The sequence below is a fragment of the Rhinichthys klamathensis genome, unplaced genomic scaffold (assembly GCF_029890125.1).
Source record: "Rhinichthys klamathensis goyatoka isolate OS25496 unplaced genomic scaffold, OSU_Roscu_1.1 h1tg000209l_1, whole genome shotgun sequence".
In the NCBI taxonomy this organism is placed as follows: Eukaryota; Metazoa; Chordata; class Actinopteri; order Cypriniformes; family Leuciscidae; genus Rhinichthys; species Rhinichthys klamathensis.
The window spans coordinates 2743623-2886518 of record NW_026606734.1 but is presented as its reverse complement, the minus strand read 5'-3'; the positions used below and the strand labels follow the sequence as shown (position 1 = coordinate 2886518).

The 142896-nt window shown below is 39.9% G+C and overlaps 4 protein-coding genes, 1 long non-coding RNA gene and 4 gene segments (V, D, J or C); 4 read left to right on the top strand and 5 right to left on the bottom strand.

Moving 5' to 3' along the window:
• Window positions 1-31062: 31062 nt before the first annotated feature.
• LOC130097075 (C-reactive protein-like) lies at window positions 31063-32660 on the bottom strand. Its single transcript, XM_056263728.1, has 2 exons — window positions 32630-32660; window positions 31063-31697 (listed from the first exon to the last, which is right to left on the bottom strand). The coding sequence occupies exons 1-2, from the start codon at window positions 32658-32660 to the stop codon at window positions 31078-31080; spliced, it is 651 nt and encodes a 216-aa protein (XP_056119703.1). The 3' UTR covers window positions 31063-31077.
• Window positions 32661-34409: 1749 nt separating this feature from the next.
• si:ch211-234p6.5 (pleckstrin homology domain-containing family A member 4) lies at window positions 34410-52877 on the top strand. Of its 2 annotated transcripts, XM_056263703.1 has the most exons (19): window positions 34416-34592; window positions 40715-40787; window positions 40868-40963; window positions 41978-42050; window positions 42147-42247; window positions 42324-42442; window positions 42517-42723; window positions 43429-43657; window positions 43742-43819; window positions 44723-44791; window positions 45762-45842; window positions 45934-46071; window positions 46788-46886; window positions 47055-47163; window positions 47245-47300; window positions 48329-48730; window positions 50374-50489; window positions 50865-50956; window positions 51187-52877. In XM_056263703.1, the coding sequence occupies exons 1-19, from the start codon at window positions 34477-34479 to the stop codon at window positions 52116-52118; spliced, it is 3186 nt and encodes a 1061-aa protein (XP_056119678.1). In that variant the 5' UTR covers window positions 34416-34476; the 3' UTR covers window positions 52119-52877. The 2 variants fall into 2 exon arrangements, with proteins under 2 accessions (XP_056119679.1, XP_056119678.1); XM_056263704.1 differs by lacking the exon at window positions 50374-50489 and having other exon boundaries at window positions 34410-34592; window positions 51187-51275.
• A 1577-nt stretch (window positions 52878-54454) lies between these two features.
• LOC130097074 (Ig lambda-2 chain C region-like) lies at window positions 54455-55894 on the bottom strand. The segment is given in 2 exon segments: window positions 54455-54753; window positions 55879-55894. Coding segments are annotated over 2 exon segments (315 nt in total).
• Window positions 55895-58037: 2143 nt separating this feature from the next.
• On the bottom strand, window positions 58038-81016 carry LOC130097024 (N-lysine methyltransferase KMT5A-A-like). Of its 2 annotated transcripts, none has more exons than XM_056263701.1 (5): window positions 80692-81016; window positions 79979-80111; window positions 78835-79024; window positions 70327-70383; window positions 58038-58272 (listed from the first exon to the last, which is right to left on the bottom strand). In XM_056263701.1, the coding sequence occupies exons 1-5, from the start codon at window positions 80804-80806 to the stop codon at window positions 58270-58272; spliced, it is 498 nt and encodes a 165-aa protein (XP_056119676.1). In that variant the 5' UTR covers window positions 80807-81016; the 3' UTR covers window positions 58038-58269. The 2 variants fall into 2 exon arrangements, with proteins under 2 accessions (XP_056119676.1, XP_056119675.1); XM_056263700.1 differs by lacking the exon at window positions 70327-70383 and adding an exon at window positions 78109-78165 and having other exon boundaries at window positions 80692-81012.
• Window positions 81017-83461: 2445 nt separating this feature from the next.
• Window positions 83462-88040, bottom strand: LOC130097073 (uncharacterized). The gene is made up of 5 exons (XM_056263726.1): window positions 87873-88040; window positions 85803-87795; window positions 85534-85584; window positions 84188-84271; window positions 83462-83941 (listed from the first exon to the last, which is right to left on the bottom strand). Exons 1-5 carry the CDS (start codon window positions 88038-88040, stop codon window positions 83724-83726), a joined length of 2514 nt encoding a protein of 837 aa, XP_056119701.1. The 3' UTR covers window positions 83462-83723.
• A 23670-nt stretch (window positions 88041-111710) lies between these two features.
• LOC130097028 (uncharacterized) lies at window positions 111711-116568 on the bottom strand. Its single transcript, XR_008808253.1, has 3 exons — window positions 116468-116568; window positions 115631-115787; window positions 111711-111895 (listed from the first exon to the last, which is right to left on the bottom strand). It is a non-coding gene; the product is annotated as an uncharacterized LOC130097028 (long non-coding RNA).
• Window positions 116569-118823: 2255 nt separating this feature from the next.
• On the top strand, window positions 118824-119395 carry LOC130097025 (probable non-functional immunoglobulin kappa variable 6D-41). The segment is given in 2 exon segments: window positions 118824-118968; window positions 119052-119395. Coding segments are annotated over 2 exon segments (378 nt in total).
• Window positions 119396-120753: 1358 nt separating this feature from the next.
• On the top strand, window positions 120754-121339 carry LOC130097026 (immunoglobulin kappa variable 4-1-like). The segment is given in 2 exon segments: window positions 120754-120910; window positions 120997-121339. Coding segments are annotated over 2 exon segments (378 nt in total).
• A 21460-nt stretch (window positions 121340-142799) lies between these two features.
• The window catches only part of LOC130097072 (immunoglobulin kappa variable 4-1-like), a 489-nt gene continuing 392 nt past the window's right edge, over window positions 142800-142896 (top strand). Inside the window, 1 exon segment of the V gene segment in view lies at window positions 142800-142848. Coding sequence covers window positions 142800-142848 — 49 coding nt within the window.

Sequence of the window (142896 nt, the reverse complement as noted above, 5' to 3'; positions counted from 1 at the left end):
GAAGCAAACTGACCAAGCACAAGCACGGCAGATTACGCAATACTCGTTCCCTCCTCTCAGGGAACCGAGGTTACGTTAGTAACCGAGTCGTTCCCTTTCGAGAGGTTCCTCCTATTGCGTAAGCTTACGCTATGGGAACGCCATGTAAAACGCCGTGCGTGCTGACTTCGCTTCTATTAAGCCGGAGGCCGGAGCCTGAGCCTTTGAGCAAAGTAATTATCCAACGAGCCAGCCGAAGGCGGGTTCTATAAAGGACAACGTGGAACGGCCCGATGGGCGTCCAGAGACACACACAAGCACATTTCATGTACTGTCATGTATGAAAAACCTCCACATCAGTTTAAAGATGTGATTCTATGAGGGAGGAGACAATGCTCAGCATGTACACACCCCAGCCTATGATGGTTAGACCGACAGTATGTTAGAATGCAATGAGGGGACCTGTAGGTTATAAAACCTGATAAATGTGGACGGTGAGGCACAGCCTGCAGCCGCACAAATATCTTGAATGGGTATCCCACTCGACCACGCCCACGAGGAGGCCATGCCTCTCGTAGAGTGAGCTCTGATGCCCAAGGGGCACTGAAGGCCCTTGGCTTCATAAGCCAGCGCTATAGCATCAACTATCCAGCGCGATATTCTTTGCTTTGACACAGCCAGACCTTTAGTGCGGCCGCCAAAGCATACGAATAACTGCTCTGTCTGTCTGAACAGAGCAGAGCGTTCCAAGTATACTCTGAGTGCCCTGACCGGGCAGAGTAAATTAGCGTCACTTTCGTCTGCTGGGGACGATAGCGCGGCCAAAGATATCACCTGTGCTCTGAAAGGAGTAGAGAGCACCTTAGGAATATACCCGTGTTTTGGCCTGAGGACAACCCTGCTGTCGTTAGGTCCAAACTCCAGGCAGTTAGCGCTTGAAGACAGCGCGTGCAGATCGCCCACTCTCTTGACCGAGGCGAGAGCCAGCAAGAGAGCAGTTTTGAGCGAGAGCTGTTTAAGGTGCACAGTTCGGAGGGGTTCGAACGGGGCACGCTTAAGTGCGTCCAGGACCGTGGCCAGGTCCCAAATCGGCACCGAGGGGGGCGTGGGGGATTCATCCTCCTGGCGCCCCTCAGGAAACGAACAACTAGGTAGTTTTTCCCTAGTGTGCGTCCTTCGACCGGTTCATGTGATGCCGCTATGGCAGCCACATATACTTTGAGCGTGGAGGGGGTGCGGCCTGCCTCCAACAGCTCTTGTAAGAAAACGAGCACACTCGGTACTTCGCATGTCTCAGGGTTCAGGTTCCTGGGTTTACACCAGTCACTGAACACCTTCCATTTCTGGGCATATAAGCGCCTCGTAGAGGGCGCTCGCGCCTCAGTGATGGTTCTCAACACTCCACTGGGGAGGTTCCCGGGAATCCGTTGAGGGGCCACGCATGGAGGGCCCACAGATCGGGGCGGGGATGGAGGATCATCCCGTTGGCCTGCCTAAGGAGATCTAGCCTCAGTGGAATCGGCCATGGGGCAGATTGCATCATCTGCATCAGTTCTGGAAACCACGTCTGGTTCTTCCAGAGTGGGGCTACCAGGAGCACTGCACATTTCTCCTCCCTGATCCGACTGATGACCTGAGGTAGCATCGCGACCGGAGGGAAGGCATACAGCGGGCGGCTCGGCCAGACTTGGGCGAGCGCGTCTGTGCTCTTTGAAAAGAAGAGAGGGCAGTGCGCATTTTCCTTGGAGGCAAAGAGGTCGACCTCTGCTCTGCCAAAGGTTTGCCATAACCACTGAATCGTCAGGGGGTCGAGAGACCATTCTCCTGGGAGAACTTTGTCTCTGGACAGCATGTCCGCTCCCTGGTTCAGAACACCTGGCACATGCGCTGCTCTCAGCGAGCGCAGGTTGCGCTGGGACCATAGGAGGAGCTCCCTGGCCATCGAGTGCAGGGAGCTCGATCTGAGTCCACCCTGACAATTTATATGCGAGACTACCGTCATGTTGTCCGTTCGGACTAGGACGTGCTCGTCCTTTAGGTACGGAAGCAGGGCTCTGAGAGCCAAAGCGACCGCTTTCAATTCCAGACAGTTTATATGTAGGCGCTTCTCCGGGTTTGACCATAAGCCGGAGACAGGCCTGCCCTCGTAAAGGGCCCCCCAACCTATTTTGGAGGCATCTGTCGTGATCATTTTTCTCCTTGTGTTCAAGCCCAAACTCACGCCGGACTGATACCAGTCGACAGCTTTCCAGGGCGTCAGGGCTTTTATGCAGCCGTGATTTGCTCTGATTAAAAAGTGGCCCGAGCGCCACGCGTGAGTGGGGACACGGCTTTTGAGCCAGCGTTGGAGAGGACGCATGTGCAACAATCCTAGCTGGAGTACAGCTGATGCTGAGGCCATGAGACCGAGCATCCTCTGAAATCGCTTGACGGGGGCGCGCGCACCCGCTCTGAACGATGTTGCAAGGCGCCGAATAGTGAGCGCGCGCTCTGATGAGAGGCGCGCTGTCATCTGTACTGAGTCGAGCACTATTCCCAGAAAAGAAATATTCTGGCTGGGGGATAGCATGCTCTTTGCAAAATTGATTTTTAGACCCAGGCACTCTAGATGACTGATAATCCAAGACCTGTGTGTCACTAACTGGCTCTCTGATTGTGCTAATCTCGAAAGCGAATCTCAGAAATGGCCTGTGATGAGGCGCTATTGGAATGTGAAAGTAAGCGTCTTTCAGATCCACTGACAGAAACCAATCCCCCGGGCGAACTTGCGCGAGGATATGCTTGGTTGTTAACATTCTGAACGAGCGAATCATTAAAGCTTTGTTCAGATGTCTGAGATCTAGAATGGGGCGGAGACCACCATCCTTTTTCGGGACGAGAAAATAGCGGCTGTAAAAACCTGCCTCGCTCATAGAGGGGGGCACTGTTTCTATAGCGCCTTTCTCTATCAGTTTGAGCATCTCGGTGCGTAGAACATGTGAAACATCTTTTCTCACTTTCGTCTCTACCACTGCTGTGAAGCGGGGCGGTCTGCGAGCGAATTGGAGCGAGTAACCGTGTTTTATTATGTTCAAAACCCATTTCGGCATGTCGGGGATATTTTCCCAAGCTTTCGCTCGCACAGATATGGGCTGAATGCTGGCCGGGGGCGTGTCGCAGTGACGTATGGCTCCCACCAGCGAATCGTTCTGTGTTAGTACCGAGCTTACAGCTGTCAGCGGCGCGGGCGCGCGCTGAGCAGCTTTGTTGAATGCCGAGTGCAGGGGTGCGTGTGAGATTACAGGCACGCTCGCTGTAATGCTCACAGAGTGAGATGGGGAAATGTTTAACACTGTGTGTATAGTGCTTATGGGTGGGGGTGCATAAACTGTGGTAGGCACGCGCGCCACTTTCATAAAACTTCCCGCTCGTGGCGGGAGGTTTTTGGCCATATAAACAGTGTTTGTGAGTTGGGGTGCGTGCATAACAGCGGGCACACGCGCTACTCTTATACAACTTCCCGCTTTTACTGGGGAAGTGTTTATAACTGTGGGAACAGTGCTTGTGTGTAGTGGTGCATACGTGACAGTTGGCACACAATCTACATTTATGGGGCGTCCAGCCTGAGCTGGGAAAACATTTGGCACTGAATTTACAGTTGTGATATGTGGGAATGCGCACTTTGGTGTGGACACGTGACCCTTTAATGACACAGGCAGAAAATAGCTCTTTATGTGATTTCTGTGTGTCGCCGTAAAAACGGCGTTTGTTTGCAGGTGGGCGAGCTGTGTGGCTGGCACATTGGCTGCTGTATAGACATTTCCAGCCGCCTGTGAGGGGACTGGGTAATGCTTTAAGCGTTTTGGAGAGAACGGTCCGGCTCTTGCGAGACACGCGCTCTCCCTTTTCCTCCCTGTAGCTAGGAGGACTTACGAGGCTCTGGGTTCAGCACAATCCTGGGCCGAGGTCCCCGTCGCTCGGGCGGTTGCTTCCTGTTGGCGGAGCGCGAGCGGCGTCGAAAATCCGTTTCAGGTTTGGGCTGAGAAACGGGGGGCGCCGTCTTAGCTCGCTGCTGCTGAGGCGGCCGTTGGCGGCTCTGCGATGAGCTGGATCGCTTGGGCAGGAAGTGACGCATAGCCTGTGAGTCCTTACGGGCTTCGGTGAAGCGCTCGGCGAACTCCTTCACCGCTGGTCCAAACAGGCCGCTTTGGGAGATAGGCGCGTAGAGAAATGACGCCTTATCGGCATCCTTCATCTCTGTTAGCGTCAGCCACAGATGGCGCTCAAGGACAGTCAGGTTAGCCATAGCACGGCCGATGGATTGGGCGGTGGCTTTTGTAGCTCGCAGCGCTATGTCGGTGGCGCTGCGTAGGTCCTTAAATGCCTCAGGATCGGGTCCAGACTCGTCCATACTGCGGAGAAGTTTGGCTTGAAATACCTGGAGGACAGCCATAGAGTGAAGCGCTGATGCAGCTTGGCCGGCGGCGGCGTATGCGCGACCGGCGAGAGCTGAAGTAGATCGGCAAGGCTTCGAGGGATGAGAAGCTTTAGCTTTCCATCCAGCGTTGGAGGGTGGACACAGATGATTGGCCACAGCCTCCTCGAGGGGCGGAGTCCCCTCATAGCCTCTTTCTTTCGCGCCGTCCACAGAGGAGAGCGACAAAGAAAAAGAAGGTTTCAGGCGAGCGGAGTGCGGGGCTTTCCACGACTTCGTGAGTTCGTCGTGAACTTCCGGGAAGAAGGGGGAGGGTCTTTGTCGAGGGGCCTGTCGGCGCCCCTGCAGGAACCACTCGTCCAGTCGGCTACGGGCGGGTTCTTCCGGGGAAGACCAATCGAGCCCGAGGTCTTCCACGGCCTTAGAGAGAATGCGGACGATCTCAGAGTCCATGCTGGAGCCCGCGCTCGTGCCCGCTAATGTCGATGGCGCGGGGTCGAAGGACGAGCCCGGCCAATCGTCGGATGCAGCATCACAGGAAAAACTGTCATCCTTGTCATCGTCATCCCCTGACGCGCCAAACGAGACGAGCCCCATCGCTCCGCTGGAGGGGTGCTGGTCCGCCTGTGTGAACTGGACTGGCGGCGGGGAGTCTTCGGGTGGTGGTGAAGCACGCGGGGATTGGCCCGGCGTGACATCACTGCAAACCGCGTGCTCCGGCGGCCTCTGTGAGCGGCGTTTTTTCTTTCGCGGCTCGACTAGAGGAGACGGCAGCACGGAAGAGGTGGGCTCTTTCGCGGTGAAAACGGCGAAGCGAGCGCGCAGCTCGGTGAGGCCCAGGGCGTCACACTCGGGACATCCGCCTCGAGTAAGGGCAGCCTCTGCGTGGTCCGGTCCCAAGCAGCGGGCGCAGATGATGTGACGATCCCCGTCCTGAAGAGGGCCTCGACACGAGGCGCAGGAAGGCATTTGAAACAACGCCTTGTTAGAAATTTGACTCTTTTAGAAAAAGTGTCGCGGGGGCGAACACTGAAAGCTTTTGAAAAGGATATAGATGGTGCGCGCCGGATGGCTTAGCAGAAGGGCGATCGAAGGCGGCTGAAGGCGCCGGCGTCCTCGAAGCAGTCCTGCTGTAGGCTTGTCGACGGCGGCGGCGAAAAGACTCCAACAAATCCGGAGGATCCAGCGAAGAGAAGGTTCTTTGCTGAAGGAGATTAAATCTAAAGAACTCAGACGACAGGGCGCCCAATATATAGCCCTTGGCCACGCCCATCTCGGCGGGCTCTGACGCGCGTGGGCGCGAAGCACGCTCATTGGAAGCGGGTTCAGAGTCGCCCCGTCATTGGTTCGTGCAAGTTGCCGCAGCACAGCCAATGACCGAGCTGCCTCGCTCATTGCTGTATGCTGTGCAGCTGCAATGCGTTTTACATAAAGACTTCAATATTTCTCGAGAAAAGGAGTTTTCCCATAGCGTAAGCTTACGCAATAGGAGGAACCTCTCGAAAGGGAAATGTAATTATACGTTTGTTACATTCTTATTATACATTTAATACAATGTAATTATACGTTTATTACAGTGTTATTATACATTTATTACAATGTAATTTTACGTTCATTACAGTGTTATTATACGTTTATTACAGTGTTATACGTTTATTACAAAGTATAATTATATGTTTATTACAGTGTTATTATACATTTATTACAATGTAATTATACGTTTATTACAGTGTTATACGTTTATTACAATGTAATTATACGTTCATTACAATGTAATTATACATTTGTTACAGTGTTATTATATATTTGTTACATTATTATTATTATACATTTGTTACATTATTATTTTTGGAAAAAGTAGCGATTCTTTTTGAAAAAAGTAGTGTAAAAAATTTAATTATACATTTGTTACAGTCTTAATATACATTTAATACAATGTAATTATACATTTAATACAATGTAATTATACATTTATTACAATGTAATTATACGTTTATTACAGTGTTATTATACGTTTATTACAGTGTTATTATACATTTATTACAATGTAATTATACATTTATTAAAATGTAATTATACATTTATTACAGTGTTATTATACATTTGTTACATTATTATTTTATTACATTTTTTCTGAAGTAGCGATTCTTGTTAAAAAAGTAGTGTAAAAAATGTAATTATACGTTTGTTACATTCTTATTATACATTTAATACAATGTAATTATACGTTTATTACAGTGTTATACGTTAATTACAATATAATTATATGTTTTACAGTGTTATACGTTAATTACAATGTAATTATATGTTTAATACAATGTAATCATACGTTTATTAGTGTTATACGTTAATTACAATGTAATTATATGTTTATTACAATGTAATTATACGTTTATCACAATGTAAATATACGTTTATTACAGTGTTATTATACATTTAATACAATGTAATTATACGTTTATTACAGTGTTATTATACGTTTATTACAGTGTTATACGTTTATTACAAAGTAATTATATGTTTATTACAGTGTTATTATACATTTATTACAGTGTTATTATACATTTGTTACATTATTATTATACATTTGTTACATTATTATTTTGTTACATTCTTTCTGAAAAAAGTAGTGAATCTTTTTGGAAAAAGTAGTGTAAAAAATGTAATTATACGTTTGTTACATTCTTATTATACATTTTTTACAGTGTTATTATATATTTGTTACATTATTATTATTATACATTTTTTACATTATTATCATTATACATTTGTTACATTATCCTTTTTGGAAAAAGTAGCGATTCTTTTTGAAAAAAGTAGTGTAAAAAACTAATTATACATTTGTTACATTCTTATACATTTTTTACAATGTAATTATACGTTTATTACAGTATTGTTATACATTTATTACAATGTAATTACACGTTTATTACAGTGTTAGTATATGTTTATTACAATGTAATTATACATTTATTACAGTGTTATTATACATTTATTACAGTGTTATTATACATTTATTAGTGGTATTATAGATTTATTACAGTGTTATAATACATTTATTACAGTGTTATTATACATTTATTACAGTGTTATTATATATTTATTACAGTGTTATTATACATTTATTACAGTGTTATTATACATTCATTACAGTGTAATTATATGTTTATTACAATGTAATTATACGTTTATTACAGTGTTATTATACATTTATTACAATGTAATTATACGTTCATTACAGTGTCATTATACGTTTATTACAGTGTTATACGTTTATTACAAAGTATAATTATATGTTTATTACAATGTAATTACACATTTATTACAGTGTTATTATACATTTATTACGGTGTTATTATACATTTGTTACATTATTATTGTTACATTCTTTCTGAAAAAAGTAGTGATTCTTTTTTGAAAAAGTAGTGTAAAAAATGTAATAATACATTTGTTACATTCTTATTATACATTTTTTACAATGTAATTATATGTTTATTACAGTGTTATTATACATTTATTACAATGTAATTATACGTTTATTACAGTGTTAGTATACGTTTATTACAATGTAATTATACATTTATTACAGTGTTATTATACATTTATTACAGTGCTATTATACATTTATTAGTGTTATTATAGATTTATTACAGTGTTATTATACATTTATTACAGTGTTATTGTACATTTATTACAGTGTTATTATATATTTATTAGTGTTATTATACATTTATTACAGTGTTATTATACATTTATTACAGTGTAATTATATGTTTATTACAATGTAATTATACGTTTATTACAGTGTTATTATACATTTATTACAACGTAATTATACGTTCATTACAGTGTTATACGTTTATTACAGTGTTATACGTTTATTACAAAGTATAATTATATGTTTATTACAATGTAATTACACATTTATTACAGTGTTATTATACATTTATTACGGTGTTATTATACATTTGTTGCATTATTATTTTGTTACATTCTTTCTGAAAAAAGTAGTGATTCTTTTTGGAAAAAGTAGTGTAAAAAATGTAATTATACATTTGTTACATTCTTATTATACATTTTTTACAATGTAATTATACGTTTATTACAGTGTTATTATACATTTATTACAATGTAATTATACATTTAATACAGTGTTATTATACATTTATAACAGTGTTATTATACATTTATTCGTGTTATTATAGATTTATTACAGTGTTATTATACATTTATTACAGTGTTATTATACATTTATTACAGTGTAATTATACATTTATTACAGTGTTATTATATATTTGGTACATTATTATTTTGTTACATCATTCTTGGAAAAAGTAGCAATTCTTTTGAAAAAAAGTAGTGTAAAAAATGTAATTATACATTTGTCACAATCTTATACATTACAATCTTATACATTTATTACAATGTAATTATACGTTTATTACAATGTAATTATACATTAGTGTTACTATACGTTTATGTCAATGTAATTATACATTACAGTGTTATTATACATTTGTTACATTATTATTATTATACATTTGTTACATTATTATTTTGTTACATCATTCTTTTTGAAAAAAGTAGCGATTTAACTGAATCTGTAAGTCAGCTACACTGTTTAATTCTGAATATTATATTTTATTCTGGTGCACTTAACGTTATCGTTTTCTCAGAGTTTAGGCTCCAGTGTAACAGTAGCCCACCCTACTATGTAACTCAAACATACCGAACCAACAATTACTAAAAACACACAAAGACTAATTTTGCACTGGCATTGCACTAGTTAAAAATGTGATGTGATTTTCTGGATTTTTGTTTTAGATTCCGTCACTCACAGTTGAAGAGTACCTATGATAAAAAAATGACAGACTTCTACATGCTTTGTAAGTGGGAAAACCTGCAAAATCGGCAGTGTATCAAATACTTGTTCAAGTGTTCAATCATATAAAAGAGACAGAAACAAAAGGTTCAAGCTACAAATACTTACACCGTTCAACAGTTATCATCTTCTTCTTCTGATTTTTTTAATGGCAGTTGGCAAAGAACTTTTTAACAGGTGTTATCCAGGAGAAGATCAAGTTTAAATGACACATCAAAGATTATATCACACTTCTTCTTATGGTTTTATTGGCGGTTGGCAAACCAGCATATTAGGTGCTTTACCGCCACCTACTGAATGGGAGTGTGGATCAAAAGATTTGGCAGAATGTAGTGGAAGAGAAAAGAAAATGGAAATAATAATACATTTATAATTAGCAATAACCTTCATACTCGCTCCATCAGACCTGTTTCTTTCAAAAATTTCATTAACTGCATATGTATTTTCCTCAATGCTGTTCCCAAGGGTGTTTTTTAAAGTGAAGTTTAGTTTTAATTTTTCAAGTAATTCTTTAAATTCCTTCCTTTCCTTTTCATATACATAACAATCCATCATCACATGTTGGACAGATTCTGATTGATTCTAATATAAACACATTCCATTATCAAAGAGCACACCCCCAGGTTCCTAACCGACGACGAAGGCTTAACAGAGCAGCCATCAAGTGTTAGACTATTCTAGGTTATTACGTGAGGACGTTTTTTGTCCAATAATTAGAATCTCTGTTTTTTTCAGAATTAAGTAGTAGGAAATTACTAGTCATCCAATTTTTTATATCAGCTATGCATTCCGTTAATTTTGTGAATTGGTAAGTTTCGTCAGGGCGTGAAGAAATATAGAGCTGAGTATCATCAGCATAACAGTGAAAACTAATTCCATGTTTCCTAATGCTACCTCCTAAGGGTGTACAGAGTGAACAGCAACGGTCCTAGTACTGAGCCTTGTGGTACACCATACTGAACTTGTGATCGATAAGACATCTCTAAATTTACTGCTACAAACTGATAACGGTCAGATAAGTATGATTTAAACCATGCTAATGCAATTCCACAAATGCCAACATAATTTTCAAGTCTATTTAAAAGAATGTTGTGGTCAATAGTATCAAATGCAAGTTCCTGTGTACCACCAAGACCCACTGCAAGAAAAAACACAAACTCTTTTACTAGACACACAAAATTCTGCTCATGCCAATCCGTGAAACTTGATGTAAAATGCGGTACCTTCAGTAGCCGCTGCTGTCAGAGAAAGCAGACAGAAAAATAAAAAGCAACATCTTGCTGCAGGTCCGAAGGGAAAGAAAGTACAAAAGAAAATCTCTTACTCCTTTAAAAAGACAAATTCATTGCATGCATTGTTATTGACATTAAACTACAACTACAGTGGGGAGAACAAGAATTTGATACAGTGCCGGTTTTGCAGGTTTTTCCACTTACAAAGAAGTCTGTAACTTTTATCAAAGGTAGGCCTACTCTTCAACTGTGAGTGACGGAATCTAAAACAAAAATCCAGAAAATCACATCGTTTGATTTTTAAGTAATTAATTTGCATTTTATTGCATGAAATAAGTATTTGATCATCTACCAACCAGTAAGAATTCCGGCTCTAACAGACCTGCTAGTTTCTCTTTAAGAAGCCCTCCTGTTCTCCACTCATTACCTGTATTAACTTCACCTGTTTGAACCCGTTACCTGTATAAAAGACACTTCACCACACACTCAATCAAACAGACTCCAACCTCTCCACAATGGCCAAGACCAGAGAGCTGTGTAAGGACATCAGGGATAAAATTGTAGACCTGCACAAGGCTGAGATGGGCTACAGGACAATAGGCAAGCAGCTTGGTGAGAAGGCAACAACAGTTGGCGCAATCATTAGAAAATGGAAGAAGTTCAAGATGACGGTCAATCTCCCTCGGTCTGGGGCTCCATGCAAGATCTCACCACGTGGGGCATCAATGATCATGAGGACGGTGAGGGATCAGCCCAGAACTACACGGCAGGACCTGGTCAATGACCTGAAGAGAGCTGGGACCACAGTCTCAAAGAAAACCATTATTAACACACATAAGCCGTCAAGGACTTAAATCCTGCAGCGCACGCAAGATCTCCCTGCTCAAGCAGCGCATGTCCAGGCCCGTCTGAAGTTTGCCAATTACCATCTGGATCAGGGATACTTATGCGGCTCGCCAAGCTTTAATTTGTGGCTCGCATGCCAGTTACTAATACGGTGATATGATTACGCAGTCAATACAGATATGTCATGACACATTAAAAACAAGCAGGGCTATAACGTAGCCCAATAAAAAACTCATACAAATAATTTATATAGATACTCAAAACAGCGGCATTAGATGCGCTTACGTCCATAACACTGATTCACTGCGGAGTTGCCAGTGGCGGTCTTTCCAGCTCTTACCACCGAATGTGCTCTTGATGGTTAGATACATGATGGGCTAACGTCGAAAAAATAACTTAAGGTCTTTAAAATATATATTATGCATACCCTCTTATCTATAATTCCATGATGGTGAATATTAGGGGTGTAACGATATTCGAACCGAACCGAAAAACCGCGATACAGAACACACGATTCGAATCGCGATTCTCTCATTGCGTACCGAACACGCCCCTCCCCGCCCCCTGCTACCCCGGCCCCGCCCAGCCCGGCTCAATGGACCTCATGTCTTGTGTACAGTACACAACAAATTCAGTTTTGTAGCCTAATAACCACCATTAACACCAAATAACAAGCTCCGTGTTTTGTTACTTTCGATAATAAGCAAGGTGTAATCTTTCAAATTCTGTCTATTTGATCACGAAATTCAAACAATAAATGGCGTTTTGGCGCTCTTTGATGTGGCGTGACAGATCGCTGTATGCCTACTAAGCTCCTCATTTCAAACGGCAGCGCGGCGCGCGGGTAAACGCGATCATCTCTTCCTCAGTTACAGAATGGATACCTGAAGAAGCCAGGTATGTTGAAAGATGCAGTATACTTACTGAAAGGCATCATAACTCGTGTAATCGCTCAATCAGTGTTTCAGCAGCGGAAAGACGTCAATAAAACAGCATAGCTTGTCACTAGCATTATATTTACCTCAACAGGCAAGTGATTCAGTGTCCACAACTTTGGTTCCTATAAATTAACTCTTGCACTAAATAAATGCACCATGTTAGCCTATATATTATATTTTACTTAACCTGTTAATGATATCTTGATTATTTAATGTATGTTTAAAATATCTTTCATGAAAATGAAAACTGTGTAAATTATTATATTTCAATAACAAATTAGAGTAAAAACACAAGTTAATGCAAAAACTGCCTTATGTTCAGTTTACATGTTTTCATACAATGTGTTGTGTGTTGATTATTATATCTAAAAAATAAATAGCATCTGAATTTAGGTTAAAAGTCTAGGCTACAACCTTTAATGTTATAGTAATGTGCGGCTCCCTATATAGTTTACAGATTTAGCAGATTTTTTTTAATCCTTGTGAAACGTTTAATTGTAATTGAATTAATTTAAAGAAAGACCATTTTTTCGTTAAACCACTGTTTAAAAAAAAAGAAAAAAAAAGAAGCAATTTTAGCTTTCTAAACCGAACCGAACCAAACCGAGACGTCAAAACCGTGGGAAAACCGAACCGTCAATTTTGTGTATCGTTACACCCCTAGTGAATATGGAATATTTTTGGGCATTTACAAAAAAAATTAAATAAAATGGTTTGGTAAATTGAAGCAATTAAATTGGAGGAGACTGGCGCACATTATAACAACGCTAGTTATTTCCAGCTTTTCATGCTAGTTAGCTTGTGTTATACGGACTGAAAATGGATCGATTTCTTGTTAGACAAAGTTGAGCACCAAACAAGAAACAAAGCAATGTGACAGTGACAAACGAGGGAACTGATTCGGAGCATGCAACAACCGCAAATCGACAGGAAGATGATAGAGACGTGGTTTGTTGAGATTTGACTCCTGCTAAAAAGAGAAAGGTACGAGTCATACAAGATGAGCATAGAACATTTCAAGAAAAGTGGACAGAGGAATTTTTATTTGTCCTCCACGGATCGAACCCTTTGTGTTTACTATGCAAACAAACCCGCTCTGGTTTCAAGCGAAGTAATTTGGAGCGACATTTTCAAACGACCCACCCAAAATTTAACGAAAGTTACCCACCTGGAAGTGTAATAAGGAAAAGAAAAATAGAGCAGCTTTCTTCCTCTCTTTCTAGACAGCAAAGACTCATACACAGGACAACTTCTACAGCTGAACGTTTAACGGAGGCATCTTTTGAGATCGCATGGATTTTGGCTCGGGGAAAAAAAACCTTCTCAGACTCAGAAATTGTGAAAGATTGCTTTTTGGCTTCGGCAGAAATATTATTTGCAGAATTTGACAACAAAGACGCAATTGTAAAGCAAATTAAAGGATTACAATTATCTGATACCACCATAATGAGGCGGATAGAAAACATCGGCAAAGACGTGAGTGACCAGCTCTGTGCAGATGCACCGTGTCAGCAGCACCGTGTTTCAGCATCGCGGTGGATGAAAGCACCGATACGACAGATGTTGCCCAGTTGTGAAAGGAAAACGGGAGCCAGAGTTGGAAGACCCATGCTGGATCACACAGCTGGCCTTTCTGACTGACATCACCTGTCACCTGAACACTCTCAACTTGCAGCTTCAAGGAAGAGATAAGCTTCCAAGCAACATGCTGAATGCCATCAGAGCATTTCAGAACAAAATAACTTCCCTGTACATACCTGACAGAGAATTCATTCACTTTCCCAAACTCAGAGCTGTCACCACAAATGACCCATCTCTGCAGCAGCACTTCAGCCACAGAGGATTTGTGAATGTTTTGGAAGAGCTGAGAGGGGAATTTGAATCCAGATTCAAAGATGTGAATGAGCACAAGGAGATTTTCAACTTTATTGAAAATCCCTTCCACATGGATGTGTCATCTCTCACTCCAACTATCACTCTGCTCTTTCTCAGTGTGCTGATGTAGAAAGTGAAATTGTAGAACTGCAGACAAAAGACATTCTTAAAGTTGAACTCAGAGCAGGTGTTGGACACTTCTGGAGTTTGACGTCTAAAAAAGGATTTTCCCACTTTGAAGCCACTTGTGCAAAAAGTGATGTCCTTCTTTGTGAGCACATACACTTGTGAGTCAACATTCTCAACCATGAAAACTATTAAGAGGAAACAGAGAAGCCGCCTCACCAATGAACATCTTGCATCCCTCACAAGGATTGCAACAACAAGCTACAAATACAACATGAATAAGGTCAAGGAAATGCATGCATGCTTCCGGTCATCCCAGCATTAAGTTAATCCTGCCTTTTTGTTATTAAGGGAAATCATTGTGTCGCAGTTACAAATTTGACTGGTAAAATAAAGAATGATTCCCCCTTTTTTTTCTATGACTGTGAAGCACTTTGTGACCCTTCTTGTCTGTGAAAGGTGCTATATAAATAAAGTTTACAAAATAAAGTTTACTTACTTTTTGTATTTAATGCATTATGTTCAGGGGTGACCGATTGATAAGCAGACTGGAGGTTAATTTTTATACTTTGCAGTAAAAGTGGCTCTCCTATTGACTTTTTCCTATAAGTGCGGCTCTCATGAAAAAAATAGTGAAGACCACTGATCTGGATGATCCAGAGGAGGAATGGGAGAAGGTCATGTGGTCTGATAAGACAAAAATAGAGCTTTTTGGTCTAAACTCCACTCGCCGTGTTTGGGGGAAGAAGAAGAATGGGTACAACCCCAAGAACACCATCCCAACCGTGAAGCATGGAGGTGGAAACATCATTCTTTGGGCATGCTTTTCTGCAAAGGGGACAGGACGACTGCACCGTATTGAGGGGAGGATGGATGGGGCCATGTATCGTGAGATCTTGGCCAACAACCTCCTTCCCTCAGTAAGAGCACTGAAGATGGGTCGTGGCTGGGTCTTCCAGCATGACAACGACCCGAAACACACAGCGAGGGCAACTAAGGAGTGGCTCCGTAAGAAGCATCTCAAGGTCCTGGAGTGGCCTAGCCAGTCCTGAACCCAATAGAAAATATTTGGAGGGAGCTGAAAGTCCGTATTGCCCAGCGACAGCCCCGAAACCTGAAGGATCTGGAGAAGGTCTGTATGGAGGAGTGGGCCTACAGGAAACATATGATCTCTGTAATTGCAAACAAAGGTTTCTGTACCAAATATTTAGGTCTGATGTATCAAATACTTATGTCATGCAATAAAATTCAAATGAATTACTTAAAAATCATACAATGTGATTTTCTGGATTTTTGTTTTAGATTCCGTCACTCACAGTTGAAGAGTACCTATGATAAAAAATGACAGACTTCTACATGCTTTGTAAGTGGGGAAACCTGCAAAATCGGCAGTGTATCAAATACTTGTTCAAGTGTTCAATCATATAAAAGAGACAAAGAAACAAAAGGTTCAAGCTACAAATACTTACAGCGTTCAACAGTTATTATCTTCTTCTTCTACATCATCTGATTCTTTTAATGGTGGTTGGTAAACAACTTTTTAACAGGTGTTATCCAGGAGAAGATCCGGTTTAAATGACACATCAAAGATTATATCATCATACTTCTTCTTCTTATGGTTTTATTGGCTCTTGGGAAACAACTTTTTAACAGGTGTTATCCGGGAGAAGATTCGGTTTAAATGACACATCAAAGATTATATCATCATGCTTCTTATGGTTTTATTGGCGGCTTGCAAACCAGCTTATTAGGTGCTTTACCGCCACCTACTGAACGGGAGTGTGGATCAAAAGATTTGGCAGAATGTAGTGGAAGAGAGGAAATATTTTTTTTGGAAATAATAATAAATTTATAATTAGCAATAACCTTTATACTCGCTCCATCAGACCTGTTTCTTTCAAAAATGTCATTAACTGTATATGTATTTTCCTCAATGCTGTTCCAAGGGTGTGTTTTTTTAAAGTGAAGTTTAGTTTTTAAAGTGAAGTTTAGTTTTAATTTTTCCAAGTAATTATTTGAATTTCTTCCTTTCCTTTTCATATACATAACAATCCATCATCACATGTTGGACAGATTCTGATTGATTGCAATATAAACACATTCCATTAAAATGTCTATACCTAATAGATGAGGTGTCTTGTTTAGCCCTGTATGTCCTATTCTGAGACGTGATATGAACCCAAAATTCCTGCCATATTTTTTTAGTTTGATCTTTTATGATTGCTTTAGCCTCAGTTTTACTTAATGTAATCTCCAAATCAACTGTTGGTGATTTAAGGGATTGTTTAGCCAACATATCCACTTCTTCATTTCCTTTCACACCAACATGTGCAGGAACCCAAACAAACCATACATTCAAACCTTTATTATGTAATCTGTAAATTATTTGATGTATTTCAATTAGCATATCAGGCCTGCATGATTTCCCTGATTTTATGCTTGTGAGTGCAGACAAACTATCAGATGCAACTAAAACATTTTTTTGGTTATATTTATCTACCCACTATAATCCCAAGTTAATGGCTACCAGTTCTACTGTATAAACTGAAAGATTATCTGTTGTTCTTTTCTTGATGCATTTTCCACATTGTGGGATGTACACTGCAGCACCAGTGTGTCCATTTTTAGAGTTCTTTGAACCATCTGTGAATATCATTATTTTATTAGGAAAATTACTTTCTACGAGTCTTTGAATCAGGGAAAGACAAATATTGTCTTTCCCTGGAGATGTTTGCCGTGCATTTGAAAAGGCTTTCTTTAAAGGCACAATATGTAGGTTTTTTTCGCCACAAGAGGGCGCAGTTTCCAACAATAGCAAAGGCGTAGGTTTATGACGCAGTGATGAGCTGAATGATGGGACTTGCTGTCAAACTGATGGATCTAATAATGCTTATGGATGAGTGCAAACATTCATATTTTTTAACATTACAGTGGTATGAAGCAGGTCGCGATTGCTAAAGAGACAGATATCACACGCGAGTCCCGCGGATATAAAGGAATAAGGACATTTATTTCTACCGAACTACTACAAGTGCTGGATTACTCACACAGGTCAGTTTATTAGACGAATTAAACTTGTGAGGTAACGCAGCGCTGCTTCACTCGGTCTAACGTTACACTATCACACTAAACGGCATTTAAATGCGTGTTGAAAGTTATAATGTTATACTACGTGTTAGTTCGTTTGCTATACAAAACTAGCAGTAAGCTAGATCAACATTAGAATAACATACTGACCATTATTCTAACATTTCATCATGGTGAGCTAACGTTATAACATTGATTTGTTTGTACATTTGCTCACCTGGCTAATAAAGCTGTCAAGTCGTGACTCGTGAAGCTCTGTCAAGTCCAAGTTAATAGTCGCGGACGCTAGCTCTCGGCATCTCAAAAACGCCACGCTGATATTGATCCTCATTTTAGTTCTCCTATGAGGACTGACCACGTCCACTGACCACGATTCAGCCATTTCTTTTTTATGGAAGTTTTCTTTCTTTCTTTTTTCTTCAAGCAAGTCAAGCAAGTAGTTTTAAAACAGGTGCTACAGCGGTGGCTTTTGTCTACTGGCTATTTTTCCACTGCATGGTACGGTACGGTACGGTACGGCTCGCTTTAAATGGTACCTGGTCTGTTGAGGGTCCAAGCGTACCGTACCGATACTAAAATGTGACGTGAAAACACTACAGATCACTGATTGGTCAGACAGAATCGTCACTATCAGTGTCATTGTATTTGCAACACGAGACACTAAACCCACTAGATTTAAATAGACAGTAGACAACAGCCACCGCTGTAGTACAAGCACCTGTTTTAAAACTACTTGCTTGAAGAAAAAAGAAAGAAAGAAAACTTCCATAAAAAAGAAATGGCTGAATCGTGGTCAGTGGACGAAGTGCAGACGTTCGTCTCGTTGGTTGCCGAGGAGCGGATAAACTATAACGGTCAGACTATAAACCCACCCACTTTGAAGCGGTACTAACTGCAGTGGAAAAGCAAACCGAGCTAAAGCGAGCCGAGCCGTGCCGTGCTGAGCCGAGTCGTACCAAGCAGTGGAAAAGCGAAGCGAGCCGAACCGTGCCGCGCCGAGCCGAACCGTACTGAGCCGTACCGAGCCGTACCAGCAGTGGAAAAGCGCCAATTCATAAAACAAAAGAAATGAATAAACGAAGAATTTACACACTCGAATCAAGCAACACACAAACAAAAGGGTTACATCAATAACAGCAGGATAATTTGTGCAAGATACCAAGACAAAGCCGCGTGGGGAAGAGAAACGTCTGGCGTTCTCTTTTATCTGAGGTGGTCTTTCCCCATTGGTGAGGTGACGGATATGATGGATGACGTCAGCGCTGATGATGATTGACAGACTACTGGACCAATCACGGGTGCCTAAGAAGTGAAAGTAAACAAGAGAAGCGGGGAGAGAAACAAAGAAAACACACACGCAACCATAGACAGTAAAATAAATGGACAGAGCGACCCCATTGATTTCAACGGAGAAGACTTGAAGCCCGATTATTGCACTTCCTGTCTGATGTCTGAGCGACTGCGCAGGCTCAAACTGAGCGTGACGACAGTCTGGCAGTTGAAAATCTTATAGTAGCTGTGCCAAGACAAATCTGAATCACCTAAATCCTCAAAAACTTTGTTGAAATATTTTGTCCCATTGCTTTTATAGACTCTCTATTTATGGGCTTCTACCTTGACTTTGTGCCTCCATGTCCCCCCGATTGCCTCATAGACAGTTAAAGATTGCCTCCGAGCTTCTCCTCCTGTCTATACGGTAATGTCTCTATTGTGCGACAGAAAGTCCCGTGGTTATGATGCAATCTTTAGCCTATTTTTAAAAAAACGGCTTCTATGGGGCTATAACGTAAGATACAAAGTAATGGAACATTTTATACATTGTCGTGTTTCTTTAGAAATTAATAATGGACAAATGAATTCTTTGGACGCCTCAGATGTAAAGTTATTCGCTGTCAAAGTGACGCCAAAATGAATGGGAGTCAATGGGATGCTAACAGCAGGTGATGGTCTGCTACAATGGCGGCTCCCGCGAGGCTTCAACTTCCGGCTGATGGATTACCCCCTTGCACGCAACACAGGGACGTAACAACACTATTACATCTAGTAGCCTATACCACTCCCATCAATAATACACACTAATCTCTCCACTAATCTAAAAACTCTTCTATATTTGAACCATTTACATCAGTATACCTACTTCCCCACAGTGTAGGTATGCGAGTTAAAATCTCCACACCATATTATTTTACCCCATATTTGTCCTCCAATATTGCAGTATCACGATTTAGCCATTTACATGGGTTATAATAAGTAATGATTGTTATGTCCTCTTGCCCTGCCCTTACTGTTATTGATTCTTGCTCTTTGCCTATTAATCAATTTTATTAGGCCTATATTTAATTCCATTCTGCAAAAAATTGCCACACCTCCACCTTTTCCATCTTCCTATCATTTCTTACATCTTTATTTCCAATTATATTAAAATCCCATTCTGGCTTCAACCATGTTTCTTGAACACATATAACATGAGGTTTATCTTGTAAATTTGATATGAAATGTTTAAACTCCTGACCATTAGCAACGAGACTTCTTGCATTCCATTGCAGAATATTTAATGCATTACTGTATCGCCATCCCATGTTTGAGAACTAGCAGCTCCCCCACCTAACATTTCCTCAACCGAATCCCTTCCTAGGCCTTTAAAGATATTTCTCTGCTGCTTTCACTATTATCTTGATCTTCTCAGTTTTCTTATCTGTTTGCACTGTACAATTGATCACATCTACCATGAACAATACAAAATCACTTTTACATACAATCAATGTGTCCTCTTTAACCATGTCACACCCGTCACACGATTTTGTTTTACTCATTTCCATAACTTCTTCCGTTGGTTTCTCTGTCTGAACAGTCACTCTTCTCACGGCTTCAGCATACGAAATGCCTTGCCAGACTGAACAGAGAGAACTAAGACACTAATGAACACTAACGAGGTGAGGACAGGTGACAGATGACGATGACAATGAACAGGTGGGTAATTGAGGGAGTGAGTTCAGGTGTGGAGACAAGGAGGATTCTGGGAAGTGTAGTGAAGACGAAGACAGAAGGTGCAGACGATGACTGTGACAGTTAACATTTTAACTTGGTTCCGTCGTCAGACTTTCCATATTCGTGTTCACCTGCACACCTTCCACATCTTTGTTTCCCTCAGATTGCTGCTACATGTCCGTATTTTTGACATTTAAAACATCTCAATGGCGGGGGAATGTAGGGCCTGACTTCATAGCTCATATAACCCAAGTATACTCTCATCGGTGCTTTTCCACCATCGATTTTAATCATCACTGATAAACTGTCAGATTTCTCTCCGTTTATTGTTGGTTTTAGAAGTTTTGCCTCAATCACGTTAGCTCCAACAACATTATCTTTTATTTGTTCAATTGTTACAGCTTTGGGTACCCCAGAAATAACTCCTTGAATAGATTTTCTATTTTCAACCACTGTAGCTAGCACCTTTTTCCCCTCAATTTTATTTATTTTAATAGCCTTGCCTTGTTGTATACTATCCTTACACCCAATCAACATTGCTCCATTTCGCAAAATTCTCGCACTTTTGATTCCTCCTATCATTTTATTTATAGACTTGGTAAGTTGTATCGGGTCATGAAATGACGATCCTTCTTGTGCTAGTTTAAATAACACTTTGTATTCCTCCATTTGTTTCCCTATTTCTGTTGCATTTCCTCCCATGCTGTGATCACTATAAGTCTCTTCTCTATTTGATATTGTCTTAATATGCGTATGTCATCTGCGTATTCTATCATTCTTTACTCCAACCGTACTCCAGTCTTAATTTTTCCCGCTAAATCCATTCTTCCTGATCAACTATCAAAACCGTCACTTCCCTCTGCCATCTCCAATCCATTCACCGTCCAGTTGTTTTCCCCACACCACAACCTACAGGACACATCATCATGCTAATCATGATCTGGCTAATTATATCTTTGAACACACCAGGGCTGAGCTCAGCCCCGACAAAACGTTGCACAACGTTTTTTAAACAGAATTGGTGATGCGTTGAACACACTGTTCTAATGACGCAAGAGTTGCAACTACGGCAGCTGAGAAGGCCATTCTTTATGTCCTTTGTGAAGAATTTTCGGAGCCTGATGAAGTCGGTATAAATATGTGTTTTATGCCGCGTTCCAGGCAACCTGTAACCCGTGTTTTTCCAACCTTATACCCGTGAAAGTGCACTGGAACGGCAGTCAAACCCGTGACTTCCCACCCGTGAACTCGTACTAGATCGATGTACTCCCAGTTACGAGTTCTGACGTCACATAGCCCGCAAAACCATACAAAACAACAATGGCAGCCCCTACGGATGCAGTGTTTCTGCAGGCGGTACACAGTGAGAATACACTTTAGGACAATATAACGTTGCAGTCAAATTAATAATAATAATGATAAATATAGCTGCGAGCAGCGATTGCGGGCCCAAGCCGGTGGCACCGCAACCCCGGTGCCTTTAGTTACCTAAAGGCACCGGGGTGGCGGTGCCGCCGGCTTTGGCCCTTCATCGCTGCTCGCAGCTATATTTATATATATATATATATATATATATATATATATATATATATATATATATATATATATATATATATATATATATATATAAAAGAAGCCGGCGGCACCGCCACCCCGGTGCCTTTAGGGTTATTGTGCACGTCGTGCATAAACGTAACCCCGCTTTGACTGTCGAAAAGAAGTGTGCTGTAGAACTTGCATCAGTGTGGGCTCTGCAAAAGTGCGCATCGAGGGCACATATCAACCACAATGTATGCATGAGCAACCTTCTGAAACCTAAAATGAAAAATGAAACGCCCTACAGACGGTCTCATGGATTTAACGGACACATGAAATAAGCACACAAGAATGAAAATCTGCCGAACGGCTCTGGTAGTTCTGCTTCAGCACTGATGATGTTGTAGGAAAAGTGCACTCTAGTTGGTCTGGATTATTCAGGATTTTTTATTTTATAGAGAAATAAATTATTTATAATTCAGATGAGAATAAAGTTAGTGTTGATTAAAATGAAGGAAAACATTGATTGTATTGATCTCAAATATAGCACGTTAATTTTAAATTCATTTAGGTTCAATTACCAAACATACAATCTTAATTTAATTTAAAGCAAACCATACACTTAAAAGATATGGGTTATATGAATATTTTGGAGAAAAAAAAAAAAAGATATATATATATATATATATATATACACACAGACACAGACAGACACACACACACAGTTTAAAAGCAAAAGATCTCTCTCTCTATCTCTCACCCTCTCTCTCCTGCGCGCACACACACACACTCCAGCATTGCAATCTTGACATCGCAGCCTGTTCATTATGCTGCGTTCACACCAAACGTGAATAGAGCGAAATTTATCGCTATTTAGACTGAATAGATGATGAAGGAATATTTTGTGTAAAAGCGCCTATTTAAGCCAATCTGTCATTATACTCTTTTGTTGAAGTGTTTTCCATGAAGAATAATAGGCTATTGAACTCACAATTCAAGCAATCGGCCCCAGAAAAGACGCTATTTTTGAAATGAAACTAACGGCTGCACGGGCATTCATAACACACACCGTTCGATCGCGCCCGCGCACCCCTCCCTCTCTCTCTCTCGTGCGCGCACACACACACACACACACACAATTCAGCGCAGCATTGCAATCTTGACATCGCAGCCTCTTCATTATGCTGCGTTCACACCAAACGCGAATAGAATCATTATACTCTTTTGATGAAGTGTTTTCCATGAAGACTAATAGGCTATTGAACTCACAATTCAAGCAATCAGCCCCAGAGGCGCCAAAGGCGCTAATTTTGAAATGAAACTAACGGCTGCACGGGCATTCATAGTGGTGCGCGTCCACGGCGATGAGCGAGCAGAAGAGCGAACGTTTTTTAGTTCATTCCTACTTCCATAGGAATTCCCTCGAGCGCTCTGCAAGCGCCACCATTATCAATGTCCATGTGGACGTCCGTATTTAAAAGCTCTCGGTCCTCAGTCACATACCAAATATGTATATAATTTTGGACACAAGAGGGCAGTATGGCCCTATGTATGAGTTGGTGTTTAAACTAAACTATCACTCGAAGAGTGATATATATATATACATATATATATATATATGTGTGTGTATATTTATATAAAGATACAGAGAATATTACTTGCTTTACCTGATTAGAATGCTACCTTGAAAAACAATAATTTAAATTAAATCTCACCCAAAAGAGAAATCCCCCTGCCACCTCCCCACACAGGATTGTCCTCAAACAGAGCACTAATCTGTTTATTTTTAAAGGGGTCATATAATGCCATTTTTGTACAAGCTAATATGATTCTTTAGGGTCTAAATTAAAAGTTTGTAATATACTTTAATTAAAAATTAAATATTGTAAGAAAACACTTATTTTACCTGTAGGGGTGTAACGGTACACAAAAATCACGGTTCGGTACGTACCTCGGTTTTAAAGTCACGGTTCGGTACGTTTTCGATACAGCAAAAAGTAAGAAATGCCAGAGAAATTTCCTATTTGTTAAAAGAAAAAATATTTTTTAAATAAGTGTGAGTTTTCCTACATCTTGAAACTTTCAGGTTTATAAATGGGTGTCATCTTTGAAGGATGAACAAATAATGTTTTGGTAATCACATTAAAAATAACATTTAAATATATGAAGAGTTCAGATGCAAAAGCCATTTGAAATTTTCTCCTAGAATTATCATTTTTATCAAGCTTGTATATTTAAGTTCAGTAATTTCACTTAAATGGCAATGAAGATTACCTATTAATTGTCATTTGAGTGAAATTACTGAACTTAAATATACAAGCTTCATAAAAATGATAATTCTAGAAGAAAATTTCAAATGGCTTTTGCATCTGAACTCTTCATATATTTATTTATATAATATTTGAGTTTTGAAGTGCTGGAAAAAGATGTGTGAAGTACTTGAAAGCATTTCATTTCACTATTCCAGCCAAACTGGTTACATTTAGTGTTACTATATTAAATCCATGGTGAATGTTGCTGGTCTGTGGACGTAAAGTATTACTAGTTCATTCACGGCACACTATTTCTCCTGGTGTCCACGTCAGCGCTGTTTGATCTAATAGAGATCTACGGTTAATAACGGAGAAATGTGAATGCTTCTCACTAGATCTCGCAGCGATGTCATTACTTCAGTGGCGAATTCAAATGTTTTCTTCCCTGGATCTCTCAGCGCTGTGAGCTCCAGCATATCAACAATGACCGCGCCGGTCCACGCGGACTATGATTGACAGCTAGCTCACGAGCGAGGGCGGGTCTGTGTTGAAACGCGGCTGTCAATCAACAATCGTGGGAGGGGCGTGCGAGCTTGTGACGTCACAGGCTCGAACGGCTTGATTTGAGGCAGGGGAAAACATATAAGGAGATTAAAACAAAACCACTGGATGGATTTTTATCATTATATGATGGCTGTGTACAGACACTGCCAACACACATTTGAGTACAATCAACTTGTAAAAGTGCATGTACCATTATATGACCCCTTTAAGATACACATTCTACATTGATTAAAAAATAAACATCAAATGTGTTTTTAGTCAGAGTATTATTTTATACAGAAAAAAAAATATGTGTAATTCAGATGAGAATGAGGTTAGTGTTTTAAAATTTTAAGGAAAACAAATATATTGAAATATAGCACATGAATTTTAAATTCATTCAGCTTCAATTACCAATACAATCTTACTTTTATTTAAAGCAAACTATACATTTAAAAGATGGGGGTTATATGCATATTTTGTCATTTAAAAAGAAATACAAAATTGTTATGCAAAAAGACAAGGACTTAGAGATTTCTTTATCCTTTAATGCAGGAAAAATCATACCAGCCACACACACACACATAAACACAGACACCAACCCTCCCTCCACTCCCCTCCCCTCCACTCCCCTCCCCTCCCCTTCCCTCCCCACACAGACACACACACACACACACACAAACACACAGAGAATGGCAGGGGGACAATAAATCCATTCAAACTACAATATCTGACTTTCTGTTGCTCAGAGCTAATGACTTTAAATTAGAAAATTGATCGGCTTGATGAGAACAATATGCGTGGCAAGTTTTGTAACTGTAGGTAAAACGAGCTAAGTTATAACACACTTTATGTGTCCTTTTTTAGTCATAAAATTAATTTCCTCGCCACGACCAAACCGTTCGAGATATCAAAAATCCCTCCGGAATTTAGCATCCTCAATGTCTTGACTTCATGCTGACCGAGTTTGCTTGAAATCCGATCAATTCCCAAGGAGAATTAAATATAATTTCAGGGGTATGCGTTTCCAAACAAACCATGATAGCCGGCTTCCTGTTGGGATGTCGTAAAACTTAGAGCACGAAAGTTGTTCATCCCAATGAGATCTATAAGTGTACCGAGTTTCATATTATTACATGCAAGTGTCTTTGATTTATGGACAAGTGTTCGAATCACAGTCCAGGGGGCGCTGTCGGTCCGCCCTGCCACGCCCGGGTACCAGCTTCAGTCCGGCCCTGATGGCCGCGGGTTCTGACCCGTGTGCAAAGTTTCAAGAGTTTTAGAGGATGTTAAGGGCCCCAAAAGCCCTCGAAACCTGTATCAACAATAATTAAAAGCATTGTCACTCAAACAGACACATCCCCCTCCCCCCACAGACACAGAGGTACGCAGAGAGAGGGAGAGAGGGACAGAGATTACTCCAAAGCATCCACATTCAAACCAAAATATCTGACTTCCTGTTGTTCGGAACCAAAATCTGTAAATTAGAAAGTTGTCCGGCTTGATCTGAACAATATGCCTACCGAGTTATAAGATTGCAGGTAAAACTATGAAACTAACCATCTCACTTTTGTCAAAAGGTGGCGCTACTGAGTCCCTGCACCACGCCCGTTTCTGAAACTTTGCACATGTCTACTGGCTAATAAATGTGACGTGTCTGTCGAGTTTCATGCAATTTCAAGCATGCTAAGAGTCTCAAAAGCATCAAAAAAGAATTTTAAAGTTTGATGTGTTGCCACGGCAACAGTATCAAAGATATCAAGAATCCATTCACAGGTCTACATCTGGCGTGTGTTTACATTATACAGATGAAGTTTGAAGCAAATTGGGTTAAAATAAGAGGGTGATTTCGAAGCATTTTGAAAGTGACACACTTCCTGCTGCCAGTTGGTGGCGCTATAACTTTGACTCACAATAGTCACATCCATGTGATCGCCCTCTTACAGCGAACACACTGCTGAAGTTACATTAAGATCAGTTAATGTATGCAGAAGTTATAACACACTTCCTGTTTCACGTTTCTCGCCATAATTTCGTTTCCTCGCCACGGCCAAACCGTTCGAGATATCAAAAATCCCCTCGCAATTTTTCATCCTCAATGTCTTGACTTCATGCTGACCGAGTTTCGTGGCATTTCTTTGAATTCTCTAGGAGAAGTACTTTAAATTCCATTGCATGCGTTTTACAAACAACCCTAAATAGCCGACTTCCTGTTGGGCTGGGGTAAAAAGTAAGAGTATGAAGTATATATGAACTGATGAGATCTATATGTGTACCGAGTTTCATATTCTTACATGCAAGCGTGTTTGATTTATGGACCAAGTTTTCGGACCCCGTTCCAGGGGGCGCTGTCGAGCCCCCCTGCCACGCCCGGGTACCAGCTTCAGCCCGGCCCTGATGGCCGCGGGTTCTGACCCGCGTGCAAAGTTTCAAGAGTTTTCGGGCACGTTAAGGGCCCCAAAAGTGCCCGAATAGTCGTAAGAAAAATAAAAGAGGAGAAAAAAAAAAATAATCCTTAGGAAAACAATAGGGCCTTCGCCCTTTGGGCTTGGGCCCTAATAATAAACACACGATTATGTATTACAATGTTATGTGTCTGAAACAATAAGTATGTATATACACACACGATTATGTAATACAATGTTATGTGTCTGAAAAAATAAGTATGTATATTGCGCTCAGGTAGTTTGGCATGACTGGCCTGGAATGCTACAAAGTCGTGAGTCGTGGTTTGAAGTCGTGATTTACGTGCTCAAAAACCTGCCTGGAACGCAGCATAATACTACAAAATATGCCCGATGTTACAGTTACTGCACTTGCCGCCCAGAACACAAGAGAACATCCCAATCGAGTGAAGGGATTTGTGGAAACTGAAATGTAAGCACACATCTTACCTAATTCAGACTAAAACACATCTATTTAGCCTCACATGCTGACTTTATTTGTAGTTCATAATGTTTTAATACCCTGTATTTACTTTTGTCATTTTTAGGAAAAGCACTTAATTACCATTGTTTATTTCAAATGTCATACACTTGGAATGAAGCTAAAAATATAAACAACTACATCATTATGTTGATATCCTATATTTTTACAATAAAACTTACCACAAACATGTCTTCTAATACCTTCAGTTGTTGCGTATACCGTGCTGCATCGAACACATTTGTAAATGACTTTCCTTGAACCCATTGTGCGAGTTCACTTTAATTCCATGTGCTTTATATACATGTTGCTGCTGATTGGACTGCAGTTCTGACACACCCACCAAACAAGAGAAAACGCATATCAAACCCCGTTGCACACGCTGTTTCCAGGAAACATGACGCTCAACCCGGAAACCGTAGCAAAACTTTGCGCACCGTTTTGAACTTGAACGTGCCCCTGTTGTTATGCATTAGCATCGCTGGATTGAGTTAACAGAGATAATTGACCTATCGGTGAGCCTCTCCCCTCCAACCCAGATGAGCCAATGGCAGTTAAGTATCAGTTACATGGGAACCGGAAGTCGGACATCTTTAGGTTTCAGAGCCATAGAGAAATATTGGAAGATCCAAAGCTCTCATCGGTTTGATGGAGTTTATGCTACAAAAATGGTAAATGGACTGCATTTATATAGCGCTTTCACAGACCCAATGGCCACCAAAGCGCTTTACATTTTGCCTCACATTCACGGCGGTGTCAGCCATGCAAGGCGCCATCCAGCGATTCGGGAGCAGCCGGGGTTAGGTGTCTTGCTCATGGACACCTCGACACTTGGTCAGGTGGAACCGGGGATTGAACCACCAACCTTCCGGTTTGTAGACAACGACATGAACCACTGAGCCACTGCCGCCCCACAAACTGGTAAACCGCTGTTCCTGGGGTACTTGTTATCCTGATTCTAGGCATCCTGAGTGGATGGAATTTATTTATTTCATTTCCTAAACCTAAACAAGACAGAGCAAAATGTCTGCTTTGGATTAAAAGGTGTATTAATCCAATCAGGTGGGTGCAGTAACCTGGTTCCCTAAGGATTCAACCCCAACCCCAATGAAGACGAAAACTTTAATTTTCTGGTTGTCATACTCTCATTAAGTTACAATTAGTAACTTAAAAGTTAGTGAGTCCATGCTAACGTACAAACCTAAATAGCTATTTGTTCTCACGTCATGTACAGACAAGTCTACAAAATTTACATTTCCACTGGTCTCAGTTTATATATATATATATTAATTTCTCCTGTTAGAATGATTTCTGTGTTGCTTTTGTTGAAATTTTACATACACAAATGTACATTTTTCAAAATTCCTCCACGATTATTGTTTTTTAAGGAGGAGTTTCGAGTATATTTGGAGACATTGAGAGGGGTGAAAACCCTCAACGCAGTGTATTTGTACTCCTAATTGAAAGATTTTGGTTTTATAATTTGAAAAAACTTCCTACTCCCCTACTCTCTCTCTTTCTCTCTCTCAGCCTACTGTTGGGAATGGTATGTACAGTCATGGTCAGAATTGTTGGCACCCCTGGTAAATATGATCAAAACTGGCTTTAAAAAATAAATCTGCATTGTTTATCCTTTTGATCTTTCATTAAAAAAAAAAAGGGCAGAATTCTAACCTTTCATTGAAGTAAAAGAATTGAAAGGGGGGGGGGGGGGGGGGACACAAATGCCAAATTCCCTTAATCATCCATCACAGTGAGTAAAACCAAAGAATATAGTTCTGATTTGACCATCACAAAATAGAAAGTGTCTGTAAGAAAATAGCTAAATAATTGAAAATCCCCATTTTGACCATCAGGGCAATAATTAAGAAGTTCAAATCAATTAAAGATGTTAGGAATCTGCCAGGAAGAGGACGTGTGTCTGTATTGCCTTAATACACGGTGAGGGTGAAAGTTTGAGTGGCCAAAGACTCTTCAAGGATCACAGATGGAGAATTGCAGAGATTAGTTGAGTCTTTGGGGTCACAAAGCCACAAAAAAAAAAAAAAAAAAAAAAAAAAAATCAAACAACCCCTACATCAAGACATGTTGTTTGAGAGGGTTTCAAGAAAAATCTTCCTCGCTCATCCAATAACAAACTCCAGCATATTCAGTTGTCAGACACGACTGGAACTTCAAATGGCACAGGCTTCTGTGGTCAGATGAAACTAAAAACAGAGCTTTTTGCCAGCAAACACGCTAGATGGGTTTGGTGCACACAAGGATAAAAAGTACCCCATGTGTACAATTTAATATATCGTTGGATCTTCAATGTTGTGGGCATATTTTTCTGCTGGAGGTCCTGGACTTCTTGTTCAGATACATGGCATCGTGGATTCTATCAAATATCAACAGATAAAAAAATCAAAACATGACGCCTTCTGCTAGAAATCTTATAATGGGCCGTGGTTGGATCTTCCATCAGGACAACAATCCAAAACTAACATCAAAATCAACACAAAAATTTGTTCCGGAGCACAAAATGAAGCTTCTGCTATGACCGTCCCAGACCCTGACCTGATGAGTGGAGTGAACTGAAGAGAAGAAGCACAAACATGGATCTGGGAATCTGGAGAGATTCTATATGGAGGAATGGTCTCTGATCTCAGGTCAGTTGTTCTCCAAACTCATCAGGCATTATAGGAGAAGACTCAGAGCTGGTATCTTGGCAAAAGGAGATTGCAAAAGGTATTTAATAAAAGGGTGCCAATAATTGTGGCCAACGTGTTTTGGAGAAAAAAATGTATTTCATAATGTGATTTCCCCCCCCACTGTCAATTCTTCAATGCAAGGTTAGAATTTTACCAATTTTTTTAATGAAAGATCAAAAGGATAAACAATGCAGATGTATTTTTTACAGCCAGTTTTGTTTACCAGGGGTGCCAACAATTTTGGCCATGACTGTATATTGTGTTGTGATAATTGTATGTAAGCTCAGTTGAGTTTGTTAAACTTTAAATTACGAATGCCTTTATGTTAATGTTCTATGAATATATATATAAAAAATAATGATCTCTGAAGGATCATGTGACACTGAAGACCGGAGTAATGATGCTGAAAATTTAGCTTTGACCGCAGGAATAAATTATATTTTAAAGTAAATTAAGATAATACCATTATTTTAAATTGTAAAAAAAAAAAAAAATGTCTGTACTTTTGATCAAATAAATGCAGCATCGATGAGCATAAGAGACTTCTTTTAAAAACATTAAAAATAGTGTCCAAACTTTTGACTGGTACTGTAAAATGCAAATTTAATATATAGACCACTAAAACCCCTTTTTCAACATTCAGCTCTTTCTTCCAAATGATGCACAGACACAGCAGTTGTAATGCTGAGAATTTATTTGTTAACCTTTACAGCTTCGTAACTCATTAAACAGATCATAAAGACTGACACAACAGTGTGGAGGAATCAGTTATTTTCAACCACTACCACATTTCCAATGGTCTCATATTTGATGGTGTTCCAGTCAAACACGTTTCCCTTTGTCACAAACCATTCCTGGTTTAAATGCAACGCCTTAATCTGACTGCCAGAGAGAACGTGATCCCACATGCACACATCTGTAATTTCACCTACAAAGCTCTGCTCTGGGTCAAAGGAGCCCAAATCTGAATCAGGGTCCTGGCCGAGCAGAACGGTGCCGCCAGGACGAACTGAGTGACCTTTCCTATAGATCTGGAACACACTGCGCCGTCCATCCACCCAAAAAGCAGCAAGACCGGGCGCAGAGTCCCAGGTGAGGCACAGGTGAGTCTGGAGCGTGGAGAGAGGAGGCAGGCGGAAAAGCGCTCCATCTTTATCAGACTGAATATAAAAAGAAAAGCGGCCATCTTTCTCCCTCCACACGTTGAGCTCGTCGACACCGGGTGTTCGGTAGGCGAAGAGAATGATCTCCCTCTGACCCTGGAGCTCCGTCGCCACACGCATGCAGAGAGTAAACGCTGAGAGACTCAGGGGCTTTTGAGGAGCGAGTATAACCAAGCTTTCCGTCTGGGTTGGAAACAGAAGCACTTTACCACCAAGACCCACTGCAAGACAAAACACAAAATAAACGTTTACTAGACACACAAAATCCTGCTCATAATCCGTGTCCCTGTAAAGGTAATTCTAAAAAAAAATTCTAAACGCATTATAAATGTTAGAAATGTGTTGCTAAAACATATTACAAAGACTGTGAACTGTGAAGTAATGAATTGTGGAGTTAGACCGTTGAACAGTTTTTCACCATTGCTATTTTCCGGATTTTTTTGGGGGGGGGGGGGGGGGGGGGGGCTAAAACGGGGCTCGATGACACACTGGAGTGCCTGAGCTCATGGCCCCGCCCCTACTTGATGACGCACTGAGGCTGGCCCCTCCCCTAACAATAGAGCACATTCGCAACAATTCGCCGCTCAATCGCGAGTTACTGTCAGTACTATACTACAGCCTACAGTTTGCTAGCTAGCTATGCCATCGTCACGGAAATGCTTACTACCTGGATGCGATCACAACAAAACAGATCGGTGTCTTTATTTAAATTTCTTAAAAACGATCACATCAAGAAGAGGTGGATTAATTTTGTGAAGAGTCACCTTGATGGAGAGAGGATCACCGGCAACACCCGCATCTGTAGTGATCATTTTACACAGGATCGTTTTATAAACTTTCGTCGGAGACAACTAGGATTAACTGACAATCCGCTGTTACTGGTGAATGGGGCCGAACCGACTATCTCCCGCCCAGGGGCGGCCTTACCTATGTTTCACCCGTTTCAATTGAAACAGGCCCCGCCCTCCAAGGGGGGCCCCAACAGACCAGCAAAATCCCATTCATTTTCTCCGTAGGATATTGATTTTCATCCATAATGTCTAAACCATCCAAGGTAGATTGACCACGAGCTACGAGGTTGTGAAATGAAAGTTTCTGCTCCTATAAAAGCCACAAGCTATGAAATCATCCTTGTTATTTGCAAAACACTGACGTCTCTGATTGGTCGAACTCGCGGTTACCATGGCGACGTTTACCACCTCCACGAACAGCTTAAGTGATCTGAAGTATAATATCGGTAGTTTATATTTATACTTTTGCCTTTTTTGCTGTTAGGTTAAAATGTTATTTTGAGCAGAAAAAATGAAACGTACATATGCCAGTGGTGCTGAAAAACGAAAGATATCGGACAACAAAAGAAAAGCTTTATTCAGTCTACCAAAAGTGAAGTTTCCCTGCGTGAAAGGGCGAGGCTTATTCCAACGTAAAACGCTGTATAATTGTATATGGTTTAAATCAAATAAGGTTGGATTATTCATATGTTGAGCTGCCTGTTCATGAAGCTGAAAGTGCACAATGCACATAATAAAATAATATACCATTGATGCAAACCAACAGGAATCCTTGCTTTTTCTGCTCTATTATGTTTATGTTTTATGTGGGTAGGGCCCCATATTAGTTATTGAAACGGGCCCCCAGATGCCACTGCTCCCGCCTTGGCCTTCATCCTCCCGTCCCGAAAGCAGTTTCACCCTTATATCACCGGCAGCTTTCCCGCGAGTGGGCGTGGTTTCAGTGCAGGCAGTGGACACGCCCCCAGCGTTTGAGAGCAGAGACTAGGCTACTGCTCATTTTTTAAAGATTTTGATAGCTTATTTTATGTACCTGCTGGCTTTTTTTATCATTCAAATTTGGCTGGGTGGCTAATAACACATTTTTCTGTGGTGTGATAAACTCAGAACACATACTTAATTTTGACTTTACAGGGACTTTAATAATGTAAAATGTGGTACCTTTAGCCGCTGCCGTCAGAGAAAGCAGACCGAAAAACAAAAGCAACATCTTGCTGCAGGTCTGGAGGAAAAAAAGTGCAAAAGAAAATCCATTACTCCATTTAGCAGACAAATTCATCTCTGCTTCATTGTTTTTGACATTAAATTACAACAGTTTATTACTACTGGGGTCTCTTTTAATGTTCAATCACATTAAAAGAGACAAAGACACAAAAGGTTTAAGCTACAAATACTTACGATGTTCAACAGGTGTTTTCAGAGAGTAGATCAGGTCAGGTCAGATGTTTGTCTCGTGACTACAAGTGTCTCGAGTATTTATTTGCAGATTGGGTTCAGCCCAGATTCACGTACGAGCCTCCCAGTAATCTTTTTTTAATATAATGCATGCAGTTTTGCAGTTACTGAATGTAGTTTTCCATTTGCAGAATACTGTTATGGATTAATTTAATGAGAGACTACATGAAGCATGTACACTTGAATTTACACTATAGAATAACACCACAGGACTGCAGAAAAGCTAGAAGTTTATTTAAATGATGAAAAACAGATAGATAGCATTTCAGAAATACACACTTCCATAGCACATTCACATATTTGTTTACCTAAAATCTTAGCCTTGTATTTTTTTTTGCTCAATGTAATGCTAGCATTTCCCTATAATGACATACCAGATCAATAAAATCATGTTTTATGACAAATACATTTCATAGCATATAGAGATATCATATTCACTTAGTCTGAGAGATTTGAGATCTCTTCTGAAACTAGAGATGTCAAATGTCTCCCAGCAAACAAACAAAGATTCTTTAAAAAAAAAGAAGAAGAAGCAGACTTTAGGAAAAAGTCTCCATTTGCTCTGTATCCATGTAAATCTCATTGCTGTCCAGGAGAACAACCTGAGATATTAGATAGATTTGATTTGTGATTTTTCTGTCCTATACCAGCAGAGGTGAAGCTAAATGTCACTTTACAGACATCAGAAGAGAAAGAGAGTGTGTGAGCTGAGAGTGAAGCGGGGAAAGGAAACAGAGGATTCAGTGTTAAAGGGATGAAAGAGGGATTGAGTCTCCGCAGTGTGTGTGTTGAGCGTTTGTCTCTCAGAGGGAGAGATGCTGGAAACACCATGACGCTGGAAGTTGCTGTCGGGTACCGAAAACAGACCAGGTACGAGAAATCACTTTATTCTTTTCTTTCATCTACTACACTTGATATTGGGTTTCTTTGTTTAGTTTGTAGTTTTGTTGTGCTTATGTTCTTCTTATTTAACCATTGTAATAAACGCTGTTAATGAAAATACAGTCTTATTTATCATAATTCAGCAGTCTTTATGGCTTTATTCTGACAGGCAACAGAAATCAGATATTTTTTGCGTATGTGATTTAAAAAAAAAAATTCGGAATATATAGCTGTTATTTTGAACTTTTTATTCATAAAGAATCCTGAAAATAAATACATAATGCTTTCTAAAGAACTTTTATCTTCACACACAAGCTACAATGTTGTGATCATCCTGTCTAGACCAGCAGTGAGCATTGCTTAATAATCGACTGTTGTTTCGTTCATGAGGCCTCTAACAGTTCAGGCTTTGTTTTGCACAGACTCTATTTGTATGTGTGCTGCACAACAGACATTATGCAAACATTCAGACACTCACACACACTCCTACACCTCGAATACTCCGTGTCCACGTCCACATTCTTGCATTATTACTTGACACAAAAATGCTACAGTAAAAACTTGTTTACTGTTGAAGTATATGTTTCCAGCAACAACAAAGCAACACACTCACAACCACTTAAAACACCACAGAAACTGCATAGCAACACTGACAACTAGAGCTGCATTAATCTGGATAAATTGAGAATCACAATTTTTTGTGTGCGTTTAAAACAGAGATCACGACTCTGAACAAACTACCAAACAAAATAACAATTTACTAGAGGTTCTGACAAAACATTAATTGCTGCAGTCTATTTGAAATGTTGAATTAATCTGAATTATTTAAAAAAAAAACTTCGTTTGAATGAATGATTCAATGACTCATAAATACCTCACTTGTTTCATTACTGGATGAATCAGGGTTTTTGAACGAATCTTTAAAAATGAATGATTCAAAGACAAAAATATATTTTTTAAAAGACACTTGTTACCCTCTGTGCTGTAAATATGTAATAGAAATAATTGTTATTTGAAGCACCAATTTACTTTCAAAAGGTGATTTGCTTTATTTTGATCGCTACCACAGACATCAGGGTTCTTATCCAAGCTATAAACTTTTATCCCAGTACTTCTGTGATAATATGAATATTTGGAACACAGAATTAACAATACTGTGACGTTGAAGCGGTTTCATTTCATGCCTAAAGGCCTAACATGATAACTGCTTTCTCTGGATCAGCGGCAGCACAAACGCAAATCGAAATGTTTAATAGACACAGGTGAAACGTCATTTAGGAATGAGATTGTGTGGTTGTTTAAATCAAGATCACGATTTTTTAACAGTTAGGCTTATCTTGCGGCTCTACTCACAACCACAGAAACTGCATAGCAAAAAACATTGCAACACACCAATAACCGCTCAGAACACCGCAGCAACCGCTTCTAGCAACACACTCACAGCCACTCAAAACACCCAGCAACCGCTTCTAGCAACACACTCACAGCCACTCAGAACACCCCAGCAACCGCTTCTAGCAACACACTCACAGCCACTCAAAACACCCCAGCAACCGCTTCTAGCAACACACTCACAGCCACTCAAAACACCCCAGCAACCGCTTCTAGCAACACACTCACAGCCACTCAGAACACCCCAGCAACCGCTTCTAGCAACACACTCACAGCCACTCAAAACACCCCAGCAACCGCTTCTAGCAACACACTCACAGCCACTCAAAACACCCCAGCAACCGCTTCTAGCAACACACTCACAGCCACTCAAAACACCCCAGCAACCGCTTCTAGCAACACGCTCACAGCCACTCAGAACACCCCAGCAACCGCTTACAGCAACACACTTACAGCCACCTAGAACACCCCAGCAACCGCTTCTAGCAACACACTCACGACCACTCAGAACACCCCAGCAACCGCTTCTAGCAACACACTCACAGCCACTCAGTACACCCCAGCAACCGCTTCTAGCAACACGCTCACAGCCACTCAGAACACCCCAGCAACCGCTTACAGCAACACACTTACAGCCACCTAGAACACCCCAGCAACCGCTTCTAGCAACACACTCACGACCACTCAGAACACCCCAGCAACCGCTTCTAGCAACACACTCACAGCCACTCAGTACACCCCAGCAACCGCTTCTAGCAACACGCTCACAGCCACTCAGAACACCCCAGCAACCGCTTACAGCAACACGCTCACAGCCACTCAGAACACCCCAGCAACCGCTTACAGCAACACACTCACAACCACTCAGAACACCCCAGCAACCGCTTCTAGCAACACACTCACGACCACTCAGAACACCCCAGCAACCGCTTCTAGCAACACACTCACAGCCACTCAGTACACCCCAAGAACCGCTTCTAGCAACACACTCACAGCCACTCAGAACACCCCAGCAACCGCTTCTAGCAACACACTCACAGCCACCCACAACACCCCAGCAACCGCTTCTAGCAACACTCACAGCCACCCAGAACACCCCAGCAAGCGCTTCTAGCAACACACTCACAACCACTTAGAACACCCCAGCAACCGCTTACAGCAACACTCACAGCCACTCAGAACACCCCAGCAACCGCTTATAGCAACACACTCACAACCACTCAGAACACCCCAGCAACCGCTTCTAGCAACACACTCACAACCACTCAGAACACCCCAGCAACCGCTTCTAGCAACACACTCACAGCCACCCAGAACACCCCAGCAAGCGCTTCTAGCAACACCCTCACAGCCACCCAGAACACCCCAGCAAGCGCTTCTAGCAACACACAACCACTCAGAACACCCCAGCAACCGCTTACAGCAACACACTCACAGCCACCCAGAACACCCCAGCAACCGGTTCTAGCAACACACTCACAGCCACTCAAAACACCCCAGCAACCGCTTACAGCAACATGCTCACAGCCACTCAGAACACCCCAGCAACCGCTTCTAGCAACACACTCACAACCACTCAGAACACCCCAGCAACCGCTCATAGCAACACACTCACAACCACTCAGAACACCCCAGCAACCGCTTCTAGCAACACACTCACAACCACTCAGAACACCCCAGCAACCGCTTCTAGCAACACACTTACAGCCACCCAGAACACCCCAGCAACCGCTTCTAGCAACACACTCACAGCCACTCAGAACACCCCAGCAACCGCTTCTAGCAACACACTTACAGCCACCCAGAACACCCCAGCAACCGCTTCTAGCAACACACTCACAACCACTCAGAACACCCCAGCAAGCGCTTCTAGCAACACACTCACAACCACTCAGAACACCCCAGCAACCGCTTACAGCAACACACTCACAGCCACTCAGACACCCCAGCAACCGTATATAGCAACACTCAGAACACCCCAGCAACTGCTTATAGCAACACACTCACAACCACTCAGAACACCCCAGCAACCGCTTCTAGCAACACACTCACAGCCACTCAGAACACCCCAGTAACTGGTTATAGCAACACCCTCACAACCACTCAGAACACCCCAGCAACCGCTTACAGCAACACACTCACAGCCACCCAGAACACCCCACCAACCGCTTCTAGCAACACACTCACAGCCACTCAGAACACCCCACCAACCGCTTCTAGCAACACACTCACAACCACTCAGAACACCCCAGCAACCGCTTCTAGCAACACACTTACAGCCACCCAGAACACCCCAGCAACCGCTTCTAGCAACACACTCACAGCCACTCAGAACACCCCAGCAACCGCTTCTAGCAACACACTTACAGCCACCCAGAACACCCCAGCAACCGCTTCTAGCAACACACTCACAACCACTCAGAACACCCCAGCAAGCGCTTCTAGCAACACACTCACAACCACTCAGAACACCCCAGCAACCGCTTACAGCAACACACTCACAACCACTCAGAACACCCCAGCAACCGCTTACAGCAACACACTCACAACCACTCAGAACACCCCAGCAACCACTTCTAGCAACACACACACTCAGAACACCCCAGCAACAGCTATATTGACTGTTGCTGCCAGAGTTGCAGATCAGCTGCACTGAGCAGCAACAACTGTGATCATTCATTCTTCTAATTCTACTCTCTCTCTTTCATGTACTCTGTGAACCCGTCCAGTGGTCAGTCAGGGCAAAACAGCTGTTATGTGTCACTCTAAGTTAAGGGTCGTCAGCACCCAGAATAGCATGAAGACAGACTCCTGCAAGACTTCTTGAGCTGTTCTATAAGGTTTTTAAGGATATCGGCGCTTTACTATCTGAAATCCTTGAGCTGGGTTAGTACTTCATCTGGCAGTTGAAACTTGTGCATGTAGTGAGCTTCTGAACTAACACCACATGTTGTGACTTACTTGTGATTACTTTGTTTTTTGAATGAGAATGTACTTTTCTTTTAGTGGTGTTTGCCAAGTCGAACAACACTATTACTATTTCTTATACTTATGGTTAGGGGCTTGTTGAAGTCACTAACTCTAAGCAATGAACAGTGTGTGCGTTGTCCTGCAGCGTTTGTGCTTCATACATGAATAATTCCTCAAATCGGGTGTCTTGTTGAGGAAAGCTGTGTGTGTGGCTAACGATTTTCACTTGCAAGCAAGATTAATCAGAGACTTAGGGGAAGAGTCTTTTGAATTACCATAGCAACACACTCACAGTCACTACCTCTCAAAAAAACACCCCAGCAACTGGATAGCAACACACTAACAACCACTCAAAACACCCCTAGCAACTGCTTAGCAACACACTAACAACAACTCAGAACACCCCTAGCAACACACTAACAACCACTCACAACACCCCAGCAACTGCATAGCAACACACTAACAAAAACTTACACAATATAAAACACATAACTACGTATTTTGAAATTTATACATCAATAATTATTCAAACTTACAGGTTGTGATTCTGAGGAATAAGTTGATCCAAATAAACTGAGTACTAACCCATCTTTCAAGAGCAGCGTTTTGCGAATCCCAGGTTGCACTCCCGCGAGATCTGAGATGCAGTCGACAGTCAAATCCCGCAATTTCATTTCATTTCATTTATTTATTTAAGGACAGTGCACATTGATTAACATTTCTGTAAATGTGCCAGTGTAAGCTAGCAGGCTAATTTTCAACTGTAGTCCATTGGCAAGATGTTATACTAGGCACATGATGGCTAGAAAAAAACAAACATTATCACACAGCAATTGGTATACAACAATAAAACATAAAGCCATAGCACTGGTTATTAAAACATAACATCATAACACATATAACATATAACCATACAGCCATACAACTATTAGGGAATTAAAAAAAGTAACCATCTATCTGTCATACATATACCATAGGTTACAGGACAGCTTAAGTATAGAGGCAGACATATACATTAATTATTATGAAAGGTGTTCACATTTTTGTGTGCTCAAAAGCAAGTCCTTAAGATGGCGCGAAAATATATGGTATGAAGTGGAATTTCTTATGTCCACTGGCAATTGGTTCCATAGTTTAGAGGCTCTCACAGAAAAGCATAATTGGCCAAAGGAACTGGACCTAAGAGGGACTACACAGTCCCCTCTTAAGGCAGACCTTGTGGTTCTGCTGCTAGATGACTTATGCTGTATAAAAGTATAAAAGTGCACAGAGGTGGGGGAGCCTTCCCATTAATTACCTTAAAAATAAAGCATGCATCACTGTGTTTTAAAATATAATGAAGGATGGGTCAAGTTGTTTGTGGGCGGACAACATACAGCGCCTACTAGACGGGCATTATGCAAATGTCTTATCTAGTGACGTAGAACCGTAGTGCAGGTCTACAGACGACTCGTTTAAGCAGTTCAGAGTCGATTCTCTCATTTAGGAGACAATAACTTTTTCATCTGCACTTTCGACTTTACAACTTTGCATTCACAAACAGCTATATTACACACTGCATGAGAGGTAATATTCGAAAAACCATAATAGGGGCATTGTAATGTAGTTGAACTGACTTAATCTAAGCCCTGTCTGTGAAACTAGGCCATTTGAAACCAAAACTGTGGTTTAACAGCAAAGTCGGCTAACCTGAACAGGTTGACGTTTATTGATGATTCATTCGATGTCAATCTCTATTCTCTCTCTAGGATGGAGGATCAGGACAGAGTCAGTCAGGCCTCCAGCAGCGCCACCGTGTCCTTTCTGCCAATCAGAGACAAGGTGAATCACATATTTTTACACAAACACAGGTAGAATGTTTCAACCCCAATGACACAGTTTGTGTGATTATATATGTGCAGTGTCACGACAAAGTGCAGACGTTTGGAAAGAGATGTCAAGCGGCAAAAAGAGACGCCAACTGCCCTGTGGTGATCAGAGGATGGCTGTACAAGAGGGTAACATTTAGTGCACAATACTGACCATTAGTGTAAGATCTCGGAGAAATACTTTACAAATATGTTTTACTTTAAAGCTGCAGTCCGTAACTTCTCTAGCCTGTTAATAAACATAACTGCAATGCAATGCATGCTTCTTGCGGAAGATCATTGTAGCCGGACCTACTTCTCTCTGTTTATGTCTATGACGAGTCACGCAGGTACTGGGCTCTATAAAGTAGTCCGAATATAAACACTTATTATCGATGTACCGTAGTGTTGAGGGTTAAGACAAAAACCCGGTTTGGAAAATGGATTCATGATGCACTTGTTCTTTATATAAATATTCTACATTTTGAACACAAAAATGTTAGCTTTAAATACTAAGTTCTTATTACATACATGTAGGCTAATATTTGTATTCACATTGATTTCGTACATGCAGTATGAAAATAAAAGTACATTTTTCAACAAAATCTTTGATATAATCACCCTAATATATCTTTCTTGCACCTTGAATACATTTGACTGTAAATGTAACATTGTTTTCATTAACATTTTTCAAAGTTTAAAAATATTGTAGCCAGTGGTGTTATTGTAAACTAAAAAGTTTGGTGATATATTTGGGAATTGAAATAAAGCTGAAATAAAAATAAAAATAAATATCAGATTGAAAACTTGAAACTCAAAATAAATAAGAAATAAGTTGAAGTATTAAAATGACTAAAACTAAGACTGAAAAAAATGAAATCTATATAGAAAAAAAAAAAACCTAAAATAACAAACAATTTATTTTTAAAACATTAAAATATCAAATTATCTCATATTTTTTAGAGATTTTCTGACCTTGACAGTCTGCAGGGGTCTTTGTGACGTCGTTTCCCTTTTTTATGTTATACCACCAACACATTTTTTACTTTAAGGTCCACAAAAGTATATAAAACACAGATTCATAAATTAAAAACAAGGTCATCTTATAATCAAGGTTATATTTATCAGAGATGTGCGTGTGATCATAAATATCTCTTTCTATAGGATAGCAGTGGACTGAAATTATGGAAAAGAAGATGGTTTGTCCTCTCTAATTTCTGCCTGTATTATTATAAAGGTAAAACCATGTTATTGTTTTATATATATTAACGATAAGTAAGTGCATTAATTTTCCATTTCAAAAAGACTTATTCCCTGAAACGACTTCCTCCAGACAGCCGTGAGGAGTCTGTTCTGGGCAGTATTCCTCTTCCCAGCTACAGGATCCTGTACTGCTCACCCAGAGAGTGTAGGAACCGCAAATATGCATTCAAGGTGAGAGTGAACGTCCCCTTAAACCTAACAGTACAGTTTCATACCTTATATTCTCACTGTAAACATGTGCTTTTAGGTGGTTCATCAGGGGATGCGGCCGTACATCATGAGCGCTGAGACCCAAGAGGACATGTTGGGCTGGGTCAGGGCTCTCAGCCAATCAGCAAGCATGGAGGCTGATGACATGATCAACAGGTGAACCTCAAACTTCATTTCGGTCCATTTTTATGGATTCTATAATTCACCCTACTGTTTTTCTTGTTCTTTAGACGCTGTGCCAGTTTTCAGGACTTCACTCAGATGGGAGATAATGCGGAAACAATGGAGCTCCAACACATGACCCCGTTTCCAGAAAGAAACCAGACCGCAACAAAACTGACCAGGGTGCAGACAGAGCCGACTCTCCTGGATCACGAGACGACGGGAATTAAAATGAAGACGCCAGAACTGAGAGGAAGACATGGGAGCAGACCAAGGTAAATGATCTGAGACGCTTCACAATTAAACCGTATGAATGACCTTTAAAGGGTCTTGAGGACTTTTTCTCCTTCAGTAAATTGTCTTTAACTTGCTATAAAGGGACCATAACTTACACTTTTCTAGCATTTTTAAAGTTAGTTAAGGTCCATCAAGGTTTCTTGTGACATAACAGTCGTAATTTGGTTTTAAATGACTTGTCATACCCCTTTCTGAATTAAACAGGCTGTTTTTGCTAATGTACTCATAATAAATCATGTACATAGATCAGTGTTTCTCAACTGGTGGGTTGCAACCTAAAATATGAGTCTGGTCTGATGGGCCGTGGAGAGCAGGGGAAAACAATGCAAAATACAAATCATAAAAAGCAACCAGGCTTATTGCATTTTATTGGGTCTATGCACTTCATGGCAATTCAATTTAATGACTTTTTTTTTTTGTTGGTTTGGTAGGTATTGTGTGTGGACACCACTTGATATCCAATGTAAAATCTAGGCCATTAAGCAAAACCAGTTGAGAACCAGTAATCTAAGTTTGGTAATATGTGGGATGAGAAAACATGCATGTCTTCCATTTGGTCCGTCCCATCCTTCAATAAAAGCCTCTTTGCAATCCCAGCAATACATTGAGACAGATTTTCAGGACAATCCATGCAGAAATGCCACTTAAATTGTTAAGATCAGCTCTCTTTTTCTCTCTATCAGCACGGCTGAAGCGACTGATCAATCTCCAAGCTTGGTAAATGCAGATGAGGAACATCTTTCCTTCCACCATCCGAAAGCAGCCTTCAAGCATCCTCCATTTCCCAGAGATCAGTATGGGTCGCCGTGTCACGGTACCATGGGCAGAGCGGACGTTTGGCCCTTTGGAAACTGCTCAAGCGCCCCCCTGTCACCATACATCTACACAGAGAGAGCACATGTGCCCGATCAGGTGAAAATAAAGAATATACACTAATGTGCCAATACGGTCATATTCAAAATCCACACTTTCTTTAACTGTCTATCTGGGTTTCAGCCTTTTCAGCCTGAGTTTCCATGTTCTGTGTGCTACTCTTCCAACTACCACACGGCTGAACACATGGACATGTGCAAGGTGAGACAAATCCGTGATCTGTGATGTTATGAACCTTTCAAAGGGAAGTTTCCATGCAACACAGCACATACATACAGATCGGTTCTTTTAAACAATTCAATTAATACATTAAATTTCAATGTACCAGTTCAAAAGAATAATTCTTTAACATTATCACATGGTCTCTGACATCCCTGTGTGGCATATTACATGCTCTAAAATATTATATTAATGTAATAATGAAATTGAGCTATTTAAAAATAAAATAAAAACTTTTTTGTAATAAACTTTTTCTCCAGTATGTTGATTTATGCTGTTTGACTAGTCAATTACTTTTCAGATTTCTTAATAACTTCCTAATAATCTACTTCCTAATAATCTAAAGTTGTCAGAAGATTTGAATAATTTTTCTCAAAACTTAAAGAAACACATTCTTGATAACCAGCTGTGTCAGCATCAGCATATTTAAAATTTACAAATGTAATTTTAAAGTAAATGTTTTTGACTTTGTTGTATATATATTATAGGCTGTGATGGTCTTTTGATTAGTTCATTCATCTTGAACATCTGATTGTTTTTAAATGACCATTCTTGGACTAATATTATATGTACTTGTTAGTACTATTGATAGTTATTTTGTAATGTAATGTTGTAAATATTGTGTGTACCTGCCCGGGGACTGCAGATGAAAATTAGCTTCGGCTAACTCTGGTACAAAACATCTTTTCGTAAGATTAATGTATTTTGTACGTTGCCCCTGATAAATAAATAAAGTAAAAATTTTTTACTTCAATATAAAAATGTATGTAGCTTGCAAAAAAAATAATGGTCATCTACTTTTGAATGGCTGTCACTGGAGAGAAAACACATTATTGCATATTGATGTAATTATGACTAATCAGATTTAATTTTATTTTGATCCAGGCAGGTAAACCAGACATCCTAACGGAGAGAGAAATTCAGCCAATCATAGATCTGGAAAACGATACAGATGTGAGTGCACTGTAGCGCGCGCGTGTGTGTGTGTGTGTGTGTACGTGTGAGAGAGATTTTGATATTTTCTTAGGAAGAAAACTAGGCATAATTATAAAATGACGTAAAAATGTAATTGAAAAAATCGAAAATCTAAGTAGTTTTTGTTGAGTTGTTACTGAATTCGAATTAAAACAAAATGTTACAGCAAGCATAATCATGACAGATCATTGTTTACATTATACATTGTATTACATTTGTTTGTTTTTGGTAGCTAGTGTTCTGAAATGCACCCTTGGTGACAATTTATTTTTTAATTATTGACTTGAAAACTGCTATTGTTGTATCAGTATACAGTTGACTCGAATACTACTGCAATCGGATCACTGTTATGTTTGCAACATCAAACATTCCTAAGAGTTGCACATATTAAAGCAACACTAAGTAAGATTTTTTACCTTAAAATAATGTTTCCAAAATCGTTTCAGTGGTTCATTAAGTCGTAACAGGGTGAAAGGCACTTCTGGATTCGCTTTGCGGTCCTATATCTGCTATAACCACGCTATGTAAGATTGCCAGATCGGGTTGCGTTTCTGTAGTTCTAATGAGACATAAGAAAACTACAAATTTGACTTGCTTTACGTCAAGCGTTACAATAGTCATTATTTAGTTTTTCTTCGTTTCTGATGTCGCAATACATCATGCTTTCATGAAATCATGCAACATACTCTCCCTTGTCTGTGGACATCGTTCATTCCAAAGCCGGTGCTGGATAAACAGCGAGCGTGCGTGCGACAGTAGACTGCGGTGGGCTAAATTATTTACGACAGCGGTAATGGACAATTCCGCTTCCAACCTGTAGGGCGACCGCAGAGGAAAAGTTACTAGGAGTTGCTTTAAGAAAATATTCGAGATCTTAAGAAATGCACTCAGGAACATTCTTACAAACCTCTTAACTGTGGATCTGACCCGTTGAGCTTCTGTCCCTCAGGTGGTTCTCACTCGTCTGTGTGGATGTGATAAACTGCTGCAGTCCGTCTCTATGCAGCTGGCTCAGTTACAGGCAGATAAGGTCTGTCACACAAACAGATCACACACACTCAAATAATGCATGCAAAAAAACACGACACAAATATTCCTGCCTGCTCTGTCCCTTTCTTTAGAAAAGCATTGAGTATGCTCTAGAAATCAAATGGTTGGTGAGGGAAGATGGACTACCTGGAGAGCAGGAGGTATCCCAGAAGGCTTTGCTTCAGGAGGAGCTGGTTACACTCAGAGCCAGAATATGTGATTTGTCATTGGTACAGTATTGATTGTGTGTGTGTGCTATGCTTGCACAATTACTCGCCTGTGATTTAATTCAATATATGTATGCGCTGCATGTTTCAGAGTGAAGGGCGGCACTGTGATCTTACAGCGTCTCGGTTCACAGTAAACGAACTCCATCTGCATCTGCTCTGAGTTTCAGTAGATACATTTAGATAGATTTAATGTGCATTTGTGAATGCAAAATGTACCAGCCATCTTCATATACTTGTAATGAGAAGCACTTATCAACAAAAGAGTAGCTTTAAGGGCTCTCTGGGGGTTTCAGTCAAAATAGGTCAATGGTTTAACGTTTTAAAATCAAGAAATTAAGACAGCCATTAAATATTAGTATTGTAAGTTTACAATTGTAATGTATTATATAATATAATAATATATAACATTATATTTATATATTTTACGGGGAAATGTTACAAATGTAAAGTTTTTATTTAGTAATCATGATAATTATTATTTTATAGCCATATTGATATATAATAATTATGCATCCCTTAAAAAAAGCAAACAAACATTTTTTAAATCACTTTTTAAAATCACAATTAGATTTTTCCGCAAATTGTGCAGCCTTTGTGTGTAAATGAAATACCAGTATAAAAAAAGATCAACTAATTAATCTGTTTTCATGCTGTGTTTGTGACATTAGTAGATCCGATTAATGCATTAATAATCGAGCGACACCTCTCTTCATCAGGAGCTGGACAGTTTGTGGAGTGATTATGAACGGATGGAGAGCGAGCTGTCGGTTTTCCATTCTCATCTCCAACACATCCTCCACTTCGGGACAACGCAGGTAATGCCACGTTTATTAACCTTTTGTTGGGTGTCACCATCAGCATACAGAAACACCTATACTGTAACAGTTTAGCATAATGTTTAAAGATCTTGTAAGCGACTTTAGACTGTTAAATTACAGATTTCTGAATGGTTAAAAAAAAAGTTTAAATCCAAATAACCCCAGGAGCAGATTCAGGCGCAGAGGCAGCTCTGGATGATGGAGGATATCTTGTGTGGTTTGAGGGTGAACAAGAACCGCTTTATGGCCTTACTGGGTCTCCAGACGCAGGGGGGTGAGTAAATGTGTCGGTCTGTGTCAATGTTCATTCATTTAAGCACGTATATGTAAATCGTTTTCTCTTTCTATCCTTCAGTTCCTCCACCAAAACCTGTTCCCTATTTTGAGGGCGAGTTAGGAGGCCCCAACATGGTAATGAGACTTTTAACCATTTTACATGAATGCTCTGAGCATAAATGTACATAAGCTCATATTTTGAAAAATACAGCAGAAAACTAAGAACATTTTAACAGCAGAAGAACATTTAAGTCAGAAGTTTTAAAACTGGCATCAAATAACCCCTATATGGCCACAAGGGGGAGCTTAGGCTCCATGAAAAATCAGAGCAAAATACTTAAATAAAATGTTTTATGGGTTTTAAAATTAATATCAACTTTTGAAAATAAAGGGGTTGTATAACACTCTCAGTGCTGGGTTGTGTCAGGAAGGGCATCCGACGTAAAACCTGTGCCAAATCATGTGTGTGAGAAGCGATTGAGAAGTAATGTGCTAAAGTGCTATACAAATACATTTGCACTGTACTGCATTGAAAATGTTTCTGTATATGTTTTTACATCCAAATTATTCTAATAGTGGATAGAAAAAACAACTGTCAACTTCATCGCAAATAGTTTCTAAATAATATTTTACTCATTTGTACGGAAGCGTATTACATTCACTTGAAGAAAAAAAATCGACTCTGTTTTTCTGAATTAACGAGTTAATTATCTCAGAATTACGAGATCATTTTTCATGGAAAACATTTTTTTCACTCTGTTTTTATGAATTAATGAGTTACTCATAATTATGAGATAAGTCATTAATTCAGAAAAACAGAGCAAAAACTTTTTCCCATGAAAAATTCTCGTAATTCTGAGATAATTAACTCGTTAATTCAGAAAAACAGAGTACATTTTTTTTCCTCAAGTGAATGTATACGAATACGCTTCCGTACATTTGATTTCATACAATGATGACATAAAAATATCTAATTTTGAAAAAAACTTTTTTCACACATTATAAACTTTGAAACCATTATATATTTATAAAGAAAGGGTCTCTCACATTGGGATCATCATATTTAGGGGTCCTTGGCATTAAAAAGTTTGATTTAAGAGTTGGCTAGTCATTCTGCTGTGTCAGTTTAAACATGATATTTTTCTCTTTCTCTGATGTAAAAGGAGTGTGTGACTGAAGCAGAGCAGCAGGACTACATGAAGATTCACCAGAGTTTTAAGAGATGGACCCAAGAGAGCCCTGCCAATGACAGCAGGCCGAGTGTTGAACAGGACGTCCCACACGAGCCGCTGCGTCTGACCCGCGTCGTGACGTCTAGCCTTCCGACGTCGCTCATCGCAGAGCGCATTTATGTGGACGACCCCTATCCTGAGCAGATCCCCCTGCAGTCAGGACTGAGGAACAGCCAGAGGAAACCCAGCAGAACGACGCATGAGACGGCCGACAGGAACAGACACTTACACTGGGCCGACGGACCGCAAGAGATGTTGCAGAAGAAACCGCCTCAAAACCCCAGAGAGAAGGCACTGGCTGATAGAAAGGTCTGGACACACCATCAGCAGGAGGTGAACTTTTCTATTTCATTTCATGTTTAATTACCGTTCACTTTTCCAACAAATTTTCCTGTTGCGTAGAGATACCTCCCTTATGATTTAAGGAAAAATATCTAATTAATGGTTCAGACATTCATAATCTTATTTTCAAGGTATTTATGAAAGTAATTTTTAATCATGATAATGTTTTTCTTCGTAAGTAATATTATACACTACTGTTCAAAAGTTTAGAATTTAATACTTTTATTTAGCATAGACACATTAAACTGATCAAAAGTCACAGTATAAAGACTTTTATAATGTTACAAAATGTTTCCATTTCAAATAAATGCTGTTCTTTTGAACTTTATATTCATCAAATAATCCTGAAAAAAAAATGTTTCCACAAAAATATGAAGCAACTGTTTTCACCACTGATAATAATAATGATCATAAATGTTTCTTGAGCAGCAAATCATCACATTATGCCGAGTTCAGACTGCACGATTTTCAAAATAATCGGGCCACTGTTGTTTTCACACTGCATGACTATCTGGGGTAACATTCAGTTGCTGCTGTGTTCACACTGCACGATGGATCGGCGACGGGAAGTTTCACACTGCATGACTTTACAAAAGAAAGAATCGCCGACAACTTCTGCCTGGTCCGCAAACTACGTTTCACAACCAAACAAACACGAGAAGTGATAGGGAAATAATGGAAGATCACGCGTGCGTGAGACCGGAGTTCTCGCGCGACACTTAATTTGTTATTAAAAATGATAGCCTACAAGAAGATTGCGATCCAAATTGTATGTGCGCTGATTTGTAGCGAAAATGAGAAAAATAAACAGTTTATGCAGGAGGAAATGGTTGGGAAGACGAGGGGAGCAAGGACTGTGCAAAGAGAGTTGGGGGTAAATAAATAATTTAGCAAATGTCCTGCTGTTGCTGCTGGTCATGCAAATGTTTGTGCTTTGTTTCTGTTTGATATAATTGTAAAGGGCTATCTATTAAAATACTGATATTCTGGTCTATAACTCCTCCCCGAACATCCTGCTGTCCTGTATCTTGCTCTCTCATTGGCTGTCGGTCATCGCCGATGTAGTTTTCAGTCATAACACTTTTCACACAGCAGGATTTTGAATCGCCGACAGGTCCAGATATTTAGCATGCCAAATATCTCACGGGCGTCGGCGACTCGTCTGTGATTCTCTCAGATCACGTCTTTGCTCATTCACACTGCGTGATTGTCACTCGCGTGAACGAGCACCGATTTGCCTGTGATTTCGGGCATTTGTCGGCGATTTCTCAAAACCTGTCGGCGAGCCAAAATCGGGGCTAAAATCGTGCAGTCTGAACTCGGCATTAGAGTGATTTCTGAAGGATCATGTGACACTGAAGACTGGAGTAATGATGCTGAAAATTCAGCTTTGATCACAGGAATAAATTACATTTTAAAATATGTTACAATAGAAAACTGTTATTTTACATTGTAATTCTGCACCATACATCCAAAAGTCATTAAACTGTAGTCGGATTGATCGCCATGTTGAAAGAGCCATTGACATTGTTAGGGTCAGGTGGTAGAAATAACCCACAGCCTGCTGGGAAACTAATAACTGAGTGCAATCATACGGATGATTATATGCATGTGTGCATGAATGCATGTTACAGCTCGAGCCTGAAGCCTTGTGCCTTACAAACTCTGAGTCTGACTGCGACGCTGCCATGAGCTCTCAGAAACACCACACTAAACTCAGACGAACGGATAAAAGAGACAGAAGTATGAGGTATGGATATTTACACAATCTACACCCATGAACAATTCTGTCAGTTACAGTATGAAAAAAAAGAAGAATATTGACAGTATTTAAAGATATATTTGCATGGATACGAATACATGCTCTGCTTCCACTATGCATGGTTTCGAAATTGCACTTAATCTCTTAATTTCTCCGAGCACTGTATATTGTGCATGTATTAGGTTGCACATGTCTTTACATCTCTAGCTTTACACCATGTTTAATTCAGTCTCAGTTTTGTTTTAAATTAGCCGAACAGCTTTTCTTTCTACTCTTAAATATTAAGTCTCATCCTTTTTGACACTATATTCTTCTGAAAAATATTCTTCTCCATCGCTCTGTCTCTTTTTCTTTTACTTTCAGTGCAGCCAGAGAGCACTTCATAGACGACATTCATCCCTTGAAACTTATTACAGCCAGTGAAAAGGAGACAGATGTCCAGAAACACACACCAGGTTACGTGAAGCATTTGTTTTGCATTCACTCTACATACAGCCATGCACATGCATGCTCATACTGTAAAATATTTTGATAAAATTTAAGAAACATTAGTGTAACTCTAATACACATGCATATTAGCCTCATGCAGTAGCACAATCACAATGTGTAAATGATAAAATCATTTCATTTTAATGCATATAGATGTGTAAAATAATGATCTAGTCATGTTTCTCTTCTTTTCCAGATCCTGCCGTTGTACACTTGAGTAACGGCTACAGCAGTGACAGACGCAAATTTAAAAGCCACAACAGAGAGTCGGCCAACCCAATAACGCCACAATGTGATGACGCAAATGTGCACAATGAAATCAAGAACAAAACAGCACAACAATCATCTTGCAATGATATCATTGTCATAGAAAGCCACTCCATCAATCATATTTCAACTCTTACAGTGTTTAAGGGACATCAGGGAAACAATCAAACACACAAACCTCATAAAAAGAACAGAAATTCTGACAGACAAAAGTTGTCCGTCTCCGCTAATGTGAAATCTGAGTGCTTTCTGTCAAATAACCGACGGTGCGAGTTAGTCCCGGTCTATGTTCACGAAGCAAAGCCTCAAGCATCCCTTTCTTCAGTGGAAAATCAACAACCAAACCAGGAAACCAATCAAACGCCTGATAAACCAGTGGGAGGAGACTGTGGGCGGAGCCAAAGTCCCGCAACAACATTCGAAATGGCATATATTAGCCAAACAAATGGAAAAAGCTGCACTGACCTTAAAGAAATGCCCGATCAACCACCAGACGCTCAACCAATCACAACATCTGACAATCAATCGACGTCCAACTCTGACCAATCCAAACCAGAGCTGTGCATTTATGAGGAAATCCAGTTTAGCTTGCCCAGATCAGGAGATGCTGATGAGAATCAGAGAGATCAAACCAGTGGAGATGAATCACGACCATCAAACCTCACCGTAAATGAGTCTGGACCGTCTCACACTGAGGTCAATGGGGAGTACAGTACAAGAACAAGTCGAACAGGAAGTGATGTCACGTGCAGGAGAGGGAAAGAGCAGAAAGTCTACAGCTCTGTCATGAAGAGCTCAGTAATAAATCATCTCGTCCAGGACTGCAGGCCGCGGATAACCGTGGTCAGCACCAGCCTGTAGATATGAGTGTTTTCGTGCGGCTGAAGAAAGTGTGAGGAAAGAGGCAGTCAGACACAAAAGAGTAGGAATGTCAGAAGTGGAAAGATTAGATAGGGAATGATAAGATAAAAGAATTGGATAGGAAATAGGATAGGAAGCTGAAAAACAGCTTCAATCCTTCTTGAAATATAATCATATCATGCTGATCTGTGTGTGCCATTGCACTAAGAAAGCGTCCTGTCTGATTAGCGATGCAGAAAACTAAATGGCAAGTACAACCCATGAACTGATTAAACATGTGGTAATTTGTGTCATTTAGCAACTATGAATTTGTTCTTTTTATATGTACATGCACATTAAATCTCCTGGTTATAATAACTCTGAATGCATACAAACTCTTGAGGTTTTTAATTGACCTGGAAATATTGCTTACATTTCCACACTACTAGTATTAATCAGATATCAACTTTGTGATTTGTGAGACCAATTAAAGTCTTACTATATTAAGTAAACACATCTGTGGCTTATTAATTCGGTAGCTTTCTGCGGTTTTGCCAAGTAGCACGTGTTTCTGGATCAACATCCTTGTTTGTATTAGATCTTTGCGATAAACAGTTACATTTTAGGGTTAGGGTTATGACAAAAAAACATGTGTGGCTTCTTATTGAAAGCCCATTTTTGCCACAAAAAAAATCTTAATAAGTGTGACGTCATAATTTTGACTTTTTGTTTTAATTTAGACTAAGCATGTCATTAAATGTCATACTTCAATTTCGACTTTTTATGTCATAATTTCGATTTTTTTATCTTATGTGGCAGGTTTCCATAGTTTCTTCTAGTTAAAGGTTGAGACTGTTTGTCTGACAGGATTTTTGGTCCAGAAGCAAATAAAAGATTCAGGAACATGTTCTGCTTGACAAAAGTCTCAGACATCATGCCTAATGAACATATTAGAAGTTTATTGATTTTAATAAAAAACTTTGTACTTACATTGCAGTGTTTTGCGATGCTATTTTTGTTGTTATCGAATTAAACCATCTCATGTTTGAACCTACAAAACAATGTTGCTGCTTCCTACCACATGTTTTATTTATTTCATTTTTGGTTTTATTTAATTTAATTTAACAACAGTAAACCTGACAGCCACTAAGTTGATAATTCTAAAACTGATCTCAACATAACCGAGTGAGCAGTTTCTGTCAGCATTTACTCACCCTCATGTTGCTGCAAACCAGTATGATTTACTTTCTTCTGTGGAACACGAAATTTGTTCTTTAATTAGCAGAATGGCCAAGCTGCACCTTTTCCACGCAACGTGATCGGTGACGAAACTGTCAAAACTGAATAGAGTATCATAAAAATATCATCATCATAACATTCAACACGACTCATGAATCAATGTAGGCCTACCATTCAGTCTTCTGTTCTGAAGCCATTTAAATCGTGAAATGTCGCCTTAAATCTCCAAGTGATGTCCACTTTTGGAACTAAACAGATATTAACAAACTTAACTTTATGATTATGGGAGGTTTGATTCATCTCAGTGACTCGAGAGACTCTTTTTAACCTGTTGCAATTTGGTCAGATTCGTTCACTGGCACACCTGTCGCTTCTGCAGCTGCTCAAACACTTTCACACACACTACTGACACACAGAGGACAAACACAGGAACTACACATGTGCACAAAACTGACTTATGACTGAAATCAGCTCGATCTGTCCTGTGACAGACGGGTTTGACTCAACAATGCTCAGAATCAGAGATAACAGATTGTGTAAATTATTATTAAATCAAACAAACGATAACTGCACCATATGTGTACATTAAACTACACGTTAAAGTCAATGTGTATCAACAGCAACATAAAGAAGTGTTTGAGGCTTTTTCAAGTAGCTTCTTCATCTCAAACTAATGAATTTATTATTACTCATAACTCATTTCTCATGAGCAGAAGTGAAACTGTTCCAGTTCAGAGCGTTAAACCAGTAAAAGAGAGAAACTGTGAGTTTGAGGTGAAAATCTCATTTGCATTGTCAGGTTTAGTGATTGTGACGGTCTCAGAATAGAGCAGCTCGTCTCCAGTGACCATGTTCAAACCCCAAGAGCTTCATTTGACATTTACTGCTGAATGCAGCTGTTCTCAACTATTACAATCAATCAAAAGCAGCTGAAACTTTAGTGCAGGACTTTGAAGGAACGACACACTGATCAATGATGCAGTCACACACACATGTAAGCTTGCGTTCAGATGAAGCTTTATTGAATGAACAGCAATGGCAGCACATTGACAGACTGCTTCAGTATTGAGCTGTAAATCACGTGCCGCTCAGATACGCTGGTCTTCACTGGAGAAACATCAGCACTCGGAGCTCTTGAGGAACGAGGCCTCGTGAGCAGCTCCGGCATGTGTTCCTCTGCAGACCAAGTGCTCTCTGCCTTCCCAGCGTGCTTTGCTGAGGCTCAGGACGCTGCTGCGACTGTAGAGACCGCCCCGCTCGCTCTCTGCGCTGGTCTGAACCCCCTCGGTGACCTCTGACCCGTCCAGCGTCCAGCTCACCGTCGCCCCCTGTGGAGAGTAAGAGCTGAGCAGGCAGAGCAGAGCGGAGGAGTCTCCAGAGACCAGCAGAGACACGGAGGGAGACACGGAGGGCCCGGCTGAAACACACACACACACACACACACACACACACACACACACACACACACACACACACACACACACACACACACACACACACACACACACACACACACACACACACACACACACACACACACACACACACACACACACACACACACACACACACACACACACACACACACACACACACACACACACACACACACACACACACACACACACACACACACACACACACACACACACACACACACACACACACACACACACACACACACACACACACAGGTTAGCATGACTTATAAGGACAGTTTCTTTGAACCAGAAAAAAAGGTGGTTTAGGGGGTCTATGACTTCCTTTTATGCTAGAGCTTTCAAATAAAAATGGAAATGCTTTTAAAAATCATGGCTTCTAAACTCAAACTCTATTATTAATTTACACCTTATAAAACAAGTTACATGACACCCTGATTTTTGGCTGACTTACAAGGACATGTGTCCTAGAGGACAAAAAACAGGATTATGAGGACAAATGGATTACAAGGACTATGTGATGTCACAATGACATCACAGTTCATTAACATACACAAAGAAACATGACTACACACTGCACTGCAAAGACAGATGGGTTTACTGGGACTATGACGTGTCTTTGACATGAAAGTTAACAATCACTACACAAACACAAAGCCAGAAAGGTTTGTTTGTAGCTTTAAGGTTATTTATATGATACATGTTAAAATTGTTTGGGTTTATATATATATATTCTGGGTTCAGTCCTTTTTGTTGGGTTGTTTTCACTATGCTGACTAGGTTTTGGGTCACGCACTGCCAGCTAGCAGCTGGGTTACTTTCACTGATAGTAGTAACAGAAGAAACACAAGTAAGATAATGCACCCATATCAATATCACCAAGTGTAGTGTCATAATGAATGCCTTTAATCAGCTGCCACTGCACTTGCTGTGTGGGAATCTTTGTTGATTACACTGGAATTGATGTAGTGATCATTCCATGTTTGACTGAAAGTGAAGCCATATAATGTCAGAATGAGGAGATGACCAGGTACAGCTTCTTTTTCTGACACTTTGCAAACACAAATATTATCACAGGCTTATTTTCTGTATTAGCAATTTACCTTTCGGCACATCCATTACTCATGACCTTCACCTTAATTTAAAGAGGTTCATTCCTGTGCATCAAGCAGGTACAGTTGAACTTTATTTATGTTCACTGATCAATGTTTGTACTCCATTCATATGGATTTGTTTTACCATTTCATAAATGTTTTGAAGCATCAAGAGTTTTGGTTGAACAGACTTTCATTGGAGGGACAGAAATCTCACAGATTTAAATAAAAATAGCTTCATTTGTGTTCTGAAGATGAATGAAAGTCTTACGGGTTTGGAATGACATAAGGGAGAGTAAATGACAATTTACATTTTTGAACTATTCCTTAACTATCCCTGTTGTAGTGCTACAGTATTAATTGGATTAGGGCTGGTGTCAGAAGCATGTGACTGCCTTCAGATCTTCTTTGCAGGTTTTCAATAACTTAGTACCGTAAGATTTCAATGAAACATCTTCGCTGGTAATAGAGAAACAATACCTGCCCTTCATTAAAGAGGCCTCTGAGGGGTGGCAACTAAGCAGTTGAGCAAGAAAAAAAAAAAAAAAAGTAACCATGTTAATATCTTGTATTTAATATTCTGAAGTGCATTAAAACAATGTGAACAGCAATACACTTATCTTGCCAACAATGCAGATACTACAATTGAAGGGATAGTTCACCCAAAAATGAAAATTCTGTCATAATTTACTCACTCTCAAGTTGTTCCAAACCTGTATGAGTTTCTTTCTTCTGCTGAACACAAAGGAAGATTGAAGAATGTTGGAAACTAGACAGTCGACGATAGCCATTAACTTCCATAGTAGGAAAACAAATATTAATCTGGAAGTTAATGGCTACCGTCGGCTGTTTGACTACCAACACTCTTCACTCTTCTTTTGTGTTCAGCAGAAGAAAGAAACTCATACAGGTTTGGAACACCTTGAGAGTGAGTAAATTATGACAGAATTTTCATTTTTGGGTGAACTATCCCTTTGAAACTAATAATAATAATAACAATTGATTGTCAACGAGATTACATCACAGCATCAATCGACAGTGCAAGAGATCAACAATACCATATTTTGTAAACAGGGCACAGCGATAAATAATAAACAAGAAAAAAAAAACCTATATGAGAGGAAAAGAATCATTAGTTACCAGGAAGAATTTGTATAAAGGTGTGTGCTGCAACGATGCAAAGTCCAGTTCACAGTTATTGCATTGGTGGAAAATGACAACAAACAACAAATTGGTGGTAAAAACAACAACAACAACAACAAATGAGAAATCAGCTACATTGATAACAGAAACTGGAACATCTCATTGGAAACCAGTCACATCAACAAAGAAGTTAAGGGTAAATAACCCAGAAGACAGCAAGGAGTTTCAAAGGGATAGTTCACCCAAAAATGAAAATTCTGTCATAATTTACTCACTCTCAAGTTGTTCCAAACCTGTATGAGTTTCTTTCTTCTGCTGAACACAAAGGAAGATTGAAGAATGTTGGAAACTAGACAGTCGACGATAGCCATTGACTTCCATAGTAGGAAAACAAATATTAATCTGGAAGTTAATGGCTACCGTCGGCTGTTTGACTACCAACACTCTTCACTCTTCTTTTGTGTTCAGCAGAAGAAAGAAACTCATACAGGTTTGGAACACCTTGAGAGTGAGTAAATTATGACAGAATTTTCATTTTTGGGTGAACTATCCCTTTGAAACTAATAATAATAATAACAATTGATTGTCAACGAGATTACATCACAGCATCGATCGACAGTGCAAGAGATCAACAATACCATATTTTGTAAACGGCACAGCGATAAATAATAAACAAGAAAAAAAAATGTATATGAGAGGAAAAGAATCATTAGTTAGCAGGAACAATTTGTGTAATGGTGTGTGCTGCAACGATGCAAAGTCCAGTTCACAGTTATTGCATTGGTGGAAAATGACAAAAAAACAAAAACAAATTGGTGGTAAAACCAACAACAAATGAGAAATCAGCTACATTGATAACAGAAACTGGAACATCTCATTGGAAACCAGTCACATCAACAAAGAAGTGAAGGGTAAATAACCCAGAAGACAGCAAGGAGACAACATTTAAAAATAATAAAATAAGCTAAAACAGTGTTACAAAATGTAAAAGCTTATGGCTGCATTTCATGAACAGCACTCATGCACTTTCATACTGACTTCTCCTTTTGGCTGTTATACCTCTGTTTCTCACAAAATCCCTAATGTTTTGTACTGACCGGTTTTGTAGCACATGCTCTTCAGCAGATTTGCATTGAAGACACTCAGATTTTGTCGCCAAATGACCTTTGGCTATGTGGATTTTAAAATGCCGCATCACAGCAGCAACTTCTGCTTTTGACCATATTCTTTTCTTCCCCCGATGTTCAACACTTTCAGTCACTAAAAACAAGAAAGATAAAAACAAGAAAACATTGCAATGTGAAATGTTTAATTTTAAAAAATCAGTTACAAGCTACAAACATTTACAATTTAGTTCACAAAATATTACAAAATGCATGTAATTTTGATAATACATGCATTTCTATGACATTTTATGAACAAAAATAGACTAGAATCAACATGAATTGTTTTTGCCTCAACAGAGCCAAGTCTGAAAGTTTAAAGATTGTTAATTGACATGATGCCATAGACAGTAAAAGAAATGGACACAGTGGATTCAACAGAGAAAAGTGAAGCCCATTAGAAGTACTCCTTTCCTGATCGCTGAGTGTACTGCACAGACTCAAACTGAGCTTGACGATGTAGATGTGACGTGAGCAACTTTTCGGTCTTTTAGTAGCTGTGCCAAGAGAAATCTGAATCATTCCCCTCCGAAACTTGCAGAGATGCAGAGCGTTAGTAGGAGGTGTCCATGAGCTAGCAGCAACTTTCGTGATTCGAACCGAATCATGGGTTTGGCGTAACAGCCAAAATGCCTCCACGTTGTGCATTAAAATGGTTAAATCCACAGCTAGCCGTGGATTATCCCTTGCTTATTTTAATTTATTGAAATATGCTGTTGCTTGTGGTTTGATTATTTTTTCTTATTTTCTTTGTTTTTACTTGACAGTAGTCCTTTTTCCCCCTGAACATATCAAACCATGCCGAAACCATGCCCCTAAAACTGACAAAGCCAAACCGTGAGTAATTTTAACTGTTACACCCCAATTTTACGGTAGCCCAGTAAGAAATCATAAAAAAATGAAACAAGTCACAACACATGCAAGTTACTTTACTTCCTAAATGAATACGGACCCAAGTCAAAGTTGCTTTCACATTCTATAGTACTACACAACTATAGTGATCATACTGCCAGCTCCTACAGGCAGTCTTGGGTACAGTACCTTGGCATACACTCACCTAAAGGATTATTAGGAACACCATACTAATACTGTGTTTGACCCCCTTTCGCCTTAATTCTACGTGGCATTGATTCAACAAGGTGCTGAAAGCATTCTTTAGAAATGTTGGCCCATATTGATAGGATAGCATCTTGCAGTTGATGGAGATTTGTGGGATGCACATCCAGGGCACGAAGCTCCCGTTCCGCCACATCCCAAAGATGCTCTATTGGGTTGAGATCTGGTGACTGTGGGGGCCATTTTAGTAAAGTGAACTCATTGTCATGTTCAAGAAACCAATTTGAAATGATTCGAGCTTTGTGACATGGTGCATTATCCTGCTGGAAGTAGCCATCAGAGGATGGGTACATGGTGGCCATAAAGGGATGGACATGGTCAGAAACAATGCTCAGGTAGGCCGTGGCATTTAAACGATGCCCAATTGGCACTAAGGGGCCTAAAGTGTGCCAAGAAAACATTCCCCACACCATTACACCACCACCACCACCCTGCACAGTGGTAACAAGGCATGATGGATCCATGTTCTCATTCTGTTTACGCCAAATTCTGACACTACCATCTGAATGTCTCTACAGAAATCGAGACTCATCAGACCAGGCAACATTTTTCCAGTCTTCAACTGTCCAACTTTGGTGAGCTCTTGCTAATTGTAGCCACTTTTTCCTATTTGTAGTGGAGATGAGTGGTACCCGGTGGGGTCTTCTGCTGTTGTAGCCCATCCACCTCAAGGTTGTGTGTGTTGTGGCTTCACAAATGCTTTGCTGCATACCTCGGTTGTAACGAGTGGTTATTTCAGTCAAAGTTGCTCTTCTATCAGCTTGAATCAGTCGGCCCATTCTCCTCTGACCTCTAGCATCAACAAGGCATTTTCGCCCACAGGACTGCCGCATACTGGATGTTTTTCCCTTTTCATACCATTCTTTGTAAACCCTAGAAATGGTTGTGCGTGAAAATCCCAGTAACTGAGCAGATTGTGAAATACTCAGACCGGCCCGTCTGGCACCAACAACCATGCCACGCTCAAAATTGCTTAAATCACCTTTCTTTCCCATTCTGACATTCAGTTTGGAGTTCAGGAGATTGTCTTGACCAGGACCACACTCCTAAATGCATTGAAGCAACTGCCATGTGATTGGTTGATTAGATAATTGCATTGAGAAATTGAACAGGTGTTCCTAATAATCCTTTAGGTGAGTGTACTTCTCAGTCCAAACACCACTACCTTATAATGTATCATTTTTCTTTATACCATTAAAATAATTACCTCCATTCTGGCAGGCTTCTTGTATTGATGACATTTCATTTTGTCTGCCAAATGAACTGGTGCCATCAGGTTCATCATCTGCATCATCTTCAGTATCGGTCAACTGGATCTGATCTGAAATCATAACGTTAATTAAGTGTAATACTCTTGTATGGAAATGTTGAGATTGGTATTGGAATAACACCTATGCAATAGATATATAAAATACCTTCAATTTGAATCTCATCGAGTGACTTTCCCTGGATGTTTCCAAGACAACCTTTGTCCATTGCTAAAAGTAGCTTCGAGATTTTCGCAAGCTGAATTGTTGCCTCAGGCAGTCTGTAGTGATCACGGTGGACACGTATATCATGCCCGAGAAAGTCAGCCACCTGATCCAACTCGTTGTCTTTGAGGTTTAAAATTTGCGAAAGGGTTGCAACATGTTTCCTAAGCTGGGTTGAGCGTAGATATTCAGGTTTTTTGGCTCCACACTTTTCTGCATGAAGTCTCAAGCTGTCTTGACCTCTGTAATAACTTGAACATTTTGGTCTAGCAAAGAGAAAGATATTGGCATCCTGTACACCACATTCCATTCTTCTGCTGACTAATAGATTCAGCGATTTCACCATTTGTGGTGTAAGGAGGACAGCCACCTTTCGTCCACGTTTGCCCCGGATTTCTACCCGAGTGAAGTGCTCACAAAGTTTCTTTTCAAACTTAGTTAATCCCAAGGACACATCAACATGGAGTACGCTTTTGTCTCTAGCAATGAAGTTCTTCAAGTGCATTTTTGACACCTCCCCTGCACGCCTTCGATTAAAAACTATAGTCTGAACAAGAGTGGCTTTTGCAAGGTCAGCGTAACTTTGGGGAGATGCTTCTTTCTTCAGTTTGTCAAAGGCAGCATTTGCAGACTGTTCGAGGTGAGTATGAAGAAGTTGCACATCCTGGGTAAAAGGCAAGGTCGATGGTTTGTTGAATTTCTTCTCACTAAGTGTGTTCAGGGCAGAGTGTGATACAAGCTCACACCATTTTGTGGAGTACAGTGACTTGAAAGCTTCAGTTGATTTGATCAAGCCCTCATTTTCTGTCATCAAAGCCCTACAGTGAATTATGTCAGCTATTTTCTGTAGAGAATGCCCTATTTTTAGAGCAAGACTTGGTGCTGTGTAAGAGTTGTTTTCTTCATCAAAACCAGACACTTTTTTCACAGCTTTGACAACTTTGTGAAAATTTCCAGGCTTAACAGCATCTTCAATGGTGTATAACGAATCACCACGCAAAACCAACAACACACGTGCAAGTTCCCTTAACTTCTGACGAATATACTCATATTTTGTAGTATCAGATCCATGCTTGTTGTACAGAGATTGTGCCAGCTGCAAAATGCTGAAGTCATTACGAACAACTGTTGTTATATCATCCAGTCTCATTGGGTCAAGAAGCTTCCAAACCCCTTGAGAAATACTTTCAGAGAACACAGACTGAGCAGTTGAGGCCAAGCCCAAGACTTTGGGCTTTGCAAACCCACCGGAAGCCTGTTCTGGCATGAAGTGGCATCTGCGAGAGTGCCGCCACAATTCTTTGCGGGAAAACATTCCTTTACAATAGACACAGTGAATAAATTTAGACTGCTTAGAAGTTCTTTTTAATTTGATTTGCCCGGTTCCTGTTTTGAGAACAACTACATTGTGTTGAAAGTTACCACGATTACGTAATTTCTCCAGAAGTCGTCGTCTTTTTACTGAACGTTTTGGAAAACTGAGAGCCTCCATCACTTCTGCTTCTGTCTTGTGTGTCTCTAGATGTCTGGCAAGTTTAGACTGAGGCTTTTGACAAACGTAACAGTAGTTTATACCTTTAACACCTGCTTTGTCATCTGTTGTTTCATCTGGGTTTTTTTTTCTAGTATCAAATGTTTCAATATTCCCTGAGAGGGGACCCTGGGACAGAGTAGAGACCTCCAGAGACCTTGCATCCGAATCAGATTCGGAACTATCAGAGTTGCTGTCTGGTAAATAATCCTTATCTTCATGCATGTCCTCATCTGATTCACTATCATCCTCTGAGCTGAAATCATGTTTATCCTAAAAATAGAATACATGTTAAACTAACAGTATTTTTTTTTAAATAACAAATGTAATGGTACCTACAAAAGTAAATCTGACATACCTCAGGAAATGCTTGCTTGAGACAACCCTTGTGCCACACACCAGAACAAACTGAAAGACAACAGTCAGTTAATATAAATTAATATATCTACACTAAAACACATTTAACTATTTTTCAGTATTAGAATCATAAAAATGCATTTTTAAAATAAATCATTATTCACTAAATAATCTTCATTAAACAATTTCATTCATTTTAAAAAGTGAGACAAAATTAATTTAAAGGGAATGCACGTAAAGTTCCTGATTAATATTGAGCATGATTGGTATTCAAAATTCTAAGCAAAAGCTCCAGTCTCCTAGCCTGACTACGTCAGACTTCGTACTTCCGCTCAATTTCAGTTCGCTTCTGTACTCAGTCTGAGATAGCGACCTATCTCTCAGTTTTCCTCCCGACTGAATACAGTCGGCCAATCAACGAACAGAGGGCGGGCTGAGAGCCGTGATGTAGACGCTAAGCGCCGAGTTTAAGATAGGTTAGTGAAATTGAAAACGACCGTGGATATGGAGACACGGGATGCAATTCGCTCTGTTGTGGAGAATATTCCTGGCAGGGGCGTAGGAATGAGTTTAACATTGGGGGGGGACACATAACGGAAACCTGACAGATCCGTTAATGTTTTGAACAGAAATGTGTCATAAATTTACTACACTGCAAAACATTCACCAACATACTTTATTCTACTAAAAAGATACATTTGTAAAGATAAAGGAAAACACATTTTGAATGGCAGTAATTAGGCTAACTGATAAATATCAAATCAATTCTTTAATTGCAGGCCTAATCAGGGGTTAAATTGGGATTTAAAAAAATAAATAAACCATTAAATGGCACTTTCTGGAGACTTTTGTGCAAAGAAATATATATATATAAAAAAGGTAGGTCTAGCAAGTCTTATATTTCTGTAACTCACACAGATCAAATACAAATATGCTGACTGAATAGATTGCTAGTTTATTTTGAGTAGCCAGCTAGCAGTTCTATTGGCAGTTTGCAGTTTGCTGATAATCCGGTGTCTGAAGTAAAATGCTCAAAACATCTCCTGAGAAAAATCACATGGTCAAACTAGTCTTGGTTATTTAATTTTGATTTAGTCTTATTTTCCTTACCTTGTCATTCAAGGCCAGGGCACTTTTTGTACATTTCTGGAACTTTTGCGCGCTTCCACATCCCGCGCAACTACGGATCTCCCAGATCTATGATCTATATTCATTATATATTGCTGTGTACATTTATCCGTGTCACCTAGATGCGCGTGCGCGAGGGAAGCGCGATCATGGTCGACTGACAACGAGATGAAGCAGCTGAACAAGAATACGGCTTTCTGAACAATATTCTGAACAAGAATATTGTTCTCATCTCAGCTCAGCCGAGACAAAATAGACACCATTTCAAATAGCTTTCATTTATTGTCAGAAATATGTTTTCAAAGCATCACTTTCATCAAATTTTATGTGACATAATTTCCAGTAGGCAACTGACTGCAAACAGGCACATGACAAGCATGCGAGTTAAAGATTTCAAATCAAATATTTTTCTCCGCGGTATAATTTTTGGGTGGGACAAATGCGACTGTCTCCAATTTTGGGGGGGGGACACGTCCCCCCCGGTTCCTATGCCCATGATTCCTGGCATTTGCAAACTGAAGCCCGAACAAGAAGAGTGTTTGTTAAACATTTTGAATGGAGGTGATGTTGTGGCCCTGTCGAGCTCGAACTGGCACCCTTTTGACAGTTCAGTGTCTCCTTTCTTTTCCAGTTCTTAAATATTTCCATGTCATGCTGTAATCTTGCAATTAAGTTGCAGCATTTCCGACAGACTCAAGATGAACAAAGAGCTGTGTTTAACAGAACTAATCCTAACTTTGACAGTTGGCTGCAAATATTTTCTTATTTCTCTCTACTGTTAAATATTAGAGGCACTAATTGTACCGTGGATGCATAGATTTACTTTACAAAGTCTGAAAAAGTCGTTCACAGCCATGTTCACTCCGGTGTTTCGCTCGGTGGTTTCGTTTTCGCATTATATATGTGTTTACAGCAGAGCATGTGAGCGGAGCGGTAATACTTCCTCCTGAGCGGAGAGCGCCTTTCTGAAGATTCTGCTCCGCTCGCTCCGTCCGCTCAGCGCCGCTCGCTCAACCCAGAATGCCCTATTGTGATTTGCTAGTTCGAGAATCGGTGAATTAGCTAAAGCAATAATGGGTTGGTTATGGAGTTCAAACATTGTTTTAAGGAAGTTGCGAGCCTTATGCATAAATGCCCAGTAAAAATCACAGTTAAGAACGAGCAGGGAGAAGAAATTGAAAGGGAGTGTGGAGAGACTGTGAGAGTTAGCAAAGATTCATATTGGAATCTAAAGCGTCACATTGCCAGAAAGCACGAGGATGTGCTACGCAAACATGGTAGTGCAGCAAAAGGTGAGCTATAGCCTATACCATTCGAAAATAAATTAATAGATAAATGGGTAAGGTAGGCTGTTGTACTGAGCCCCTCTCATGACATGAAGACAAAAATATATTGTAATATACAAATTACCCATGTCCCATGAATTAAGAATTCGTTCTTTCATTTAGGGTGGCCACGAATTAAATTCGTTTCCACAAATTCTTAAATCGTTCCCTGGTTTAGTAAATCGTGGCCATGTTGAACTAATTCGTAGGCTACTCTCGTTTTATTAAAACAAGGAAACAAATTATTACAACGTGGTCACGATTTACTAAACCATGGATCGAAATATTATATTGTTAATTTTGTATGATTTAAATAAAATGAGGAAATTAATTATTAAAACATGCTGACGTCAGGTTGGAACGAATTGTTAATTTGTTATGCAATCATCATATCAGTGCAACTAAAAATAACCTATAGCCAACACACAATATGAATTAGCCTACATAATTGTAGTTGATGTAGCCTATTTTTAAGTTGAAATTAGACAGCAGTTATTGAACCTAGGGCTGCACGATTAATCTAATTTTAATCACGATAACGATTTTGGCTTCCCACGATCAAATTCGCGTGATCGAGCGATATTTAAAATGCGTCAATCCGTTCTCAGAACGCTCCGTATCAAAGTTTTTTTTTTTTTTTTTTTGCAAAGCCAATCTAGCGCTCCCTAAACCACTGTCTGATCACGTGCCTCCATGAGCCACAGTGCACGAGAGAGACGTGTGTCTGCGCGCGAGTGACAGAGCACGAGAGACCGTTGCTGTGTCTGAAATCTCCCACTACTCACTATATAGTGGACTATATAGTGAGCTCACCATTTTGTAGTGCTGTCCGAATGTAAAGTGATGATTATTATACCCTATATAGTCCACTCAATGTATCCCAGAATGCATTTTGAAAAGTAGTGTACAACTGATGGTCACTAACCCAAGCCCTACATACCATCATGCATTGCACCAGCTGACAGATGATAGCACGTTTAAATAGTGCGACAGTAATGACGTAATAAACGGCGCCGAGAGACGATCGAGTAGTGTCCGAAAGTGGTGTTTCTACTATGCTTGGTGAGCTCACTATATAGTGCTCTACTCCCTACCCCCTACATAGGGGTTAGGGAGTAGTGGTTTGAGTGGAGATTTCGGACACAGCCCGTGTGTCCAAGAGCGCACTCGACAGTGTGCGAGCGTGCGACAGCGCGCGAGAGATACCGAGTGTGTCTGCGCGCGGGAGAGACCGAGTATCTGCGTGCGGGAGAGACCGAGTGTGAGCATTAGTAAATTGGTACTACATAGTAATATATAATTACTATATAAGAGGCATGGAAGTTCGATTAATGGACTCCAATAATCAGTACTACAAACGTCTTGTTTTGAACTATAGTTTAATACATAGAAATAATTCGAGCACATAAACTTTCATGTGGAAGATTAAATAAGATTCAATTCATGCAGTATGATTTCACAACCAATCACTGACACTGTACCACAACCAGGTTTTCAGATTCTTAAGCGTCAAACAACAATGACTCTGAATTTTATCCATTAATTGAACTTCCATAGTTCTGCCTTGAAATGTTCTCATTTGGTTACATTCTGTTATGGAATATTTGTTTTTTTATTGATTGTATATTTTGAGTTTTATTCACACCCATTATGCAGGTACAATGCAAGTTTATATTTTGCTTCCTAAAATATATTTACACAATGTAAAATAGTGCCTTGTTGAAGTTTTGCTACATTTTCTTTATTGTTTTATTTATTTTTATTTATTCTTTAAGGAGATGCACTGAATTTTGGTGAATAAGAGGACCTGTTTTATTTTGATGCACATACTTGTACATTAGCAGGAATGTAGCACAATATGGATGTGAAAGCAGTTATAATTAGCCTATGTGACAATAACATTTGTTTTGGTTAAAATCAACAAATAATCGTGATAATTAATCGTGATCTCAATATTGTTAAAAATAATCGTGATTATCATTTTGGCCATAATCGTGCAGCCCTAATTGAACCACTTGTTAAATTTAAATAAAACAAAAAAAACTGACCCGAATAATTAGGTAGGCCTATAATTTAGATGTAGGCAACAGAAAATGTACTGAATGCTATTATAATGTACACAAATTAGTTTTTACAGAAAAAACTGCTACCAATCAAAGGGAGATAAAGAATTTTTTTCCTCTCCTGCGTCCCCAGACTCCCCAGTTCTCTGTGTCTAATGCACGGAAGAAAGAATTAGATGACGCATTTTTTAAGATAGTTTACGTGGATTATGAACCTCTCACAAAAGGTGAACGTGAGGGTATGCGCCATTTTGTCAGCGTTGCCCAGCCCGGCTATACCACACCGTGCTACAGTACAGTACGTGACACTCTGATGCCAAATGCTCTTAGCGAGATGGAAGGCAGACTTAGAGAGCTGTTGCAGTTAGGAGATGGCTTTGTGCTTACTTTAGACATTTGGACAAACAGAAGAGGACACAGCTTTCTGGGTGTTGTGGCAAGTTTCATTGATGAAATGTTTAACAGTCACACTGTGCTGCTGTCCTGTGAACATCTTAAAGGACACCACACCGCTGAGAATATTTTTCATAAATATGAAAGTATTTTGCAACACTGGAATTTACAACGGCGAGTTGTCAGGGTGGTGACTGACAGCGCAAGTAACATGGTAAAGGCTTTCGACCTCCCAGGGTTTGATGAAAGCTCAACTGAAGAGGAGGGTGAGGAAGAGGTCCTTGAGGAAGATGGCAGTGGCACAGAGGAAGGTCCACTTTCACCATTCCAGACAGATTTTGCGCAGATCATAGAAAACATGAGCGCCACATACATCACTGAATCTAATCTGCATATGCGATGCCCCATCCATTTACTGCAACTCGCCATAAAGGATGCAATAAACGGTCATGCTGATGTAGACAAAATGATCACACGAACGGCAAAACTTGTAAAGAGTATTAGAAAAAGCACCTTAAACACTGAGGAGGCTGATAAACTTAAAATTCCCGAGCACAGTAAGCTGACCATGAATGACGTACTTCATCTCCAAGCCCTGACTGAGGTGCTATTGCCTCTGGCAGAGCTTACAACTGCTATGCAAAAAGAGCTCGGAAACCTTGGCATGATTCTTCCAGCTGTAATGGAAATCAAACAGCTTTTGTCCAGTGTCCCTGACAACCGCTCCGTCAACATTCGTGCATTTGTGGAGACACTGTCAGATAATGTCTCTACTCGTTTTAACAGATTTTACTCTGACAAGCACCTTGTGTTGGCGGCTGTATTGGATCCACGTTTTAAAACTGAATGGATCATTAGAGATGGTACAGTGAGCAATCAACTCGTAGAGATTCGTGAAATGTTGGTAAAAGAGGCAGAATGCAGTGGTGTGGAGACTGCGGTGGACAGTGACTGAGGCTAGAAGCGCTCCCAAGAAGGCCCTCATTTTCGGCTCATATGAGAGCAACTCGAGTGTAGCTGACAGTGCCAGAGGTGAGATGGAGGAGTACCTGGGCTCAATGAGAAAAGGTCCACATGAAGATGTCCTAGGATTTTGAAAACCAATGCTGGATCAATCCAGTGGTTCTTCCAGTGCTGAGCGCGTGTTTTCCGCCGCTGGATTACTGTCCCGGGCACACCGCATGAGCCTGAAACCTAATACTTTGTCCAAGCTAATGTTTCTAAAAGTAAATTCTAAAGTGATGTAAAGATTGAGACGTTTTTAAATAGACCGCAATTACCCGCAGTTTTGGTCTATTTAAACTTTAGAACGCGCGTTTCTTTTACTAATGCCAGTAAATCATCCAGGTGTGCTTTGATAAGATGTTGTTAAGTGCATTTCACCTGTGTGTGCTTTTATGAGCATGATAGTCCAGATGTGTTTTGTGAAGTTCTACATGCATTTCATCTTGTTTGTGTGTGTGTGTGTGTGTGTGTGTGTGTGTGTGCGTGCGTGCGTGCGCGTTTTAATATGCCTGTTTTGCAACTGCAGTTATGTTCACGGAAATAAAATAACGAAAATCAAATATACCTTTTCAGTTATTGCATTTAATAGGCAAGTTTGCCAAAGGGCTAGACATGTTTTTTAATTAAGTTAATTTAATGCATTTAAATGAATAAAAAGAACAGACTTTTATTCAGAATCACCAGTAAATAACTTCTATTTACAATCCTAGCTACTGTAATTTATACATTTATTCCAGATATTCATTACAAAGTACAAACAGAAGGCAAGTAACCTACAGAAACATTTATGTCTGAGCGGGATTTGTTTTACCGGTGAGTGTGAGCGATTCATCAGTGGAGCGTTCGCTTGGGACGCGAGCGACTGAGTGGAGCATACGCGCATAGAGCGGAATATTGAGCTGAGCGTTACACCGCTCTGCTTCGCTCACATGCTCTGGTTTACAGAGGAAGTTAGATGCGGCTGAGCTGGCGCGTCATAACCAAACGATATGTGATTGGCTTATGGGTAACCAATGATTTTATACTTTTTATTCATTGCGTTATGGAGTCTGTGATGTCTTTATATCTCATCGTTTTTATAGGTTTTAGTTTATATATTTTATAATGTAATAATTACACAGCTAATCTCCGAATTAATGTAGAGACAAAGTTGTATAGTTTACTGTACATTTTTAAATACTTGGTTCATTGGCATCTTTTTATGAATAAAGGTCAGTTTCACTGATACTAATACAGCTATTGATGTCTGGATAAAAAATTATAGATGCAAAGGGTTAACTCCATATTAAACCCTACGGATCAGGAATGGGATGTAATTTAAGTTTATGTACATGTATAGGCAAACGTCCCAAAACGTTTGGCAATATAGTGTATGCAAGTATGCATGTATTTACTCACCTTTACATTTGAAACCAATCCACTTAAGAGCAGACATCCCAGATCCCAGGCATACTGTGCATTTGTCCAGGCATGACACAGTTGCATGGACCAAGTCATGTTTGTGACACTATTTAGTAGGAAGGAAGAGGAGTGGGATAGACCGTAATTTAGCTTCTACTTTTTTTTTAAACAAAAGTATATACAAATAATTTATATACTTATTTACTATTATTTATTTTCTATTTTGCAGATTTAAAATTAACACACTTGAATTTTCACAAACCAAAAGCATAGTGCTTGCCAAACTGTGGGGCACAGAGGTATTGACAGCAATTGTAGCTGCTCCTGTGTTGACAGTTCTCTTACAAAACTACACAATACCTGTTCTGCACTTGCTTCTGCCAAACAGGGAGTTTTGTCTGCAACATCTGTATTCATCTGTAAAGGAGAGAATGAAAATAAATACCGTTGTAGACATTTGCTGGAGATAAAGAAGCTGCTACTGTGTCGTCAGTTTAACAATCTCATGCCTATTGTTTCCTACATAACTAACACTACAGTGTCCTAGTAAACCGTTCTGTCCTCACAATGCAGTGTGTTTTCAGTTTAACACAATCTCATGCCTATTGTTTCCTACATAACTAACACTACAGTGTCCTAGTAAACCGTTCTGTCCTCACAATGCAGTGTTTTCAGTTTAACACAATCTCATGCCTATTGTTTCCTACATAACTAACACTACAGTGTCCTAGTAAACCGTTCTGTCCTCACAATGCAGTGTTTTCAGTTTAACACAATCTCATGCCTATTGTTTCCTACATAACTAACACTACAGTGTCCTAGTAAACCGTTCTGTCCTCACAATGCAGTGTTTTCAGTTTAACACAATCTCATGCCTATTGTTTCCTACATAACTAACACTACAGTGTCCTAGTAAACCGTTCCGTCCTCACAATGCAGTGTGTTTTCAGTTTAACACAATCTCATGCCTATTGTTTCCTACATAACTAACACTACAGTGTCCTAGTAAACCGTTCTGTCCTCACAATGCAGTGTGTTTTCAGTTTAACACAATCTCATGCCTATTGTTTCCTACATAACTAACACTACAGTGTCCTAGTAAACCGTTCCGTCCTCACAATGCAGTGTTTTCAGTTTAACACAATCTCATGCCTATTGTTTCCTACATAACTAACACTACAGTGTCCTAGTAAACCGTTCCGTCCTCACAATGCAGTGTGTTTTCAGTTTAACACAATCTCATGCCTATTGTTTCCTACATAACTAACACACTACAGTGTCCTAGTAAACCGTTCTGTCCTCACAATGCAGTGTTTTCAGTTTAACACAATCTCATGCCTATTGTTTCCTACATAACTAACACTACAGTGTCCTAGTAAACCGTTCTGTCCTCACAATGCAGTGTGTTTTCAGTTTAACACAATCTCATGCCTATTGTTTCCTACATAACTAACACTACAGTGTCCTAGTAAACCGTTCCGTCCTCACAATGCAGTGTTTTCAGTTTAACACAATCTCATGCCTATTGTTTCCTACATAACTAACACTACAGTGTCCTAGTAAACCGTTCCGTCCTCACAATGCAGTGTGTTTTCAGTTTAACACAATCTCATGCCTATTGTTTCCTACATAACTAACACTACAGTGTCCTAGTAAACCGTTCTGTCCTCACAATGCAGTGTTTTCAGTTTAACACAATCTCATGCCTATTGTTTCCTACATAACTAACACTACAGTGTCCTAGTAAACCGTTCTGTCCTCACAATGCAGTGTTTTCAGTTTAACACAATCTCATGCCTATTGTTTCCTACATAACTAACACTACAGTGTCCTAGTAAACCGTTCTGTCCTCACAATGCAGTGTTTTCAGTTTAACACAATCTCATGCCTATTGTTTCCTACATAACTAACACTACAGTGTCCTAGTAAACCGTTCTGTCCTCACAATGCAGTGTGTTTTCAGTTTAACACAATCTCATGCCTATTGTTTCCTACATAACTAACACTACAGTGTCTTAGTAAACCGTTCCGTCCTCACAATGCAGTGTTTTCAGTTTAACACAATCTCATGCCTATTGTTTCCTACATAACTAACACTACAGTGTCTTAGTAAACCGTTCTGTCCTCACAATGCAGTGTTTTCAGTTTAACACAATCTCATGCCTATTGTTTCCTACATAACTAACACTACAGTGTCCTAGTAAACCGTTCCGTCCTCACAATGCAGTGTGTTTTCAGTTTAACACAATCTCATGCCTATTGTTTCCTACATAACTAACACTACAGTGTCCTAGTAAACCGTTCCGTCCTCACAATGCAGTGTTTTCAGTTTAACACAATCTCATGCCTATTGTTTCCTACATAACTAACACACTACAGTGTCCTAGTAAACCGTTCTGTCCTCACAATGCAGTGTTTTCAGTTTAACACAATCTCATGCCTATTGTTTCCTACATAACTAACACTACAGTGTCCTAGTAAACCGTTCCGTCCTCACAATGCAGTGTTTTCAGTTTAACACAATCTCATGCCTATTGTTTCCTACATAACTAACACACTACAGTGTCCTAGTAAACCGTTCTGTCCTCACAATGCAGTGTTTTCAGTTTAACACAATCTCATGCCTATTGTTTCCTACATAACTAACACACTACAGTGTCCTAGTAAACCGTTCTGTCCTCACAATGCAGTGTTTTCAGTTTAACACAATCTCATGCCTATTGTTTCCTACATAACTAACACTACAGTGTCCTAGTAAACCGTTCCGTCCTCACAATGCAGTGTGTTTTCAGTTTAACACAATCTCATGCCTATTGTTTCCTACATAACTAACACTACAGTGTCCTAGTAAACCGTTCTGTCCTCACAATGCAGTGTTTTCAGTTTAACACAATCTCATGCCTATTGTTTCCTACATAACTAACACTACAGTGTCCTAGTAAACCGTACCGTCCTCACAATGCAGTGTGTTTTCAGTTTAACACAATCTCATGCCTATTGTTTCCTACATAACTAACACTACAGTGTCCTAGTAAACCGTTCTGTCCTCACAATGCAGTGTTTTCAGTTTAACACAATCTCATGCCTATTGTTTCCTACATAACTAACACTACAGTGTCCTAGTAAACCGTTCTGTCCTCACAATGCAGTGTGTTTTCAGTTTAACACAATCTCATGCCTATTGTTTCCTACATAACTAACACACTACAGTGTCCTAGTAAACCGTTCCTTCCTCACAATGCAGTGTGTTTTCAGTTTAACACAATCTCATGCCTATTGTTTCCTACATAACTAACACTACAGTGTCCTAGTAAACCGTTCTGTCCTCACAATGCAGTGTGTTTTCAGTTTAACACAATCTCATGCCTATTGTTTCCTACATAACTAACACTACAGTGTCCTAGTAAACCGTTCCTTCCTCACAATGCAGTGTGTTTTCAGTTTAACACAATCTCATGCCTATTGTTTCCTACATAACTAACACTACAGTGTCCTAGTAAACCGTTCCGTCCTCACAATGCAGTGTTTTCAGTTTAACACAATCTCATGCCTATTGTTTCCTACATAACTAACACTACAGTGTCCTAGTAAACCGTTCCTTCCTCACAATGCAGTGTGTTTTCAGTTTAACACAATCTCATGCCTATTGTTTCCTACATAACTAACACTACAGTGTCCTAGTAAACCGTTCTGTCCTCACAATGTAGTGTGTTTTCAGTTTAACACAATCTCATGCCTATTGTTTCCTACATAACTAACACTACAGTGTCCTAGTAAACCGTTCCGTCCTCACAATGCAGTGTTTTCAGTTTAACACAATCTCATGCCTATTGTTTCCTACATAACTAACACACTACAGTGTCCTAGTAAACCGTTCCTTCCTCACAATGCAGTGTTTTCAGTTTAACACAATCTCATGCCTATTGTTTCCTACATAACTAACACACTACAGTGTCCTAGTAAACCGTTCCGTCCTCACAATGCAGTGTGTTTTCAGGTTCACACAGTGCTTGGCTCTACATCAAGTCTCTATATCAACTTTCCACTTTGTAGATGTATAATAAGCACACTTGACTATAATGAACATACATTAATCAAAAAAATACACCTAGAATAAATGTTAATGTCTCTTACAAAACTACACAATACCTGTTCTGCACTTGCTTCTGCCAAACAGGGAGTTTTGTCTGCAACATCTGTATTCATCTGTAAAGGAGAGAATGAAAATAAATACCGTTGTAGACATTTGCTGGAGATAAAGAAGCTGCTACTGTGTCGTCAGTTTAACAATCTCATGCCTATTGTTTCCTACATAACTAACACTACAGTGTCCTAGTAAACCGTTCTGTCCTCACAATGCAGTGTGTTTTCAGTTTAACACAATCTCATGCCTATTGTTTCCTACATAACTAACACTACAGTGTCCTAGTAAACCGTTCTGTCCTCACAATGCAGTGTGTTTTCAGTTTAACACAATCTCATGCCTATTGTTTCCTACATAACTAACACTACAGTGTCCTAGTAAACCGTTCTGTCCTCACAATGCAGTGTGTTTTCAGTTTAACACAATCTCATGCCTATTGTTTCCTACATAACTAACACTACAGTGTCCTAGTAAACCGTTCTGTCCTCACAATGCAGTGTTTTCAGTTTAACACAATCTCATGCCTATTGTTTCCTACATAACTAACACTACAGTGTCCTAGTAAACCGTTCTGTCCTCACAATGCAGTGTGTTTTCAGTTTAACACAATCTCATGCCTATTGTTTCCTACATAACTAACACTACAGTGTCCTAGTAAACCGTTCTGTCCTCACAATGCAGTGTGTTTTCAGTTTAACACAATCTCATGCCTATTGTTTCCTACATAACTAACACTACAGTGTCTTAGTAAACCGTTCCGTCCTCACAATGCAGTGTGTTTTCAGGTTCACACAATCTCATGCCTATTGTTTCCTACATAACTAACACTACAGTGTCCTAGTAAACCGTTCTGTCCTCACAATGCAGTGTTTTCAGTTTAACACAATCTCATGCCTATTGTTTCCTACATAACTAACACTACAGTGTCTTAGTAAACCGTTCCGTCCTCACAATGCAGTGTGTTTTCAGGTTCACACAATCTCATGCCTATTGTTTCCTACATAACTAACACTACAGTGTCCTAGTAAACCGTTCTGTCCTCACAATGCAGTGTGTTTTCAGTTTAACACAATCTCATGCCTATTGTTTCCTACATAACTAACACTACAGTGTCTTAGTAAACCGTTCCGTCCTCACAATGCAGTGTGTTTTCAGGTTCACACAATCTCATGCCTATTGTTTCCTACATAACTAACACTACAGTGTCCTAGTAAACCGTTCTGTCCTCACAATGCAGTGTTTTCAGTTTAACACAATCTCATGCCTATTGTTTCCTACATAACTAACACTACAGTGTCCTAGTAAACCGTTCTGTCCTCACAATGCAGTGTTTTCAGTTTAACACAATCTCATGCCTATTGTTTCCTACATAACTAACACACTACAGTGTCCTAGTAAACCGTTCTGTCCTCAAAATGCAGTGTTTTCAGTTTAACACAATCTCATGCCTATTGTTTCCTACATAACTAACACTACAGTGTCCTAGTAAACCGTTCTGTCCTCACAATGCAGTGTGTTTTCAGTTTAACACAATCTCATGCCTATTGTTTCCTACATAACTAACACTACAGTGTCCTAGTAAACCGTTCTGTCCTCACAATGCAGTGTTTTCAGTTTAACACAATCTCATGCCTATTGTTTCCTACATAACTAACACTACAGTGTCCTAGTAAACCGTTCTGTCCTCACAATGCAGTGTTTTCAGTTTAACACAATCTCATGCCTATTGTTTCCTACATAACTAACACTACAGTGTCCTAGTAAACCGTTCCGTCCTCACAATGCAGTGTGTTTTCAGTTTAACACAATCTCATGCCTATTGTTTCCTACATAACTAACACTACAGTGTCCTAGTAAACCGTTCTGTCCTCACAATGCAGTGTGTTTTCAGTTTAACACAATCTCATGCCTATTGTTTCCTACATAACTAACACACTACAGTGTCCTAGTAAACCGTACCGTCCTCACAATGTAGTGTTTTCAGTTTAACACAATATCATGCCTATTGTTTCCTACATAACTAACACACTACAGTGTCCTAGTAAACCGTACCGTCCTCACAATGTAGTGTTTTCAGTTTAACACAATCTCATGCCTATTGTTTCCTACATAACTAACACTACAGTGTCCTAGTAAACCGTTCCGTCCTCACAATGCAGTGTGTTTTCAGGTTCACACAGTGCTTGGCTCTACATCAAGTCTCTATATCAACTTTCCACTTTGTAGATGTATAATAAGCACACTTGACTATAATGAACATACATTAATCAAAAAAATACACCTAGAATAAATGTTAATGTCTCTTACAAAACTACACAATACCTGTTCTGCACTTGCTTCTGCCAAACAGGGAGTTTTGTCTGCAACATCTGTATTCATCTGTAAAGGAGAGAATGAAAATAAATACCGTTGTAGACATTTGCTGGAGATAAAGAAGCTGCTACTGTGTCGTCAGTTTAACAATCTCATGCCTATTGTTTCCTACATAACTAACACTACAGTGTCCTAGTAAACCGTTCTGTCCTCACAATGCAGTGTGTTTTCAGTTTAACACAATCTCATGCCTATTGTTTCCTACATAACTAACACTACAGTGTCCTAGTAAACCGTTCTGTCCTCACAATGCAGTGTGTTTTCAGTTTAACACAATCTCATGCCTATTGTTTCCTACATAACTAACACTACAGTGTCCTAGTAAACCGTTCTGTCCTCACAATGCAGTGTTTTCAGTTTAACACAATCTCATGCCTATTGTTTCCTACATAACTAACACTACAGTGTCCTAGTAAACCGTTCCGTCCTCACAATGCAGTGTGTTTTCAGTTTAACACAATCTCATGCCTATTGTTTCCTACATAACTAACACTACAGTGTCCTAGTAAACCGTTCTGTCCTCACAATGCAGTGTGTTTTCAGTTTAACACAATCTCATGCCTATTGTTTCCTACATAACTAACACACTACAGTGTCCTAGTAAACCGTTCCTTCCTCACAATGCAGTGTGTTTTCAGTTTAACACAATCTCATGCCTATTGTTTCCTACATAACTAACACTACAGTGTCCTAGTAAACCGTTCTGTCCTCACAATGCAGTGTGTTTTCAGTTTAACACAATCTCATGCCTATTGTTTCCTACATAACTAACACTACAGTGTCCTAGTAAACCGTTCTGTCCTCACAATGCAGTGTGTTTTCAGTTTAACACAATCTCATGCCTATTGTTTCCTACATAACTAACACTACAGTGTCCTAGTAAACCGTTCCTTCCTCACAATGCAGTGTGTTTTCAGTTTAACACAATCTCATGCCTATTGTTTCCTACATAACTAACACTACAGTGTCCTAGTAAACCGTTCCGTCCTCACAATGCAGTGTTTTCAGTTTAACACAATCTCATGCCTATTGTTTCCTACATAACTAACACTACAGTGTCCTAGTAAACCGTTCCTTCCTCACAATGCAGTGTGTTTTCAGTTTAACACAATCTCATGCCTATTGTTTCCTACATAACTAACACTACAGTGTCCTAGTAAACCGTTCTGTCCTCACAATGTAGTGTGTTTTCAGTTTAACACAATCTCATGCCTATTGTTTCCTACATAACTAACACTACAGTGTCCTAGTAAACCGTTCCGTCCTCACAATGCAGTGTTTTCAGTTTAACACAATCTCATGCCTATTGTTTCCTACATAACTAACACACTACAGTGTCCTAGTAAACCGTTCCTTCCTCACAATGCAGTGTTTTCAGTTTAACACAATCTCATGCCTATTGTTTCCTACATAACTAACACACTACAGTGTCCTAGTAAACCGTTCCGTCCTCACAATGCAGTGTGTTTTCAGGTTCACACAGTGCTTGGCTCTACATCAAGTCTCTATATCAACTTTCCACTTTGTAGATGTATAATAAGCACACTTGACTATAATGAACATACATTAATCAAAAAAATACACCTAGAATAAATGTTAATGTCTCTTACAAAACTACACAATACCTGTTCTGCACTTGCTTCTGCCAAACAGGGAGTTTTGTCTGCAACATCTGTATTCATCTGTAAAGGAGAGAATGAAAATAAATACCGTTGTAGACATTTGCTGGAGATAAAGAAGCTGCAGGATAAAAACAATAACAAATGTAGATGTTGTAAGTCTGATTGTGGCAAAAAACTGAAACTACGTCTTGAACATCTTTGCCTACAATACAAAACTTTACTGTTTCTATTCTATTTTTTATATGGTCATAATGTAAAATGAACACCTGCATATAAAAATACTCACATAAGCACAAACACTACAGTTGAATAGTTTTGTAACCTCAATTTTGTACTGTTTACATTTATTGTTGAAGTTATTCATTTAAAACATGAATTAAATAAACCTTATTTTTATTTAACTGGGTTGAAGCAACCTTATTTAAAAAAATATGAACAATTCTTGTTTTAGGGATATAGCAAATAAGGAAAACTGAACAAGAACACTACAAGGTCCGCTAAAAATCAATATCAACAAATTTTCAGACCACTGAAGCAAAGTTTGATGTAAAGGAAATCTTTCTTCATGTAAATGTTATTCAGACATCCAAGCTGTGACAGTAATGTTACTCTGTAAAATAATTAATATAAAGACAAATGTGTACACAACAACAATCCTACATTGTCTAGATTCTTTGAAAATACTTCTAGAAAATGCTCTATTGCATATTGGGGGAGAACATTCTTTACCTGGGATCTCCACGGCCATTCTGATGGTCCGTAGTTGTAGGTGACTTCTTCCCCAGGAAAAATATCCAAAATAGCAAAAAGGCACAAGTGTGGGCTGTTATTGAATGTTACAACCTTCATTTTGCAGTTAGGTTTGTTACTGTCATTTACAAGCCTTCCCAGACTGCCATCCTCCTCCGATGCATCCATGCTGCATAAAAAAGGTCCATATCATTATAAATAAAATGACAAATAGTAGAACATGACAATGGTGTTTGAAAATTAACATGTACGAACTTCATCTACTGGATAAAGAAACAAAAAAATTAGAGATGCACCAATTACAATTTTCTAGGCCGATTCCGATTTCTCATTGAGTTTGACCTGCCGATACCGATTTTAGCCGATTCCCTTTTTGTTTTGTTTTTATAAAACAATATACTTTACACAAACCGAATAATAAAAAAAGGTCAAACACACTAGACATACAAATTCTGTTCATGTTTGAGCACTTTTTGTGTGAAATCATATTTATTTTGTCCATCAAAAGTGTGCTTTCACTTTAACTGAGCGTGAGAAGCGCAACACAAATAGACTCGGCGCCGAAACCCCACTTCAATGCTGCTCATGCGACACTCCTGCTTGACACTCACGCGCTGCTCCTGCTCCCGGTGTGAACATACTCATTGATTAACATGCATGCCGAAAATGTCAGACTGATAACGTGAAAATCGGCCAAATCCGGTCACCAACCGATCAATCGGTGCATCTCTAAAAAAATTTACTCTAAACATGTTGAACATTGGCCCTGTCCCAAATGGCACCCTAAACCCTTGCGGTCATCCTCAGAGTCCACACTTTCATGATGTAATTCCGCTTTGACTGTGGGGTAGAATTCTGCAGTGGAGCTCACAGCTTCAACAGAAGTGCAAATCGAGGACGCATAGCAGCCGCAAAGAGGGCACTCGCGAGCAAATGAAGAATGGGACACCCTACGGTCTTGTGGACTTAACGGACACGCGGCAGCCATTGTAAGCCCTCAAGATACATGTGAGCATGAAGTGTGCCATTTGGGACAGGGCCTATATTGCAAGTTTTTGCCATTATGTTATGCATATATTACAATGCATTATCAAAGTATTACTCAAGGATAAAAATTAATTACCAACACATTTGTCCTTTCCATGGAAAGTCAAAAAGAAACACTCCAGAGGATTCTTGTTCCTGTGTGAATAGGCCTTTATACTCAACCACAAAATCCCCTTTTAAAATGAATTGCTTGGTGAACACTCCTCGTCCTGAAAGATGAAAAAACATATTTAATATAAGAGCCTCATTGTCTTACCATATTAACACTTGCACTGTAACATGTTCTACAACTACCAACAAAATGAACACATTGTATATAGTGTGTACCTGAGCTGTTATATGTATATATATGTATATATATATAAATAGATAGATAGGATGAACAACCCAGTGATCTAATATACTGACACGTAACTGTTTGCATTCAATTAAGATAAAAACTATGGTGTTTATGGAAACCCTGTGTATTTGACACTTTAAGCGCATGTTAGATCAGTGTGTGAATAAAGTGTTTAACTGGCAAGGCTTTAAAACACATGCAAACAATAAGCTGGAGAACTGAGATAATTTGCACTTTAGCATAATATTATGATCTCTCTACAAATGCAGAATATTATAATAGTTCACAATCTTAAAGCGTGATATCGCACAGCCCTCCTTTGGCAGTTGATCATGTGACGCACTGAATGCTCTCATCACTCCAGTGTGACTGTACATGTCTTCAAATGTACTGTTGTACTGTACTCTGACATTACAAAACAGGACAGATACTTAGAGTATTTGGTGTACCTTTAAATCTGTTGATGTATCGCTGCTCAAGATTTGGCTTGTCAATTCTTGACTTAATGTGGTCTTCTGCATCTTGCATAGGCTTTAGCCTTTGTCGCCTCGAGCCACTCTCCATTTCTTGTATCTGCAGAGTTGAAGGTATAGTATTTTAAAAACAGAATGAAAAAACACTACATAAAAATATTTAAAAATACATAAATCTAATAAGTTGCACATCCATACAGTCCCTATCCATCTTATTTTACAATACCAGTTCCTATTTTTTTTTTATAATTTGCAAGACTTCTGATTCACCAATACCATTACAAGTAAAACAATACTATTTTATGTATTGCTGTTTTTTATAGTAAGGCAGCCATATACAATTCAACTAATATATTTATTTTTATTAAACACGTTTAAATGTATACTTCCCAAAGATTTTTTTGGGTGAATATATGCATTACAATAATTATACTATGTCAATTTCATCAAAAGATGTCAAATTAACATTTTCAGAAACTTTGAATACTTTCCCTGCTGAGATATAACGTTATTCCTGTCGAAACTTCTCGAAACTACTTATTTTAAATGCATTTGAATCGTGAAAAGGGCCTGTAAATCTAGTAGCAGCTAACGTTAGTCACCACAAAGTCGTCGAATGTACCTCATCGGATTAACTATTGTATGTTTGTTATGCTTTTTTTTTACAAAAAGGTAATACATTTTATGATAAAATGTCGATCTTTGACTTTTTATTTGACGCCATAGATTTCATTCCACCCGTCAACGAACGAGTTCAGACAGACACTTTAATTTAATCCTGTCACAACGCACATTTAAGGCAAATTGAGGCATTATAAAAAGCAGATTTCCTCAATGATGTGAACATTCTTCTGAAACTCGTAGTTGTTCATAATTATTCTTAATTAACTTTTCATTAACAATAAATGCATTATTCAGTTTCCAGGGTGCCATGACGAGCCTCGTGCTCGACTGCGTGAATATTTTTAAAGACTGCCAACAGAACACTAAGATATGTTTAATTTAAATATAAACATAGATATGAGTAATTTATATTAATCAATATATAAAATGTAATAATATTTAATGTACTTACCAATTAGGCTGCTGTCACATAGCCGCAGTGAGCACGCTTCCACCTTCAGCCAGCATATAAATCTCTCTACTGCGCGTGCGCGTCATTAACCAATAAGAGAATCGCCCGCCGTTTCCACTCGGCCACGCCCATTAGTGTGTAAATGTGTGTAAAGCGGGAGCGTCTGATCCGGCCGATAGGCGGCAGTCACGAGATACACACCCACACACCAGAACACTGGTATACCCACTTAAAGGGACATCCAATAAAAAAGCAGGAGGTTGTTCTTCAGACTCAGACTGATGATTTGACGGTTTTGAATTACAAGGACATGTCCTTTGTCCTTATAATCCCAAATGTCCTTATAATGCTGGTATGTAAACTGGTGGAAAGACCTTGTAATCCACCAAAACCAACACACACACACACACACACACACACACACACACACACACACACACACACACACACACACACACACACACACACACACACACACACACACACACACACACACACACACACACACACACACACACACACACACACACACACACACACACACACACACACACACACACACACACACACACACACACACACACACACACACACACACACACACACACACACACACACACACACACACACACACACACACACACACACACACACACACACACACACACACACACACACACACACACACACACACACACACTTGTTTTTATGCATTGTGGGGGTCACCTGTCAGAAATGCTACATAATGAGGACCACCCTTTCTAATGAACTTTAAGACCTAAAAAAAATACTATGACAACTAATACAATATCAGTTTAGAAAATGTCCTTTCAGATTACAAATATTTTGCTATAAAATTTTGAAACATGACACAGTGGCTACTTGTGGGGTCATTTCAGGTATTGTGTAAATCTGAGGTCCGCCAACACACACAACTGGTTTTTAGTCATTGTGGGGATCAAATGTACACACACCAAACTAGTTTTTAGTCATTGTGGGGATCAAATGTACACACACCAAACTAGTTTTTAGTCATTGTGGGGATCAAATGTACACACACCAAACTAGTTTTTAGTCATTGTGGGGATCAAATGTACACACACCAAACTAGTTTTTAGTCATTGTGGGGATCAAATGTACACACACCAAACTAGTTTTTAGTCATTGTGGGGATCAAATGTACACACACCAAACTAGTTTTTAGTCATTGTGGGGATCAAATGTACACACACCAAACTAGTTTTTAGTCATTGTGGGGATCAAATGTACACACACCAAACTAGTTTTTAGTCATTGTGGGGATCAAATGTACATAGCTACTTTTATCCTTGTATCAATTCATTTTGAGAAGGCCTCAGTAACACAATTTTTAAAAGGCACTTTTTAAAAAGCAGTGTAAAAAGAGAATCTACTTTTTTGAACTCTTATTTATTTATAGATTATATCAGGGTTCCATTTCCAACAAAGCAACATTAAATGTTTTTACTTCTAAAAGTATAACCTACATACATACACACAAACATACATACACAGACATGTACATGTGTGTATATATAAATATTTGTGACATGTAATGTTAACATTTTTTCAAAACTTGCACCAAATGTCAGTCAACAAATAGATCTAGCATAAGACTATTCCATGCTTGTGTTCATATTAATTCACAAAACCCTTCTAAACCGTTTCTCAAAACGTATCGTCAATAAGTAAAGAAACTTCAGCATGAAACTTTTGCATGCCTGCGTTTATAGTAAACATTTGGCATTTAAAAAAGTTGATGATGAAAACTGGCTAAAAAAAAACAAATCATTAACTGCAGTATAAAAGTTATTTGAAACACTTTAAAAACATTTGTAAAAGAACTGAATCAACAAATTCATTTAGGCAAGATTAAGATATTACCTGGTGACGAACACTCAACATGGTGTCAATATTAGTGTGCTACATCTTTTCTTTGCAGAGCGGAGATTCGATTTTTGATATAAAACTTGAGAGCTGACCATTCTCTATGTTTTAGAGCAGATGGTTCAGCTTCCAAACACCTTACGCAGTCTGCCTTCCCTGGAACTTTGCGGTTCTTTATAAATCTCATCATGTGTTTCTCTACCGCATGGATTTCATTTTTGTTCCAGGCTGTCCTTTTGATGTGACCTGTAGGGGGAACAATTAGGCCTACATCATATACCTTAGCATTTCACTAGCAAGAAGTTGTTTCTTAAATGCTTAATCGGTCCAAGATACAGATCCTTGAGATCAGCTCGAGACATTCATTGTTAGAAATAATCTCAATAATCTTCCATAGTTAGAATATTGAAATGCTTCAAAAATCATGTTGTAAATAGAAACCTGATGTAACTGGAGAACATTTCAACCATCAATCAGTGGAAATCAACATACCTCTCTTTTTTTTGGACACTGGGTTTACTGGAAGTGTGCTGTCTTCACATTCAGTGTGCTGTGGTGATGATACTGTAGTGCACTCTGGAAGTAAAAATGATGCAAGTCTGAGTATTAACACATATCTTAATTAAACTGATAAAGCTACCCTACCCCTCATCAGTTATTATTTTTTATCAGTGCTGTTTTAAGTGCAACGAAAATAACTCAAGAACACAAAGTGCAATGTTTCTCAACTTCAGTCCTGGGGACCCACCTACAAGAATTGAGACATTTTAGATGTCTCACGATTTAAAACACCTGATTCAACTTATCAACTTCTTAGTGTTTAATTAGGGAGTCATCTAAAATATTCTGGGAGGTGTGTCCTGAGGACTGGAATAAAAATAGGATTTTGTAATCTTTTTTTAATCAGTTATTTAAACTTTCTTCTAACCCATGGGGGATCAAACTTGTAGTACTTGCAATGCACAGTAATACAATTACTTTCTCTGGTAACTAATATTACGGAACTTTTATTAGTAATTAGTCACCATCCAAAAAGTCACAATTGCTACAAATGTAACAATCCAATCATCCCTATTCACATTTGTAATCATTGCATGCATGTGACGTCACTATTGCAGCAAGCTAGCTTAGTCAGAATCTGGAAAAGTCTATATCATTCAGTGGCTGGAAAATATAGCCATTACTTTTTAATTTTGTCAGGAGAAAAGGTGACAGAAACAACTGTAATGCTGCATTTTTACTTCGAAAATCAGATTTCGGACCTGAGAATTACATCATACCCGAGTTGTGACTACATTCCAGTACCAAAACCAAGATGGGCGTGTTAAGGAAAATAGCTATACTGGTTGATAAAAACACATAAATCTGTATTTTGAGCATAAAAAGCAGAATGATAATTTTAAAACACTGCATTTTCCAAATACACCATATATACAGGAGTATTTTTTAGGTTTAAGTCTAGCGAATAAAGCCGCTCTCTCAATCTCAATTGGTGTTGTATTTTGACAAATATTAATATATAAATTATGTAATGATTATGCTAATTAGCTTAGGACGCCATTTAACAACATATAGCAACTTTGAGCAGGCTTTAGAAGTTGGCAATAGTGTTTTGAGGTGCGTGCGGGCTCATGCGCAAACCACGAGGGAAAAAACTAAACTGGAAATGCCCAAGCAACATGCTAAAGTAACTTGTGCATGTAGTCAGAGTAGAAAGTGAGAAAAAGAATCTAAAGATGTACCACACATTTCAAACCAATTTGCCATCCCTAGAAACAACATAATTTAAAATTAAACTGGACATAAATTGGAACAAACTGGCTAAATGAAATTGTTACCTTTCGGATTGGAAGTAGACTCCTCTAAATCACTGTCCACTGTAACGTTCTCTAAGGGTAGAAAACAGAAAATGAATCATTTAACTTTCATTTAAATTTAAAATAAAATTTAAATTTCAAAAACACAAGGTAATACATGCATGCTATTCCAAAGCATTCCCAAAACCCTATTACAATTTGTGTAAACTTTTACAGAATAAAAAAACAAAAAACAGAACCAATATCTCTAAATTAAGTTCAGATCAAAAGTAAAGTACAGTGTATAGTACCTTCTGGATCAATGATGATTTCATCAAGATTTTTCCCTTTAAAGTCTGCCAAGCGTCCTTTTTCGAGGGCCAGAAGAATTTTGCTCATTTTGGCCAGCTGAAGGGTCCCCTCAGGCAAGCGGTAAAACTGACGATGTATCCTAATATCATGGCCTAAGAAGTCAGCCAGCTGATCGAGCTCAGTGTTACTCAAATTTAAAACTTCAGAGAGGGTACCAATCTGTTTCCTCAACTTGGTGGAAGTTAGAGTTTGAGGATTCTTAGCATTGCATGCACCTGCAAATTCACGGATGCAGTCAGAGCCTCTGAAAAAGGTCATTGCAGACGGACGTGCGAAGAGAAAGGGGTTCTCATTCAGTACTCCACACTTGCTCCGGTTTTTAATTAGCAGGCTGATCGACTCTTGCATTGAAGGAGTAACAAGCACTGGAACCTTTCTGCCTCTTTTGCCTCTGATCTCTATACGCTTGAAGTATTGACACAGCTTAATTTCCAACTCTGTGAGGGCCATGCTAATATCCGGATGAGCTTCTGATTGGTTGCTGGAGGTGTATGCGGACAAAGGCATTTGTGACACTTCCCCTTCTCGCCTACGATTAAAAAGCATAACCTGAGTCAATATAACCTTGGCCAATTTTGACCAATGCTGAGATGATGGCTGTGTTGACAAAAGTTTGCGGTAAATTTTCTCTTGCTCATCAAGATAAACATGGAGACGTTTAACATCTTCAGTGAACGGGAGCAAATGTGGGCAGTTCCACTTGGCTTCTTCCATTGTACGCCGGGCTGTTGAAGAAATGTACTCGGGCCATCGGGTTTGATACAGCTGTTGGAAGCTGCTCGCAAATTCTGCACTTGCTTTGTCTCCATTGATGGTAGAATGGCTCTCAATAAGCATTGCGATTTTGTTCAGACTATGTCCAAGTTTCACAGCAACACTAGCCTTTTCATATATATTGGTCTCTTCAATGTATCCAGCTGTTCTTTTAACTGCATTAACGGCATGCATAAAGTTTGTGGGATGGATGAGCTCTTTAATAGATGTAAGGGGTGTTACCTCTCTAGTACATATAAGGAGTCTTCCAAGCTCTCTCATCTTTTGACGGATGTATTCATGCATTTTAACTCTTGATCCATACTTGTTGTAAAGATGCTTTCCAAGCTCTAAAATGCACCAGTCATTTCTGGCTTCAAGTGCCACTTGGTCTTGGTTCATAGCATTTAACAGCTTCCAAACACCATGAGTTACTCCTGGTGGGGGAGGCTGTGCAAAGCTACAAAGAGCCTGCACACGGGTTTTTCCAGGTTTGGGTTTCACGTCAGAAGGCTTGAATTTGCAAACTTTCACATGTCGCCACAGGGTTTTCTTTAAGAAGAGTCCTTGGCAGTAAATGCAATGCATAAATTTTTCTCCATCCAAAGTCTTTTTAGGCAGTTTCCGTGGAATCATCTGTCCTGAGCCTGTATTAATAACAGTAGCATTGTAAGCAAAGTTACCTTTGTTGCGTAGATACTCAAGCTGCATTCTCCTTTGTTTGGAGCCCTTTGGATGACTTAGAGCCTTTGCTACCTCTACTTCATTGCTATGCTTGCGCTCTAGGTGTCTAGCAATTTTTGTAAAAGCCCGGTCACAAAAAAAGCAATGTTGTCTCTTGCTATACATTCTCAGTCCATCCCTCTTTTTAATGATAGCTGGGATAATCACTGAACTTGTGCTGTCAGGAAATGAGGCTGCGCCATGGCTCTGGAAGCTCCCCAAGTCACAGCTGCTTTGAGGATTGTAGTTTGTACTTCTGTTCTCAGCTGAACTGCACTGGACTGGAATAGTCTGGAGCTTTCCTTTACCTTTAGGTGAAACAGTAAGGCTTGTGCTACTATCTGATGCGCTACTCTCTTGTGATGTGTCAGGAATGTACTCTTCCTCACTGACTTCAGATAACTCATCTTCGCTCGAATCAAAAACCTCTGAGTGCTCAGCAATCTTCCTTCTAGCCTTGAAAGACAATAACCATCCAGTTCAGTTAATTCTCTGTCATAGATTAATTAATAAATAATAAAATAAACACTTACTATGGTGTTTTTTGCTCTTTTGAATGTTGTGGCACAAGTGGAACGTTGTTCACTCATTGCAAATGGTGTAGGTTTTTGTCTGATGTCATCTTTAATGTCTGTACTGTCATCTACACTGGAATTTTCAGAGTAAAAAAGATCTGAGTCCTCATGAGTTGCAGGTCTCATCTAAGAAAGACAAAACAGACAAACGTCAGAATGACAAGTCTTCAAATAAACTAGGAAAATATATGCTTATAGGACTATGTTTATCATATAATGAAAAATACAATAGTATGCAGCTTTTCAAAAAAGACTGCTTTTGAAGTATGAGGCAATTAAACAGAAATGGTAGTACCAATGAAAAATAAATACCTGTTTATAAGGTGTCATAATTTTAGAACACAAAATGTCATCTTCACTGTCTGAGTAATCAACCAAAGGCTGTTAAGAAAAAAAGAAAGAAAGTGAAAACCTGTCCTAACAGTTTAGGGCAAATTATTGAAGACTTTCTTGAAGCACCATAACATAAAGAATTTCAAAAACAAATCATGGTCATGTATTTGACAAGTAGCTAACATAAGACAACTCCACTTTAAGGGTCCTGATCATGTCAGGGTTTATTTACCAACAATGACGGGCTTACTTTACATTATGATAACTAATATCTAACTGGCATTTTTGTACCTCAACTGTACGTCGTGAAACACCAGCAGTTGTTACAGAATCCCCAGAGCAGTTCTTTATGGTCATGTCTTCATCATCCTTGCAAATAGCCTATAATAAAAGAGTTAAAAAAAATTAGTTATAATTGATTACTCATCAGACAAGGTCCCCACTACGCTAAACCTGTAGGAAGTGTGTGTGTGTGTATCACAGAGGGGTTTATATGGCATTCCTGAGACACTACAGGTCCCCACTAAGTACAATACACTAGAAACTGTGTAAGAGTCAAGACCAAATATAATAGATGGACAGACAGACTGATAGAGAGATGGACAGACAGAGAGATGGATAGACAGACAGACAAACTGATAGAGAGATGGAGACAGACAGAGCGATGGATAGACAGACAGACAAACTGATAGAGAGATGGATAGACAGACAGAGCGATGGATAGACAGAGCGATGGATAGACAGACAGATAGAAAGATGGATAGACAGACTTAGAGATGTATAGACAGACAGATGGATAGACAGACAGATGGATACACAGACAGACGGATAGAGAGACGGATAGAGAGATAGACAGACAGACTGATAGAGAGAGATGGACAGACAGAGAGAAAGACAGATATTAAATATATATGTACCTCAACTGTACGTCGTGAAACACCAGCAGTTGTTACAGAATCCCCAGAGCAGTTCTTTATGGTCGTCATGTCTTCATCATCCTTGCAAATAGCCTATAATAAAAGAGTTAAAAAAAATTAGTTATAATTGATTACTAGGGCTGTGAATCTTTGGGTAGGCAGCGAATCGATTCGATTCACGATTCATAGGTTTTCGATTCGATTCAAGAACGATTTTTGCAAATTCAGAAAGATTTGATTCGATGCGATTCACATTAAAATTCGATGCGATTCGATTAATTCGATTCGATTCTTAATTTTTTATATGCATTCATAGGATTATTTAAATGCTTCCCCCAATGGGTCTTAGTCAGGGTGTGAATTATACAGCTGCCTTCGGGGGTCAGAGAGTGGGAACAAAAAGAAAGAAAAAAAAACAACGACATTTTGTCTATTGTTAACGTTAGTTCATGTTAGTTTTTAATGAATCTATTCTTATAAAAAATATTTCCAAAGCCTATAAATTAGCATTTGTAAAAATGTAAACCAAGATTTAAAAAGGCTTTAAAAGTATAGTTCATCACGCTAACTATTTTGTAGGAATGAATACACAACCTTAAAGTGTTCCTACATTAAACATCCTTCCATTGTGAGACTAAAAATACCATGAACTTTCCCAACTAAACCTTAACTAACGTTTCCTCATGGAATAGCTACTCTTTGTTTTCTCTTTATCCGACTGAACATTTTCCTTGTGATTCTGAAAGGAAACGCGCCGGCTGTCTACTTGTGCTATATTAACGATTACGAATGCAACTTTAATGCGCATCTGATTGATGGATAAACCACGCGCTCTTATTTCAGTGTAATTAATGTTGTAGATATGTCATCAGTTCAGTTTAACGACATTAAGTAACATTTCATTCATCATTCATGATTAATCGGTGTAGCCTACATTTTAGACACCTATTATACGTTTTCTCTTTCCATGTAATAAATGCGCACCCTTGAATAAGTGGGGTTTTACTTTAACTGCTCAGGACGGGTATGACCCATTTCCGTAAAACTTCAGTATCTTAACTTAAAGAAAATAACGGTGACGTTTCCACGCAACGAACGCGTTGTTTCATAGCAGTGACCGCGCAATGATATGGCAGCTTTATCAATGGCTTGCTTTCTCGATAGAGAGCTGTCATCTGCTCATGTGAACACCAATGGCTGTCCTGAGGAGAGCTCAAACATGGACTGCTCAAAAATCTGTAGATGAGAGCTATATGGGACCGAGCGCGAGCGAAATCCAGTGAAAGATGGTAAGAGTGCAGCGAGTATGTGAGAGCTGTGAGGACGCGAAATGACGCCACACAACGCCTCATTAATTCGCGCATGTAGTCATTTAATGACTGTTTTTATGTTTTAAAGCACTGAATCGATATAGAATCGCAAATTATTCGATTCTTAGCATTTTAAATCGAATATTGACCGAAATAAACGATTCACAATTCGAAATACATGTTTCAAGATCGATGCATATGCATCGTCAGGATTTGTAATCGATGCATCGAGAAAACGAATGAATCGTTACACCCCTATTGATTACTCATCAGACAAGGTCCCCACTACGCTAAACCTGTAGGAAGTGTGTGTGTGTGTATCACAGAGGGGTTTATATGGCATTCCTGAGACACTACAGGTCCCCACTAAGTACAATACACTAGAAACTGTGTAAGAGTCAAGACCAAATATAATAGATGGACAGACAGACTGATAGAGAGATGGATAGACAGAGAGATGGATAGACAGACAGACAGACAGACAGAGACAGACTGATAGAGACAGACAGACAGAGACAGATAGAGACAGACAGACTGACAGACAGACATATAGAGACAGACAGACAGACAGACAGACTAATAGAGAGACTGATAGATAGAGACAGACAGATAGATAGACAGACAGATAGAGAGATGGATAGACAGACAGAGAGACAGACAGATGGATAGACAGACAGAGAGATGTATAGACAGACTGACAGACAGACAGACAGAGAGATGTATAGACAGACAGACAGATGGATAGACAGACAGATGGATAGACAGACTTGTTAAGTTATGTTTCTTTTACTGCGCATGTGTGAAGGGCACCATTTTATGGGTTAGCGCGGTTTATTCAGTTGTTGTTCGGTCTGGCGTTCTATGAGAGGTAGAGCGGCTGTGTTAAGTGATGGAGCAATAAAGAATCTATTGTCTGATAACTGTTGTAGTTATTGAATCAACATTGGTAGCAGAGGATGGCTGCTGCTGGGAATTACAAAAATCCCCCACCGTTTGACGAGAAGACGGCTTATGAAAGTTGGAAAAATGAGATTGAAATTTGGAGACGCGTTACTGACCTGGAAAAGAAAAAACAAGCCTTGGCAGTTACTCTGTCACTAACGGGCAGAGCAAGGGACAGTGCTCTGGAAATTTCCGCTGAGGATTTGAATGACGACACGGGAATGCAAACACTCATAGCGAAGTTGGACTCTGTATTTTTAAAAGAAGAAAAAGATCGGCAGTACGAGGCGTACACGGAGTTTGACCGGATCACTAGAGAGAGCGGTGTTTCTATGGTGGAATACATCGTCGAGTTCGAACGTCGATACAACAGGCTACGTAAGTTCAAAATGGAGCTTCCTGATGCCGTACTAGCCTTTAAGCTACTTGATACTGCCGGACTTACTGTTAAAGATAAACAGTTAGCACTTACAGCTTGCTCTAGCGTTTCTTTCACTGATATGAAATCAGCCTTGAAAAGAATTTTTGGAGATAACGTTACTTCACCACGAGAGGGCGGCAGTGTACTACAAAACACAGATGGTGACACTGCCTATTACACGAGATATTCAGGAAAACGGGGACACAAGTCTAACACTACACAACAACCCCAAACCATAGCTCAAGGCACAAACCCTCTTGATAAATATGGAAGAAGAACGAAATGTGCAATTTGCCAAAGCACGTATCACTGGGCAAAGGACTGTCCAAATAAAAAGGAACATGTAAGACTGACAAAAGATGAAGGACTAAAAGATGACGTTGAAGAATGTAACATCACTTTGTTTTCAAATGAATCTTTGTCTAACACAGAAATTTTCATGGTGGAGGCTTTAGGATCAGCTGTGATTGACACAGCCTGTACAAGAACTGTGTGTGGAGAAAAATGGCTTGAAGATTACACAAGTGGGCTGCCACAGAGTGAGTTACTAAAAATAGATGACAAACAAAGTGCAAGACCTTTCAGATTTGGTGATGGCAAGGTTGTTTATTCCACAAGGAAAGTTACCATTCCAGCAAGGATAGGACATACCAGATGCAAAATAGAGACAGAAGTTGTTCCTGCAGAAATACCAATGCTTTTAAGCAAGACTTCATTGAAAAGAGCAAGTGCAGTTCTGGACATTGCACGTGACAAAGCAACGATGTTTAAACAACCTGTTAAACTTGAACTAACATCTTCAGGACATTACTGTGTGAATTTGAGAGAAGACAGCCATCCAGATGAAAAGGAGACAAGTGAGAACAAGACACACAATGAAAATGAAATTCTTGCTGTGACAGAAAACATGACAACAAAAGAAAAGGAGACAGTCCTATTGAAACTACACAGACAATTTGGACATGCTTCAGCTGATAGACTGAAAAAATTACTGGCCTGCTCAGGTAATCACGATGATGAAAGCAACACAATTCTTAAGAACATTGTTAAAAACTGTGATACATGTACCAGATACAGCAAGCCAAAACATAAGCCTGTAGTGGGTTTGCCTATGGCATCAGCCTATAATGAGACTGTGGCTGTGGACTTGCATGAGCTTGAGCACGGAGTATGGTATTTGCATGCTATTGATCATTTCACACGCTTCAGTGCAGGGAGTATCGTCACCACAAAGAACCCAAAAGAGATAGTGAAGCATTTTATTCACTGCTGGATAAGTGTTCATGGTCCCCCATGCAGAGTGTTTAGTGATAATGGAGGTGAATTTAATAACGACGAAATGAAGGACATGGCTGAAAAGTTTAACATTGAAATCAAAACAACGGCAGCGTACAGTCCGTGGAGCAATGGCCTTGTTGAAAGGCACAATCTGACCCTAACTGAAATTTTGCTGAAACTGAAGAGGGACAACAACTGTGACTGGAAGACAGCTCTAGATTGGGCACTAATGGCAAAGAACTCCATGCACAATGTGCATGGTTACAGTCCCTACCAGTTAGTGTTTGGGCAGAACCCGAATCTTCCCTCAGTCCTCACCAATAAGCCTCCAGCTCTAGAAACAAGTACGAGTAGTTGGATAGCTAAACAAATCACCACACTACATGCAATGAGAACAGCATTCACAGAAGCCGAATGCTCAGAGAGAATTAGAAGAGCCCTTCGTAAGCAACTGCGGCCCATTGATGACAGATATGAAACGGGAGACAAAGTGTATTATAAGCGAGTAGATTGTAATGAGTGGAAAGGTCCAGGTGTGGTCATAGGCCAAGATAGTGTGGTTGTATTTGTCAGGCATGGTGGAACCTATGTTCGGGTGCATCAGTCTAGACTAAGAAAGGTGGATGACCCACAAACAAACCTGGAGGAGACAGAAAGGGAACAAATGAAAAAAAATGAAAATCCCACAATAACACCAGCAGCAGATCTTAGTGACACTGAAAGTGAAACTGAGGAAATGACACCAGAAAATGACGAACCCATTAATGCTGAAGATGTCAGTGAACCTTCTGCATCAGTGCTACCTGGAGGTGATAGTCTTTATCAATCCCACACGCCACAAACCTGCTCATCCACGAACTGTGAAGGTCTAAGCCTGAAAAAAGATCAAATAGTTAAATACACAGATAATCAAAGTGGACAAATCCATACTGGAAAAATCCTCGGCCGAGCAGGAAAGGCAACCGGCAAACACAAAAACTGGTACAATTTGCAGTTCAGTGAGCCTGAGGAAACCGCTGGCACAACTGCATCAGTCAATCTAGGACAAATGGACAATGTTCAGGTGATTCCATCCGAACATGCTAAGTTGAGCACTGGCTACAATGATGAAGATATATTGATAGTACATGATGATCTCTTCACGCATGAAAAAAATACAGAACTAAGCACCTGGAAGAGAAATAACGTCTTTGAAGAAGTGAAAGATGAAGGCCAGAAGTGCATCTCCACGAGGTGGGTGTGCACACTTAAAGAAACGACTGCTGGAGTTGTACGTAAGGCCAGACTAGTGGCGAGAGGCTTTGAAGAAATGAACACTCAAGACCTTCCCAAAGACTCACCTACATGTGCCTCAGAGTCTCTTAAAATGATCATGGCAGTAATATGTCAAAATAAATGGCAGCTAAACTCCATGGACATTAAAGCAGCCTTTCTACAAGGTAAAGAGTTAACCAGAGATATTTACATTCGCCCACCACAAGAAGTGCAGAACAAAGGAACCATATGGAAGTTGAAAAAATGTGTTTATGGCCTAACAGATGCTTCTTTATTCTGGTATAATAGAGTAAAAGACACCATGCAACAATTGGGAGCTACCGTGTCAAAGGTAGATCCAGCAGTATTCTACTGGGTGGATGATTCCTGCAAGGTGATGGGGATTCTTGCGTCACATGTGGATGACTTTATTTGGGGTGGTACAGATGCATTCTCCATAAATATCATTCCTCAGTTGAAAGCTGCCTTTCAAGTCGGACGGGAAGAACATGACAGTTTCAGCTACATTGGAATAGAAGTACATTCTAAGGACGATGAAATACAAGTACAACAAGGAACGTACATAAAAAATCTGCAACCCATCCCAGTGGATTCCACCAGAGCAACACAACGTGAGGCGTCATTGACAGATGTTGAGATGGACATGCTTAAATCAAAGATTGGACAAATATTGTGGGTTGCCAGGCAAAGTCGTCCTGACATTATATATGACATATCCATGTTGGCATCTAACACAAAGCATGCTACCGTTCAGACCCTGCATTGTGCAAATAAACTTATCAGAAAACTGAAATCAGAAGAGGTCATCTTGAGGTTTCAGTACTTAGGGGAAAACAGTTCAGTTAAATTGGTGGTGTACAGTGATTCCTCAATGGGAAATCTTCCGGATGGTGGTACACAGGGTGGTCATTTCATCATGCTTATGGGGGAAAATGGAAAATTTTCTCCTATATCTTGGCAGTCAAAACGGATCAGAAGAGTTGTACGGAGTACCTTAGCGGGAGAGACTTTGGCACTTGCAGATGGAGTTGACAGTGCCGTTTTCCTCGCTACATTATACTCTGAGATTACCACTGGTGGCTCCTCATGCATCAACGTGCCTATTGTGTGTGTAATAGACAATCATTCTCTTCTTGATGCTCTCAAATCTACAAAATCTGTAACCGAAAAGAGACTGCGCCTAGAAATCAGTAGTATGAAGGAGCTTATACACTCTGGAACTATTCAGCAGATCTTGTGGTCAGCCACTAAAGAGCAGCTAGCTAACTGCTTGACCAAAAAGGGTGCATCTGCACTTGGCCTTCTGAAAGCCCTCAGCACAGGTGTTTGCTATCTTAAGCACTGAATGGATTTGCTTATGTTTTGTCAATGTAGACATTTAAACTGAGGTATTTAAGTTAACCTGTTATCCTGTTATAATAATAACCAATGCTTATGTTATATCTTGAACAGTTTTTTCTTTATAAAAAAAAAAAGAGGGAGATTGTTAAGTTATGTTTCTTTTACTGCGCATGTGTGAAGGGCACCATTTTATGGGTTAGCGCGGTTTATTCAGTTGTTGTTCGGTCTGGCGTTCTATGAGAGGTAGAGCGGCTGTGTTAAGTGATGGAGCAATAAAGAATCTATTGTCTGATAACTGTTGTAGTTATTGAATCAACAAGACTGACAGACAGACAGATAGATAGACAGACAGACAGATGGATAGACAGACAGACAGATAGAGAGATGGATAGACAGACAGACAAACTGATAGAGAGATGGATAGACAGACAGAGCGATGGATAGACAGAGCGATGGATAGACAGACAGATAGAAAGATGGATAGACAGACTTAGAGATGTATAGACAGACAGACAGATGGATACAGACAGATGGATAGACAGACTGACAGACAGACAGATAGATAGACAGACAGACAGATGGATAGACAGACAGACAGATAGAGAGATGGATAGACAGACAGACAAACTGATAGAGAGATGGATAGACAGACAGAGCGATGGATAGACAGAGCGATGGATAGACAGACAGATAGAAAGATGGATAGACAGACTTAGAGATGTATAGACAGACAGACAGATGGATACACAGACAGATGGATACACAGACAGATGGATACACAGACAGACGGATAGAGAGACGGATAGAGAGATGGATAGACAGACTGATAGAGAGAGATGGACAGACAGAGAGAAAGACAGATATTAAATATATATGTACCTCAACTGTACGTCGTGAAACACCAGCAGTTGTTACAGAATCCCCAGAGCAGTTCTTTATGGTCATGTCTTCATCATCCTTGCAAATAGCCTATAATAAAAGAGTTAAAAAAAATTAGTTATAATTGATTACTCATCAGACAAGGTCCCCACTACGCTAAACCTGTAGGAAGTGTGTGTGTGTGTATCACAGAGGGGTTTATATGGCATTCCTGAGACACTACAGGTCCCCACTAAGTACAATACACTAGAAACTGTGTAAGAGTCAAGACCAAATATAATAGATGGACAGACAGACTGATAGAGAGATGGACAGACAGAGAGATGGATAGACAGACAGACAGATAGATAGAGAGATGGAGACAGACAGACAGAGACAGATAGAGACAGACAGACAGACAGAGACAGATAGAGACAGACAGACTGATAGAGATGGATAGAGAGATGGATAGACAGACAGACAGATAGATAGAGAGAGAGAGATGGATAGACAGACAGACGGATAGAGAGATGTATAGACAGACTGACAGACAGACATATAGAGACAGACAGACAGACTAATAGAGAGACTGATAGATAGAGACAGACAGATAGATAGACAGACAGATAGAGAGATGGAGACAGACAGAGAGATGTATAGACAGACTGACAGACAGAGAGATGTATAGACAGACAGATGGATAGACAGACAGACAGACAGACAGACAGATGGATAGACAGACAGACAGATAGAGAGATGGATAGACAGACAGACAAACTGATAGAGAGATGGATAGACAGACAGAGCGATGGATAGACAGAGCGATGGATAGACAGACAGATAGAAAGATGGATAGACAGACTTAGAGATGTATAGACAGACGGATACACAGACAGACGGATAGAGAGACGGATAGAGAGATGGATAGACAGACAGACAGATAGAGAGATGGATAGACAGACAGACAAACTGATAGAGAGATGGATAGACAGACAGAGCGATGGATAGACAGAGCGATGGATAGACAGACAGATAGAAAGATGGATAGACAGACTTAGAGATGTATAGACAGACAGACAGATGGATAGACAGACAGACGGATAGACAGACGGATAGAGAGACGGATAGAGAGATAGACAGATGGAGACAGAAAGACAGACAGACAGATGGATACACAGACAGACGGATAGACAGACGGATAGAGAGACGGATAGAGAGATAGACAGACAGACTGATAGAGAGAGATGGACAGACAGAGAGAAAGACAGATATTAAATATATATGTACCTCAACTGTACGTCGTGAAACACCAGCAGTTGTTACAGAATCCCCAGAGCAGTTCTTTATGGTCGTCATGTCTTCATCATCCTTGCAAATAGCCTATAATAAAAGAGTAAAAAAAAATTAGTTATAATTGATTACTCATCAGACAAGGTCCCCACTACGCTAAACCTGTAGGAAGTGTGTGTGTGTGTATCACAGAGGGGTTTATATGGCATTCCTGAGACACTACAGGTCCCCACTAAGTACAATACACTAGAAACTGTGTAAGAGTCAAGACCAAATATAATAGATGGACAGACAGACTGATAGAGACAGACAGACTGATAGAGATGGATAGAGAGATGGATAGACAGACAGACAGATAGAGAGATGGATAGACAGACAGACGGATAGAGAGATGTATAGACAGACATATAGAGACAGACAGAAAGACAGAGACAGACAGACTGATAGAGATGGATAGAGAGATGTATAGACAGACAGACAGATAGAGAGATGGATAGACAGACAGACGGATAGAGAGATGTATAGACAGACATATAGAGACAGACAGACAGACAGACTAATAGAGAGACTGATAGATAGACAGACAGATAGAGAGATGGATAGACAGACAGAGAGACAGAGAGATGTATAGACAGACAGACAGATAGAGAGATGTATAGACAGACAGACTGATAGAGAGATGGATAGATAGACAGACTGATAGAGAGATGGATAGACAGGCAGACAGACAGAGAGATGTATAGACAGAGAGATGTATAGACAGAGAGATGTATAGACAGACAGATGTATAGACAGACTGACAGACTGACAGACAGACAGATAGAGAGATGGATAGACAGACAGAAAGATGGATAGACAGACAGAGAGATGTATAGACAGACAGACAGATAGAGAGATGTATAGACAGACAGATGGATACACAGACAGACAGATGGATAGACAGACAGATAGAAAGATGGATAGACAGACAGACAGATGTATAGACAGACAGACAGATGAGACAGACAGACTGATAGAGAGAGATGGACAGACAGACAGATAGAGAGATGGATAGACAGACAGACAGATGGATAGACAGACAGACAGATGTATAGACAGACAGACAGATGAGACAGACAGACTGATAGAGAGAGATGGACAGACAGACAGATGTATAGACAGACAGATGAGACAGACAGACTGATAGAGAGAGATGGACAGACAGACAGACAGAGCGATGGATAGATAGATAGAGAGATGGATAGACAGAGCGATGGATAGACAGACAGACAGATAGATAGAGAGATGGAGACAGACAGACAGATAGATAGAGAGATGGACAGACAGATAAAGAGATGGATAGACAGACAGATAGACAGACTGATAGAGAGATGGATAGATAGACAGACAGATAAAGAGATGAACAGACTGATAGAGAGAGATGGACAGACAGAGAGAAAGACAGATATTAAATATATATGTACCTCAACTGTACGTCGTGAAACACCAGCAGTTGTTACAGAATCCCCAGAGCAGTTCTTTATGGTCGTCATGTCTTCATCATCCTTGCAAGTAGCCTATAATAAAAGAGTTAAAAAAAATTAGTTATAATTGATTACTCATCAGACAAGGTCCCCACTACGCTAAACCTGTAGGAAGTGTGTGTGTGTGTATCACAGAGGGGTTTATATGGCATTCCTGAGACACTACAGGTCCCCACTAAGTACAATACACTAGAAACTGTGTAAGAGTCAAGACCAAATATAATAGATGGACAGACAGACTGATAGAGAGATGGACAGACAGAGAGATGGATAGACAGACAGACAGATAGATAGAGAGATGGAGACAGACAGACAGAGACAGATAGAGACAGACAGACAGACAGAGACAGATAGAGACAGACAGACTGATAGAGATGGATAGAGAGATGGATAGACAGACAGACAGATAGATAGAGAGAGAGAGATGGATAGACAGACAGACGGATAGAGAGATGTATAGACAGACTGACAGACAGACATATAGAGACAGACAGACAGACTAATAGAGAGACTGATAGATAGAGACAGACAGATAGATAGACAGACAGATAGAGAGATGGAGACAGACAGAGAGATGTATAGACAGACTGACAGACAGAGAGATGTATAGACAGACAGATGGATAGACAGACAGACAGACAGACAGACAGATGGATAGACAGACAGACAGATAGAGAGATGGATAGACAGACAGACAAACTGATAGAGAGATGGATAGACAGACAGAGCGATGGATAGACAGAGCGATGGATAGACAGACAGATAGAAAGATGGATAGACAGACTTAGAGATGTATAGACAGACGGATACACAGACAGACGGATAGAGAGACGGATAGAGAGATGGATAGACAGACAGACAGATAGAGAGATGGATAGACAGACAGACAAACTGATAGAGAGATGGATAGACAGACAGAGCGATGGATAGACAGAGCGATGGATAGACAGACAGATAGAAAGATGGATAGACAGACTTAGAGATGTATAGACAGACAGACAGATGGATAGACAGACAGACGGATAGACAGACGGATAGAGAGACGGATAGAGAGATAGACAGATGGAGACAGAAAGACAGACAGACAGATGGATACACAGACAGACGGATAGACAGACGGATAGAGAGACGGATAGAGAGATAGACAGACAGACTGATAGAGAGAGATGGACAGACAGAGAGAAAGACAGATATTAAATATATATGTACCTCAACTGTACGTCGTGAAACACCAGCAGTTGTTACAGAATCCCCAGAGCAGTTCTTTATGGTCGTCATGTCTTCATCATCCTTGCAAATAGCCTATAATAAAAGAGTAAAAAAAAATTAGTTATAATTGATTACTCATCAGACAAGGTCCCCACTACGCTAAACCTGTAGGAAGTGTGTGTGTGTGTATCACAGAGGGGTTTATATGGCATTCCTGAGACACTACAGGTCCCCACTAAGTACAATACACTAGAAACTGTGTAAGAGTCAAGACCAAATATAATAGATGGACAGACAGACTGATAGAGACAGACAGACTGATAGAGATGGATAGAGAGATGGATAGACAGACAGACAGATAGAGAGATGGATAGACAGACAGACGGATAGAGAGATGTATAGACAGACATATAGAGACAGACAGAAAGACAGAGACAGACAGACTGATAGAGATGGATAGAGAGATGTATAGACAGACAGACAGATAGAGAGATGGATAGACAGACAGACGGATAGAGAGATGTATAGACAGACATATAGAGACAGACAGACAGACAGACTAATAGAGAGACTGATAGATAGACAGACAGATAGAGAGATGGATAGACAGACAGAGAGACAGAGAGATGTATAGACAGACAGACAGATAGAGAGATGTATAGACAGACAGACTGATAGAGAGATGGATAGATAGACAGACTGATAGAGAGATGGATAGACAGGCAGACAGACAGAGAGATGTATAGACAGAGAGATGTATAGACAGAGAGATGTATAGACAGACAGATGTATAGACAGACTGACAGACTGACAGACAGACAGATAGAGAGATGGATAGACAGACAGAAAGATGGATAGACAGACAGAGAGATGTATAGACAGACAGACAGATAGAGAGATGTATAGACAGACAGATGGATACACAGACAGACAGATGGATAGACAGACAGATAGAAAGATGGATAGACAGACAGACAGATGTATAGACAGACAGACAGATGAGACAGACAGACTGATAGAGAGAGATGGACAGACAGACAGATAGAGAGATGGATAGACAGACAGACAGATGGATAGACAGACAGACAGATGTATAGACAGACAGACAGATGAGACAGACAGACTGATAGAGAGAGATGGACAGACAGACAGATGTATAGACAGACAGATGAGACAGACAGACTGATAGAGAGAGATGGACAGACAGACAGACAGAGCGATGGATAGATAGATAGAGAGATGGATAGACAGAGCGATGGATAGACAGACAGACAGATAGATAGAGAGATGGAGACAGACAGACAGATAGATAGAGAGATGGACAGACAGATAAAGAGATGGATAGACAGACAGATAGACAGACTGATAGAGAGATGGATAGATAGACAGACAGATAAAGAGATGAACAGACTGATAGAGAGAGATGGACAGACAGAGAGAAAGACAGATATTAAATATATATGTACCTCAACTGTACGTCGTGAAACACCAGCAGTTGTTACAGAATCCCCAGAGCAGTTCTTTATGGTCGTCATGTCTTCATCATCCTTGCAAGTAGCCTATAATAAAAGAGTTAAAAAAAATTAGTTATAATTGATTACTCATCAGACAAGGTCCCCACTACGCTAAACCTGTAGGAAGTGTGTGTGTGTGTATCACAGAGGGGTTTATATGGCATTCCTGAGACACTACAGGTCCCCACTAAGTACAATACACTAGAAACTGTGTAAGAGTCAAGACCAAATATAATAGATGGACAGACAGACTGATAGAGAGATGGACAGACAGAGAGATGGATAGACAGACAGACAGATAGATAGAGAGATGGAGACAGACAGACAGAGACAGATAGAGACAGACAGACAGACAGAGACAGATAGAGACAGACAGACTGATAGAGATGGATAGAGAGATGGATAGACAGACAGACAGATAGATAGAGAGAGAGAGATGGATAGACAGACAGACGGATAGAGAGATGTATAGACAGACTGACAGACAGACATATAGAGACAGACAGACAGACTAATAGAGAGACTGATAGATAGAGACAGACAGATAGATAGACAGACAGATAGAGAGATGGAGACAGACAGAGAGATGTATAGACAGACTGACAGACAGAGAGATGTATAGACAGACAGATGGATAGACAGACAGACAGACAGACAGACAGATGGATAGACAGACAGACAGATAGAGAGATGGATAGACAGACAGACAAACTGATAGAGAGATGGATAGACAGACAGAGCGATGGATAGACAGAGCGATGGATAGACAGACAGATAGAAAGATGGATAGACAGACTTAGAGATGTATAGACAGACGGATACACAGACAGACGGATAGAGAGACGGATAGAGAGATGGATAGACAGACAGACAGATAGAGAGATGGATAGACAGACAGACAAACTGATAGAGAGATGGATAGACAGACAGAGCGATGGATAGACAGAGCGATGGATAGACAGACAGATAGAAAGATGGATAGACAGACTTAGAGATGTATAGACAGACAGACAGATGGATAGACAGACAGACGGATAGACAGACGGATAGAGAGACGGATAGAGAGATAGACAGATGGAGACAGAAAGACAGACAGACAGATGGATACACAGACAGACGGATAGACAGACGGATAGAGAGACGGATAGAGAGATAGACAGACAGACTGATAGAGAGAGATGGACAGACAGAGAGAAAGACAGATATTAAATATATATGTACCTCAACTGTACGTCGTGAAACACCAGCAGTTGTTACAGAATCCCCAGAGCAGTTCTTTATGGTCGTCATGTCTTCATCATCCTTGCAAATAGCCTATAATAAAAGAGTAAAAAAAAATTAGTTATAATTGATTACTCATCAGACAAGGTCCCCACTACGCTAAACCTGTAGGAAGTGTGTGTGTGTGTATCACAGAGGGGTTTATATGGCATTCCTGAGACACTACAGGTCCCCACTAAGTACAATACACTAGAAACTGTGTAAGAGTCAAGACCAAATATAATAGATGGACAGACAGACTGATAGAGACAGACAGACTGATAGAGATGGATAGAGAGATGGATAGACAGACAGACAGATAGAGAGATGGATAGACAGACAGACGGATAGAGAGATGTATAGACAGACATATAGAGACAGACAGAAAGACAGAGACAGACAGACTGATAGAGATGGATAGAGAGATGTATAGACAGACAGACAGATAGAGAGATGGATAGACAGACAGACGGATAGAGAGATGTATAGACAGACATATAGAGACAGACAGACAGACAGACTAATAGAGAGACTGATAGATAGACAGACAGATAGAGAGATGGATAGACAGACAGAGAGACAGAGAGATGTATAGACAGACAGACAGATAGAGAGATGTATAGACAGACAGACTGATAGAGAGATGGATAGATAGACAGACTGATAGAGAGATGGATAGACAGGCAGACAGACAGAGAGATGTATAGACAGAGAGATGTATAGACAGAGAGATGTATAGACAGACAGATGTATAGACAGACTGACAGACTGACAGACAGACAGATAGAGAGATGGATAGACAGACAGAAAGATGGATAGACAGACAGAGAGATGTATAGACAGACAGACAGATAGAGAGATGTATAGACAGACAGATGGATACACAGACAGACAGATGGATAGACAGACAGATAGAAAGATGGATAGACAGACAGACAGATGTATAGACAGACAGACAGATGAGACAGACAGACTGATAGAGAGAGATGGACAGACAGACAGATAGAGAGATGGATAGACAGACAGACAGATGGATAGACAGACAGACAGATGTATAGACAGACAGACTGATAGAGAGAGATGGACAGACAGACAGATGTATAGACAGACAGATGAGACAGACAGACTGATAGAGAGAGATGGACAGACAGACAGACAGAGCGATGGATAGATAGATAGAGAGATGGATAGACAGAGCGATGGATAGACAGACAGACAGATGTATAGACAGACAGACAGATGAGACAGACAGACTGATAGAGAGAGATGGACAGACAGACAGATAGAGAGATGGATAGACAGACAGACAGATGGATAGACAGACAGACAGATGTATAGACAGACAGACAGATGAGACAGACAGACTGATAGAGAGAGATGGACAGACAGACAGATGTATAGACAGACAGATGAGACAGACAGACTGATAGAGAGAGATGGACAGACAGACAGACAGAGCGATGGATAGATAGATAGAGAGATGGATAGACAGAGCGATGGATAGACAGACAGACAGATAGATAGAGAGATGGAGACAGACAGACAGATAGATAGAGAGATGGACAGACAGATAAAGAGATGGATAGACAGACAGATAGACAGACTGATAGAGAGATGGATAGATAGACAGACAGATAAAGAGATGAACAGACTGATAGAGAGAGATGGACAGACAGAGAGAAAGACAGATATTAAATATATATGTACCTCAACTGTACGTCGTGAAACACCAGCAGTTGTTACAGAATCCCCAGAGCAGTTCTTTATGGTCGTCATGTCTTCATCATCCTTGCAAGTAGCCTATAATAAAAGAGTTAAAAAAAATTAGTTATAATTGATTACTCATCAGACAAGGTCCCCACTACGCTAAACCTGTAGGAAGTGTGTGTGTGTGTATCACAGAGGGGTTTATATGGCATTCCTGAGACACTACAGGTCCCCACTAAGTACAATACACTAGAAACTGTGTAAGAGTCAAGACCAAATATAATAGATGGACAGACAGACTGATAGAGAGATGGACAGACAGAGAGATGGATAGACAGACAGACAGATAGATAGAGAGATGGAGACAGACAGACAGATAGAGAGATGGATAGACAGACAGATAGACAGACTGATAGAGAGATGGACAGACAGAGAGATGGATAGATAGACAGACAGACAGACAGATAAAGAGATGGACAGACTGATAGAGAGAGATGGATACACAGACAGACGGATAAAGAGATGGACAGACTGATAGAGAGAGATGGACAGACTGATAGAGAGATGGATAGATAGACAGACAGATAAAGAGATGAACAGACTGATAGAGAGAGATGGACAGAGAGACAGATATTAAATATATATGTACCTCAACTGTACGTCGTGAAACACCAGCAGTTGTTACAGAATCCCCAGAGCAGTTCTTTATGGTCATGTCTTCATCATCCTTGCAAATAGCCTATAATAAAAGAGTTAAAAAAAATTAGTTATAATTGATTACTCATCAGACAAGGTCCCCACTACGCTAAACCTGTAGGAAGTGTGTGTGTGTGTATCACAGAGGGGTTTATATGGCATTCCTGAGACACTACAGGTCCCCACTAAGTACAATACACTAGAAACTGTGTAAGAGTCAAGACCAAATATAATAGATGGACAGACAGACTGATAGAGACAGACAGACAGACAGAGACAGATAGAGACAGACAGACTGATAGAGATGGATAGAGAGATGTATAGACAGACAGACAGACTGATAGAGACAGACAGACAGACAGATAGAGAGATGGATAGACAGACAGACAGATAGAGACAGACAGACTGATAGAGACAGACAGATAGAGAGATGGCTAGATAGACAGACAGACAGATAGAGAGATGGATAGACAGACTGACAGACAGATAGAGATGGACAGACAGACAGATAGAGAGAGAGAGATGGACAGACAGACAGATAGAGAGAGATGGATAGACAGACAGAGATGGACAGACAGACAGACAGATAGAGAGATGGACAGACAGATAAAGAGATGGATAGACAGACAGATAGACAGACTGATAGAGAGATGGATAGATAGACAGACAGATAAAGAGATGAACAGACTGATAGAGAGAGATGGATACACAGACAGACAGACAGACAGATAGAGAGATGGATACACAGACAGACGGATAAAGAGATGGACAGACTGATAGAGAGAGATGGACAGACTGATAGAGAGATGGATAGATAGACAGACAGATAAAGAGATGAACAGACTGATAGAGAGAGATGGACAGAGAGACAGATATTAAATATATATGTACCTCAACTGTACGTCGTGAAACACCAGCAGTTGTTACAGAATCCCCAGAGCAGTTCTTTATGGTCATGTCTTCATCATCCTTGCAAATAGCCTATAATAAAAGAGTTAAAAAAAATTAGTTATAATTGATTACTCATCAGACAAGGTCCCCACTACGCTAAACCTGTAGGAAGTGTGTGTGTGTGTATCACAGAGGGGTTTATATGGCATTCCTGAGACACTACAGGTCCCCACTAAGTACAATACACTAGAAACTGTGTAAGAGTCAAGACCAAATATAATAGATGGACAGACAGACTGATAGAGAGATGGACAGACAGAGAGATGGATAGAGACAGACAGACTGATAGAGATGGATAGAGAGATGTATAGACAGACAGACAGACTGATAGAGACAGACAGACAGACAGACAGATAGAGAGATGGATAGACAGACAGACAGATAGAGACAGACAGACTGATAGAGACAGACAGATAGAGAGATGGCTAGATAGACAGACAGACAGATAGAGAGATGGATAGACAGACTGACAGACAGATAGAGATGGACAGACAGACAGATAGAGAGAGAGAGATGGACAGACAGACAGATAGAGACAGACAGACTGATAGAGACAGACAGACTGATAGAGATGGATAGACAGACGGATAGAGAGATGGATAGACAGACTGACAGACAGATAGAGAGAGATGGACAGACAGATAGAGAGAGATGGACAGACAGATAGAGAGATGGATAGATAGATAGATAGATAGATAGATAGATAGACTGATAGAGAGAGATGGACAGACAGAGACAGATAGAGACAGACAGACTGATAGAGATGGATAGACTGACAGACAGACTGATAGAGAGAGTTGGACAGACAGACAGATAGAGAGATGGACAGACAGATAGAGAGATGGATAGATAGACAGACAGACAGATAGAGAGATGGATAGACAGTAGGGCTGGGCGATATGACGATATTATCGTATATCGACGATGTCTCGCAAGTATCGCGATGTCGATTTAACAGTCTGTTTCCAGACGATAATCGTCAATATCAAATAATGACATAGGCTTATATTTCACATAGCCCTATATAGTAAAACATATTTATTCACATGCAATAACATGAATGAAATATTTTTTATAGGCTAGTTAGTAGCCTAGGATTAAGAATAGAAAATCGATTCTTGATAGCATTCTTAAAGCGCAAGACAAACATGTCTGCATGCGCGCTGTTTTCTGAGCTGCGCACTCACACAAAGCGTGCAAAGAGCCGCGTCTCATATAGTGCACGGACAAATACATAGAATTATATCTCACAATTATCCTTTTAGATAATTTATAGCATCAAATAAACATGAATAAACATCAGAAGAATTATTTTTTCAACCGTGGAAAGACTTCAGTAGGTACACACCTCTTTTCAAGTTCAAATATCCCCGTAAACACAGCCGGTTTTGTCTTAACGGTTGAGAAAGTAAAACAGTAGGCCTATGTCCATTGAATCAGTCCACTGACAGCCTATACTCGCTGCCACCATTAATGTTGATCAAAGAACAAAAGAAAAAGAAAATCACTCACTGAACTTTTGTAACTTTAATTAGCTTAATATTTTATTTGCCTGTTGTTCGGCGCTGACAGCTCCAACTACAACATGAGTCTATATGCGACTTTGAGATGCGTTCCCTGTCAAACATCATTTATCCTTACTTTTGTAATTTTGTTAAACATTTTTTCTTCATATAATCAAGTAGCCTAGCCTAGGCCTATTTTATTTTGGTTTGCAGGCTGATAAAAGTTCATCAGAAAAACAAATGGTAGAAGTAGGCTAACTTTACCCGTTTCTGAATATTAATTTAAATGTTGCACATAATAAATAGGTCTAATCAAAAAGCACAAACATGAGCATTGTAATTAAAATTAAAATTTCATTATATTGCAAACGGATGAAGAAATTGCGTTGCTTTGAATAGGCTATCTCATGCACGCGTTCGGAGTTTACAATGTTGGCAGCTCCGTTACAGTATAGGCTATATTGGGAGCGTTATACTTTGCTTTAGAATAAAAAATAATAATAAACAAAACAAACAAAAAAATCCCCAAATATAATTTTTAATGACTTTCTGTCTAAATAAACAAAGCAGTCATTTTTATTTCTTAAACCAAAAAGGAGGAGGAAAAAACAAAACATTTTTGCTCATGCAGAACAAAACAATTCGTTTTTATTTCCTAACTTTAGACATATAACAAATATATTATAGTTTGAATACAAGTTTAAAAACAGCGCAACACATTATTAGGAAATTAAACGTAGGCTCATTAAATCAGCGATACCGCCAAAAAAAAGAGAGAAAATCGGATCTTATGAAAAACAAGGCAAGACACCTTATAACATCAACATGCATTCACCTTTCTTACAATCACCAAATTGCGTTCTGTTCTGTTCAGTTGTATTTAACATTTCTCCTCGCGAAACAAAATTCATTTCAAACACAGATGCAATAAGAACAGTGAGGAAATTATTAGCAACACTAACATAACAAGCAAAGCTAATGTTTTATGCTCGTTTAAGCTCAAACTAACCAAAGTAAAACATTTAATGTTTCAATCATTAAATTAAACCAACTAAATCGCAGGCTATCAGTAGATAAAGTGCAGCCAAACTCAAAATGACTTGTGTTAACGGTGTAGGGCCTATGTCGGTAGTGTTGTCTCCAGCGGGGCGTGTAGGGGGCGGGGCTTGGGCAGACGATATAATCGGATATCGCAATATTTTTTAAGACGATTATCGATAAAATATTTTTTACATATCTCCCAGCCCTAATAGACAGACAGACAGATAGAGAGATGGATAGATAGACAGACAGATAAAGAGATGAACAGACTGATAGAGAGAGATGGACAGACAGAGAGAAAGACAGATATTAAATATATATGTACCTCAACTGTACGTCGTGAAACACCAGCAGTTGTTACAGAATCCCCAGAGCAGTTCTTTATGGTCGTCATGTCTTCATCATCCTTGCAAATAGCCTATAATAAAAGAGTTAAAAAAAATTAGTTATAATTGATTACTCATCAGACAAGGTCCCCACTACGCTAAACCTGTAGGAAGTGTGTGTGTGTGTATCACAGAGGGGTTTATATGGCATTCCTGAGACACTACAGGTCCCCACTAAGTACAATACACTAGAAACTGTGTAAGAGTCAAGACCAAATATAATAGATGGACAGACAGACTGATAGAGAGATGGACAGACAGAGAGATGGATAGACAGACAGACAGATAGATAGAGAGATGGAGACAGACAGACAGATAGAGAGATGGATAGACAGACAGATAGACAGACTGATAGAGAGATGGACAGACAGAGAGATGGATAGATAGACAGACAGACAGACAGATAAAGAGATGGACAGACTGATAGAGAGAGATGGATACACAGACAGACGGATAAAGAGATGGACAGACTGATAGAGAGAGATGGACAGACTGATAGAGAGATGGATAGATAGACAGACAGATAAAGAGATGAACAGACTGATAGAGAGAGATGGACAGAGAGACAGATATTAAATATATATGTACCTCAACTGTACGTCGTGAAACACCAGCAGTTGTTACAGAATCCCCAGAGCAGTTCTTTATGGTCATGTCTTCATCATCCTTGCAAATAGCCTATAATAGCGGTGTTAATAAAGCACCCGTTTGTTACAGTTGTGGTTTGTATTCAACACACGTACAATATTGTACAGTTTGTTCTGCTAAATAAACCATGACAGGAAACATGCTGGGGTCAATTTGTTCTTACACATTGGTAATACTGCACACATTATTTAAAAATATACTCAGGTACTTAATTACTTGTGCATTTACTTATTATTGAATCGATATCGAAGCTAATAAATCAATATCGAATCGAAGCCTCAAGTATCGAAATCGAATTGTGAAATTCCTAACAATACCCAGCCCTATTAATTACATATTTAAAATAGTATTAAGCAAGTTAGTAGTAAGCAAAATGTACTAAACGTGAAACTACTCATGCAAAATGGCCCTATATAAAGTATTATAGTTATATAAATTATTGGAATATTGCTTGATGTAACGTAGCGTTGTAGGCAGAACAGGTTTTAACATGATCTAAAGGAACTGAGGAGGTCGTTTGACACAGAGGGATTTGATGAAATGTTAAAGCTGCAGTCGGCAGGTCTGGCAGATTGAGTGGACTTAGGCAAAATTTTGAATGTTTACAACTCTCATGCCCCTCCCCCACTATCAACGAATACCCTCCCACCGAGTTCATGCCCGTCAGTGCGTGTGCACCAGATTTTCTGTGAACGCGCCCGTCTCATCCGCCATCACTCTTCGTTACTGCGCGAATTTCAGGCGTGTGCATGTGATTGTAACGTGCGCGAGGGGTGGCGTGTGCCCGATCTGTGATTGACAGTCAGATCTCACACCCCCCTGCGCTGATTGGACCCGATGATCCGGGAGCGGTGGATTTTTGCGAAACAAATAACACGCTCCAGGTGGAGTTAGAAGCTCTGGGTTTTTTCTAAAACCACTTTATGTATGTTGTTCTGTCGGATTATAGTGTCGATTTCACTGAATATGATCAAAAAAATGTTGCCGACGGCAGCTTTAATGTCATTTTAAATCCGTTTAAAACCTGAAATGTATATATTTACATTTATTAATTTAGCTGACGCTTTTATCCAAAGCGACTTACAATTGCTATATTTATGTCAGAGGTTGCACGCCTCTGGAGCAACTAGGGGTTAAGTGTCTTGCTCAGGGACACATTGGTGTCTCACAGTGGATTCGAACCCGGGTCTCTCACACCAAAGGCATGTGTCTTATCCACTGCGCCATCATCATATATATATTTTTTATTTATTTTAAAAAAAATAATATATTCCGATAGTTAGCTGTATCAATATTTTAGCACAGCCCTACTAATAGAGAGATAGATGGATAGACAGACACACCCATAACTGTAAAAATAAGAAAAGTAGCCAAATTTGATCAAACCTTTCTCCAAGGCCAGTCACTTCCTCCATAGTCATATGAGATTTCTTCTCCAGGAATGATGTATTTTGCTGCAAAAAGGCACAAATGTGGCTTTCCCTCGACAATAACCTTTTTCATTATGCAATTTGGATTCCCGTAATCATCATTCACGAGCCGGCCAAGCGTGGTGTTCTCATGAGTTGCATCAATGCTTAAAAAAAAAAAATGAAATTTATATGAAGGTTTAGCCTAACAAACCATAACAAGACACAAATTAGAACTAGGGCTGGACCCGAATATCCGAATATTCGTTCGGTGGGTTGGTATTCGATTGGAAAATGTGACATTCGAACATTCTCTTTTTTTTTTTTGCACACCACCTTAGCCTGGCTGCCAGCCCGAACCCCGCCCACATGAATTTTTGAAGTTCGGTCTGGACTCGATCCATTGAGGAGTAATTATGATCAGTCAAAAAATGGTCGGACCAATCAAATTGCCAGAGCGGGATTTATACGATGATTGACAGATGAGGTGCAGTTATGTAATCCTCACATCACCAAAGAGCGCTTGGGTTGAATTCGTTTACAACAAAGTTCTGCCGCTGGAGAATTGAGATTTCACGAGTTCACACTTACAAATGAGTCAGATAGAATAAATGCGTATATGACGTGCTGTCCGAGGAGAGGGCTCCGTGATCGGTATTCGGCCCGAACCCAGAGCACTCCCCCGTATTCCTGGCTGTGAAAGAACAAGCCAAGAGTGAGGAGTCGGGGTGGTGGAGGGATGCTGAAAAACTGTAGAGGAGTGTTCGGTGAGTTAGAGTGAATATGCTTCCTCTCATGCTGATAGGGTAACGTTAGACATGGTATTGTTTGATGACAAGTTGATTGGATTGATTATTTAAACGTGCTCCTCCCAAACTTTGTTTATGAAAAAACAATAATCGTGTATATTCCGCCATCGCGTCTGTTATAGAAGATATCGACAGCGTATTGCTTTTAAAAGAGGAACAGAGAACCGCGATCAAGGCATTTGTCGGTCGGAAAGATGAATGAAAAACATGCGTCATTTACTCCGTTGCTCTGATTGGTTGTAGGTCTATCCAATTGAATGCAGAGGCATTTTCTTTTCTGGTTCGGTTGAAACAAGCCCCATAATCACAGCCCAATGGAGCAGTATCAGACTCACATTCTTTCTAGAATATGAGTATGGCGAAGTCAGGCTAACACCACCTGGCATCCCCCTCGAAACGGTTTTCATTCGTGCTTGAATATGTTTTACACTCTAAAATCTGGTGAAATATAATACTTAACATAACTTCGTTATAGCTACTTAATAAATATATTTGCTGCTTCTTGGACTACTAAAAGTGTTCCTGCAACGGGAGTATTCTCTGGCTATAGCGCAGAACAGCGGAGTTTGATGCCCGAGCTTGTATTTTGGGTTAAGCTGCGTTGCTTTGACACTGTGGAAAATAGAAACAAAATGTATTATCCTTTTTACCCGTTATTATCAATCTAAATTAATCTACTGCGAAATATAGGAGACTTTGAGATTTTACTGGGACGTCACAATTTTGTTTCTTTATTTAAATTTCGTTTTTCTATATTTAAATTTCGTTTTTATTTTTTATTTATTTAAATTTCGTTTTTATTTATTTAGATTTCGTTTTTTTTATTTAAATTTCGTTTTTATTTATTTAAATCTACTTTGTCAGTTAGAAAAATATTATAAGACTATACCTTATTAAAAATATTGCTTAAAGCTACACTGTGTAACTTTTTTAGTTTATTCTTAGCTAAAAACACTTAGTTATTTCAAAAATATATGTGCTCATTAATGTATATTTACTTCGTTCAAGTAATAAAGTATTCTCGTGAGTGTATAATATGCCATTGAAAATACATACGGGTGAGGGGTTCTAATGTCGGTCCCCCTCCATCTTGAAAGTACATTAGCCAAAGAGGGACATACCCGTTAATTCAAGCTTCGCCTTTCGCGTTTTAACACTCGATGGCACCGTGTCGAATGTGAAGAGGGGGATTGCTTGAGACTGATATATAAACACCTGAAAGCCTTTTTGAAAGTCTGTTGCTGATGGAGGATCACTCTTATTCTCGAGGATACGTATCAGAGTCGCCTGATACGTTTTTTAAGAATTAAAATTAAGACGGCAACGCAACAGGCAAATCAACAAGACAAAAGTAAATATTGGAGTGGCCTTTCCAAGATGGAAAGAGCTCATGACGAGCAACGATTTTAAAAAGGACGCAGACGTTGCCTGCTTTCTTCTCGACAGGTAACGTTAATTAAGCCTATTTGTGTATATTGGCAGTTTTATTGTTACTTGGCTAATTATATCATGGTGTGCTGTGCATAACGCTAGAACAACATCTAGGATTGGTTTCCTCGCGTCAATGATGAAAAGTATTGTTTACCTTGTAACATAAATCCGTGTTCTATGACGGATAACATGTGATTAATATTTTAATGGCGCTATATACTTTACTAAGATTAGCTTGCATTCGCCTGGGAACCTAATAACTTATGTTAGCAATGAAATGGTAAAAAAATAACGAAAACATAAAACTATTATTCATTTTACATAGATGTCATAACCTATATGTTACCTGACAAATTAAATTACTGCAAATTATAATAGTTTTCTAAAATAACCTCATCACTTGAAGGAACACTCATGGACGAGGTCAAACTGGAAGCCATGTTAATCTTGGACTACATTGGCCACCGTAGGAGTTAAAACGAAATCGGAATTGAGAGGAACAGAAACTAATATTCACTGGATGGTCATATACCTTTTCACCGCTAGATGGGGGTAAAAATCACACAGTGTAGCTTTAAGTTAAAAGATCTTTGTGTGTGTTTTATAATCACTAATGCAGTGTTCGTTCTCGGAGCATATAAGCTCTGCTCGCGTGAGGCTCGCCGCTACCCGCTCGCGCTGTTCTGTAGTTTATTAAAAGTTTTTTAATTCTGAACGTGTCGCGTCTCGCCTGTCTATCTATATTGCACCAAATACGACACTGCACTCCCTTGTGAAGTCGTTTGGATGAACGGTTCTCGAAATAATCAAAATGCAAACGGACAGACAGACATAGGGCCTATAGTTCACATATCGCGTCTTTTGCGCGCTCAAGTTCGTTATTTCAAATGTAGGCGCGCGGGATGCGCTCTCATAATGGAAGCGACGCGCTCGTTTTTTCAAAGCGCCGCATCGAGATAAAAACATCTCAACTTTTCAGAATGCCGCAAGCGCTTTGATTGCTCACGCTACTGATCCACTTGTGCGACACGACTGAAGCGTGGTGTCGCGACGCCTCCCCACATTTGTACGTTGATGGGCGTTCCTCAAGTTTGCTGCTATGGGCGGGGTTTTGACCCAGCGGCCAGTCTAGAACAGAGGACCTGCGAGAGACTTCCCCCGTCTCCATGTGCTCTACTTCTATTGGATAGACGCTTCGCGTTTGACGGATTCATTTGCATAAAGCTGGGCATCGGCCAGCTTTTGGACGCGCAGCATTTTTTCAAATGAAGCGCCGCCTTCCCGGGATGCTTTGCGGGCGCGTTAAAGTCGCGTGACGTCACCCATAGGAATAAAGCGGAGCGCGGCGCGACTGAAGTGTCGCACGGACAAGTGGATCAGTACCGTTAGCAACGCCTCCGGAGCGCAACCGCCCTAGCGCTTTGGAAAAAGGAGAACGCGGCGCGCCTAGCGTTTTCTACGGGTTTTTAGGCGCTATATGTGAATGGCGCCTTAGGCTATAGAGATTCCGAAGCTTCGAATATTCGATGTTCATTACTACCGAAGCTTCGAAGCTCAAAAAATGATATTCGGACCAGCCCTAATTAGAACATGATCACAAAGAAATGTAAAAAAAAAATTATACATGTAAATTAAAAAAATTTAACTACTTTAAAAACCTACCACCACTTCTTGTTTTGCCAGATGAAGTCAAACATAAACACAGTATTTTGATTGACCTCTCTTCTGCGTTCAGATTCGATTAAAGCAATCATTTCCCCCCTATATTCAACAACAAAATCTCCTTTATTAAAAGGAGCCAATGCAAACACTCCACGACCTGAAAAAAAGGGTAAAATAAAATGTTTTGACACAATCCATTCTATACATTTAATAATACACTGATGGTTAGCCCATTATAAATAACTTCTGTAATAGTTTAACCAGGGGTTCTACACCTTTTTGACAATGAATCTCAGAGAACACCTTCAAGACAACTAAAGGCTGCTGACAATTTACTGCAAAACTGCTCAAATGTTTAAAAAAAAAAATCAATTATATGTAATCTGATTTTTTTTAAACAAAAAATAATCACAATTTTAAAATATCCCTCATATTTTTAGGTTTTAAATGACCCCAGAGCCCATACTTTTAAAAAGAATCATAGTTACTATAGTATTGGGTCATTTATGACATAAAATATCATCGTTAAGAATCTGTGGAAAGTAACAAATTGTGAATTTACCATACCATAGTTAAGATAGTTACAATAAGGAGCCGTACTCATTAATGCGGGCTATACAGATAAGATATATAATTAATTCGACTCCTTTATTCATAACCTCGATTTACTAATCTGTTGCCTGCTGTTTAATCAAATTAAATTTGTTGGAACGTGTTCCTAATTCATGGCCGCCATAGCGCTATACATTTTACCCGCGTCATGTGCTGAGCTCCGTAGTATGATAATAAAACCATATCTTTACAATCAACTCACAACTATAAACTCTAAAAACTTACCTTTATGATCATTTATGTATCTAGCCTCCAGTGCGTCGGTCTTATCAGTGGCATTGATAACATGGTCCTCGGCATCTTTTGCTGGTCTAATTCTCCTCCGTCTCATGGTGATGTAGAAGCCAGGCTCGTCTCAGCGTCACCCCGGGGTTCACGATCACGAAGGCCGCTCCGCTCGCTTAAATCTCCCGCCGTTTAGCATTAGCCGGACACACTACACCACGCGTTATATACACTTTAAATTATATATAGCTGCTACTGACATGCAATTTAAGTTTATAAATAGTATATTCGCTACAGTCAACGACAGTCAACGACCAACATCAATTACACCTCATTAGAAAACTCCATTAGGTCATGTAATTCAACAATCTTTCGAAATTATTCGAACTTGTTATGTATTTTTATTTAATTATCGAATATAACATTAAAAATAGGCTAATTACCTGTAAAAATGTATTAATCCCGTTGATTGACACCAATAAACGTGACTCGTTCGATTAAGCGATTGTTTTGCGCATGAGCAGTTGGTGAAATGTGCGTCTTACGTCACACGTGTGCTTAAGGATGCAGTTCCGCGAACATACTGCAGGAGCGCTAAAGAGCAGCGCTGCGATACACACTTACACTCGGAGATCAGGTATATGCTCATGGTGGGGATTTAGAAAAAAACTGCACTAGGCATATCAGCAACGCCTCCTGAGACTATTACAACCAAATCATTGTGGGGACCGGGGAATTGGTCCCCACCATGTTTTTGGTCCCCACTTTGTGAGTGTGCTAACATGCTGAGGACCCCACCATGTGATAAAAACAAACACACACACACACACACACACACACACACACACACACACAGTTAGTTAGATGTCAGACTCGGTCATGTAGTAGAAATCACAAAAAATCTATCTTTGCAGAAATTCCACATAACTGCTTTCATTCATAAACCACAAATATCCTGAATTCAGTTTAAAATATTCTCAGTTAAATCAATATTCACTAATACTCAAAAATGTATAATGTAATTCTAAATATAAATCAGTTCTGTAAAGCAGACATGATATACAGAGAATCTTACAGTAATTTGATATTTTCTGAATAATCATTTCATTATTAATTGTATTTTGAAAAATTCTTAAGACTCTCACAATCATAATCATCAGCAAATTTCAGTTCAAATGATGAATTTTTCAAATCTTTCTATTTGTCCGATGGCGACGCCTAAAAAATATAATTATTTTATCCGTATAATCAAACTTTTGTGTCATGGATTTTAAAAAGTATTAGCAGTTAAATTTACCAAGAATTATGGACACAATTATGTACTTTAAAAAAGCCTGAATATGGCAGAAAATATAACAGTATTACAAACTACATTCAATATAATATTACAATAATATTGCAATCAATATATTAAAAAACAATGAATGTTAGCACTTTTAATATATGAAATTACTCATGTGCAAAGACAATATGAAAACAATATGAAATATGCTTTGAAATATATAAAAAAATATAAACGTGATGAAATCTCACGGAATATACACATTTTTTGTAAAATAACAGACAAATTTAAAGAAATTGTGAAACAATCAAATTCGCCATGAAATATTGCAGTTATTATTTTTTTATTTAAACTCTTTTTTAATTTTTTTAATCTTTTTGCCAAATGCTTGCTAAAATAATCTAAAAACAAAACAAATAAATAAAAAATAAATCATTTTTAGAGAATAGAAGAGACTTACTGATCGTCAGTTTAGTTCCTCCACCGAAAGTCCACCACAGTGTTTCATTCTAGTGAAAGCGTCGTACAAAAACCTCCGTCACACTCAAGTGAACACACACACACACACACACACACACTGATATGAGACTCAACATCATGATTATTGAACTGAAGTGACTTTCACAAAAACAGCCTCATCGTCTCTAAATGTCTCTTAATGCATGAAAACTATTAAATCTAAATAAATAATATAACCAGAAAGACTCTGATCATTACACATCTAAATTGAGAGTTTCTAAATGATCGTGTGTTTCTCAAAGCATTTGAATAAGTTTTGATGACCTGTGACCTCTGGAATGACCTTTGACCTCTCATGGAGTTCACAGTGAAATACTTGTTTCTTTTAGTGATGAAACTCTGTCACTCGATTCATCAGAAAGTCTGAACTCTGAACCAGAGACTCATGCAGAATAAAGAAGAAATGATTTCTAAACTTGTAAAGAAGTGAAAACACACTCATTGATCATGAGAATAAAACACATTAAAGGCATAAACTGGATCAGTTTCGTCTGCATGTTCATGTTCATGTGTGTTTTCCTCCAGCTGGTTTTTGCTCAGAGAGTCACTTTGCATCGGCACGTGTTTCAGCTCTCCGAGTGTTTATAGCCTTCAGACTCACACACTTTATAACATACGGCTGTTTACCACGGTACAAACCCAACACACACCATGAATCTCTTCAGCGGCTTCATCTGGATTCTGACAGCTTTTATTCCAGGTAACAGAAGTCAAAGCTCGTCATTTCTGAGTCTTTAATGTTCATTTCATTTGATGAAACTCATATAATGTTGTTGTCGACAGCATCCAGAGGAATCACTGTGACTCAGCCTGAAGTTGTGACTGTTTCTGAAGGACAAAAAGCCACTATAGAGTGTAAAACTGATGCTGGGATATTTGGCTATGGTTTAGCTTGGTATCAGCAGAAACACGGAGAAGCTCCTAAACTCATCATTAAGCTGGTAGATGAACTCTATGATGACAGTCTCAGTCGATTCAGTGGGAATGGAGAATCAGAAGGAACAGATTTCACTCTGAGCATCAGTGGAGTCCAGACTGAAGATGCTGGACATTATTACTGTCAGAGTTTCCATGTGACCGACAGTGGTGATCCAGTGTTCACACAGTTATAAAGAGTCGTACAAAAACCTCCGTCAGTCAGAGTCACAGTGACTGAACTGAAACTGCAGCTGCTCAAACACACACACACACACAGACACACGACTCAATATGATCTTACTGAACATCATTTTGTTTAGCTTTATCAGTTTTTAACATTTTTGATTGTGATTTTATAGAAGTCATATTTCTCCTGTTTCCTATTACATCCTTCATGTAGAAATTCAGTCACTTTTGATTTTCACTTCAGTGGATATTCTTCAATCCTTCACCACATTTTTGATTTTCTGCATTTATGATTTCATATAGCCTAACAATGTCGATGGATTTATTAAACGAATCCCTCATAATGCATATATTAACAGCATCATATAAACACATCCCTCAACATCAGAGCTGATAATAATTTATATTAATATGTATGTATGGAGGAATTAGCTAATAATTTAATTTAATTTAATTTAATTTAATTTAATTTAATTTAATTTAATTTAATTTAATTTAATTTAATTTAATTTAATTTAATTTAATTTAATTTAATTTAATTTAAAAAATAAAGACCAGATTACCCAACAGGAGCTGTATACTAACCAAAAACAGCATATGTCACCCTATTTTTTTAAATGTATTTTATAAACATTGTGAGACTCACAATCAAACTCAGTTATTCGATGACTGACAGAGACTCGTGTGTGTGATGATCATGTTCATAAACTCCAGGAACACACACGGATTTGGTGTAAAATTTGGGAATTAACAGCGACATTTCACTCCAACTACAGTAAAAAATATTCTCCAAGTCTCTCAGTGAAGTCTTGTCTCGCTTTCGGGGCTACATATTATATAATCCATTGAATAAAACTATAGTTTTTTATTCTGCTAAGAGAACCGACGGCCAGCGCTGCAAAGTTTCTGAAGTGACATTACATATAAATGCTGGATTCACTCTGCATGGATGTGACATGTTATAATAGTAACACATTAAAGCACTGTAAAGGCAGACTAAAAGATGAATAGAAATATATAGCAAAATATATATTTTTCAATTCTATTCCAGTTATTGGTAAAAGTGATGGCCTGTAAATAATGTTAAATGTCTCGCTGTACACTGTATGGTGGAGCCGTTGCTGAAGTTTAAATCTGAACTTTACTATAGAAAACCTTCAGTGATTTGAGTCTGGATCCGGATCTGCTCATATTCAGATATTCAGATTAATATACTGAAGCTGGTCTTGTAGATGTGATCAGAACTGAATTGAATGATATAATCTTTAACATTTTGACTATTGTAGAGGATACAATATTATGAAAAACGTTTATTTCTACTCTGTTCTCACTTCAGTAATTGTGTGTTGTGTCTGTTATTGAGTGACTGTCTTCAGGGAAATGATGTGGAGTGTGTTTGCATATTGATCAGATCTTCAGTGTGTGAGAGTGTTTATAGTGCTGTGAGTTTAACACTTCATCACTGACACACACAACAATCTTCATCAACATGACCTTCATCATCATCTTCATCTGGACTCTCACAGCGTTTGCTCAAGGTTTGTGGAGCACAAGTTTGATATCAATTCATTTCTTCAAGTATATTGTCAAAGTTTTGAGTGTATTTTCTTGTTGTGTGTTTCAGAGTGTAGAGGACAGATCACCGTCACTCAGAGTCCCTCAATAACAGCAGAACAACCAGGAGGAACTGTGAATATCAAATGTAAAACCAGCACAGATGTGCTCAGGGATAGTGATGGGGATGATTATTTATTCTGGTACTTACAGAAACCTGGAGAAGCTCCTAAACTCCTGATTCGTTATGTAAAAATCCGTCAGTCAGGAACTCCATCTAGATTCAGTGGCAGTGGATCTAACAGTGATTTCACTCTGAGCATCAGTGGAGTCCAGACTGAAGATGCTGGACATTATTACTGTCTGAGTTATCACAGTGGTTATGTGTTCACACAGTGATAAAGAGTCGTACAAAAACCTCCGTCAGTCAGAGTCTGAACTGAAACTGCAGCTGCTCAAACACTTTCACACACACACACACACACACACACACACACACACACACACACACACACACACACACACACACACACACACACACACACACACACACACACACACACTTCATGTGATGAAGTTGTACTTGCACTTCATTAATATTATAAAGCATGATTCTTTTTCTTCTTAATCATACAATCATACTGTAAAGTGAATCATAAACATGCTGTTGCTTGAATTTAATTGTTTATTAAACATCTTCAGCCGCTGTTTAGATCATCATCTACAAGAGTCACAGATTACGTAACTTGATTCAGAGCAAACTGACAGTGAAAGAGAGAAACACTATTTAACATGATCAGACGCTCCGCCGTCCCACGATCCGTCTGTCTGTAACCATTCACTGTTTCTGGATCATTAATTATTAATCCTGCGATGCGTCTGAGTCTCACACGAGCAGAAGACAGATCTCTCACACACACTTCAGTCTCCAGCAAACACACTTCAACATTCAGAAAGATGTTATTCCTCAGTCACTGAAATAAAGCGCTTCATTGTGTGGAAACTGCACTGTTATTTTTTACAAGGTGAAATACTGATGTTTTACTGAAATCATTGGTTATTTGAGCAAGTAGACGACATTTAATGAAGTTCCTAAACGTAAGTTAGGGAGGAGTGAGCCAATCTAATCTTTCAATCAACAGCCTGAGTATATAAGCAGCCGCTTACCTCTCCCTAGCATCAGCTGTTCTAGTATCCCTCCACCTCCCCAAACTCCACCTTCATCTTAGGTACCTTGCCCTTTACAGTTTTTTTCAGTCGCTAACAAGCGTTTGTCCAACCAGTTGTCACATTTTCAAAACTCTAAACACAATTAGCACAGCATCGGTCTATTGTGGCCATACCATTCACACATTCGTTTTCACACAATATGCAGTTAGTGAACACATTTCCACAATGCTTACATTTTCTTAACAGACAAGATATACCTCCCAACAAAATTATGGATTGTTTTTGTAGTATTTGCGAATGTTAACACACACAATCCCACAATAGCAAAAACAATATTCCAAACCTTAGATACAGTATAAAAACCTCTGCTGCTGCAATGATATCAGTTCAAAAACAATATATCTCAGCAAAATAATAAACAAACAATTGAATAATTGACACACAGCTGATTTATGTTGGGTAAATTGGGCCAACCCAAAATTACCCAATTTTTTCTATTACATTGACACTTATACAGTAAAATTAGGACTTTGAGGAGTGATGTTTTTGGAAACAGAAACAGAAAAAGACAAACACTGTAATGTCTGGACGAGGAAGAGTAAGAGCAAGGGGCCCAGGGAGAAGAGCAGGAGCAGTGAGAGATGCAGTGAGAGATGCAGTGAGAGGTGCAGTGAGAGATGCAGTGAGAGGTGTAGGAGCAGTGAGAGATGCAGGAGCAGTGAGAGGTGCAGTGAGAGGTGCAGTGAGAGATGCAGGAGCAGTGAGAGGTGCAGTGAGAGGTGCAGGTGCAGTGAGAGATGCAGTGAGAGGTGCAGTGAGAGGTGCAGGAGCAGTGAGAGATGCAGTGAGAGATGCAGTGAGAGATGCAGGAGCAGTGAGAGGTGCAGTGAGAGGTGCAGTGAGAGGTGCAGTGAGAGGTGCAGTGAGAGATGCAGTGAGAGGTGCAGTGAGAGATGCAGTGAGAGATGCAGTGAGAGGTGCAGGAGCAGTGAGAGATGCAGTGAGAGGTGCAGGAGCAGTGAGAGGTGCAGTGAGAGGTGCAGTGAGAGATGCAGTGAGAGATGCAGGAGCAGTGAGAGATGCAGTGAGAGATGCAGTGAGAGGTGCAGGAGCATTGAGAGGTGCAGTGAGAGGTGCAGGAGCAGTGAGAGGTGCAGTGAGAGGTGCAGTGAGAGGTGCAGTGAGAGGTGCAGTGAGATGTGCAGTGAGAGATGCAGTGAGAGGTGCAGTGAGAGGTGCAGTGAGAGATGCAGTGAGAGATGCAGTGAGAGGTGCAGTGAGAGATGCAGGAGCAGTGAGAGATGCAGGAGCAGTGAGAGATGCATGAGCAGTGAGAGATGCAGTGAGAGGTGCAGGAGCAGTGAGAGGTGCAGTGAGAGGTGCAGGAGCAGTGAGAGGTACAGTGAGAGGTGCAGGAGCAGTGAGAGGTGCAGTGAGAGGTGCAGTGAGAGGTGCAGTGAGAGATGCAGTGAGAGGTGCAGGAGCAGTGAGAGATGCAGTGAGAGATGCAGGAGCAGTGAGAGGTGCAGTGAGAGGTGCAGGTGCAGTGAGAGATGCAGTGAGAGGTGCAGTGAGAGATGCAGGAGCAGTGAGAGGTGCAGTGAGAGGTGCAGTGAGAGGTGCAGTGAGAGGTGCAGTGAGAGATGCAGTGAGAGGTGCAGTGAGAGATGCAGGAGCAGTGAGAGGTGCAGTGAGAGATGCAGTGAGAGGTGCAGGAGCAGTGAGAGATGCAGTGAGAGGTGCAGGAGCAGTGAGAGGTGCAGGAGCAGTGAGAGGTGCAGTGAGAGATGCAGGAGCAGTGAGAGATGCAGGAGCAGTGAGAGATGCAGTGAGAGGTGCAGGAGCAGTGAGAGGTGCAGTGAGATGTGCAGTGAGAGGTGCAGTGAGAGGTGCAGTGAGAGATGCAGTGAGAGATGCAGTGAGAGGTGCAGTGAGAGATGCAGGAGCAGTGAGAGATGCAGGAGCAGTGAGAGATGCAGTGAGAGATGCAGTGAGAGGTGCAGGAGCAGTGAGAGGTGCAGTGAGAGGTGCAGGAGCAGTGAGAGGTGCAGTGAGAGGTGCAGTGAGATGTGCAGTGAGAGATGCAGTGAGAGGTGCAGTGAGAGATGCAGTGAGAGATGCAGTGAGAGATGCAGTGAGAGGTGCAGTGAGAGATGCAGGAGCAGTGAGAGGTGCAGTGAGAGATGCAGTGAGAGGTGCAGTGAGAGGTGCAGTGAGAGGTGCAGGAGCAGTGAGAGGTGCAGTGAGAGATGCAGTGAGAGATGCAGGAGCAGTGAGAGGTGCAGTGAGAGATGCAGTGAGAGGTGCAGTGAGAGGTGCAGGAGAGCAATATTTGATGAAAACATGTGGCCTAACCCTGAAGATCGCAGAGTTTAGATACAGTAATTTTGTGCTTTTTTTTGTAAGCAATACTGTAAAACTTTTTCTGTTCTATCATACCGTGTTTCTACTGTACCTCCTGTTGTAAACAGTAAAGGGCAAAAAACTGATTTGCTTTTTACTAGAATGCTTTTGAATGTGAACATTACTGTACATGTGGACATACAGTTTCCAACCAAGAAATTTAGTGTAAAAAGGTTGGATTGCATGTTTTGCATGCAAATACCTGTAAAACTGAAACATAAAAGTATATGCAGTTTTTGTAATGTCAACAATAGCCAGTATTTTGAAACCTGGTGTACTTTGATCAGACATGGGGACTTGTGACTTGGTGACTTGGACTCGAGTCGACTCGAGTCGCTATTTTTATGACTTGTGACTTGACTTGACATAAAATGAAATACTTGAGACTTGACTCGGACTTGGAAGTTAAAGACTCGGGACTTGACTTGACTTGAGACACGATGACTTGAATGACTTGAGTGTTAATCACATCATGTTTTCAGTTTGAATATAAAATATATATAAAAAAATGTTTTAAAGTTGATCACGACACTATCATCAGTCATACCTCGTACCTTACGCACACCACGCCCACTTAGATCAGATATCGCATCAAAATGTCAGCCGGAGGGGTACCGAGGGTCATTGCTTTCGGCTTCAAGAATTATTCACACGATGGCAAAAGACGAACAGCGCTTTGCAAGACATAGGCTACAACATTAACATTGCGGACAGCCAGACGACAACCTCCAATTTCGTCCGTCATTTGAAGAGCCATTCTGCCCAGTAAGTGCTTGTCAATTTGTTAATGTTAGTTGGTAGTTAGCTAATGTAATAGCTAAAGTAGCCATTAACCCTTTCACAAGTAAGTTTAAACTATTCTAACTGATCCCCCAGCGTGAGTTTTTCTAGGCGACCGTTATTTAGAACCTGTCACTCACTTTAATGTTTCATGGTGACGCGTCATTGCTTGTCAAGTGACACAGCGCAACCACAACACAGCGCTGAATGAATGATCTGCTTTTATGTCATTTTTCCTGTTTTATTCAAAATGTTCACAAATGTATTAGCTATAACATGCAACACTGATATTCCGATTGTCAAATATGTGTAAGTGGATGTGTTTTGTTGTTTAAACACCTTTATAATGATCGCGTTAGTTGAGCTGTATGTGCGAATGGGCGGTGCCATGTTAACGTTAGTTTACAACACGTCAATTTCTCAACTTCTCACGAAATACATGAAAGTAAGTGACCGGTGAACTGGGAGAAGAATAGGGTAAAATGTAAAGCTACTTACACAATGTGTATCTGATATGAATAAAACGTGCGTCTTATTATAATGGAAATGATTATTATTGACGCTTCCATAGACATCAGTGTATATTTTACAAACTACAAATATATTTTTTGCTAGTAGTTATGTGTATTTAAATGTCTGAAACCTAAAATAAAAATGATGTGGTTGAAAACACTGAACAGTTGTGATATATGACAGCACTGAGAGCGTATGTCTCTGGCTCAGCGCCAGCCAACGCGTTTGAATTCATTGATAAATAACTTACACGAAGCAGAATAGTGGGTCATATGTCTAATGCTTTTTGAAAACTTAAAAGGGGCATATAATGCCATTTTTGTACAAGCTAATATGATTCTTTGGGGTCTAAATTAAAAGTTTGTAATATACTTTAATTAAAAATTCTCATTAGTATTGTAAGAAAACACTTATTTTACTTGGTCAAAAACAGCTCTGTTTTCAGCACGCCGTTTCAGGGCATATGACTTTAAATGATAATTTGCTCACCCCGCCCCTCTGTTCTGTGCGTACACCGTTTGTAACACAATAACACAATAACCATAACGCGTTGTTCAGTATAAACGTGGAATTATGAATTATATTGAGAAAGTCATACATAGAAAACATGCCGTAATGTACCCTGAGTGTAAACCTTAGACGCATTCATTGTGAAGTGTGCAGCTAGCGATTTGCAAAGATATAAATATTAATATAAAGTTGAATAAAACGTTACACTCACTTCAGTTCTTCTGGAGATTCAGCAGGAACACGAATATCTGGTACCGATCTTTTTTCATGAGCAGCTACTTAGCAAATCCAGCTTTATACTCACCCTCGTTTATAAAGCAGTCTGGTGTGTGAAATGATTCGGGCAAACATGAGAGCATTGACGTTGCTCGTGGGGAATATTCCCTTCGAAAACAAACTCAGCCACTGCGTCTTCAGCGGTTCGGATTTAGGAACATTAAAATGACTGTGTTCGTTATTACACCCAAGAACAGAACACCACAATCGCTTAGACGCCATTCTGCTCATAGACAGTGCTCCAGCATATCAACAATGACCGCGCCGGTCCGCGCAGACTATGATTGACAGCTCGCTCTCACGAGCGAGGGCGGGTCTGTGTTGAAACGCTGCTGTCATTCAACAATCGTGGGAGGGGCTTCCGAGCCTGTGACGTCACAGGCTCGAACGGCTCGATTTGAGGCAGGGGAAAACATATAAGGAGATTAAAACAAAACCACTGGATGGATTTTTATCATTATATGATGGTTGTGTACAGGCACTGCCAAAACACATTTCAGTACAATCAACTTGTAAAAGTGCATGTACCATTATATGACCCCTTTAAGGCTTTCTTCTTCATAAAAGAAGTCGGACATCACATTTTTGTATACATTTTTATTTCTTTAAATTAGTAAGCTACAGGACACCATCTTTCAAAACATGACCTGCGTGAAAGAAAAAAGTGAATGAATGCGTCATTGTTCCCAAATGCACTTCCGAATGCGCCTCTGTTCATTTCAAACCAAACTGACGCCCATAGATCAAACTCTGCAGGTAAAATTACAATAATAAGGTGACTTGACTTGGACTTGACTTGACCTACTACAAGACTTGACTTGACTTGACTTGACATAGCCTGTGACTTGACTTGACTTGACCTGCCCAGGAAAAAAATACTTGGGACTTACTTGAGACTTGAAGGTTAAGACTTGAGACTTACTTGAGACTTGCACATGTGTGACTTGGTCCCATCTCTGACTTTGATTGACTGCATGTACCGTGTGAAGTGAAAACAAGTGTTATTCTTTGACAGAATAATTTCATTTTGAGTCAGATTTCCAGTGTTTTGGTAAAGTTAGTGTGTGCAGAGAAAGATGTGTTCTATTTTGAAATGAAGAGTTAGTATATATTTAACAAAATGTGTTTTTGAGAAGAAAATTAACCATTTGGCCAATTGTGTTTTGTAGGTGTGAGTCTGTGTTAAGAGTTTAGAAAAAGTATCTGAAGTATGGGTAAGCGCTTGTTAGCGATTGAAAAAAACTGTAAATAATCTTTATAAAAGAATGGGTCAATAAAGATACATTCCTGACATTTATAATGCACAGTAGCTTATCTTTTATTATTAATAGTAAAATTCGGTCCGATTTTCCCATGGCTGTCGTTGCTATACAACCATGCACTGCGCTCTCCACAACGACAAAGAAGTTTTAGTAGCTAATGGATTTCCACCACAGAAAAACGCTTGCTGTAGCTCTGCTAAAAGATTTATTTACGGAGAAGAGAAAAACACCCACGTGTTTGGGTGCACCCCCATTCTGAAATGTTTAAAAATTTTCATCTCGCTGCTCCTGGAAAAAATGAGCGCGTCGCTTCAATTATGAGCGCGCTTCCCGTGCCCCTACATTTGAAATAACGACCTCGAGCGCGCAAAAGACGCGAAATGTGAACGGCCCCTTGGTGAGCTACCTCCAATCTGGAGACCCCCTTGACATAGCTTCTGTGCACGGCACCTTCTCAGCAAGCAGGGGCGCCATTGCCAATTATTGAATTGAAATGATAGAAAATAGAAAACCTTCGCGGCGCAGAGGATTTTTTTTAACTGCTCGTGCCGCCCCCCATGTGACATGAAAAAATGCCGCCCCGGGCGAGTGCCCGGTTCGCCCGTGCCTAAAACCGCTACTGGGTAGTAACCTGAGCACAAAAAGAACTACAAAATTCGACTGCTTTATGGCATACGTCAGCGGTTCCCAAACTTTTTTCCTTGCGTACCCCCTTCTATGTCCCAACCGGGTTGGCGCACCCCAAATCCCCACTTAAAAAAATAAATAAACGCAACAAAGCTTTGTTTTATTGTCATATAAAGACTCATGTTTTATCATGCTCAATTAACCAGAACACACATGACAATAACAACATCAACAAAGTTTCAATATAATGCAACAAAGCTACGCACAAGCTTCCACTTTTAACCCTTTCACACCAATGCGACCGTTATTTAGAATTTGTCACTTTAATGTTTCCATGGTGACGCGTCATTGCTTGTCACGGGACACAGCGCAACCACAACACAGCGCTGAATGAATGAGGATCTGCTTTTATGTCATTTTTCCTTTTTTATCAAAAATATTCACAAATGTATTAGCTATAGCATGAAACACTGATATTCCGATTGTCAAATATGTGTAAGTGGACGCGTTGTGTTGTTTAAACGCCTTCATAACGATTGCGTTAGTTGAGCTGTATGCGCGATGGGCGACGTCATGTTAGTTTGTGCCACAGTTCAGAGAAGAATCGGATCTGTTGGATTTACAACATGTCAGTTTCTTCCCTTCTCACGAAATACATGAACGTAAGAGGCTGGTGAACTGGGAGAAGAATAGGGTAAAATGTGAAGCTACGTTCTACACAATGTGTATCTGATATGAATAAAACGTGTCATCTTATAATAAAAATGATTATTATTGCCTTATCCATAGATATCAGCAAAATCAAAATCATTGTTTTGCTAGTACTTATGTATATTTAAATGTCTGAAACTTAAAATAAACATTATGTGGTTGAAAACACTCAATAGTTGTGATATAGGCTATGACAGCACTGGCTAAACGCCAGCCAACACGCGAAAGCCATTTAGAAGTTGATAACGTGTGCAGAGCAGTGTTTAGAAGAAGACAGCAGCTGTCTTATTCGTTTTTATTAAAAACTAACAAATAATAGTTTTTTTTATTTAAAATATAAGCGATTACAAAGGAAATGTTTACAGTTCATGTTTTTTTTTTTTATTGTAAGTAAAAAAATCCCATTTAAAAAAACAGACCGCCATTGCATTTTTCCTCTCGCGCACCCCCTGGTGACAGCTCGCGTACCCCTGGGGGTGCGCGCACCACACTTTGGGAATCCCTGGCATACGTCACTTCCCCCACCACTTCCTCAAATTCTGATGTGAGAGCCCAACTAGCGTTTGTTTGCCGTCTGTCTGTTGTTGTCATGGCCGAAGTAGCAACTAAAACGAAGAAGGCAAAGGTTTTGTCGGAGGAGACTAGAAAGAGACAAAATAAAAGGCCGGACGAGGATCAATATTGCTCCAGCGTTCGCTCGCTGGCGTGAGCTAAAGGATGAGGAGGGTTTCCCGGCCGATGCTGACCTGGCCGTCATGCTGTTGGAATAGTAAATATATTACTTGCATACTATCTCAATTTTTTCGAATTTGTTGTCTACCTGGCCATGTTACGGAATCTATCTGGTCCTCCATTTATCTTCATGATAGTCATGTTTGTTTATTTATTTTTCTGGTGAAAGTGTCTTGCCTCAGGCTATAATGCAAATCGATTTTTCAAATTTGCAGATTCATATGGTAGCTTGATATTATAATAATGACGATACATGGCTATTACCTACCACACAAACATTTAATTGAATTAGCATATCCATTATGTAGCCAATAGGCTACTATAATGACGCTGGCTTGTAAACGTGAGCTACACGATCTTTTGGTGCTTGAAAAAAATAAAACCCATATAAGATGCTGAAATATATGCCAATGTACCTGGGATGAAGACATTTCAAACGCAACGCTGGCAGTCTGCCCAAGACATGAGAACTTGCGAGAACTCAAGACAGTATCGGCTTGTCAACAAATGCACGTGTATCGGTGTATCCCCTGGTGTAACCATGACAGATTTTACTACTGTAGTAGAAGACAATACTGTTTCCCAACTGTAGGGGGACCCCAAGAGCAAAAACTACATAGTGCTGCTTTAATTAACAAAATGTGGTTTTATTAACTAGTTGGCTAATTGTGTAATTGTGTGATGTAGGTGTGTTGCTGTGTTAAGAGTTTAGAAAAAGTACTTTAAGTAAAAACGAAGACGCATTTGAAGGAGTCTTTGTATTGAGACAGACTTCGTCTCGCCGCGGTGACGCAATCGGCCTTCGAAGGATGAAGTCTCTGAATCGGGACGCAGCAAATGAATCAACGGCTGAAATCACATAATCTCTTGAGTAGACCTTATTTTGAATAAGTAATTACTTCACGACCGCTAAAAAAGCCCGTTGTATATAGTATAAATGAGTGTCTGTATGAATGTAACCCTTACGAAAAAGAAGTTTATTCAAGTGTGCTATCAGTATACTCCTTTTAAACGAAAAAATAAGAAAGTATGCTTTCAGTCTACTTTTTATGTACTTCTCGGAAATATACTTTATGTACTTCTCAGAAATATACTTTATGTATTTCTCAGAAATATACTTTATGTACTTCTCAGAAATATACTTCAAATTGCACTTAAGTATACTTGACTTATACTGACAAAAAAGTCTAAGTATATTTGGCCTATACTTGTTGATGGAGATTGTGGTAAAATGGTCTTAGCTGTGGCTAGGCAGGCAGCAAGAAACGGGAAAACTCTGAAGTCTCTTAAAGGTGATTTAATTTTCTCTCTCAGGGCATGCTCCCAACAGTGTAACAGGGTTCAGTTCACCAAAATTCCAATACAGGAAAAACAAAATACAAACAAAAATAAAGAAGAAAAAAAACATAAAATAATATTTACATGAGAAGCATCAAACACGCTGGCTACTGGCCCAACCGTCACCCTTTGCTCTCTGTTTCTTTTGTCCACACAATTAGACTCTTTATAGTTGAGGCTCCTCCCCTCAAATTCAAACAGACCAATGGCAAGGTTATCTCAAATACAATCTACATAACTTATTTATAAGGTCATATTTAACATCAACTTCAAACATGAACATTAGCATCTTCTTTATCAAGCTCTATTTTCATCATGAAAACCAACGAGAATCTTAAAAGACATGCATTCAATGTAATAACATTCAACATTCTCAATACTTGAACTCCTCCTCCTTTGGGAAGGTATAAGTCAGGCTTCCTGTTCGCGAGCCCCTCCTATTAGGGAGTTCCAGGAAGAAGGTAAGACAAAGAGATTCACCATTAACAAACAAATCATTACCTGTATAATTAACATTAATCTGTTCTTATTTACAGGTACAAAAGGTTTAGGCCGAAAAAACATGTGTCGCAATGAAATGTGCACCTTCCATTCGACACATGGTGAGACAAAACAGTGAATAAAATGACCTTGAACACAAAACCCATTGTTTGGTTCTTTGAATTGAAAGTTACATACCTCATTTTATCACATTTCTCCCTTTCCCCCCCTCTGAATGGGATTAGTCTGATAACCGGGATAAGTAATCAGCAATGAGATTCTTCTTACCTGGACAATGCTCAATTGTAAATTTATAGGGTTGCAGAGCCAGACACCAGCGCAGTATCCTCGAATTACTATTCTGCATTGTTTGCATCCATTTCAAGGCTCGGTGGTCAGTTTGCAGAGTGAATTCCCGCCCAAGTAGATAATATCGGAGAGAGTCAATAGCCCACTTGATCGCAAGGCCTTCCTTTTCAACCGTTGAATATCTTCTCTCTCTGTCGAAGAGTTTTCTACTCAAGAACAGTACTGGCCTCTCACTTCCGGACTCCCCTTGGGCCAAAACGGCTCCCAATCCGACATCCGAGGCATCCACCTGCACAAGAAACCTCTTCAAAAAATCAGGGCCCTGCAAAACTGCTTCTTGACATAACATATCTTTAAGTGTTGTGAAAGCTCCTCCACACTCCACTGTCCAGTGAAACTTAGAAGGACTCTTTTTGGTTAGATCAGTCAATGGGGTCGCCAGAGATGCGAAATGGGGAATAAAACGGCGGTACCACCCAATTAAACCAAGGAATGATCTCACCTGTTTCTTTGTCTGTGGCCTTTGAATGTTTTGTATACACTTAAGCTTCTCCACCTGTGGCTTAATCTGACCGTGGCCAATGAGGTATCCCAAATACTTCACCTCTGTTTGTGCCCACGAGCATTTGGTGGTGTTAATTGTGAGTCCAGCTTTCTGGAGCCTTCGTAGGATATCACTAAGATGATCTAAATGTTCCCGCCATGTCCCACTATATATTACTACATCATCTAAATATGCTGCTGCATATTGGTCACACCCAGCAAGTACATTGTCCATAAGTCTCTGGAACGTTGCTGGTGCTCCGTGTAACCCGAAAGGCATTACATTATACTGATATAGTCCTGTGGGGGTACGGAAAGCAGTATATGGTTTGCAAGAGGGGTCAAGAGGCACTTGCCAGTATCCTTTACATAGGTCTAGTGTAGTCATGTAACGTGCTTTACCCAGCCTTTCAATCAATTCATCTATTCGAGGCATTGGGTAGGAATCAAAGCAGGATACGCTGTTCAGTTTTCTAAAATCTGTACAGAACCTCAGTCCACCGTCTTTCTTGGGAACCAGAAGTATAGGACTTGACCACTCACTTTGGGAAGGTTCGATTATTCCCATCTCCAACATCGTTTCAATCTCCTCCTTCAGTTTCTCTATCATCCTCTCTGGAACTCGATAAGGCTTCTGTCGAATTGGAACTTCCTCTTTCAAGATGATGTTATGGGTGACCACTTTGGTACGCCCCGGTCTTTCCTGGAAGAGAGATGGAAAAGATTGACGTACCTCTGTGAGTTGCTGTTGTTGTTGTTCACTTAAATGCAAACTAAGGCCAGGATCCTCAGCTGAAAGCCGAATTGGTTCCATCTCCGACTCATCTTCTTCCTCCACGACTGTCCGCACCATCAGTACCACTTGATCTTTAGGTTCAAGTCCCCTCTCCTTGAATTCCCTCAACAGGTTAACATGGAGGATCTGTTTAGGACGCTTTCTTTCGGGACACAGAATCTCATATGTTACAGGGCCAAGTTTTCGGGTTATGACATACGGACCCTGCCACTTGGCCAACAGTTTGCATGTACCTGAAGGTAACAGTACAAGAACTTTCTGTCCAGGTTTTAGGTTTTTTTCTCTGGCATGATTGTCGTACCATACCTTCTGTCTCTTCTGGGCATCTTGCAAATTTTCTTTGGCCAAAGTCCGGAATGTCTCCAACTTGTCCCTCATCTGCAATACATAAGAGATGACACTGCACTGGGCTGGTTTCTCTGCCGTCCACTCCTCTTTGAGTATGTCCAGGGGACCTCGAACTTGCCTGCCATACAAAAGCTCAAAAGGAGAGAAACCAGTTGAACATTGGGGCACCTCTCTATATGCAAACAAAAGAAAAGGAATCCATTTATCCCAATCTCTACCGGTCTCAGCCACAAATCTTTTAAGCATACTTTTCAGTGTGCCATTAAAACGCTCAACTAACCCATCAGTTTGGGGGTGAAACGGGGTAGTTCGGATACCTTTAATGCCCAATTGGTTATAGAGTAACTTCATCACATTAGCCATGAAATTAGTCCCTTGGTCAGTAATGATCTCAGATGGTACTCCAACCCTGGATATCAAGTCAATTAAACATTTCACAATATGTTTAACCTGGATTGATCGCAAAGGGTACACTTCAGGATATCTAGTTGCATAGTCGCAAATTACCAGCGCAAATTGGTTACCTGAACTACTCTTCACTAACGGGCCAATTATATCCATACCTATTCGATCAAAAGGGGTACCGATGATCGGTAAAGGCTGCAAATAACTTCGATCTGCCTTACGGACGGGAGCTACAAGCTGGCACTCAGAACAGGTCTTACAGTAATCTTGTATTTCCTGATACATTTTGGGCCAGTAGAACCGTTGACTAATTCGCCCATAAGTTTTCTGCTGACCTAAATGTCCAGACCAAGGTATAGTATGACCCAGATGTAAGATCATCTGGCGCAGTTCGGTAGGCACCACCAATCTGGGACTCTCTGTGTCTGCCAAATACAAAAGATTGTCTTTTAAGATATACTGATCCCCACCAAATTGTGGTACACCCACAGGTTTACCATCTACCTCACACAATTTTTGATACAGAGGTTGTAAGGTAACATCTGACCTCTGTAATTTCCCAAAATTGTCAGGCACCCTCCATCGAGAATCAATGGAATCTAACTCAGGCCCAGGGAGACATGGTACATTATCCGGGGCCTTAACTTTACCTCTATGTTTGTCTTGCTTTCGTTGTCTTTTACTCTTTCTAACCTTCCCCTCAGACCCGAACAAATCCGCATGGGCATTAGGAAGGGGTTGTAGCCCTTTAGTTTGAGATCGGGTTACAACTGCACAAGTTTTGGGTGTCGCATTGACCAGATCAGTTAAAGAAGGAAAATCATCACCTAACACCACATCATATGCCAGATTGTCAATTACCCCCACCCTCAGCAAAAATGCCTGTTCATCAATAACCATGGATACATCAGCAGTTGGATAGATCCTTTCTTCCCCATGTACACAACCTAAACACACTGTATCCCCATAGTTTAGAATTTCACAATTCAGTAAATACGATTTTACCAAAGTTTGCGTACTCCCCGTATCTACAAGTGCTTGAGCAGGATGACCATTGACAATTACTGATAAGATATGTCTATGTTTGTCAGTGGATTTCACCAGTTCATTGGACCACTCCTCTCGGGGAACATAACACATATTTGTTACCTTGGGTTTTCTTAATGGGCAAAGAGATGCCTTATGCCCAGGCTGCTGGCAGTAAAAACAGATCAGAGGCCCCTTAGCAAAAGTAGAAGTTTTCCCCACTACTCCCACCGTCTGATCACTGGGCTCCTCAGTTTTACCCCTTCCCACAGTACCTTTGTAAGTCCGTTGCGGTTCCCGATGTGCGGCCATATACCTCTCTGCCAATCCCGCAGCTTCCTCTCCAGTCTGGGGTTGATTTTCTTTAACCCAAGTCCTCACATCTGGACGAAGAATTCTCAGGTACTGCTCAAGAATGATAGTCTCTCCTATCTGATCCTTAGCCTTGACTTCAGGTCGCATCCACCTCTTGTACAACCCTTTAATTCGATTATAGGTCTCTCTGACATTCTCACCAGATGGTACTGTGAGACTCCTGAAGCGATGGCGATAAGTCTCCTCCGTTACATTGTACTTAGCTAGTACTGCAGCCTTGATGTCCTCGTAGAAACCGGATCGTTGTTCATCCATCCCCGCATACGCTTCCAAGGCCTTGCCTGTCAACAGAGTGACAACTCGAGCCGCCCATTCATCCGTTAGCCATCCCCACGTTCTTGCAATACGTTCAAAACGAATGAAAAAACTCTCCACGTCTTCCCCCTCAATGAATTCAGGAATTCTTGATTCATGATAACGTCTATAGGGTACTGCTGGTGATTGACTTATAGCTTGTAAGCTATCAGCTACAGGGTGAGCTTGAGGTGAATGCATCATACCTCTTAATGGTGGTGGATGAAAAGTTCTTGGTGTAGGTAAGGGCCGGTGAGTATTTTGGCTGACTTGCTCTTCAAACCCCCATTCATTTCTAGGTTTCTGAAAAATGGTGGATTTCAAATCATGCAGTTCATCAAACAAAATTTTCTCATTTCTTTGTTGTTGTCTCATGAAATCTCTCATTTCTGTCAAAAATTCCTGTCCCATAACAACATTGTCTTTACCATCTCGAGGAGTACTAGCTGTCCCAGTCTTGGATCTTACCACCAGTTCCGTCTCTTCTTCTTGAATATTGCCTGCTTGGTACAACATGCTTGAAATGGCTTCCTCGTGTGCGTTGGCCCCCAGCTCTAAATCACCCACCTGAGCTCCCACTGTATCCTCTTCTCCCTCTGAGAACAAAACAGGATGTGCTCTGGTAGTCCGTTGAGGACCAATATGCCCTTTAGCAGTCATCTTACTACTTCCAATTTTCCTCTTCTACTGCCAGTTCCCGCAGAGACGTCATAATCCCACTTCTGACACCATTTGTGGTAAAATGGTCTTAGCTGTGGCTAGGCAGGCAGCAAGAAACGGGAAAACTCTGAAGTCTCTTAAAGGTGATTTAATTTTCTCTCTCAGGGCATGCTCCCAACAGTGTAACAGGGTTCAGTTCACCAAAATTCCAATACAGGAAAAACAAAATACAAACAAAAATAAAGAAGAAAAAAAACATAAAATAATATTTACATGAGAAGCATCAAACACGCTGGCTACTGGCCCAACCGTCACCCTTTGCTCTCTGTTTCTTTTGTCCACACAATTAGACTCTTTATAGTTGAGGCTCCTCCCCTCAAATTCAAACAGACCAATGGCAAGGTTATCTCAAATACAATCTACATAACTTATTTATAAGGTCATATTTAACATCAACTTCAAACATGAACATTAGCATCTTCTTTATCAAGCTCTATTTTCATCATGAAAACCAACGAGAATCTTAAAAGACATGCATTCAATGTAATAACATTCAACATTCTCAATACTTGAACTCCTCCTCCTTTGGGAAGGTATAAGTCAGGCTTCCTGTTCGCGAGCCCCTCCTATTAGGGAGTTCCAGGAAGAAGGTAAGACAAAGAGATTCACCATTAACAAACAAATCATTACCTGTATAATTAACATTAATCTGTTCTTATTTACAGGTACAAAAGGTTTAGGCCGAAAAAACATGTGTCGCAATGAAATGTGCACCTTCCATTCGACACATGGGTGAGACAAAACAGTGAATAAAATGACCTTGAACACAAAACCCATTGTTTGGTTCTTTGAATTGAAAGTTACATACCTCATTTTATCACAGAGATATATTTAAAAGAGGATATAGATAAAAGAATATATAGATAAAAGAATATATAGATAAAAGAATATAGATAAAAGAATAATTAAGCATTCTAAGTATTCTTGGCTTGTACTTGTGTTTACTATGTTGATTGAGTAGCTTATTAAATACTTTTTTTTAAACATACACGCTGTCTTATACACTAACATGTTCAAGTTATATAGTAACAAGCTTTCTAGTAGAATAGCTTATAGAGTAGACCTGTAACCGCGGCCACTGCTGTGATTGGCTGACATGCTTGCATATGAAATAGCAACGCGCATTACATGTGAAACTCTCTCCCGAATACTTTTACTACTGCTATTATACGTTTTTACTATAACAGCTATCGAGATTAACGAATCGTGAGATGTTTTTAAAGTATTTAGATCTATTCCCATCACATAAAATGTTGCCGTGATGAGCATTGAGCAGATGACTGTGTGTTGATCGCGAGAATGAAGATCTGATTGTAGTGAAGTGCCGCTGTTTGTTGACGTCCTCTCTGTAGAGTGAGACTCCGCCCTAGATGCACGCAGGTGATCAGCATTCAATTCATTGATAATAATTATGGTAATTCCTTCCAAGGGGTATATTAAGGTGGCGGTGTTGTCACCGGAGATTGCGTGAATGTGCGACCGCGTTCTAGCACGTCATTATTGTTGCGACTGTCTGGTGCTCTGGCTGAGGTGAGTGTGGCGGCTGGTTTTTATGCTTGAGCCTAATGAACATTAGATTGAGTGTTACTTTTGTCAGGTTCTGGGCTGTTCGCAGAAAAGCACACGTTGTGCTGAGGGTTGCATGCCTGGCAACACGCGCTGTTTTCCGGATACCACCGTTTCGGTATGAATTGCATTCAGCATCGGGGGTGTATTGCTGCTTGACGTCCTGGTAGGTCTCTCTTTGGCCCTTTTGGCTGTATTTAATTAATGAGCGAATAGTTAATATTATGGGGTCTGTGTATTCCAGCGTATCATTGGGCTTTTTCATCTCTTGTCGACTGGGCGAGTGGCGCGATCTCCGCATGTTTGGTATGTGCGATCAATTGTACAACAGTAAATTAATGCTATGCATATTTTAGCTCATAGTCCGGCTTTTGCAGGTGGATCGATCTGCTGTTTTAAGGGCACTTGAAGACTACACTTGCCTGCTCTAGGACTTGTCGTCGCTGCTGTTCTGTTCCTATTAATGTTTTTGTTTGAGTTATTTTGCTTGCGTGTGTAATTCTGTTTTGTTTTTCTGTGTAATTTATCTTTTGTGTTTTTTGGGGTTTGCTTATTGATTTATCAGTTTGCTTGGTAGTTGGTGTTTTGTTTTCTTAGTTTTGGGTGTTTTGTGCTTTATTTGTATTATAATTACTGTTATTTTCTTTGCTCACTGTGAGATTATCCCCGACTGGTCCCAAGGGAAAGAGGGATTGTGAGTGGTAACCGGCCTGGGGAGATTGTTCCTGTTGGCCCGTAGCGATCCATTCACCATCACTGACACTGATGAGTGCAGATTTGAGTGGATTGCGGAATGTTTTCCTTTTAGTTACGTATATTGTATGTCTCGCATGTTGTGTCCTGTATATGGGTACCCATAGGTGAGGATAATTGTTTGGTTTATTTGTTTTGATTTATTTTTTTGTAATTCTTTATTTCTTGTGTTTCAGGCACTGTGAGCCCGGAGCAGGAGGGCTAGTTGTCCAATTAAGGTGGCGGGTCCTGATGAGACACAGTGTGTGTGGTCTGCAATCCATAGTGATTGGTCTTGGTTGACGTGATTTGAGTGACGTGTAGTGCACGTGTGGGTGCTCTTTTACCATCGCTGAGACTAGCGACGTCTGGCACTAGCTCGTCCTGCTTCGGGTGACCACGAGTCCTGTGAGCTGTTTATTGTGTGATGTTATAATTGAACCTAACTGACTGGCACGCCAGTATTTTATCTTTGTCCAAATAAAGAATATATTTTTGTATTTTTCCATATCCACGTCTCGGAGTATTTATGTAAGGGAAACACCGAACCTGTGTGTCTTTAATAGGACACTTCCCTGGCTTAGCGACCAGGGTGGCGTAGTCGATTTTTCTTTCTATTTTTCTCTCTTTCTCTCTCTCTATCCTCCCTCTCTTGTACTGCCTGCCACATTATCATTGCAAAGCAGTTTCTGCACTCTCTCTGCTTTCACCAATGCAAACACGATGATGTAAATACAGTAAGAGCTTCGTTGTGCAGTAACGTGCGTCATTGATTTCATAACGAGTTTGGCAAGTGTCCAGATAAACTCGCGCTGTGTGGAAAGATTGTTCTTTGATCGCTTTCTGTATATAATGTTCACAATTTAAATACGATTATTTTCATCCTACTAAAAGAAACGATGTGAAGCTGATATTTTAGTCACTGGCTTGACTTACTGATGCATAAACAGTATTGAACGATTTTGAGAGAAAGATTACCTGTCTGAACTTGAACAATTACACATCAGAAAGTGTTGCTTGGTAGCTCGATCCGAGGCCAGCTCTGTATTGGCCCAAGTTGAGGAAACAGTCGTCGGTGAAATGTTTGAAAATTTCCAGAGAAAATAAAATTAACCCATTGTTTCTCCAGAGGCTCAGATGAAGGAACTAAAAAATACTTTTGTGTTCATGTGTACATCCACACTGAGCAACTGCCATGCTTCGGCTGCGCAGTTCCGCCTGGCATTGAGGGCTGGCATTATGCAAATATTTGGAGGCGTACATATTAATGATCCCGACTATTGCGTCACAGTCGGTATTGTGTGGAGAACCGACCGTTTTTCAGGGGTGTTTTTCATAAACGTGAATTAAATGAGAACGCGAAAACAGTCCAGTTTGAGATTCACTCTATGTCATGTCCATGCACTGAACTCTTGTTATTTGACTATACCAAGGTAAATTCAATTTTGAATTATAGGTCACCTTTAACTCTTTTGATCGAGTAGCCTAATAACTTTTTTTCATAAACAGTCTTATGAAACTTACATTGTTTGAAAATATTGATTAAAATATTGACATAAAACAGATGTTTCTAATTCTGCGTATCTGAATTTTTGTGTAGGCTAGTCCACTGGTAGTATACAGGAATTTACTTTAATTCTACTTTACTCTTTCCCCACCATTGACTGAATTTTCCAGCTATCCATGTTTTCACTGCTATACGCAGGCCCGCCGACAGGGGGGGACAAACGGGTCTGTTGTCCCGGGCCCAGGGTAGGGGGGGGGGGGGGGCCCAGAACTGGGCCCTCATTAAATTATGGAATAATTGTTAAAAAATAAATAAAATAGGCATATTTGTGGAAAAAATATCTAGTATTTGAGTTACATAAAAGCTTTTTATTTGTTTTCTTCCTAATTGTCCTTGAAATAGTGGTCAAGTCCCCCCCTCCCTCCCCCCAAAACAAAAATGGTTTGGCCACTGATCAAAATTTGATGTTGTCATTTGATTTGAAGTTCAGTCTACGCTCAAAATGTCCGGTCAGCACAAGTCCTGTGCTCAGAAAAGAAAAGAAAAGAGAAGAAGAGAAGAAGAAAATAGAGGCCTTAGAGGTGTCATAAACAAATATTTTTTAAAAAGTTGGTGACGGTGAAGCTGAAACTAATGTTAGTAAAGTCAACGTAGAGCAAGGTAAGAAACAGCGGTACTTGATGCGCGTTCATGCCCGAAGCGCGTGCAGTTGCGTCCTCTTCATAAAAGCGCTGAGACATGGCGACCGGCGGTGCTGCTGATGTGGTGGCTGTAAATCCACTTGTTGATAAGAAATGAGGAAAGAGCCACATATCGAAATATTTTGGATATTAGCTCATAATACCGACGCGGCGCGCTCGTTTTTTCCAGGCGCGCCAAGTTCATTGTTGCATAGCAACGACAGACGCCACGGGAGAGCAAACGCTTGTGGAAAGGAGAAAGCGGTGCGTCTGCTCTCCATGATGACGAGGAAGTATTAGCAAAGAATTCATTGATTTCTAGCCCTTGCATTAGCTTTACTACTAGATATATCTATGGAGATGAGAAATAAAAAGCCGGCTGAAATGCGTCACTGTCGGCATCGGTGAACAGATAATGGGCCAGATCCGAGTCTATTTTTGCTCATGCTTAATTAAAAGTGAAAGCACACTTTTGATGGACAAAAAATAAATATGATTTCACACAAAAAGTGCCCAAAATGCACAGATTTTGCATGTCTAGTGTGTTTTAACAAGAACTGCAGTAGGCTATGTCAGAAAAGAAAATGAAGACATTTATAGAAAATGTACCCATTTAAACGTGTTTTTATTATTCAGTTTGGGTAAAAGTATATGGTGTTTTATAAAAATAAATAAAAATGGAAGTCTGCTGTAAAGTGGTTAGAAAAACGGAATTCTGATCTAAAATCAGAATTGGCCTAGAAAATTGTAATTGGTGGAGGAACTGAAGAGTAAGAGCAGAGGAGAGGAACAGGAGAGGAAGAGCAAGGGAAAAGGAGAGATCTGGGCATGGGGGGGCCCATCTAAGATTATCTTGTCCCGGGCCCAGGCAAGACTGTCAGCTGGCCTGGCTATACGGTATGTTTTTTGCCTACTAATAGAAGGAAAGATGTGATTTCGGTTGCAGCCATTAACTTTATCATCCGATTTAAAACACTGATTCATTCAGGAACTATTGTGAAAGTGACATGTGAAGGACAAGTCTGGAAACCCAAACTCAGAATTTGTCCTCTGCATTTAACCAATCTGACTCTCTAACCATTTAGGTGATGATACACAGGGCAACTTTTTGAGCAATGTTGCTGGGCAATCTTGCCGAGCGATTGTTGCTTGGGTACTTTCCCATTGAAAATGGGCAATACATTTCTATCTGGATAATTTAGATCAGTCGTGGGCCCTGTGTCTCATCTGGTTGCCCGTTGACGGCAAGATTGCCCAGCAACATTGCTCAAAAAGTTGCCCTGTGTATCATCACCTTTAGGCCACGAGTGTGTTTCTCAGTCGCTCTGTGGTTTGTTCTACTGTGGCTTCGTTTGGGAATATTTCAGTTAGCTGTAACTTTCAGTTAGTAAATAACTGGCAATATAAATGACTAAAATGTAAAGTCAATAATAGATTCTTCTTCATTAAACTGTTGTATCAAAGCAATATTACACTCACATTCGTGCCGTTGGTCTGATATTCAGAAAATAAACGCTTTTGCTCGTCTGATGTTACTTTATATGAATAAAGGATCAAATTAACATGTGAACTCGTGAAATGTTTTGTGAAGTTTCAATGAAACAGAACATTAAACCAAGTTAAATCTGTTATACTGAAGCGTTTGCATAGAGAGTGTGTTTTACATGAGCGACACACGCTTCAGCGCTCTGCATGTGTTTATAACTCTGTCAAACACGAAACATGATCAACAACTGTTTTTCACTAGAACTGAACCTTCAACCAACAAACATGACTTTCATCACCGTATTGATCTGGACGCTGGCAGTATTATGTAGAGGTTTGTGTCAGTCAAGATTATACATTATTTATTATGTGTTTTTGTGAA

Coding starts and splice junctions, on each gene's coding strand:
- LOC130097024 (XM_056263701.1), bottom strand. CDS start 80,806: ATGGAGAGTGGCTCGAGGCGACAAAGGCTAAAGCCTATGCAAGATGCA. Junction 79,025..79,978: donor TGGAAAGGACAAATGTGTTG/GTAATTAATTTT, acceptor TTTTTTATGCAG/CATGGATGCATCGGAGGAGG. Junction 70,384..78,834: donor AATGGCCGTGGAGATCCCAG/GTAAAGAATGTT, acceptor TCTCCTTTACAG/ATGAATACAGATGTTGCAGA.
- LOC130097073 (XM_056263726.1), bottom strand. CDS start 88,040: ATGAGACCTGCAACTCATGAGGACTCAGATCTTTTTTACTCTGAAAAT. Junction 87,796..87,872: donor AAAGAGCAAAAAACACCATA/GTAAGTGTTTAT, acceptor TTGTCTTTCAAG/GCTAGAAGGAAGATTGCTGA. Junction 83,942..84,187: donor AGTGTCCAAAAAAAAGAGAG/GTATGTTGATTT, acceptor TTCCCCCTACAG/GTCACATCAAAAGGACAGCC.
- LOC130097075 (XM_056263728.1), bottom strand. CDS start 32,660: ATGGTAACCGCGAGTTCGACCAATCAGAGAC. Junction 31,698..32,629: donor GAGTTCGACCAATCAGAGAC/GTCAGTGTTTTG, acceptor TTTGTCTTGCAG/TGGGTCTTGGTGGTAAAGTG.
- si:ch211-234p6.5 (XM_056263703.1), top strand. CDS start 34,477: ATGAAAGAGGGATTGAGTCTCCGCAGTGTGTGTGTTGAGCGTTTGTCT. Junction 40,964..41,977: donor GAGGATGGCTGTACAAGAGG/GTAACATTTAGT, acceptor CTCTTTCTATAG/GATAGCAGTGGACTGAAATT. Junction 43,820..44,722: donor AACACATGGACATGTGCAAG/GTGAGACAAATC, acceptor ATTTTGATCCAG/GCAGGTAAACCAGACATCCT.